At 40.3% G+C, this 144,179-nt stretch overlaps 1 protein-coding gene and 1 pseudogene across 2 annotated transcripts; both read right to left on the bottom strand.

Moving 5' to 3' along the window:
- Positions 1–45,329: 45,329 nt before the first annotated feature.
- On the bottom strand, positions 45,330–46,771 carry LOC128046862 (nuclear transcription factor Y subunit gamma-like; annotated as a pseudogene).
- An 11,478-nt stretch (positions 46,772–58,249) lies between these two features.
- Positions 58,250–114,670, bottom strand: MTERF1 (mitochondrial transcription termination factor 1). 2 transcript variants are annotated; one of them, XM_052638790.1, is made up of 3 exons: positions 114,611–114,670; positions 114,005–114,066; positions 108,511–109,699 (listed from the first exon to the last, which is right to left on the bottom strand). In XM_052638790.1, exons 2-3 carry the CDS (start codon positions 114,007–114,009, stop codon positions 108,511–108,513), a joined length of 1,194 nt encoding a protein of 397 aa, XP_052494750.1. In that variant the 5' UTR covers positions 114,010–114,066; positions 114,611–114,670. The 2 variants fall into 2 exon arrangements, 1 of the variants encoding a protein (XP_052494750.1); XR_008199270.1 differs by lacking the exons at positions 108,511–109,699; positions 114,611–114,670 and adding an exon at positions 58,250–58,354 and having other exon boundaries at positions 114,005–114,032.
- Between the last annotated feature and the right edge of the window lie 29,509 nt (positions 114,671–144,179).

A 144,179-nucleotide genomic window follows, 5' to 3' on the forward strand; every position in this document is an offset into this window, starting at 1 on the left:
TGATATACTAGGTTTAGGTTATCTTTTGATATTTTTCCCATCTGTTTTTTGTCCTTTATTCTGCCTTTTCTGCCTTCTTTTGGACTAATCAAGTATGCTTTTGTCGCTATTTTTGTTGTTTAGTCATTTACTCATATTTAGCTCCTCTATTGGCTTTGTATATTATTCATTTGGTAGCTGACATAGAAACTGCAATATCTCTTTTTTTCCTTCATCACAGCTCATGACTGCGACAGGTCAAAGCACAGCACAGTTCCCTATCTCTAGTGCACTTCAGTACTAAGTGTTTATGTCTTCCAAAATATCATGTGGTGTTTTCATCAACATATAGCAATTAAGTGTATGACTTTTTTCTGAGTTTCATTTTTCCAGTTAATTCCATTAATCATAGATTCCCATAAGTTGTTAAGAAAATCCTTTCTGTCTTCTTCATGCAACATATTATACACATTTGCTTCATCAGGTCGTCTTGCTTACCGTACAGGTGTTCCATTATTTTCTGACACAAATACCATGTTTCCATCATGATTTACTGCAAAAAGGAAACCATCTAATGTCTGAAGTAAAAGCAATAAGGAGTCAGACCTTCGTATCAGTAACTCCCTGTCCTTTATCAGTGACTCCCTGTCCTGTAGATACATCAGCTTCCTGAACATCATCTTAATAATTCTTGAATGATTATACACTGAACTCACACTTTTACCGTGTCCTTACTAATGCACCAAACTTAGAACTACCCCTTTCCCGCTTCTTGCCCTTTGTGCTACTCCTGCCATATATTTTACTTCCACATGTTATAAAACCCAGAGACATTCTTACCATCGTCACTGTAGTCAATGTTCTTTATGTTTACTTGTTCTGGTGGGCTTCATTCCTTCCTATAATTTTGTGCTTCATCATGAATCATTTTCCTTCTTGTGTTTCTTCTCATGTATATACAAATTCTCTCAGTTTGTTTCTCTTTTGGAAAGTCTTTGTTTCATTATTAGTCTCCAGTATAGAAAAAAAGGAAAACTGCATTGATATTACAACAGACTGTATGCAATTGTGAATGCTAAGCTGAAGGATAAATATTTTACTGAATGGATAATGAAGAGCCCTAAAGAAGGCTGAGCACTGAAGAACTGATGCTTTCAAATTGTGGTGCTGGAGAAGACTCTTGAGGGTCCCTTGGACAGCAAGGCGATTAAATAAATCAATCCTAAGGGAAACCAACCCTGAATATTCATTGGAGGGACTGATGCTAAAGCTGAAGCTTCCGTATTTTGGCCACCTGATGCGAAGAGCCAATTCACTGAAAAAGACCCTGTGCTGGGAAAGATTGAAGGCAAAAAGGAGAAGAGGGTGGCAGAGGATGAGACAGTTAGATAGAATCACTGACTCAATGGATGTGAATGTGAGCAAACTCTGGGAGACAGTGAAGGACAGGGAAGCCTGGCGTGCTGCCGTCCGTAAGGTCACAAAGAGTCAGGCATGACTTAGTGACTGAACAACAACAAATGAAGAGACAGACACTACATTAGGCCATGTGAACTAAAATGGACTGGAATGGGTGAATTTAACTCAGATGACCATTATATCTACTACTGTGGGCAAAAATCCCTTAGAAGAAATGGAGTAGCCATCATGGTCAACAAAAGAATCCAAAATGGAGTACTTGGATGCAATCTCAAAAACGACAGATGATCTCTGTTCGTTTCCAAGGCAAGCCACTCAGTATCACAGTTATCCAAGTCTATGTCCCAACCAGTAACGCTGAAGAAGCTGAAGTTGAACAGTTCTCTGAAGACCTACAAGACCTTTTAGAACTAACACCCAAAAAAGATGTCCTTTTCATTATAGGGAACTGGAATGCAAAAGCAGGAAGTCAAGAAACACCTGCAGTAACAGGCAAATTTGGCCTTGGAATACGGAATGAACCAGGGCAAAAGCTAATAGAGTTTTGCCAAGAGAACGTATTGGTCATAGCAAACACCCTCAACAAACAACACAAGAGAAGACTCTACACATGGACATCACCAGATGGTAATGTCTGAAATCAGATTGATTATATTCTTTGCAGCCAAAGACGGAGAAGCTCTATACAGTCAGCAAAAACAAGACCGGGAGCTGACTGTGGCTCAGATCATGAACTCTTTATTGCCAAATTCAGACTTAAATTGAAGAAAGTGGGGGAAACCACTACACCATTCAGGTATGACCTAAATCAAATCCCTGATGATTATACAGTGGAAGTGAGAAATAGATTTAAGGGACAAGATCTGATAGAGTACCTGAGGAACTATGGACGGAGGTTCGTGACATTGTACAGGAGACAGGGGTCAAGACCGTCCTTATGGAAAAGAAATGCATAAAGGCAAAATGGCTGTCTGGGGAGGCCTTACAAATAGCTGTGAAAAGAAAAGAAGCAAAAAGCAAAGGAGAAAAGGAAAGATATAAGCATCTGAAGGCTGAGTTCCAAAGAATAGCAAGGACAGATAAGAAAGCCTTCCTCAGCGATCAATGCAAAGAAATAGAGGAAAACAATAGAATGGGAAAGACTAGAGATCTCTTCAAGAAAATTAGAGATACCAAGAGAACATTTCATGCAAAGATGGGCTCAATAAAGGACAGAAATGGTATGGGCCTACCAGAAGCAGAAGATATTAAGAAAAGGTGGCAAAAATACACAGGAGAACTATGCAAAAAAGATCTTCATGACCAAGATAATCCCAATGGTGTGATCACTCACTTAGAGCCAGACATCCTGGAATGTGAAGTCAAGTGGGCCTTAGAAAGCATCACTATGAACAAAGCTAGTGGAGGTGATGGAATTCCAGGTGAGCTATTTCAAATCCTGAAAGATGATGCTGTCAAAGTGCTGCACTCAATATGCCAGCAAATTTGGAAAACTCGGCAGTGGCCACAGGACTGGAAAAGGTCCGTTTTCATTCCAATCCCAAAGAAAGGCAATGCCAAAGAATGCTCAAACTACTGCACAATTGCACTCATCTCGCACGCAAGAAAAGTCACGCTCAAAATTCTACAAGCCAGGCTTCAGCAATACGTGAACCATGAATTTCCAGATGTTCAAGCTGGTTTTAGAAAAGGCAGAGGAACCAGAGATCAAATTGCTAACATTCGCTGGATCATGGAAAAAGCAAGAGAGTTCCAGAAAAACATCAGTTTTTGCTTTATTGACTATGCCAAAATCTTTGACTGTGTGGATCACAATAAACTGTGGAAAATTCTAAAAGAGATGGGAATACTAGACCACCTGACCTGCCTCTTGAGAAACCTATATGCAGGTCAGGAAGCAACAGTTAGAACTGGACATGGAACAACAGACTGGTTCCAAATAGGAAAAGGAGTACGTCAAGGCTGTATATTGTCACCCTGCTTATTTAACTGATAAGCAGAGTACATCATGAGAAACGCTGGGCTAGAAGAAGCACAAGCTAGAATCAACATTGCTGGGAGAAATATCAATAACCTCAGATATGCAGATGACACCACCTTTATGGCAGAAAGTGAAGAGGAACTAAAAAGCCTCTTGATGAAAGTGAAAGAGGAAAGTGAAAAAGTTGGCTTAAAGCTCAACATTCAGAAAATGAATATCATGGAATCTGGTCCCATCACTTCATGGGAAATAGATGGGAAACAGTGGAAACAGTGTCAGACTTTATTTTGGGGGGCTCCAAAATCACTGCAGATGGTGACTGCAGCCATGCAATTAAAAGATGCTTACTTCTTGCAAGAAAAGTTATGACCAACCTAGATAGCATATTCAAAAGCAGAGACATTACTTTGCCAACAAAGGTCCATCTAATCAAGGCTATGGTTTTTCCAGTGGTCATGTATGGATGTGAAAGTTGGACTGTGAAGAAAGCTAAGCGCCGAAGAATTGATGCTTTTGAACTGTGGTGTTGGAGAAGACTCTTGAGAGTCCCTTGGACTGCAAGGAGATCCAACCAGTCCATTCTAAAGGAGATCAGTCCTGGGTGTTCATTGGAAGGAATGATGCTAAAGCTGAAACTCCAGTACTTTGGCCAGTTCATGCGAAGAGTTGACTCACTGGAAAAGACTCTGATGCTGGAAGGGATTGGGGGCAGGAGGAGAAGGGGACGACAGAGGATGAGATGACTGGATGGCATCACTGATTTGATGGACATGAGTTTGAGTGAACTCCGGGAGTTGGTGATGGACAGGGAGGCCTGGCATGCTATGATTCATGGTTCGCAAAGAGTTGGACACGACTGAGTGACTGAACTGAACTGATGCTCTGCTTAGTTGCTCAGTCATGTCTAACTCTTTGCGACCCCCATGGACTGTTGCCTGCAGGCTCTTCTATCCGTGGGGATTCTCCAGGCAAGAATACTGGAGTGGGTTGCCATCCCTTCTCCAGAGGATCTTCCCAACCCAGGGATGGAACCCATATCTCCTGCATTGCAGGCAGATTCTTTACCATCTGAGCCATAATGGAAGCCCAAGAATACTGGAGTGGGTAACCTCTCCCTTCTCCAGCGGTCTTCCCTGCCCAGGAATCAAACAGGGTTCTCCTGCACTGAAGGCAGATTCTTTACCATCTGAGCTACCAGGGAAGCCCAAATTTGGGCATACAATTAGCTTTATGGTAAGTTACTGGCCCATTTAGTGGAAAGGGAAACTAGAAGTAGGGAGACCGATTAGAAGGTTATCAAAAGCTATAGTAAGGATGCAAACTTTTGAAGGGGTCACCACAGGACTAGAAAGAAGTGAGCAAATCAAACAGATGATGATAAGGAAGAATAAGTATGATTTAAGAACTATTTGGATATGGACAAGAGAAAATGGCCAGTGAAACACGATTCTCAGATATCAAAGCCAGTAACTAATAACTGCTGATATTAACACAAGTGGGAAGTTAAAAGCAAAACTCATATTGGCAAGGGAGATGAAATACTGTATATCAGGTTTTAGAAGCTTGGGAATTTAGGTGGAAATTCCCAGAAGACATCTGGAAGTTTCATAGAAATTAGAGACAAAAATATAGGTCTGAAAGACATTTACTAGAGATATTAACTGAAAATACAAGCAGAATGGAATATAAGAATGGAAGCGGGGGGTACTTCCCTGGTGATTCAGTAGCTAAGACTCTGCACTCCTAATACAGGGGGCCTGAGTTCAATCCCTGGTCAGGGAAATAGATTTTACATGTTGCAACGAAGATCAAAGATCCCACATGCTGCAACTAAGACCCCATGCAGCCAAATAAATAAATAAACATTTAATTACTTTATTCTATAACTGTAACTGTCAAATCATTATGTACTACACTTGAAACGAACATAATTTGTATGTCAACACTATTTCAATTAAAAAAATACTTTTTTGGAAAAAAGAATGGGAGGATATGAAGAAGAATCTAGACAAGTTGTACCCCTCTCTTATTCCACCAATTCCTCCTCCTCTCCAATCCACCAATTCTTCTTCCATAGACTTTGCTCCATATACTAGGCTCAGCCTGTGATCAGCTGATGAAATCATCATCGATTTTATGCAAGATATTAAATAGATGACTGGTCCTTGGAAAACTTTCTAGGTTTAGTTTGTAACTGGCATGTGCTTCTTTGGAGATTTGATCATGAAATGATAAAAATCTGATAATGAATCATGTGCATGTGAGCAACTGCTTTTTTTTATAAGCCTTAATTAAATGTTTATCATGCTAACAATTAATTCTTTTTTCTTTTTTCTTAATATTGCTATTGATTGCAGACTGGGAATATCATGGGTTCCATAATAGCTTGCAGAGTATACATTGACACATCAAACTAAAGCAGTTATAACTTCAATTACTTAGGTAACCATCTGGGAAATGTCAGAAAGATCTTCAGATGTTTTAAGTATAGTTTGGTTCCCACTTGTATTTTCCTAGCAAACATCTAGATCCTTCATATTTTTTACATTTGCAAGTCAGAGTGTCTTCAAAGTGTCTCCACATATCATTTTCATTCTTATGGTGTTCAAAGGGCCAGTTCTAAGGCATTCTCTTCAAACTGCTGAGAGACTGGCTTATTTTCAATCCAAGAATGCACAATGATAGGAGCTACATGGAACTACCTTATCTAACATTCTTAATATATACCTCAACTATTTAGCTAAGGTTTGTTGACTTGTTCCACTGACAAGTCAACACAAGTCAAAGCCCAAGTCACCAAAACAGTACCAGGCATTTGATTATAAGCAGGACTCAACACTCCTAGGTGTAATGTGTGACCAGACCACTCTGCCGTATTTGATACGTTCATGATTAACCTCCTTTGCAGCTGCCAGTCTGGAAGAGGCCAGCAGGAGCCTGTGAAGGGTCTTAAGTGAACTCTCGGCCACACTCCCCACAAGTCTGCTCTTATTTAGATAGCCGTGCAGATGGACATATCACAGACTGTGCTCCTGATATGAAAATGTGCCAAAAGGAGCAAGCAAATCTAACTTCAGTTTAGAATCAAAGGTAGGACTGCAGATATGATCCAGGGCAGCGCAATGCTGAGCAGGCCGAGTGGAGAGACATTTAATGATCCATCTAACCAGGAGGTTTTCAGGAAGGATCCAAAAGCACTGGCCCCCGACACTCTTCATTTTTGCCACCAGCACTGCAGGCACTGAGACAAAAAGCATGGAGCAGGTAGGGGGCTAGTAAGACAGAAGGATCATCGTACTGTTGGTTGGGCACCACCTGATTCTGTTCCCCTGAGGCTAGAGAGATTGTTTCCTTGAACTACATAAACTCATCTATTTAAATTCTATCTGAGATAAGACACTGGCATTCTTTTGCAGTCAAGTACAGTTCCTTTCAACAAATCTTCATGTCAGGACTTTTCTAAAGTTCTATGCCAGAGCTTCAGTGCTAAAATTGGGAAAAGGTCCTGTTATAAAGATGCTCCTTAATAAATTACCTCTTAATAAAAGTTATTTTCCCCTTTTTGAGCAACTTACCACGAGTGGAAATACTAAGACAAGACCTGCGATCCCCTCCCCAACCATAATATTCAACAGCCTCTTCCAAGCCACCCCAAATAAATATGCAATCCTAAGTAAACAACTGGGTTGGTTATACAAATACTACAGGGAGTTCCCCTGTTCCCCTCCCTGACAGCCACCCCAAGCATGTCCTACATGGAAATTCTAGAACCATTGTGTACTCTTTCTTTTTCTTCTCTTTTCATCTCTGTATTTCTTAAAACTCCCTCATTCCAAATAAAAAACTGTAACTAGTTTCCTTCAAAATCTGGGAACAACAATATACTTATCAGGATGGGTCACTATGATTGGACTGACCCTCAGTCTTTCAAAGGTGAGGCTATAGTTCCTGTAGTAACATAGCATAGTCTGGATATGCTTCAGATGTTGTCTCCCACCGGTAGCCTTGCCAGGAAACAGTCACCCAGCAGAAAGATGGGTACCAAGCAAGAAAGGACATAGTTCCTCTGAGTCCCTATAGCGTTTTATTTGTGTTATTAATATATCACTTTACATATTATAGACAGCTTCCCTGGTGGCTCAGTGGTTAAAAAAAAAAAAAAAAAAAAAACTCCCTGTGACACAGGAAACCCAAGTTCAATTCCTGGGTCAGGAAGATCCACTGGAGAAGAAAATGGCAACCCACTCCAGGATTCTTGCCTGGAAAATTCCATGGATAGAGGAGCCTGGTGGACTACAGCCCATGGGGGTCACAAAAGAGTCAGACACAACTTAGTGACTAAACAACAACAACATGCATTATAGCAGAGCTAATTATTACTATGTCATGTCTCCCTCGATTATAAGCTATCTGAGGGCAAAAATCCATAACATATTTATCATTATATGATTACCTCTTCACACAAACCTTAGCACACAGAAGTTATAAATATATGTGTGTTGAGTGAATAAATATCATAAATTAAGACTATCTCTTGTAAGAAGGAAACTCTACACCAAATTTGACAATCATGCCAACTGACTGTCTTTACAAAAGAAGATCGGTGGAATAGAGATCTGATTTAGCTGAAAAGGAAGATGAGATAATGTGATGTCAAAAAAAAAAAAGAAAATGGAGAAAACAAATCTAGTTTTTTTCCCGAAATACCAGCTTTATGAACTAATGAAACTCATAAATGTAGGCACACACTGTATGTTTAAAATCACCCATCAAGAGGTTTCCCTGGTGGCTCAGTGGTCAAGAGTCCACCTGCCAATGCAGGAGACATGGGTTCAATCCTTGATCCAGGAGGATCTCACATGCCACGGAGCAACTGAGCTGGTGTGCCACAGCTGCTGAACCTGTGCTCCAAAGCCTAGGAACCACAACCACTGAGCCCACACACGGCAACTCCTAAAGCCCCCACACACTAGAACTCATGCTCAGTGACAAGAGAAGCCACCACAATGAGAAGCCCAAGCACCACAAGGAGAGAGTGGCCCCAGCTCACCGCAACAGAGAAAAGCCCAACAGCAAGACCCAGTACGGCCAAAAATAAATAAAATTATTTTTTTTTAAAGTACCCATCATGAATGTGATCATTCTGAAAGTTCTGGCCTTCCACGGCTTGAGCGTGGAGAGGTGGACAAAGCTGCTATCTGAGTCAGCATGTGGTGAGCTATCCACAGTAGTATGTCGTCTTGGCTTCAGGTGTCAGTGGGTCCATGGAGCACGGTGCAGGTGCACTGAGAAGAAACGAGAACTTAGTAGAGTCCTCAGGCTAAGCAGATCTCCTGAGTGAGACATCCCTGCTCCTACCTGGCTTCTTTCTCCAGCCTCCAGCACTGAAGCCAGTGATTGTCCATCCACCAGACCAACAGTGATTTCATGACAAGAAACAAACAAGGTACCTCCCACCTATCATGGGAGCCACAAGTTCTCAGTCACCTCATTTAGGTGAATGCAGAGCAGGAACAGAGATCCAGATATAAAGAACAGACTTTGGACACAGCAGGGTGGGGCAGGGGGTGGGAGGTAGGAAAGGGTGGGATTTGAGAGAGTAGCAGGGAGACATATACATTACCATATGTAAACTAAATAGCCAGTGGGAATCTGTTGTACAACACTAGGAACTCAGTGCAGTGCTCTGGGACAACTGAGAATCGGGATGGGATGGGGTAGGGGGTTGCGGGAGGTCCAAGAGGGAGGGGACATATATATACTTATGGCTGATTCACATTGTATGGCAGAAACCCACGTCCAAGGAGCAGCGGCTGCGCAGTTGCAGGAGGGCAGAGAGGAGCTACTCCACGTCCAAGGTCAGGAGGGGAAGCCATGAGGAGATACCCCTTGTCCAAGGTAAGGAGCAGTGGCTATGCTTTGCTGGAGCAGCCGAGAAGAGATATCCCATATCCAAGGAAAGAGAAACCCAAGTAAGAAGGTAAGTGCTGCGAGAGGGCATCAGAGGGCAGACACACTGAAACCATAATCACAGAAAGCTAGCCAATCTGATCCCACAGACCACAGCCTTGTCTAACTCAATGAACCTAAGCCACACAGTGTGGGGCCACCCAAGACGGGCGGGTCATGGTGGAGAGGTCTGACAGAATGTGGTCCACTGGAGAAGGGAATAGCAAACCACTTCAGTATTCTTGCCTTGAGAACCCCATGAACAGTATGAAAAGGCAAAATGATAGGATACTGAACGGGGAACTCCCCGGGTCGGTAGGTGCCCAATATGCTACTGGAGATCAGTGGAGAAATAACTCCAGAAAGAAGGAAGGGATGGAGCCAAAGCAAAAACAATACCCAGCTGTGGATGGGACTGGTGATAGAAGCAAGGTGCGATGCTGTAAAGAGCAATATTGCATAGGAACCTGGAATGTCAGGTCCATGAATCAAGGCAAATTGGAAGTGGTGAAAAAGGAGAGGGCAAGAGTGAACGTCAACATTCTAGGAATCAACGAACTAAAATGGACTGGAATGGGTGAATTTAACTCAGATGAAAATTATATCTACTATTGTGGGCAAGAATCCCTTAGAAGAAATGGAGTAGCCATCATGGTCAACAAAAGAGTCCGAAATGCAGTACTTGGATGCAGTCTCAAAAACAACAGAATGATCTCTGTTCGTTTGATACACTATTCATTTCACTGATAATCTGAGGTAAGCATGTTCTAAATCATCTGGGTAACCACACATAAACTGGAAATCCAGTTGAAACAGCATTCCAGATGGAATTCCAGTTGAGGCTATATTAAATCATAAAAGATGATGCTGTGAAAGTGCTGCAATCAATATGCCAGCAAATTTGGAAAACTCAGCAGTGGCCACAGGACTGGAAAAGGTCCGTTTTCATTCCAATCCCAAAGAAAGGCAATGCCAAAGAATGCTCAAACTACTGCACAATTGCACTCATCTCACACACTGGTAAAGTAATGCTCAAAATTCTCCAAGCCAAGCTTCAGCAGAATGTGAACCATGAACTTCCAGATGTTCAGGCTGGATTTAGAAAAGGCAGAGGAACCAGAGATCAAATTGCTAACATCCGCTGGATCATCGAAAAAGCAAGAGAATTCCAGAAAACCATCTATTTTTGCTTTATTGACTATGCCAAAATCTTTGACTGTGTGGATCACAATAAACTGTGGAAAATTCTAAAAGAGATGGGAATACCAGACCACCTGACCTGCCTCTTGAGAAACCTATATGCAGGTCAGGAAGCAACAGTTAGAACTGGACATGGAACAACAGACTGGTTCCAAATAGGAAAAGGAGTACGTCAAGGCTGTATATTGTCACCCTGCTTATTTAACTGATAAGCAGAGTACATCATGAGAAACGCTGGGCTGGAAAAAGCACAAGCTAGAATCAAGATTGCTGGGAAAAATATCAATAACCTCAGATATGCAGATGACACCACCCTGATGGCAAAACGTGAAGAAGAACTAAAGAGCCTCTTGATGAAAGTGAAAGAGGAGAGTGAAAAAGTTGACTTAAAGTGCAACATTCCGAAAACTAAGATTATGGCATCTGGTCCCATCACTTCATGGGAAATAGATGGGGAAACAGTGGAAACAGTGTCAGACTATTTTTGGGGGCTCCAAAATCACTGCAGATGGTGACTGCAGCCATGCAATTAAAAGGTGCTTTACTCCTTGGAAGGAAAGTTATGATCAACCTAGATAGCATATTCAAAAGCAGAGACATTACTTTGCCAACCAAGGTCCATCTAGTCAAGGCTATGGTTTTTCCATTGGCCATGTATGGACATGAGAGTTGGACTGTGAAGAAAGCTGCGTGCCGAAGAATTGATGCTTTTGAACTGTGGTGTTGGAGAAGACTCTTGAGAGTCCCTCGGACGGCAAGAAGATTCAACCAGTCCATTCTAAAGGAGATCAGTCCTGGGTGTTCATTGGAAGGACTGATGCTGAAGCTGAAACTCCAATACTTTGGCCACCTCATGCAAAGAGTTGAGTCATTGGTCAAGACCCTGATGCTGGAAGGGATTGGGGGCAGGAGGAGAAAGGGACGACAGAGGATGAGATGGCTTGATGGCATCACGGACTCGATGGACATGAGTTTGAGTGAACTCCGGGAGTTGGTGATGGACAGGGAAGCCTGGCGTGCTGTGATTCATGGGGTCTCAAACAGTCAGACACTACTGAGCGAATGAACTGAACTGAACTGATATCATATTATAAAGCAATTATCCTCCAATTAAAAATAAATAATTTTTAAATCACAAAAAAATAAAAATTTTTAAATTACCTGTACAAAGGTAATCTGAAAAGTCACCTTAGTCCAAGAAATAGAAAAATTATTTGAATGTTGAATGACCTGAAATTAATCTGTTTTTGTTCAGGCTGCTATAACAAAATATTACTACAGACCAGTGGCTTACACAATACATACTTACCTTATCACACTTTTGGAGACTGAAAGGTCCAAGATCAAGGTATTGGGTAAGACCCCTCTTCCAGGATTGCAGATGGCTGCCTTCTTCTGGATCCTCACATGGCAGAGAGATCATTTCCCTTATGTCTCTTCTTATGAAGCATTAATCCCACTCAGGAAATTTCCACTCTCATGACCTAATTACATACCAAAGCTCCATGTCCAAATGCCATCACATTGACTATTAGGGCTTCAACATCTGAAATGGGTTGGGAGGGGTGGGGTACAAGGGAAATAGACACAAACATTCAGTCCATAGCAGTGTGTGACTAAGTTAAAGGATTTTCCATTCTTAGTCATCAAGAGAAGGCTTTAGAAAGGTCTCATCACTTTCACTTTTCACTTTCATGCTTTGGAGAAGGAAACGGCAACCTACTCCAGTACTCTTGCCTGGAGAATCCCAGGGACAGAGGGGCCTGGTGGGCTGCCATCTATGGGGTCACACAGAGTCGGACACGACTAAAGCGACTTAGCAGCAGCAGCAGCAGCTACTGCTCAAAACTGATCCTTCATGATCTGAATATCAGTTCACTGGAAGAAGCCAAGAGTAGAGAATATAAGCCTTCCTTGGTTCCTTCCCAGGAGATCTGACCACACTTAAGAATAATTAATAAACAATTACAAATAATTAGAAAATGAAATAACACTCTGACTTTGGCCTCTTTCTCCACCCTCCAATATTTGAATTTCAGTGACCATTCACAAAACCAACAGAATCATAGGTAATTTATCCTCCCTGAACACAATGCTTTATTGCACACAAGTGTCTCCTCTCCCAAATAAGACAGGAAACAGATGAATCTCAACGTTTTCAATCTTTTGCTGGCCCATGTAAAAGGAACTTTTTCTTGGGGATGGTCTTGATCCCTGTCTCCTGTACAATGTCACAAACTTCTGTCCATAGTTCATCAGGCACTCTGTCTATCAGATCAAGTCCATTAAATCTATTTCTTACTTCCACTGTATAATAGTAAGGGATTTGATTTAGGTCATACCTGAAAGGTCTAGTGGTTTTCCCTACTTTCTTCAATTTAAGTCTAAATTTGGCAATAAGGAATTCATGATCTGAGCCATAGTCATCTCCCAGTCTTGATTTTGCTGACTATATAGAGCTTCTCCACCTTTGGCTGCAAAGAATATAATCAATCTAATTTCGGTGTTGACCATCTGGTGATCTCCATCTGTAGAGTTTTTTCTTGTGCTGTTGGAAAAGGATTTTGCTATGACCAGTGCATTCTCTTGGCATAACTCTATTAGCCTTTGCCCAGAGTGCCTGATGAACTGTAAACACAGGTTCATGATACTATACAGGAGACAAGGATCAAGAACATCCGCAAGAAAAAGAAATGCAAAAAAGGAAAATGGCTGTCTGGGGAGGCCTTACAAATAGCTGTGAAAAGAAAAGAAGCAAAAAGCAAAGGAGAAAAGGAAAGATATAAGCATCTGAAGGCTGAGTTCCAAAGAATAGCAAGGACAGATAAGAAAGCCTTCCTCAGCGATCAATGCAAAGAAATAGAGGAAAACAATAGAATGGGAAAGACTAGAGATCTCTTCAAGAAAATTAGAGATACCAAGGGAACATTTCATGCAAAGATGGGCTCGATAAAGGACAGAAATGGTATGGACCTAACAGAAGCAGAAGATATTAAGAAGAGGTGGCAAGAATACACAGAACTGTACAAAAAAGATCTTCATGACCCAGATAATCATGATGGTGTGATCACTCATCTAGAGCCAGACATCCTGGAATGTGAAGTCAAGTGGGCCTTAGAAAGCATCACTATGAACAAAGCTAGTGGAGGTGATGGAATTCCAGGTGAGCTATTTCAAATCCTGAAAGATGATGCTGTCAAAGTGCTGCAATCAATATGCCAGCAAATTTGGAAAACTCAGCAGTGGCCACAGGACTGGAAAAGGTCCGTTTTCATTCCAATCCCAAAGAAAGGCAATGCCAAAGAATGCTCAAACTACTGCACAATTGCACTCATCTCGCACGCAAGAAAAGTCATGCTCAAAATTCTCCAAGCCAGGCTTCAGCAATACGTGAACCATGGACTTCCAGATGTTCAGGCTGGTTTTAGAAAAGGCAGAGGAACCAGAGATCAAATAGCCAACATCTGCTGGATCATTGAAAAAGCAAGAGAATTCTGGAAAAACATCGATTTCTGCTTTATCGCCTAGGCCAAAGCATTTGACTGTGTGAATCACCACAAATTGTGGAAAATTCTTCAAGAGATGGGAATACCAGACTACCTGACCTGCCTCTTGAGAAACCTATATGCAGGTCAGGAAGCAACAGTTAGGACTGGACATGGAACAACAGACTGGTTCCAAATAGGAAAAGGAGTATGTCAAAGCTGTGTATTGTCACCCTGCTTATTTAACTGATATGCAGAGTACATCATGAGAAATGCTGGGCTGAATGAAGCACAAGCTGGAATCAAGATTGCTGGGAGAAATATCAATAACCTCAGATATGCAGATGACACCACCCTTATGACAGAAAGCAGAGAAGAACTAAAGAGCCTCTTGATGAAAGTGAAAGAGGAGAGTGAAAAAAGTTGGCTTAAAGCTCAACATTCCGAAAACTAAGATCATGGCACCCAGTCCCATCCCTTCATGGCAAAAACATGGGGAAGCAGATGCAGACTTTATTTTTGGGGGCTCCAAAATCACTGCAGATGGTGATTGCAGCAATGAGATTAAAAGACGGTTACTCCTTGAAAGAAAAGTTATGACCAACCTGGACAGCATATTAAAAAGCAGAGATATTACTTCGCCAACAAAGGTCCATCTAGTCAAGGCTATGGTTTTTCCAGTGGTCATGTATGGATGTGAGAGTTGGACTATAAAGAAAGCTGAGCACCAAAGAATTGATACTTTTGAACTGTGGTGTTGGAGAAGACTCTTGAGAGTCCCTTGGACTGCAAGGAGATCCAACCAGTCCATCCTAAAGGAAATCAGTCCTGAGTGTTCACTGGAAGGACTGATGTTGAAGCTGAAACTCCAATACTTTGGCCACCTGATGCAAAGAGCCGACTCATCTGAAAAGACCCTGATGCTGGGAAAGATTGAGGGCAGGAGAAAAGGGGACGACAGAGGATTGGATGGCGTCACCGACTCAATGGAAATAGGTTTGAGTGGACTCGAGGAGTTGGTGATGGACAAGGAGGCCTGGCATGCTGCAGTTCATTGGTTCACAGTGAGTTGGACATGACTGAGGGACTGAACTGAACGGAACTGTTCAATGAATCTTAAATCTAATCCAGTGAGCCCAATTTCACATCATAAGCCAAACATAATACAGGTCAAGAAGAACGCCTACATAAATGACAGAGTGAAATCCTTTAAGATAATTGTTAACAAATAAGAAATAATTTTCTAAGAAACTCTAGAAAAGAAATGCAAAGTATATGCAGCTTGAGCATATTTTCCTTTAACCCTTTCCCAGAAATAAATTAACTGAAAAAGTAACTCTCAAGTGTCATCTAGAGTCAGAGAAAACGAAATGCCACCTCTTAGAATAACCATGAGTGGCAAAATCACTGGAGGGATTTGAGGAGCCAAACAAGTTTATTTCACATCATTTAATGCCAGCAAACTAAACATGAACACTAAAGTGTGAAAGAAAATTCTTAAGCTGATTTCAAATCATAGGCATATGTTTGGCTGGAAAAACACATAGAGGAACAAACACTTCAAAGGAAAATCCTTTAGAAATGGAATCACTGGCACTAGACCCACAGCCTGTTAAATTGTTTGACCAAAAAGACTGCTTCAAGAATCCGCAGCTCTTTACTCCTATAACCAAAGCAGGAATATTTGGAAGCAGTCCTGAAGCCATAACTTGACTTGCGACACAATCCCTTTTCCATAACTCTGGCCAAACAGTCTAACTCTCTTAGGAACTAAGAAGCAAGCAGCCTCTTGTTCCTGATGTATCCAAGTAGAAAGGGGTTCCCAGAGGCAATTGTGATACGAATAGAATGTAAAACTACTCCACAGAGGCAACTCTAGCTTTGATAATCATTGTATTACCAGTTTTGTTATTCTCTTGTAGGCTCATTTATACCTCACCTTTCAGATGAGTCTGTATTTGTGTGTGTACATATACCCACATATGTATAACAAAAACTTCAATTCAAGACTTAATGTCAGTGACAACTTTTAAACCACTTGAGGGAAAGTTTGAGAAAATTTTGTCTTTCTTTTGTTCCACAAAGTACACATTTAATTCTCTATGTTTATTGAATAAGCTTAGATGGAAGAAGGCAAACAGTAGAGGATCAGAATAAATTCTCATCCAGACAGTCTTAGTTGGAATATAAATTATAGTTTTGGACATAAATTATACATAGAAAAACCATTATTTACGTATATGCATATTTCTGGGTGTTTACATTCTTCATAAAATGAGTATAAGAAGGGACAATTCTCATATCCTTAGGTGGCAGCAGTATTGAAAGCATTTAGTAATAAATAATCTTCAGAAGTTTTTCAGAACCAATTGTTTTCCAGTACTTTATGTGTATTAAGTTCTCCTTTCATTCAGCTATGAATTAGGAAATGTACACCCCACCAAGAAAAGTTTTCCGTGATGCTAAGTAGCTTCACTATTATTTTCTACACAAAAGCACATAGCATTTCCTATTTTACTTTCCACCAGATTGTGAGAGGAAGTTTTCTCCTTCTACAGCTCACATGAGTGTTCATTCATCCAGGCTGCTCTGCTTTCTGCCTTTCTCTCTGGCAGGTCTCAGACCTGAAGAAATTTAGGGCATCAAAAACTTGAGATGAGAACCTGTAGGAGTCAAACAGCCTCGCCCCTGGTGTTCAGAAGCACTAGTGTTTTGGGGTGCCAAAAACAGCACAGGAAAGGGAATACCAACAACGGATGCACTGCATGCTAAAAGAGAAAAGCCCCTTCAAAACAACCGTTTACATAAAGCACAATGAGACTCCCTCACTACCATTACCATCACCTTTCAAAGACTGTCTCTTGATGTTCGCTTATTACTCAAAACTGCAATCACTGTCTTGGAACTCATCATTCTTTTCCCTACTTGGATAACATCTAAAGGGCTATCATGACAGGACCTCTTTCTGAACCCAGTTAGATAGAATGAGAGGTGGTTCTACTTCTGCCAAAAGAACTGAAGAGCAAAGGGGAATATTCAGGGGTTATATAAGACATCTGTAACCCAGGTTTGCTCTGATTCTCCATTCTCAAGACTAGACAATGCAAAGTGACACAAACTTTAGCTATTCTCATTATACTCCTAGGTTATCACATCTCGGTCACCATCAGTGGCATGTCTCAGCAATAGTTGTAAAAATGTAAACCTCTCTGACTTTTGCTTTTCAGAATTTTTGAAACTAAAAAGCAACTTACTCTAGAAAGAATGAAGATAAAGACCAAATGGCAAATGAAATAAGTCATGTGACAGATACTTTCCTCAGCTTAACATTAATGTCTTTGTCTTCTTTACTAAACCTCAAAGATCTCACATGACCGCTCTTCCTTGCCCAACCCTTTTCCATCACCCTACCCTACCCTCAAGTTGGAATAAATCCTGTCCTTCTTTATGTTCCCATAACATTTTGCTCAAATACTTATCATATCCTGCTACAGCTATACCATAATTGCATGTATGTCTGACCTCCCCTGTGCATGTTAAGTCACTTCAGTCATGTCCGACTCTTTGTGACCCTGTGGACTACAGCCCACCAGGCTGCTCTGTCCACGGGATTCTCCAGGCAAGAATACTGGACTGGGTTGCCGTGCCCTCCTCCAGGGCATCTTCCTGACACAGATATCGAACCCACGTCTCTTACATCTCCTGCATTGGCAGCCCCAGGTTCTTTTCCACTAGCACCACCTGGGAAGCCCCTGATCCCCCTCACAGGAGAGCAAATTGGTTGAGATCAGAGAATAAGTTTCATTTTCCAATTTTTCTTGCCAGTGTAAGAAATAAATGTTTATTTATTTGAAATGTTTATTTCAAATGTTGCCATTTGAAATAAACGTTTGTTGGATTAAAATCATATTGAAGATAATTAAAAGTACTGAAAACAGTTGAATCCCTATTGCCTATATAGGATATTTATTATGAGGTTGAAAAATGTCCACATGTAAAGTCTGTAGCAAAAATTGTGAGAGTAACAAATGAGTCAGGGGAATGACAGATTAGAAATTGCTTTCTTTTTCCTTAGGAAGGACACACTATTATATTTAGAAGCCAATATGAACATCCTGTTATCCATGTGAATGACAGTCTATTAACACTGGACTGCATGGAGCCTTTCTGAAGTAAATGGGTACAAATATAGAGAAGGAGTTTAGAGCAAGGGTTCAGAATAAGGACTCTGAACTTAAAAGGTCTCCCTTTGGCTAACATGGGGAATACTTGAGCAACAAGATACAGTAATAGATACAACCCATAGAATAAAATAAGAAGTCATGTAGTCTCTGCTGATATAAATAATGACAGCACTTTCTTGCAATGGCATTCCACTAATAATTGTAGAAGAAATGGTGGAAAAATCACCAGACAGCAAGCACCACTATTTTACTGTTTCAGGCAACTATCACTAACAGATGCCAAAATGCAAGGCAAGAGTATGATGAGAAATAGAAAATTTGTCTCAAAATGTAATTTGACAGCAAAGAATGAGATTTCTTTAACAAATAAAACTCTACCTTCAGTGAGTGGTCCTGTAATATTGCCTTGAAAGACTGTGTATACTCACTCTTGTTTGTTACACTTTTTTAAACTACACTTTCAAATGTCAAAGGCAAAAATGGTCTATTTTCAAATATGGCAGACACCACATTTGCCAAATGATCAAACATCACCAGTGATAGGCAAATCAAAATCATGTACCTCTGATATGATTTACAACATCACTTTTATAGCATTTTGGCAAAAAAAAAGAAGCAAACCCTGAATTTAATCATGAGGAAATATTAGACAAACCCAATTGAAGGCCATTCAATGAAATAATTGGCCAGTACTCTTAAAAAGTATCATGAGCATAAAAGACAAAAAAAAAAAGGAGGGGTATCAGGAACTTCCTAGATTGGAAGAAACACTACAACTAAATGCTTGAGTGAGTTTGACTGTTAAGATTCTTCATATAAGTCGTTATCCTGCAGCATTTATCTTTCTGTGTCTGGTTTATTTCACTTAGCCTAATATCCTCCAGTTTCATCTATGTTGTTGCAAATGGCAGGATTTCCTTCTTTCTCATGGCAGAATAACATGTGTTTATGGCCAGTAGAAATATCAACAGCCTCAGATATGCAGATGATACTACTCTCATGGCTGAAAGTGAAGAGGAACTAAAGAGCCTCCTGATGACTGTGAAAGAGAAGAGTGAAAAAGTTGGCTTAAAATTGAACATTCAAAAAACTAAGATCGTGGCATCCAGTCCCATCACTTTATGGCAAATAGAAGGGGAAAAAGTGGAAACAGTGACAGATTTTGTTTTCTTGGGCTAAAATCACTGTAGATGGTGACTACAGCCATGAAATTAAAGACGTTTACTCCTTGTAAGGAAAGATATGACAAACCTAAACAGTATATTAAAAGGCAAAGACGTCACTTTCCAAAAAAGGTCTGTCTAGTCAAAGCTATGGTTTTTCCAATAGTCATGTATGGATGTGAGAGTTGAACCATAAAGAAGGCTGAGAGCTGAAGAATTGCTGTTTTCAAATTGTGGTGTTGGAGAAGACTCTTGAAGAATTCCTTGGACTGCAAGGAGATCAAACCAGCCAACTGAAAGGAAATCAATCCTGAATATTCATTGGAAGGACTGATGCTAAAGTGCAAGCTCCAATACTTTGGCCAACCTGATGCAAAGAGGCCAACTCATTGGAAAAGACCCTGATGCTGGGAAAGACTGAAGGCAAAAGGAGAAGGGAGCAGCAGAGAATGAGATGGTTAGATAGCATCACCGACTCAATGGACATGAATTTGAGCAAACTGTGGGAGACAATGAAGGACAAGGAAGCCTGGCATGCTGCACTTCACGGGGTCTCAAAGAGTTGGACACGACTTAGTGACTAAACAACAACAATGTGTACACACACACAAACACACCATATTCTCTATCTATTCCCATAGTCAATGGAGTTAAGTTGCTGCCACAACTTGGCTATTGCAAATCATGCTGCAATGAACATGGGAATAGAGATACCTCTTTGAGATATTGATTTCATTTCTTTAGGATATATACACACAAGTGGGATTGCTGGATCAAATGATAGCTCTATTTTTTAGTTTTTTTGAGGGCTCTGCATACTATATCCCAGAGTGACTGCACCAACTTATATTCCCACCAACAGTGTACAAGGATTCCTTTTTCTCTGCATCCTTGCCAACATTTGTTATCTCTTGTCCTTTTTGATTGTGGTTTTGATTTGCATTTCCCTGATCAGCGACACTGAACACTTTTTCCCACTTGGGAAAATGTCTATTCAGTTCCTATGCCCAATTTTTAATTGTTTATTTGGTGTTTTGGTATTGAATTGTGTGAGTTCCTTATATTTTTTGGATAGTAACTCCTTATCAGATAGATAGCTTGCAAATATTTTTTCCCACTCAAACTGTTACATTTTTATCTATTTTATTTTTTGACTGTTTCTTTTGCTGTGCAGAAGTTTTTAAGTTTGATGTAGTCCAAACTGTCTACTTTTGTTTTTGTTGCCAATTTTTTTTGTGTTATATCCAAGAACTCATTACCAAGACCAATGGTAAGAAATACTCTCACCTATGTTATCTTCTAGGAGTTTTATGCTTTCGAGGCTTATGTTTATGTCTTTAATTCACCTTGAGTTAATGTTTGTGTATTTTGTAAAGCAAGGATTTGATTTCATTTTTGGCATGTGGATATCCAATTTTCCTAACACCATTTATTGAAGAGACTCTCCTTTTCCCATTGTGTATTCTTGGCACCCTTATCTAAGATAAGTTGATAATATATGCCTGGGTTTATTCCTGGGCTCTCAATTCTTTATTTTTTAATTCTTATTTTTATTTGGAGGATAACTGCTTTACAATGTTGTGTTGGCTTCTGCCATACAACAAAGTGAATCAGCCGTAAGTACACATATGTCCCTTCCCTTCTGAATCCCCCCTCCACTCCCCACCCATTCCCACCTCTCTAGGTTGTCAGAGCATACTAGGTTGAGCTCCCTGTGTTATACAACTTCCTACTAGCTATCTGTTTAATCTACGGTAATATATATGTTTCAACGCTACTTTTTTAATTTGTCCCACCCTCTCCATGCCCCACTGTGTCCCAAGTCTGTTCTCTATGTCTGCGTCTCTATTCCTGCCCTGCAAATAGGTTCATCAGTACCATTTTTCTAGATTCCATATATATGCTTTAATATGTAGTTTGTTTTTTTCTCTTCTGACTTACTTCACTCTCAGTAATACGGGGCTCTCAATTCTTAATGACTTCATGCTTTTTCAAAAAGTCAGCCTCCCCTCAAAAGTTATTCAGATATGCTAACAGATTAAAAAAAAATTTCACAGCCTTTCAAAAATAAAAAGTGAATTACTGAAATAAGCAGATAGTTTCCCAGGAAAAGCACTTTGAAGTAACCATATTTTACATATATAGATTACGAATTAAGTTTTTCAAAACTCAGAATTTAGACATTTTGTATCTCGGTTGTAAACAGTAAATTTTATGAACCAGGTGAACAGCAGTTTCGGCCTTTTTGTACTGACAGCATACAATTGCTGTTCTTTATTTGATTTGAAGATACATAATGAAACCTAAACATTTTCAAACAAATATTTCTTTTTATGTTTCAATACATTTAGTGTTTTGTTTTTGTTCTTTTTGTTTCGAGTTTTGTTATTGTTTTGTCTTGTTTTGCTTTGCCTCTAAAAAGAGTGCAGTACCTATCTGGCTCGCTGGCAGGACTCTGAAATTTCACAAAACCTGAGGTGAAAATTGCAATCCTGAACTAAGACTCCAATAACACAGGATTATAAAAAGTCTGGTATTATTTCAAGTCAGGATTTTCTTCTATATCCAATTTCACCCAAAGTCAAGTATTAGTCAGTCTTCACCTTTCATACAGCAGAAAGGCGATTTGATTCATATGATTTCTCTGTAGAAAAATCTAAGAAGATTCAGGCACAGTGATATAGGTAAGGCATGCCCTCTCTCCACACGACATTCCTCAGCACTATATAGAGGTCTGTGGATCTTGCAAGTCATTAGATTGTTCACACTAGCTGCATGTGAAAGAGGAAAAAATCTATCATTGGGGAGTACTTCCATTTTCTATCACATTTTAGTTTCCATCTCACGAACAGGTCAACAAATCTGGAGGTTGGTGTTGATTTCACTCTATAAGCAGGAAAGTGCATCTTTCAAGCAAACATTTGCAGATCATTTTCCCCCCATCCACCCCACCCCTGTTTTGGGGGTTATGTTTTATGATAGTCTCAAAGGAAAAAAATTAAAGCATTCTAAATGACTTCTGTACTCAGTGAAGCATGATGCAAAATAAATCTAATTGGGGTGGTTTCCATTAACTATTTTCCATCTGTACATTCTGAAAACCTAATACTGACCAGGAGGCATAATTTTTTCCTTTTCTGATATGTGGAAGTGAATTCAAGTCTGGTTAAAACATATATATGTGTGTGTGTGTGTGTTTATATATACATATATATAAACTTAAATATAAATTTAACATAAATTTAAAATGTCATTTACCCCTTCTACTTTTACTTCATATGTTCGTGTGAATATATAGAGAGAGAGAGAAAGAAAGAATAAAATGAAAGTCCCCTTCCGTAGGCCTTCGCAACTTTTAGAATATGGGTATTATATGCCTACTGCTTTGCTCAAATGTAGACCATTTGAGAACATGATAGACGAGGGAGTAAATTACTTTCAATAGACCATTTCCAACATTGTTTTCTCCTCAGACTATCACACGTCAATTTGATTGATATGAATCTGAAGATTCAATTTCAATAGAAAAGGTTACAGGGTCAGAATTCACTGTGCAGCCGTCTTTGTACATCTCAGCAGCCCAGCTAAGACACTTCAGTGCTCACAACTTAAAGAACCCCTACTGTACCAGTCAGGGGCCTCTTCATCCCATGCCTCTCTTCAGAAATCTGACAAGCCATGCAAGGTTACCTAAACAGACATAAAACTTACCTTATTTCTTAGGCAGGGCAGTGAGGGGGGCTGATAAACTTGTTATTTAACATCCAAATGATCAAATGGAATTTATACTTTGTATGAAGACACAAAGACTTAAGTCTTGACTTTGAAAACACTGCAGATTTTTAAACAGCTCTTTTTTACCTGTTTTCACCATCTGTACAGCACAGTAGAATGTAATGCTATTATGTTAATTAAATAGTCAGATACTCCTACTACTCCCAGTTTTGACATGAATCCTAGAATAGGTAAAATAGAAAAAAAAAAAACATAATATAACTCATCATAGAAAAAGTAATGTGATTATTTGAATAGAAGGGATTCAGTATCTGTCCCCAGGTAAAATCTCAAGTTTTTACTATTAATATTATAAAGAAAGATATATAAAACCAAGAGTTAGCATTTTTAATAGAGAAACAGTAACAAGCAAAGAACTGACTCATTGGAAAAGACCTTGATAATGTCATACAGTGCACTCCTTACTGTATTTGATTTTTTTCACTCAACAATGCACTTGGGTTGGCTTGTTGCTTCATGCTATTGTGTGTAGCAGCAACCGTTCATTCTCCTTGCTATGAGTATATCAGAGAGTATATCATTGGATGAGTATCTCACAACTTCTTTATCTATTCCACTGTTGGATGAACCAGAGTGATCTTTTAAAAATGTAGATAAGATCAGGTAACGTCCCTAAGTAAAACTCTTCACCTGCTTTCTATTGCATTTAAAAGATTCCAAGTTCTTGGCTTAAAACTCAACATTCAGAAAACTAAGCTCATGGCATCTGGTCCCATCACTTCATGGCAAATAGATGAGGAAACAGTGGAAACAGTGTCAGACTTTATTTTTTGGGCTCCAAAATCACTGCAGATGGTGACTGCAGCCACGAAATTAAAAGACGCTTACTCTTTGGAAGGAAAGTTATGACCAACCTAGATAGCAATTCAAAAGCAGAGACATTACTTTGCCAACAAAGGTCCGTCTAGTCAAGGCTATGGTTTTTCCAGTGGTCATGTATGGATGTGAGAGTTGGATTGTGAAGAAAGCTGAGCGTCGAAGAATTGATGCTTTTGAACTGTGGTGTTGGAGAAGACTCTTGAGAGTCCCTTGGACTGCAAGGAGATCTAACCAGTCCATTCTGAAGGAGATTAGCCCTGGGATTTCTTTGGAAGGAATGATGCTAAAGCTGAAACTCCAGTACTTTGGCCACCTCATGAGAAGTGTTGACTCACTGGTAAAAACCCTGATGCTGGGAGGGATTGGGGGCAGGAGGAGAAGGGGATGACAGAGGATGAGATGGCTGGATGGCATCACTGACTCGATGGACGTGAGTTTGGGTGAACTCCAGAAGTTGGTGATGGACAGGGAGGCCTGGCGTGCTGCAATTCATGGGGTTGCAAAGAGTTGGACATGACTGAGCGACTGAACTGAACTGAACTGAAGTTCTTACCATGGTACTAACCCACTCCACCCACTCACCTTCCCACAATCCCAGCTTCTGTAATTCCATGGCTCTAGCCACACAGCCCTTATTTCTATTTCTTCTCTCTGTTACATACTAAGCTCTTTCCCAACACACAGCCTTCATACAGGCTAGTCACTTTCTGGAATGTTCTCCTTGACCAAAACCATTGCGTCCTCCACCCAACCAGTTCAGTTCAGTTCAGTCGCTCAGTCGTGTCCAACTCTTTACGACCCCATGAATCGCAGCACGCCAGGCCTCCCTGTCCATCACCGACTCCCAGAGTCCACTCAGACTCGTGTCCATTGAGTCAGTGATGCCATCCAGCCATTTCATCCTCAGTCGTCCCCTTCTCCTCCTGCCCCCAATCCCTCCCAGCATCAAAGTCTTTTCCAATGAGTCAACTCTTCGCATGAGGTGGCCAAAGTATTGGAGTTTCAGCGTTAGCATCATTCCTTCCAAAGAAATCCCAGGGTTGATCTCCTTCAAAATGGACTGGTTAGATCTCCTTGCAGTCCAAGGGACTCTCAAGAGTCTTCTCCAAAACCACAGTTCTAAAGCATCAATTCTTCAGCACTCAGCCTTCTTCACAGTCCAACTCTCACATCCATACATGACCACAGGAAAAACCATAGCCTTGACTAGATGGACCTTAGTCGGCAAAGTAATGTCTCTGCTTTTGAATATGCTATCTAGGTTGGTCATAACTTTTCTTCCAAGGAATAAGCGTCTTTTAATTTCATGGCTGCAATCACCATCTGCAGTGATTTTGGAGCCCAAAAAAATAAAGTCTGACACTGTTTCCACTGTTTCCCCATCTATTTGCCATGGAGTGATGGGACCGGATGCCCACCCAACCAAATCAAGGCCAAATACAGGGCTGGCTCTAACTCAGTTTATACCAAGTTCATCTTTTCAAACGTGCCTTCTCTAACCTTAACCTCTTCCTACAAATACCTCCTCACTCTATTTTACACTACCTTGTTTGTTTCACTTTTACTTTTCACTTAAGCTCTGAGCAAAAAATAGTATGGATATAATGCCTTTTATTTACAGAAGAGAGAAATAGTTATTTTAAAATCATAGCTCCAATGAGGGGGGAAAAGGGAGATTTAATATCCAGTGTGTGCTCATTTGGGTCCTATTCTTTGCAGCCCCATGGAGTGTGGTCCACCAGGCTCCTCTGTCCATGGAATTTTCCAGGCAAGAACACTGGAGAGGGTTGCAGTATTTCCTTTTCCAGAGGATCTTCTCGACCTCAGAAACAAACCCACATCTCTTGCATCTCCTGCATTGGCAGGTGAATTCTTTATCACTAGGGCCACCTGGAATGGTTACAGTCAAACCTCAATTCTTGGAATCAATTCAATCAATGTAATAGAAACATTGTTCTCACTCATTTAGAGAGATGTCTCATTATTGCTGGGATTCCCTGGTGCCTCAAACGGTAAAAGCGTCTACCTGCAATGCGGGAGACCCGAGTTCAATCCCTGGGTTGGGAAGATCCCCTGGAAAAGGAAATGGCAACCCACTCCAGTACTCTTGCCTGGAAAATTCCACGGATGGAGGAGCCTGGTGGGCTACAGTCCATGGGGTTGCAAAGAGTCAGACACGACTGAGCAACTTCACTTTCTCATTATTGCAACCTCCAAATTCCTAACTAAACTTTTAAGGTGCCTTGCAACACACCTTATGGGAGTATTCCCTGCAAACCAAGTGGCACTAACTTCCCACAAAACCATAAACAAAGAGTTCCAAGAAAAATTCTTAAGTAGGCTGATAAGGAGTCTGAGGCCCTGAAGGAGGAATGGGTACAGGGTTCTCAAGGAGGAGAAAGGGGAGAAGGACAAACTTTTCTTTCTACATCCCTTTGTCTTAGTCAGAAAAGACACTTTTTCTCTAAGTCCAGAGCTAATGATCAGACAACAAAACAACTCATCTTGCTCAAGGGTGTGTTTCTCCTTAAGCTCTGTACTAATGAGTATATAACAATGTAACTTGCTTGAGGACCTTTCTCCTTCTTAACCAGAACCTTCTGACTAATCTTGCTTTAAGATGTATGTTGTGGGAGTGGATCTGGTAAAAGTATATAAGGCCTTGATAAGACTAACAACTTTAGCCATGGGAATAAAGACTTTATATTGGGTGCTCCAAAATCACTGCAGATGCTGACTGCAGTCATGAAATTAAAAGACGCTTACTCCTTGGAAGAAAAGCTATGACCAACCTAGACAGTATATTCAAAAGCAAAGACATTACTTTGCCAACAAACGTCCATCTAGTCAAGGCTATGGTTTTTCCAGTGGTCAGGTATGGATGTAAGAGTTTGACTATAAAGAAAGCTGAGCACCGAAGAACTGATGCTTTTGAACTGTGGTGTTGGAGAAGACTCTTGAGAGTCCCTTGGACTGCAAGGAGATCCAACCAGCTCATCCTAAAGGAGATCAGTCCTGAATATTCATTGGAAGGGCTGATGCTGAAGCTGAAACTCCAATACTTTGACCACCTGATGCAAAAAACTGACTCATTGGGAAAGACCCTGATGCTGGGAAAGATTGAAGGCAGGGGGACAAGGCGACAACAGAGGGTGAGATGGTTGGATGGCATCACCGACTCAATGGACACAGGTATGAGCAAGCTCCGGGAGTTGGTGACACTCAGGGAAACCTGATGGACAGGGAAGTGTGCTGCAGTCCATGGGGTCGCAAAGAGTCAGACACGACTGAGTGACTGAACTGAACTGAACTGACAAGACTAGCGTGGTGGGGGGCACTCTCCTCTTCTGATGATTGTGTCAGGTTTCTCTGTCCTTTTTCACTGTAATAAAATTTCTGTCTCACACACACACACACGAGTTCCAAGAACAAAATCACTCCATCTGAAGAAAGAGAGGTTTTATATAGAAAGTGTTTATAATGTTTTCTATAAAGGTACAAGATGTTTTACAGAGGAAAATGAAAATTACTATTCAGTTTTTCAAAACTAAACTATAATTCTCAATGAACCAACTAGAGCAAGTAAACCAGCATATTTATGTAATTTGCAAGTCCTGGACATTTCTAATTAAGCAAAGAAAGTGGCATGGTTTTGAAAAAGTAATGTGTTATTAAAGGGTAGTAGGGAAATTAAATGTGTTCAGTTGGGTTTAACTTCTTCATGAAAATAAGCTTCTTATTCTGATAAGAAATGGGTCATAGCAATAAAAGTGTGCTGTAAATTCAACTTGACAAATGAGAAAACGAATTCCTGAGGGTAAGGCCTATTAAAGGAATATTTTAATTTAATCATGCAGTGAATATTTTTGAGAAGCTTCTATATATGCAAGAAACTGCCTTACATGTTTTAATGAGGCAAAACATAGTATTAGCTAATATAGTAATAGCTTATTCTATTACTAACTTCTCAGACATAATATAAAAAGATCAAATATAAGGACAAAAATGCTAAACACCTGTATGAAGATGCCAGCTTCCAATAGTTGCTTCTAAACTTCAAAATTCAACCATATGTTACACCTATAACTCGAAGGCATGTGCAGAGCATTAGTCATTTAAGTGAACAGAAGAAGTCGGTTTCTTTGACATAACATGTGATGTGATGCCACCTTATGGTTGAGAATTAAATGTAATGATAAGTAATCATTTTTTCAGATACACTTTCTTAGATCCCTGGGGGTGGGGGAAATGGTACATACTACTAAATCTGTAAAATTCACAAATCTAAATTCACACAACCAATTTAATCCTGGGAAGAAAATATAAAATTAATATCAATGGTATGACACACAGGAAGACTGCATTTGGTCAAAGGGTCTGCTCATCTGTCTGCCTATTCTATTCTATTGCTATTCTCATAGCAAATATCAGTTGGATTTTTCCAGCTCAAATAACTGTTCTTTACTCTCAAGTTAAAAGAAACCAACAAAAACATAAAGTGAAAACAAGTGAAAAATCTTTTAATTAACCAGTTTTAATTTACTAGGCATTAGGGGGAACATGACCATCCCCAAGAAAAAGAAATGCAAAAAAAGCAAAATGGCTGTCTAAGGAGGCCTTACAAATAACTGTGAAAACAAGAGAAGTGAAAAGCAAAGGAGAAAAGGAAAGATATATCCATTTGAATGCAGAGTTCCAAAGAATAGCAAGGAGAGATAAGAAAACCCTCCTCAGCGATCAATGCAAAGAAATAGAGGAAAACACTAAAATGGGAAAGACTAGAGATCTCTTCAAGAAAATTAGAGATACCAAGGGAACATTTCATGCAAAGATGGACTCAATAAAGAACAAAAATGGTGTGGACCTAACAGAAGCAGAGGATATTAAGAAGAGGTAACAAGAATACACTGAAGAACTATACAAAAGAGATCTTCACAACCCAGATAATCATGATGATGTGATCACTAATCTAGAGCCAGACATCTTGGAATGTGAAGTCAAGTGGGCCTTAGGAAGCATCACTATGAACAAAGCTAGTGGAGGTGATGGAATTCCAGTTGAGCTATTTCAAATCCTCAAAGATGATGCTGTCAAAGTGCTGCACTCAATATGCCAGCAAATTTGGAAAACTCAGCAGTGGCCACAGGAATGGAACAGATCAGTTTTCATTCCAATCCCAAAGAAAGGCAATGCCAAAGAATGCTCAAACTACCGCACAACTGCACTCATCTCACATGCTAGCACAATTATGCTCAAAATTCTCCAAGCCAGGCTTCAACAATAGGTGACCCATGAACTTCCAGACGTTCAAGCTGGTTTTAGAAAAGGCAGAGGAACCAGGGATCAAACTGCCAACATCCACTGGATCATCGAAAAAGCAAGAGAGTTCCAGAAAAACATTTATGTCTGCTTTATTGACTATGCCAAAGCCTTTGACTGCGTGGATCACAATAAACTATGGAAAATTCTAAAAGAGATGGGAATACCAGACCACCTGACCTGCCTCTTGAGAAACGGAACAACAGACTGGTTCCAAATAGGAAAAGGAGTACATCAAGGCTGTATACTGTCACCCTGCTTATTTAACTTATATGCAGAGTACATCATGAGAAACACTGGGCTAGAAGAAGCACAAGCGGGAATCAAGATTGCCAGGAGAAATATCAATGACCTCAGATATGCAGATGATACCACCCTTATGGCAGAAAGTGAAGAAGAACTAAAGAGCCTCTTGATGAAAGTGAAAGAGGAGAGTGAAAAAAGTTGGCTTAAAGGTCAACATTCAGAAAATTAAGATTTTGGCATCCAATCCCATCACTTCATGGCAAATAGATGGGGAAACAGTAGAAACAGTGTCAGGCTTTAGTTTTTTGGGGCTCCAAAATCACTGCAGATGGTGATTGCAGCCATGAAATTAAAAGACGCTTACTCTTTAGAAGGAAAGTTATGACCAACCTAGACAGCATATTCAAAAGCAGACCTTTGCCAACAAAGGTCCATCTAGTCAAGGCTATGGTTTTTCCAGTAGGCATGTATGGATGTGAGAGTTGGACTATAAAGAAAGGTGAGTACCAAAGAACTGATGATTTTGAACTGTGGTGTTGGAGAAGACTCTTGAGAGTCCCTTGGGTTGCAAGGAGATCCAACCAGTCCATCCTAAAGGAGATCAGTCCTGGGTGTTCATAGGAAGGACTCATGCTGAAGCTGAAAATCCAATACTTTGGCCACCTGATGTGAACAGCTGACTCAGAAAGATTGAGGGCAGGAGGAGAAGGGGACAACAGAGGATGAGATGGTTGTATGGCATCACTGACTCGATGGACTTGGGTATTGGTAAACTCTGGGAGTTGGTGATGGACAGGGAGGCCTGGCGTGCTGTGGTTCATGGGGTCGCAAAGAGTCAGACACGACTGAGCACCTGAACTGAACTGAGGGGAAACAATTTGGAAGCCCCAGTTTGAGGGATAAAAATGGTCTAATATTAGAAATGTCATATCCTTTCTTGTATAGTTTTTTGCTTAAGCAGAAATGCAAATTTAAGGAACTCAAAAAACAAACAAATATAATTGTTGTATTAGTCCAATACGTAGTGTCGGTTGCTCCTCACTGAATGACAGATAAACTCAGGCTGGGTCCTTCCTATGTACTCTTCATCAGTGGCACTTCTCTGCGGCATTCTGATCTTCTTGGGTCCCACGCACTTCCATATCCTCCACTGATCTATGATTCACCTCCTTGCAAGCACTGTAGAAATTCCTCACTCAATCTGCAATTGCTCAGAGTCCCAACTTGAAAGTTGAGCATCACTATCAAACAATTTTTTTTAACTTTTTCTGCCACTATTTTCTAACTGAAGGATAATTGCTTTACAGAATTTTGTGGTTTTCTGTCAAACATCAACAAGAATCAGCCATAGGTACACCCACGGCTCCTCCCTCCTGAACCCTCACCATCAACCACATTTTTCTAGTCCTAGTTAATTCTGTTTCTATTTATAGTTCAACAAATCCAAGGATTTGGGGAAATGTACATCTTCTTTGATGTTTATTTAGTAAAATGCTATTTGAAAAACTGTCTGTCATTGCCACATTGCGATAAAGCCTGAATGGTTCCTGAGCGGAAGAAGTGCCTTCTGGACTGAAAGTTACCAGAAAAGGCTCTCCTTTTAGTTGAAAGTTATTTCTCCTGTTATGCTATCAAATATTCTTCTTTCTTCTCTTCCTTCCTCTTTCGTAGCAATGGTAGCTGTGGGTAAAACTCTCCAGTGACTTTATAATAGCAATTTTAGTGTTCATTTATTGAATCCTTATCAGATATGTAGGTTAGTCTCTCTTGGCAGTAAATTTTTGGAAAATGTTATAGGAAAGTGATAGAAATAAACCCACTTGTAGACAAGGCTCTATTTGAGGGGTATTCATGCCTTTAGGGGGAACAGGTTCGATTCCTGGGTAGGGAAGATCCCCTGGACACGGGCAAACCACTCCAGTATTCTTGCCTGGAGGAGTCTGTGGACAGAGGAGCCTGGCAGGTCCATGGAGTCGCAAAGAGTCGGACACGACTGAGAGACTGAGCATACAGGCATGCGTGCATGCATTCAAAATGACTGCAAAATTAAAGAAATCAAATATAAAATGCTAATATCAGGGGAAACTATGAGATTTATATGGGAACCATCTGTATTATCTTTGGAGCTTTTCTATACATTTAAAATTATTTCAAAACCAAAAGCTTATTTAAAAAAAAGTTCAGTGAATCAGAACCGAGCCCAGGTAATTTGTCTTCCCTCCATCAGCTTCACCAGACTGAGTCTCTTTCCCTCCTCCGCGCATTTACTCATGTATTCTATATACACAAGATCCTTTACATCTGCTAAGAGACTGGAGCTGTCGTCTTACTCCTGAGGAGAAAGGCCAGCTCGGTGGCTGCTGGGTTTGAAGTTCCCTGTTCAAATGCCAGTGTAGATAGAGACATGACTACTCTGAGAGCTTAGCCAGGTCACTTCCCTTTCTATGATTTGCTTTTGTCTTATGCCTAAAGGGACAGATAATGCTTACCTCCCACCTCCACCAGAAAAAGGAAAAAAGTTAAAATGTTAATCTGAACATATTTTTTTAAAGGAAAAACTGTTTTCAGTGCCAGTTTCATATACAATACAGAATATTAATATCTACTGGTTTTGTCAGCCTGAGCTAGTAAGCACTTCAGGGCAGGTCCTGCTTTTTGAATCTCAGTAGCTACACTTGAGTCCTTTCACAAATAATGATGCTAGTCCTTAAATCTCAAGTTTTAATTCTGAAATTTAGGATTCACTGATAGTAGCTACTAACAATGTACCTATTGCCATTTCCTAAATATTTGTTTTACTTCTAACAGAGCACAAAGATCTCAAAACTCTGTTTTTATAACCCTGTTTACATCCTGAGAAAGGACTCGTCACCAGAATCACATCATAACTCATAGATGCCTATTCAATGACCCACTTGGGCGCTCCCATTTGGCTGCCATTTCGCTCTTGCCTCTCTCTCTGTTTAACCTTTTGCCTCCTCCAGAGCAGTTAGCTGAAGCCGCAGGATGGGGAATGGAGGTTCTCAGGAGCCAGGGAGATCAAAACGGTCCACCCTGCATGAACAGCATCTCTCTCTTCCTGGCAGTCTCTGCTACTGCTGGGGAAGGGTAATGGGGGGAGATTTTTCTATTAATTCCTAGCTGACATCTTCAGAGCAGAAATTTAAAAGTTTCATAACAAGAAGAAATGGAGATTAATGCTTACAGGTGATGTATACCTCCTTCTGTGTTAAGGAGAGAGGAAAAGCCTAAAGATTCTTAGCCCAAGTGGTGCACCACCCAGATTATGTATGAGGAAATCTGTTCGATAAATGTTAGCTGCCTACCGTCCTCTTTCTTCTGACTGCAGACTTGCTTTTTTTTTGGAAATGATGGACATTTTCTTTCCTACAGATCCAGACAAATAACATTGACCCTCAAGAACTAAGAAATCCCCACCATCATCTCCTTAAGCCCATTCCAACACTTTGCAACTCCAAGAGACAAGTCAGTCCCGCTTTCCAGAAAACACTCCAGGACAGGGAGGGGCGGTGGGGAGGCTCAAAGGGCAGGGAGGACCTCCAGCTCAGGTGCAAGAGAAAATCTCTGTGCACCCTTCATCACCTTACTGGCTCGGCAACCCCACCAAAAACATAATGAAAACCACCTGTATATATGGAGGGATCTAAATACAGTCAGATTTGAGAGCTCCAACAACATTCAAATACATGAAAATTTAGAACTATACTGTCTAATACAGTAACCATCAGCCACATGCAGCTATTTAAATTTAAATTACTTTATATTAATTAAAGAATTATGTTCCCGAATCACATTAGCCACTAACGGCTCTTGTGTTGGACAGCTCAAATATGAAGCACTTCCATCACTGCAGAAAGCTATACTGGGCAGGACTGATACAAATGGTACACAGAAGTACATCTGGACTCTTGAAACCCTGCTATCTCATCTTTGATTCTTTTTACTAAATATTCACTGAGTATTTACGTCATGCAAGACACTGGAAAAAAGTTCAATGAAGCATACAAAGATGAATACGATGACAACTGGGCATCGGGTGCTTACATTTGAGATGTAGAAATATACAGATACAAGACTACCTATATTATAAAATAGAAGGATGTACAAGAGCAAAAGAACAGGCAAATTATTGCACTCAGACAGTGTGAAACCATTTCACACTGATCCTCGACAGTTCCAGGATTCCAAGATAACAAGCACCATCCTGATGGAGAAATCGCACATTTCCATGCTGTCGGTTCCATGTAAACAGCATTTGAACACATTCCATCAAAACTGCTTTGAAAACTTGTCCAAAATAAAATTTTCTTTGGTGAGAAGATGTAAGAAACCTAAGAGGTACCACATGCTAATGGAAGGAACATAGGATTCAAAGCGAGAGGACCTGTTTGACAGCCAAGTCCTCCTTTCACAAGCTGTGCAACCTTGAGTAAGCTATTAACTTTTCTGAGCCTCAAGATCTTCATTTTCAAAGTGAAATAATTCAAAGAAATAATTCCTACCCCATCTATCCCCAAAGCTATTACTGTAAGAATAACCATGATAGTGAAAGAAGCTCAGAAACAGTAGAGTGTCATATTACTATTATCACTGAAAGAGACATGAAATGTTGGAGGACATATAAATCCATTGCTGGCAAGTAACTCTGGACCGCAGGTGGAAGGTTCACAATTCTGCACAAGGATATCAAATTCTGAATCTGTAAATCTCTATTTAGATTCGAAAGCAAAACACACACTCCCTGTCATCATACCTAGCTCTTCTGTTGGGGTAACAACCATTGATTAATCCCAGAGGGCAATCTGCCTCTTGCCATGGCATTGAGGGTGAACTTACCATGAACGACAAATTAAAATTTTCCTGACTAGGACAAATCAGCAAATGAATGGCAAAGTGGGGTAGGTTTCTTTGCTACGGAGAAGAGAATGGATCAGTAGGGTAACTGCCACAATGTACAAATGGAAAGAAAGGAGGCCTTGGAACAATTGCCAGATATGGGTTCTGTTGATTTCATGAAGAATTTTAATAAGAATTTCACACTTTGTAACCACAAGCTTTTGAGGCCGCCCGAGAAAATGCTAAATGCTTCTGTAAACGTAAAATGACACCACTTTTACTTTCCTACAACTCCTGGCAATAGCGTGGGATGATTTCTTTTTCAGCAGAGAGTGTGACTAGATTGGGTTTTTCCCCAGATGTGTAGGGAATGGTTTCAATTACCTGGTGCCATGCTTTCATTTTTAAGCACCCCCTCGAACCTATTGGGTTTGGCAGTTCCAGTAAAAGGGTGGAACCACAGAGGGGCCCTTCTGGCCATCCAAGCTATGGTTTCACCATGCTCACCATGTAGCTGGCACAGACTCACATACAACAGACTAGAAATGCTTATACCGGGACGCGAGGCACTGAGTTGCATAAATTTTCAACAAGGAGGCCTAAAGGTTAAAATAATAAACTTCAAGTGATGTATGCCACGTGTGACATTTTGGTTCCAGACGTAACAACCCAAACCAAGGTCTTTTGCTTACAATTCCAAAACAATATTACTCTCCTAGGTTTCTGATTTTGATTTTGCCTCAATTGCTCACAGATTACACTTTGGCAAACTTGGACACGACACAGGACTGTTTAAAATGCACATGCCGGGGAACCTGCAAGATGATCTGCACTAAATCATCCCGAATTCTTCGTTCCTGTGGTCACTTAACCATTTCCACAAATATGGCACGGACTTTTTCTTCAGGAGGAAAATTTGAAATAATCACTCTAAGTAAGTAGTACAGTGAACTCTCCCCTTCCCCGAATAAAACAATAGACATCTGTTCTAATATAATTGGCCATTTATCCCAGATCTCAGCAATTTATGGCTCAACTGTCTGAAACTGAAATCACAATTTTAACAGCAAAGTAGAGACTTATCAGTCACAGAAAAGTCCGGAAATGGGCTCCAAAAAGGCCAAACTTCGGTATGCATTTCATAACCTAGTTGAAAGGTCCAATAGTCTTAGCAGTTCTTCATTATTTTGCAATTATATTTTTTAATTATTTTGAAGACTTTGAAGCACATATTTTATCTTGAAATACTTCAACATAATGTCCTTAAGTTCAGGAGTAAAAAAAACAGCATGGAAATAGCCATTCTTTAGTTTTCTGTTCTAGCCTCATTTTTGTAAGGAAGGTAAGTTATTGATTACCTTCCCTTGTTACATTTTAATAAGGCTAGTATGAGACCCATGATCACAAAAGTGATTAGTAATGAAAACAATGGTGAATCCTTACGGATTTGCAGGTGACCGTATCTGAAAATACAGTGATGTCTTCTCCCATACTTTAGTTGAACTACATAAGCATAGGTAAATTTGTAATAAAAATACCATATATTACAATAGTAAAATATGAAAAGAGCAATGAGAAAGTCAACCAGACAGCTTCTAAATCACACAGTTAACACAGGCTATGTGACTAAATGTTTTTTTCTTTTAAGCTCTTCAGAAAAACTGCTGCTGCTAAGTCACTCCAGTCGTGTCCGACTCTGCAACCCCATAGATGGCAGTCCACCAGGCTCTGCCGTCGCTGGGATTCTCCAGACAAGAACACTGGAGTGGGTTGCCATTTCCTTCTCCAATGCATGAAAGTGAAAAGTGAAAGTGAAGTTGCTTGCTCAGTCGTGTCCAACTCTTCACAACCCCATGGACTGCAGCCTACCAGGCTCCTCCATCCATGGGATTTTCCAGGCAAGAGTACTGGAGTGGGGTGCCATTGCTTCTCTGTCAGAAAAACTACTTACAGTCAACAAAAAATGTATCACTGGGGCACAGGCAGAGTGGAGAAATGCAAATCAAACGTGATCCAGATATTTACAGATAAAAGGCAAAGGAAGTAATGTACTCTGGAGAAAAGTCAAAGGGAGTCAAATGACCATAACATGTCGGAGCTGAAAGGCCCTGGGAGCTTGCCTATCCTATCCCAGTATTTTGTAAATGAGGAAAATAAGGCTCAGATAAGAAATTAGCCTAAATTGAGGACAGGGAAAGAACTACAATGAAGTCCTTTCCTCCTATTCAACCAGTGCTCATTCTACTAGACCCACTCTTTAGTCCCAGTTCTGATCAGGACACTTAATTGTCTGTGGGTGACAATGGGCAAATCCCAAAATCCTTCCATCCATACCTCTGATTCCTCCTCTGTAAAAGGAGGGTAATACCAACTACTCCATCGTCTTCATTAGATGATTGCACATTATTATATAGACAATTAGCATAAGAAAGTTACACGCTCAAAAGAATGAAAAGGCAAACATCAAAGCAGTTTCCTTTTTAAAGATTATTTAAAGTTCCAAATAGACAGGAAATTCTCAGAGTTCAGGGCCCTAAGAAGGCTAGAGTCAGTAGACCCACAGACCAGTCATAAAACAAAGATGTTTTATCTTCTTGCAAATGCTTTTCCAAACTTATCCAAGTCAAAATGATCATGGAGAAGAAAAGAAAATCATGGCATTTGAATTAATAGCATTAGACACTTGAAACACAGAACTGCAATATATACGCAAATTTAAATTTAGGAATTTTCCTTTTGTGTTTTCCTCAAAGTTATTCATGATACAGGCAATATCACTTGCAAGCAAAGATAAACCTTCTACACTGATGCCAGCAAACATTCTTTGCAGCAAAAATCTACTAATGAACATTTTCTCACCAGTGGGTCCCTACCACCTACCAAGAAGAAAAACAAACTAATTATCTTTCCTGAGTTTTTTTCAATTTTTATATTAGTTTTTTATATATTAAGCAAAAAGATGACTGAAAGACTCTAGGCCCTTTAAATCATATTTTATTGCATTTTTCTTTACCTAGTCATACTATGGGAAGAAATAGCCCATTCTTATTGATATGCCTTTATGAAAGATATCGATATGTGATTGTCTCACTCAAGTTAATACATGAAGAAACTGGCATTGAAATATATTATTAGCTTTGTTGATTGGTTGGTTTAGTCACTAAGTTGTGTCCGATTCTTGTGACACTATGGAATGTAGCCCACCAGGCTCCCCTGTCCATGGAATTTTCCAGGCAAGAATACTGGAGTGGGTTGCCATTTCCTTCTCCAGAGAATCTTCCTGACCCAGGGATCAAACCCTGGTCTCCTACATTGCAGGTGGTTTCCTGCATTGCAGGGGGATTCTTGACCAACTGAGCCACCAGGGAAGCCCCATATTATTAGCTTATTTTGTTATAATTAATGTGCTTATGATGACTAAAGAAAATAAGCCTTCTTGCATGACTCTGTGCCTTGCAGGTTCTTTGCTCATAGGAAAGCCCTGTCCTTTCCAAAAGATTCAAGCCTTTCTAGCTGTAGAGCATGGAAATAAGCATAGATTACAATGATTTCAATTACCACCAATATAATCAGTAAGTTGTTCTTAATAAAGGTTTATTAAAAAGGGTTCAGAAATGAACCCATCACGTAGGCTATCATCTATATGATCTGGAATCTTAAATATATCAAGCACACAGCTACATGTACTCCTTCAGTTACTGATGAGTTAATTTCATTCTCTTCTCAATGACAGACTTATTCTCTGATCCATACCCAACACCTGTCCTGCTCAGACCCTTAGTCATAAGAGAGACTTGATCAAAGTACATGGTGTGAAAGCAAATTTCTCACCACTGCAGCACTGAGGTGAGATTCTTCATTGTAGAGATCCTGTGGACTAAAAATGGAAAAGGACTCCCACTTCTGGCCACCTGGAGAAGAAAATGGCAACCCACTGCAGTATTCTTGCCTGGAAAATCCCATGGACAGAGGCGGGCTACAGTCTATGGGGTCGCAAAGAGTCAGACACAACAGAGCAACTGATGCTTCTGGTCACCACAGAGAAACTTTTCCTCTTAAAATTTTTAAGCTTGACAAGACATATGAAATAACTGTTTTCAGATGTTGGACAACAGGCAAAATATGATCCCTGAAAGATGGGAAATGAACAAGGTAAGCCTGGAAGTACTTTGCAGATCTCAGTGTGGAGTGGGAGGAAACAGATCAGAACTCAAGGCCACTGAGGCAGCTGGAATTCACGGGGCATGGTACTAGACAGAAAGGGGCTGGGTAATTTGTGTGTACAAATACACAATTCCAACTTGAAAAAAGTGCTATAAAGAAATAAAAGGAGTTCCAGAAACCTGCACAGGGTTGAGTCTTTCACTGAATACTAGGCAACAGATGCACAGAACAAGACTCCACAAAGCCAGAGAAAGAACAACTATAGAGACCTATGAACTGAACAACTACCACAGTTCCCACAAGATCTGGAAATGCTCAAGTTTCAATCTGCCAAAGTAGAGAGACCTCACTAGACACTCTGAGCATTTGACAAACCCTAGAAAGACCATGCCTTAGGAAGAAGACTACTCTAAGCCCTGATAAAGGCACTCTGTATCTGCCCTATCAAAGCTGAAAAACAACCCCTTAGTGATACAGGTGTTAACTATGCTGCTTATCATTAAATCATGACCAGTGTGTGTTTACGCTGCGTTAGATCCAGCAATCTTACTCAACATTTACAGGCAAAATACTAAGTGATGAGGAAGTGAACTAGATGGAAACTTTATGTGGGCTCTATTCTTTCTTATCTGGTATTTTTCGAAACCAAGGCAGAGGCCATGGTTTGCAAATTCCACAGTCTTACAAGCAGACCTTGAATCAATCAATAGACAGCAGTGAGCAACTGTGAAACCTATCTCAGTATTTTCAAAAATCCCACAAATGCTCATCAACAGCATTCTCCTAAAAATACTAATTCACATTTACAAGTGTTTGTTGGGGCTAGGCAATGTGCTGAGCTCTTTACATGCATCATCTCATCTTCACAATTGAATGAGATGGAATTTATATTATTTCTGTTTGCAGAAAAGAGAGGCTTGAAGTGGTTTGGTATAATGTACTACATGTGACAGGTGGTAAGACATGGAGGGAGGTCTCTCACCCACATCTATAGGATTCCAAAGCCAGGCACTTAAACACTCAACTCATTCCCTATGTTGAAAGTGAACATCTGGATTCTACTCTCAGACACTCTCAGAATTCCCACACAAAAATTTCCACAAGAACATAGCAATCAGGGAAGTAAATAAAAGTCAGACCTTGCCTGATTTCTTCCTCTCCTGGGCAGCTAGAGCAATCTAGATAGTATGAATTTTTGTTTTGATCTGGGCAGGCGTTAAGGGGTGTGGTAGCATTTTAAAATTTAAAATTATGGGATTTGAATAGCTTTTTCTCTGTTGTAGTGTTTTATCAGAAAATGGCAGTTTCCAAAGAAGGCCAAATTTCTTGATATAGTCTGCTCTAACTCTCATCTATAATTTTCACTCTAGACCAATACTTTTCTTATTGATTCAGCTAATTGTTTAAAGATGCTATAGACATTCTTAAAAATGTAGACTGTGATGAAAGCCCTGACTGCTACAAAAACTCACAGAATAGACCTCGGCAAGGCAGAGGATCTTCCCGGGCCACAGTTTCTCTGTCTAGAAAGTGATGATCTTGGGACTTCCCTGGTCCGATGGTTAGGATGCCACACTTCCAATGCAGGGGGCGCAAGTTTGATCCCTGGTCGGGGAACTAAGATCCCACATGCTGCAAGATGCACACCCAAAAAACAAAGTGGGGATCTTGAAATACATTGGCATTTGCCAAATGACATATCACAGAATACCTGTCCTAAGAGATGCCCCAAGCAAAAGAAATTCCAGGTCAAACAAACAGGAGAAAAGCTACAAACAGTTGCTCCCATTTAGAGACTGATGACCCATTAGCAGTGAATAATCTGCTTGCAAATTAAAGCCTCAGCACAGTCTAGCAGTAAAAAGATCTATTTAACTGTGCTTAATTTTGAATTTCCCAAATGTGTTTGACTCTAAAACCATTTCCCTGGAAAAGTGTCTACAAACATCCCATTGAAGCAATATCCATTTATTTACTCATAAAACTATTTATTGAGCATCTAATGTGCTAGACAGCACACTGGGTATTGAGAATACAAAAATAAATATCATCCCTGTTTCCCTGGATTCTAGAGTTTAGTTGAGAGAATAGACAATAAATACGCAAAAAGTAAACAAACATGATTTTTGTGTTAAGAAGAGTACTATGAAGGAAATAGTTTTTAAAATGTAAAATAAAGAAAAAAGGAGCATATTTAAGTTGGATAGTGAGGAAAAAGCCACTTTGGCCTCTCTAACATCATTAAATATTATTAGCATCATTTAAGAAGATATTTGAAGAATGAGAAGGAGATTGCATGTGAAGAGAGCTAAGCATCTGTGAAAACCCCAGGGTGTGAAACTGCTTAACAAGTTCAGAGAATCAAAAGGCCAGTGAGATGGAAGAGGAGGTCTGACTTCAGGACTGGAGAGACTGGGCATGCAGGGCTTCCGGGTCACAGAAAAGAGCTTGGACTTTATTCTAAGCACAATGGAAAGGAGTTTCAACTGGGAAGTCACCTGACAAAATTTTGTTTTGTTTTTTAAAATATGAAAAAATCTGCCTGCAATGCAGGAGATCAGGGTTCCCTCCCTGGGTGAGGAAGATCCTCTGGAGAAGGGAATGGCGATCCACTCCAGTATTCTTGCCTGGAGAATTCCATGGACAGAGAAGCCTGGCAGGCTACATACAGTTTGTGGGGTCGCAATGAGTCGGACACAACTGAGCGACTAACAAACAAAACAAAACAAAATATATATATATATATAATTTTTTTTTAATTTCTTTGGCTGCACCAGGTCTTAGGTGCAGCACTCGGGATTTTCAATCTGGGTTGCAACACGTGGGATCTTTAGTTGCAGCACGCAGGATCTTCTCATTGTGGCAATGTGGGATCGAGTTCCCTAACCAGGGATCAAACCTGGGTCCCCTGCATTGGGAGCACAGGATCTTAGCCACTGGACCACCAGAGAAGCCCCAAAATCTGTTTGTTTTTTGTTTTCTAAGTTCATTCTGGCTATCCTGTGGAGAAGAGTTTTAAGAGCTAGAAGAATACTTCGGAAGAATTCAGAGAAATTGTATTGGTTTTCAATTGCTGCTAGAATAAACTATCACGGACTTAGTGGGTGAAACAATACAAGTTTACTACCCTACAGTTCTCCAGGTCTCATATCTGACATGTCTCACTAAGCTACATTCGTCAGGACTGCATTCTTTCCTGGAGGCTCAAGGGGAGAATCAATTTCTTGCTCAATCAGGTTGTTGGCCAGAATTCAGTTCCCTATGGCTATAGAGCTGAGCTCCCTGTTTTCTTGTCCCTGTAAGCTCAGACATTCTCAGCTTCTAGAAGCCACCCACATTCCTTGGTTGGTGGCCTCCTTCCTCTATCTTCAAAGCCAGCAACTCAATGGGTTGAGTCTTTCTCATTCTTCAAATCTCTCCTCCTTTTTGTTCCATTACGTCTCTCTGACTCAGCCAAGAAATATTCTTTGCCTTTAAGGACACATGTGATTAGGTTGGGCCCATCCAGATAATCCAGGATAATGTAAACATCTGAAGATCTGTAACCTTAATTACATCGGCAAAGTCCCTTTTGCCATGTGTGGTAACATATTCACAGATTCTGGGCATTAACACAGCACATCTTTGGGGAGATAGGAGGAGAAGTATTACACAGCCTACCACAAACTGCTCTCACTTGGTAGCAGTTCCAAGTGAGAAACAAGATAAATTAGATCAGCGTGGTGGCAATGGGAAAAGGTAGACAGATTTAAGGCGTATTTTAGAGTCAGAATTAGTAGGCTTGTTGGTGATGTGTTATTTAGGTGGAGGGACTCAGTAGTAAAGAGAAAGGACTCAGTGATAAAGAATCTGCCTGCCAAAACTCCTGCATTGGGTTCGATCCCTGGGTCGGGAAGATCCCCTGAAGTAGGAAATAACAACCCACTCCAGTATCTTGCCTGGGAAATACCATGCACAGAGGAGCCTGGCAGGCTATAGTCCATGAGGTCACAAAGAGGCAGACATGACTGAATGACTGAGCACGCATGCATAAGAGGAGGGAATTGCAGACACACACAAGAGGAGGGAATCAAGGCTGACTCCTAAATTTCTGATCTTTCAGGCTTACAGGCTGAGTGCCAGGGGCTTTCAAAAAATAAAGAATATTGGGAGTAAAACCAATTTTAGAGGAAAAATCAATAGTTCTGTTTTCTATGTAATACTAAAGAAACATTAACCAGATCACCTCTGAGATCTCTTACTGTTAACACTTTTAGTTCAGTTCAGTCACTCAGTCATGTCCGACAGACAGGCCAGGCTTCCCTGTCCATCAGCAACTTCCAGAGCTTACTCAAACTCATGTCCATTGTGTTGGTGATGCCATCCAACCATCTCATCCTCTGTCGTCCCCTTCTCCTCCCACCCTCAATTTTTCCCAGCATCAGGGGCTTTTCAAATGAGTCAGTTCTTCACATCAGGTGGCCAAAGTATTAGAGCTTCAGCTTCAGCATCAGTCCTTCCAATGAATATTCAGGACTGATTTCCTTTAGGATGGACTGGTTGGATCTCCTTGCAGTCCAAGAGACTCTCAAGAGTCTACTCCAACACCACAGTTCAAACGCATCCATTCTTCGGTGCTCAGCTTTCTTTATAGTCCAACTCTCGCATGTGTACATACATGACTCCTGGAAAAACCATAGCTTTGACTAGATGGACCTTTGTTGGCAAAGTGATGTCTCTGCCTTTTAATATGCTGTCTAGGTTGGTCATAACTTTTCTTCCAAGGAGCAACATCTTTTAATTTCATGGCTGCAGTCACCATCTGCAGTGATTTTGGAGCTCAAAAAAATAAAGTCTGTCACTATTTCCATTGTTTCCCTATCTATTTCCCATGAAGTGATGGGATCAGACGCCATGATCTTAGTTTTCTGAATGTTGAGTTTTAAGCCAACTTTTTCACTCTCCTTTTTCACTTTCAGCAAGAGGCTCTTTAGTTCTTTTTCGCTTTAACACTGTAAAAAAGACTAAAAATATCTCTTCTATTCAGGGGTCATGAAGTCTGAATTTTTATAATTATATGTTATTCTTATTATTTTGAGAAAAGAGTGACTTGTTTGTGACTCATCACATTCTTCAAAGTGAAGGAACCCTTAGTATGCTAGTTATCTATTCCTGTGTTAAAAAAAATGGCCCAAAATTTAGCAACTTGAAACAATATAGTTTCTGTGGGTCAGAAATACAGATGTGTATTAGCTTGGTCCTCTGCTTCATGATCTCTCATGTGACTATAACCAAGATGTTGGTTAGGGCTAGGGTCTCAACCAGAAGCTCAGTGGGGGAAGGATTCAATTTCAAGCTTATTTACATGGCTATTGGCAGGAATAATCGTTGCAGTACTGAGGGCCTCAATTCCTTACTGACTGTTGACCAGAAGCAACCCCCAGTTCCTGGCCATGTGGGCCTCTTCACCACTGCAATTTATTTCATCAAAGCTGCCAAGAGAGAGAAAGTCTGCCAGGAATCCACAATCTTCTCTAGCTTAATCACAGAAACAACTTCCCCTCAAAACTGCCATATTCTATGATTTAGAAACAAAGGGAGAGAAATACCTGGAAGCAGGGATCACTGGAGTCCATCATAGAGATAAATGGACCACACTTGGGAATTGAGGAAACCAAAGCAGGAAAAAAGAAAAACTGAAAAGGTAATCTTCATCTTCTCAATTTTTTTAGGACAGTAGTCCTAAACAGTATCCCTCAGCCAGTAAACTGCTCCCAGGAGAGCTGATTAGGAAACTAGTCAAGAGGTAGAAAAGGACAATCCAAGAAGGACTGCAAGTCTGTTTGGCAATAACTTCTAAAGATTACAGCAGGGGGAAAAGAAAATTAAGATAAGTCATTTTAAAGTATTTTAATTCAAAATTAGAAAAAGAAGACTTCTGGCAGAATTGGAACAAAAATATAAGAAGAAAAGGCCAACATATTTTGGAAAACAGACTAGTCAATTCTCAGCAGTAACAGTGAAAAATGTTAAGTAATTGCTAATGGGCATTTCCTAAAAATAGAATGCTTCCAAATTCTGTCATCTTGTACATTATCCTCCACATTGACTCTTTTTAATCTAAAATGAGGTTTATTGCATTTCATGCAGTTTGAAGTCCATGCAGCAAAGGAGGCTGTCACAAATTTCAATGTATTTAAAAATAAAGTTAAAAATGAGGGGCATGGGGGAGAGGGAAAATACACAAAGTTCTAGTCTCCTTGGGTCCCTGGAAGAGAAGGGTTTGGGAATGAAACCATCCACTCTCCATGGCAAATGAGTCTTAAATGCAAGGAATGTTCCCACCGCCTCTGAATGCAAAGCCACGGAGCTCTGGGGCAGGACCAGGGACCTGGGGAGAGGAGCACTAGTGGAAAAGAAGCTACACACATCACCTAATTTTACCTGAGAGCAGAACAAGGTGGCGAATTCTGAGGCAACAGCTGTTCTAAGAGTCAGGAGATTACACATAGCCCCGAGGAGATCTACTCCTAAAAGAAGTGGCGGTAAGAACCAAAAAAAGAAAAAGAAAAGAAATATTTCTTCAGCCACACTCTTTGAGAAAATGTCATAAATATGCTATTCAATATTTTCATATCATAGCACTGGACACACAGCTCAACACAGTGAAATATTGATTACCTGGAGAAAAAAAAAAGGGGGGGGGGGAAGGAAATAAAAAATATTGCATCTTCCATCTTTCTGTTGGAAAATCTCAGCCCTCAAGCACGGGACCTAGTACACCAGAGACCTAGCCTGCAGGAGGCGCTGAGGTCCACAGGGTCCTGTGTGGAGGGAGGCAGTGCCCACCATCTGGGGCTAAATGGCACAAAATTGTGTTGGGTGTCCTTGGCCTTGCCAGCTTAGGCCCTCCATCACAGGTCATCTGGGGGCTCTGCCTGTCAGAGCACTGGACGGCTGACTGGATGAACACCAGCTAGGGGAGTTCCTGGCTGGGAGGCATGGTGACTCGCTGGATCTGGTAGAGCTGTTTCAAGGGGTGAGGAGAGAGTGAGGTCACCCTGGGGAGAGAGGCATGCAGCTTCCTATAGGCCTTGGAGTTGGCTGGGGCCCCGGATAACCCAACCAACACCCACTGCAAGGCAACGGAGGGAGGAGGGGAAGTGGAGCTCTGCTGGGGCTGGGAGCAACCAACACAGGAGGCAACTGCGGTGGGTGTAGGGAGAGGGTGTGTGTGGTAAGCGGGGAGGAGGTGCGGGGGTGTTGCATTTCCAGGTCTCTGGAACTCCCTGGCTTCCACTTCCCTGGAGGCTGTGTCTCCAGTTGGCTCTGAGCCCCGAGCTTGCTGTACGCTGTTCCTCTGTCCATCCGTGAAGTGGCTGAACTGCTGCTCTTGCTGGCCCTCCCTCTGCGTAATCTGCGAGCACTGGTGGCATGCGTCTGGGTCTCTCCCTGCACCACGTGGGGTGCCTAAGGGCCCCCTTACAGGCTGGGCTAAGCGAGTACACTGCAGCCAGCCGCCAGGCGGGGGCACCGGGATCTGCTGGGTCTTGCCTGTGTTCCAGATGCATCACCTGCAAGGTCCATTCAGGGCCGCTCTGGGCCTGCTGGGCTTGACCGTGTGGACGGGCCTGGACCTGCTGACCTCCTTCAGCTTGCATGGTCACAGGTGTGGTCTGGCCCTGCTGAGGCTGTGCAACAATGATCTGCCCAGGCTTGATGGTGGTTGTGGAGCTGGTGGTCTGCTGGCCTTGCTGCTGCCCCCGGACTTGGTCGGCAGTGGGCTGCTAAGCCAACCTGAAGCAGTCCTGGACAGGCTCAGCAAGAGTCACATACCAGCGCAGCTCCTCCTGACACTTTGCTGCTTTCCACTCATCTCTCGGAACATCGGTGAGAAAGTCAAACTCATCACATTTTGTAATCGCCATGGCAATGTCATGCCTCTGAAGAGTCTGGCGCTGGTTCTCCTCTGTGTGGATCCAGGCCCCAAGAGTCAACTCTGATAAAAATCTGGGCTTCCTTGGCAAACAACACAGGGGCTTCTGCACTGATCATCTTCACATCGCCGGCCAGTTTCATAATCTTCTTAATATGAGCCAGTGGGAGTTTCCATACTCAGAAATCTTTCGCTGTTAAATTCCAGATTTCTCCCGTGACACGAGGCCAGAAGGAATACAGAGTTTGCTGGGCACCACTGCTGCTAGCACCACCAAATCCTCATCCTGGGGACATTCTGACAAACATCTCGACTGAGAAGTCCAGGGACCAGCAGGAGCCGCCTCAGTACTTGGGCAGCGGGGCGGGGCAGTATGGGGAGGGGCAGTATGGGGAGGGATGTGGGGAGCATGCATCACTGAGAACCGAGAACCAAGAACGGAGAGCGAGAACCGGGGGTGGGGCGGGGAAGCCCGCATCATAGAGAACCGAGAACCGAGAGCGCCAGAAGCTGGGCTACAAACAAGGGGGCGGCCATGCTGTTTGCACCACGTCCCCCCTATACTCTCCCCCTCCCTTGGCGCCTTCCACAGTGATTCTTTTAAGCTGAAATAAGGGCAAGGACCATTTTTCTGGCCTTCTCAAGAGGCATCTGTGACTATGATCATATGAGCATACTATGACTTCCTTTCTTTAACTTTAGGCTTATTTAAGTGCTGCTTTATTGCACGAAAATCCTTATATAATATCAGTTTTGAAAAGCAAATGTTAAAGACACAAATCTAATAATAATCATCTACCAATTGGTTCATTAATTATAAGAAACGCATCATATTAATGTAAGATGCTAATAATCATGAAAACTGGGTGTGGGTAGGGTATATGGAAACTTTCTTTAGTATCTTTATAATTTTTATGTAAATCTAAATGTGTTTTTAAAAATAATGTTTACTGGAGTGGGGTGCCATTGTCTTCTATATAAAACACACACACACACAAATCCCAAAGTACATGTTGGGATTGAAAAGTAAACTGGAAATTTTTAAAAAATGAATAAAATAGACTCTGGGTTTTTTTTTTATATTGGCAAAGACTCTTCATTGCTATGAAATAGGTACCCAGGCAGGGACTTGATATCCCAGTTACTCCTACTCAAAGGCTTCACCAGTAGCAGGACCCTTCCTGGACAGAATCAGACTCAGTTTCTAATATCTGAATATGCATCCTCTGTCTTAAAAAAACGAATCAGTAGAACTCCTCATTCCCTAAGCTAGCAATCTGGAATAATACCTGAGGGGAACTTTCCTGGAAAAATACCCAAGGGATGACACAAGCTGTCACGCACAGAGCTGTTGCTCCCTGTGTTATTTACAGCATTGGAAAAATCAGAAGTCACTAAGTGCTTAAAGACAGCAACATGATTAACCGTCTTAAGGACAGTCTAAACACTGAAATACTATATCGCCATTAAATGATTATTATGAAGATTCTGTTACCTGAGGGAAAGAGTTTACAATACATTTATTACATAAGATGGATTTTTTTTATCAAAACACAAAAATATGTAGGGCCTTGGGACCCTTCGCTGCAGTGCTCGCACCTGGACAAACATCCCCTTGGGCAACAGAATACAAAGAAACTACATAAGGGACCAAAAATAACTGCATGCACAGCTGGGGCATCTTATGAACAATAAGAGACAAAAAGGCCAAAAGCCAACTGCTACTTCTGAGGCGCTGGGCGCAAAAAGAGGGTCCTACACGTGATCCCTGCACAGGGCACCTCCCAAAGGGCAGGCCGATCACCTAAGCCACCCCTCCAGCCCAGCCCACAGCTCTGCCTCTTCCCTCACCCCATTTAAGGCACCAGCTTGTCCCTACCTCAGGGAGCCAGCAAGAGAGCCTGCTCCTTGTTCTCCCTCGTGGAGCAGCCAGGGATCCCGGGAAAGTCTTGCCTGAATTCCTCAACTCGCCTCCCATCAATTTCTGTTGATTAAAGAGTTCAAGAAACCCAGCTGGTATCAGAATGCAAATGTAATTTTTGTTTGTCACCAGAGTCCAGCTTATTAATCTTATAAATAACACCCCCTCCTTTAGGATGTCTCTCATTTACAAACATCTATTACCACACCAGGCAGCATTCTTTTTCATCATGTACCAATTTTGAAAGCAAATTCCTGACACAGAATTACAGTAAATGCTTTGAGTAACAGACAGTGCAACCTGACCCACATCAGATATTTGAGTCATTTTCTGGCAGGCAAACTGTAAGTAAGTAAGTAAGGCAAGCAGGTCGTCCTTCCCCATAGCAACATGTTTACATGTATACTTGTAGCTGATTCACAATATTGTATAGAAGAAACTAACACAATATTGCAAAGCAATTACCGTCTAGTTAAAAGTAAAAGTAAAAAGGGAAAGAAGAACCAAGAAAAAGTGAAGCTTGTTAAAACTGAACAAGCAAACAAACAAGCAAACCTGTGCTTCTTTTCCCAAGTCTTGCTCTGAGACTTTTTTCAATCATCCATTCAGCAAACATTTACTGAATATCTACTGTGCTTAGCTGCTCAGTCGTGTCCAACTCTTTGTGACCCCGTGGACTGTAGCCCGCCAGGCTACAAACAAATCCTCTGTCCATGGGATTCTCCAGGCAAGAATACTGGAGTGGGTTGCCATGCCCTCCTTCAAGGGATCTTCCCGACCCAGGGATCGAACCCAGGTCTCCCGTATTGCAGGCAGATTATTTACCATCTGAGCCACCAGGGAAGCCCAAGAATGTTGGAGTGGGTAGCCTACCCTTCTCCAAGGGATCTTCCTGACCCGAGAATCAAAACCAGGGTCTCCTACATTACAGGCAGATTCTTTACCAGCTGAGCCACCTGGAAAGCCCGAATGTCTACTAAGTGCTACAAAATATACTCCACAAAATGCTGGTGATCCAATGGTAAGCAAAATGGACATGACTCTTGCCTTCATGGAATTTACAGTCTAGTGTGAAATATAAATGATCCCACCAAAATGTACAGTAGCAAACTGTGTTCCTACTATGAAAGAATAGTATTAGAGGACTTTGTATGGAGAACCATTTTTGCGCAAGGATATGGCACATATTAAGCACCATCATTGTAGGCTATTTGTTAACTTGAAACTATTGAGGACAATGTGAGGCTTCAATGTTCATTCATCTCATTCAGAGATTTACAATCACATCTTGCTGAGGGTTTCCAAGTACAGAACCATGTACTTTCCTAACTTCTAACTTCTCAGGTTTCCTGTAAGTTCATTAAATGCTCCAGATTCTCATCAGGAACATTCTCATCTCACTTTTTCTAGAGTTGACCTCACTAAATATGAGGATTTCACGGCCCATACAGGTCTATATTCTTTCTTTTTTTACCACACATACAAACTGAGAAAGGGAGAAAGGTATAATGGCTGCAAATACAGTGTGCAGAACCTTTACAGCTGGTCTACCTGGCATCTACACCCCTCCTTTCTCTGGAATGACTTTAAAATTCACTTGGGGATTTATCCCTTCCCCGCTCTTAGCTGGATGGGACAGTCTTCCCAGCTCCACAGGTGAAATATACAACTCGACCCAAAGTCATCGTTCAGGGCCAAATATGTGACATTAGCCAGTTCACTAGAAGCATATCTCAGGCCCTGTGCTAAGAACAGTGGGATTACCTCCTAAGGTCATCAATAACAGGCACCCAAGTGACTTAGAAGAAAAGTTACCACCTTGAGTTTTGTGTATTCACCTGAATAGTCAGGGAACTTTCACCTATTTTATTTAGGTTTTCATTTATTCAAATTCCAACCAGAAGCTAAATACAATAGGAAATTGATAAGCATTAAGTTTTACTCCAAAGGAGTAGGATCATTCAGATTTACTTCAGTTAAAGTAAGCAACCCTTAAACAAAGCTAGTCTTCATTTAAAAGAGAAATAAAACCAAATAAACCAAAGGAAAAACAGTGGGATAAAGACTCTTGCTCTATTGCCCTGGTTTTGAAGCTAGAAGGGGATTTACCAGGAACTTCTGACATCCATTTGTAATTACAAAGAGAAGACCTATTTAAGAACAGACTGAACACATACACACACACACACACACACACACACACACACACACACACACAACTACCCTGAGAAATGGAGGAAGGAGAAACAGACCCTGATAATACTTTGAGCCTCAAACTCTAGGCCAGTTTTCCCTTACACATCCCACATCTGGTCCACGGCAAACACTCTCAGTATTCTTTGTCCAACATCCACTGGAATGAGAGTCAATCAGCATAGCCACTTCTCTTCATTCCTACAATTAGAGCATCTAACAGGCCTTTCAGATTTTTCCATGTAATCGTCTACTAGTCCACAATGTTCTCTTAACAACAGGGGACACATATGAAGTTCTCCATGCCATTTCTTAAATCTCTTTCTCCTGATCTGAGATGAAGAAGAAAGCACCCTCCCAATCTGCCTCCTTGGAGCTAGGACTCACCACAATGCTCTCCAAAAAAAGTCCTTACAAATCCTGAAACCTCCTCTACTGTCTCAAATTTTTCATGATCTTTATGTGGGCAAGGAATTTAAGAATCATGTAACAGGGAGAAAGGCTCAAGAGGGAAAGGATACAAACATAGTTATAACTGATTCATGTTGTTGTACAGCAGAAACCAACACAACATTGTAAAGCAGTTATCCTCCAATCAAAATAGTAAAAACTAACAATCATGTAACCAGTTCTCAGTTTACTCCTTTTGAAATCCTGCATAGGAATCACCTCCTCCTTTAGAACACAGCATTAATTGGATCTTTGGATCCTGGCTGAAACATTCATTTTAACATTGTTATGTGTGTGAACATTACCCACCAGATATTTTACAAGGCAAAAACACTGAAAATTGCTTCACTGTTTTCACATCTCCTATAGAGCCCAAAATAAGAAGTCTGACCCTGAGATAATCATGGACAAAAACCAGGTTCATAATTTCCGTATTCAGGGCACTTTGAAGGGTTTAGCGGAAAGCAATCAAGATGACTAAGGAGTATAAAAATTAAGGATAAAGGAATTTTGGTTTCCTGAAAGTAAGTATCTAACTGTAATCCTTACTTACAAGAATGTCTACATTCCTGTCTACACTACTCCAGGGGAGAGTGTCAGGCTAGTTCATCTAAACTCATAACAAGTTTCACTTGGCTATAGCAGAACAAATGAACCTAAATCCTGACAGAAAGGGTTATTAAATATTTTAATGCGTTACCAATAGAGGCCATGGGTCCTTCTTTGGAGTTATTTTTAAAAACAGAAAATCATCTCTCTAAGTTAGCCTAGCAGATGTCTTGCTCTAAAATAGAACATGATCTCTTTAACATACTGTGAATCTTTTGCGTGTATGGCCATTGCTGATTCTCCTACTCTAGTTTCTTTGGGTCTCCTACTGGTGACCTTTCCTCTAATCTCTTTCATCTTGGGTGTTGATACCTCCTGTTTCTCAACATCCTACACAAGGCAGAGTTTCTGGTTAGCTTCCCACACTGTCTCAGTTTAGAATGAAAAGTGAAGACAAATTCTCCGTCCATAACTGAAACATAACACTATGCCTAATTTCTGGTTTTGAAGCCTTGAGATGTTTTCTCATTTATGCCACCCACAGAATTTCCTTCTAAATTCTGAATGTGGTTTTAATAGCCTATAGAATTCTGTCATTGGAGAGGAAGCCTTCAAAGGTTTTGAGATTCTGCCAGTTACTGGAAGGGTTTTATTGGCTGCAAGTTATGATTGAAATTATTTACTTGCTATTCGGTTTAATATGTTTAGAGTCATTTCTAAATAGGCTGCCTCAGGCTTTTCAGTGATATCTAGAATAATGATGTAAAAACTGTACAACAGTGTGGGAAATGAAAGATAAGTTTAGAGGAAAATAGCTCAAGTCCCCAAAGAAAAGCCACTCCAGTGTTCTTGCCTGGAGAATCCCATGGACAGAGAAGCCTGGCAGGCTACAGTCCCTGGGGCTGCAGAGCCGGACACGACTGGAGTGACTGAGCAAGCACGCACACGCCCCAGAGAATTCTTTAAGGAACACGCCTATGTTTCTGTCACACATCGTCTCCTCCTGTCTTTCAATCTTAGTATCTATTATCCCTGCATCAGGAGCTTCCAAGTAGGTGAGGAATTTCAGCACCCACGGGTATGAATGTGCGTATGTGTGTGTATGCGGGCAGCATTTGCATATACACATAACAGACCTAAGAGCTGGTAGCACATAAGACATATATGTCCTCCAGACCCCAATGAAGATGAAAAATACATTTCTGAGAAGACTGATAATTTGCATATAGATAGATACTGATACAGCCAACTCCCTGCTTCCTATTTCTTTCATCATTCTGAACCCCTGCAGCAAAGGTATGCCCAGCACCACACATTATTTTTTCTCCATACTAGAAATTATGAGTTTGCACATGTGAAAACAAAGGATATCCTGAATTCACATGTAAAAAACCTTTGTGAGAAGAAAAATGCAGTATTCATCACCGTCTTCAACAGAACAAAAAAGGTCAAATGAGAGAGAATATTAAAAAAAAAAAAACTGATAAAGCATTGATTGAGAACATTAAATGATCCAACCTAACATTTCTGCAAGATCTAATTGACAGACATCATTCCACTGAAAAGAAAAGAGGCTTCATTTTATAATCCCTCTTGCTCAGTAAGGTTGGTTTCCATAGCCACAGGCTTGTCAGCCGGCTGGTTAATGATGACCCTAGGGAGCCAACAATATGGCCTCCATTTCCCCATCTCTATTTGCAAACCACAGCCAAACTGGTTCTAGAAGTTGTCTGAGAAGGAGGCTGTGTCCCCAAAGAGGCTAATACTGTCTGATCAGCAACATCCTCAATAAAAAGCAGAGACAGCAATTATTGCTTTGTCTACAGTCCGGTATTCTCTTAGGGAGCAGCAATGGTGTCATGGAATTCCCCTCAGTCTGAGGAGAAGGGCAAACAAATCCATCACCCTATCAGACAACTTGGATGCTTTTTCATGAAAACCCAGAGGTCCCAGTGTTTCTTTCTGAACCTCAGCTGCTTTATCTATAAACAGAGATGTTTGCTTGGTCTCTTCTGTTCCAATGTGCTGATTCTGCTCTGTGACCTAACAGTTTCTGTTCCACCATAAAAAGTTCACGTGACCTTTCCTGCCCCACTTCTCTTTTCCAGTGGTGGCCACACGACAAAGCACAAGTACCCAGAGTACCCAGCAGGACACTCTTCTGGTTTGTCAGGCCAAAAGCCCCATGATTTCCCCACCTTTGTAACTCACTCTTTTAGCTGTAGCCTGATTTGGGAACCAAACACTCAAGATATAGAACACCAAGTTTGTCAAAAGTACATCACATTTCAAAAGGACAGCAAGAAGTCTTTGTTGATCACTCCGACCTTCCAAGTTATTATCCAGTTTCTCTCCTTTTCTTGACAAATTTAATTATATGGTCTACCAAACATCACCTCTGCTACTGTCACCAAACTCCTTTTTAAATACCTAAGATTAGATAACTATTAATACTCCACTGATATATGTCTCTTGAAGGTCAAAAATGACTGAATTAGGCTAAGGCTGATGAGCTTTTCTCAGTCCTCATTATTTTCTATCTTTTTCCAGCATTTGGCACAGCTAATGACCTCCTGTTATTCAAATTATGTTCCCTCCTGGATTTTGTGATGCTGTCGTATCCAAGGGATCCATTCTGTGGCTGCCATCTCCATCTCCTTTTGGTTTAACTTTCACCTCCTGGTACCTAAATGTGTGTTTTTCCAAAGTCCTGACCTGTTCTTCAATCTTTCACTCTATGCCCAATCTCTCTAAAACTTCATCTACCTCCGTCTTCAATTATCATCTCTATATTGATAACCTCCAAATAGACATTTGTGACTTTCAAGTCCATAGCTCTTTTCATGGCTCTTTAGATTTATTTACTGGAAATTTCTCCTTTAATCATTCTGTTCTAACTTTTAAATCAAAATACCCAAAGGTGAAGGCTGTATCTTCCCCGCTCCCAAATCAGTTCACTGTCCACAACTTCTCTATTTGGTCAGTAGAAACGCCTATTTGGAGGAAACATCTGCTTTACATTTCATGTGAAAAAGTGAAAGTTAGTCGCTCAGCCATGTCCGACACTTTCCAATCCCATGGACTGTAGCCCACCGGGCTCCTCTGCCCATAGAATTCTCCAGGCAAAAGCACTGGAGTGGGTTGCCATTTCCTTCTCCAGGGAATCTTCCTGACCCAGGAACTAAACCCAGGTCTCCTTCATTGCAGGCATATTCTTTACCATTTGAGCCACCAGGGAAGCACGTCTCATGTGGTAAACATGAAGTGATGGTCTCTTTTATGCCAGGCAGATTTCTAAGTACTAGAAACACAACCATAAGGCCCAATCCTTGTCCTCCCACTCTACTTACTCTATCATACATTTATTCCATATCCCTTTTAAATTGGGATTATAATATTTTCCCCCAAATCATCTCCTCTTTGATTTTCACTTTTCCTTCCCATACATACCTCAAAACTCTACTTATATACAAAGTTCTAAAGTAATCCTTTATTTCTTCTTCCTTTACACCCTACTGGTTTCTAGGTTCTGTCAAACTTCCTTTGTAATATTACTCATGTTGTCTGCTAAGTCACTTCAGTTTTGTCTGACTCTTTGTGACGCTATGGCCTACAGCCTGCCAGGCTCCTCTGTTCATGGCATTCTCCAGGCAAGAGTATTGGAGTGGGTTGCCAAGCTCTCCTCCAGGGAATCTTCTGGATCCAGGGATGGAACTCACACCTCTTATGTGTCCTGCATTGGCAGACAGGTTCTTTACTACTAGTGCCACGGGAGAAGCCCTCATACCCAATAGTAAACATTTACTGGGTGTCTTCCAGCTGCTAAGCACTGTGTTAAGCCAGGACAACACAACGATTAAGTACAACAAAAAGCCTCTGCCTTCAAAACTTCAGAGTTAGTGTAAGAAAGAGACAGGTAAATCAATAATTACAGTGCAGTGGGACAAACATTATATTGGGCCTAAAAGAGAAGCCCTTAACCTGACTCGGACTTAGGGGAGACTTCCCAAAGAAAGTGACTCTTGAGTTGAGCTGTAAAATATCACATTGTGCTCACCCACCAGACTGGGGCATTCCAGAAGGACAACAGTAACCTGTTCAGGATGAGCACAGGGAGTGACAAGCAAGAGGGGAGACTGAGAAAGTGGAAAGGGGTCACACTAAACATAGAGTCATGGCATTATAGGCTGAATTGGGTACTTCAGAAAGATCTGCTGAAGTCCTCCTAGCCCCCGGTACTTGTAAATGTGACAGATAGGTTCTTGGCACATGTAATCAAGTGAAGATGGGGTCATTAGGATGAGCCCTAATCCAAGATGACTGATGTACTTATAGAAGAGAAAAATTCACAGGCATAGAAGATACGCTGGTGGTTGCCCAAGGGAGAGGCTGGGGAGGGGTGGAGTGTGGGTGTGGGGTTAGCAGATACGAGCTGCCGCTAAGTCACTTCAGTCATGTCCGACTCTGTGCGACACCATAGACGGTATTTTTTATATAAAATATATAGAATTGATAAACAACAAGGTTCTACTATATAGCACAGAGAACTATATGCAAAAATCCTATGATAAGCCATGGTGGAAAAGAATATTAAAAAAGAATGTATGTATACATAAATGCCTGCATGCTCAGTCGCTTCAGTCATGTCTAACTCTTTGCGATCCCATGGACCGTAGCCCACCAGGCTCCTCTGTTCATAAGATTTTCCCAGCAAGAATACTGGAGTGGGTTGCCATGCCCTACTCCAGGGGATCTTCCCCAACCAGGGATCAAACCCACATCTCCCACGTCCTTTGCATTGCAAATGGATTCTTTACCACTGATTCCCCAGGGAAGCCTATATATATAAATAACCGAATCACTTTGCTATATAGCAGTAATTAACAAAACACTGTACATCAACTATAACTCCATTTTACAGAATGAAAAAACAAAGAAGAGAAAAATTCCACGAGAAGGCAGACACACTCGGGGAGAGCACTCCATGACAATGGAATCAGATACAGAAGCACGGCAGCTGCAAGCCAAGTAATGCCCGAGGTTACTACAAGAAAAGACCAGGAAGTACCCTCACCCAGAGGATGACCTTACCAACACCTTGATTTCAAGCCTTTAGCCTCCAGTACTGAGAGAGAAAGCTGGCTTAAAACTCAACATCCAAAAAACAAAGATCATGGCATCCGGTCCCATCACTTCATGGCAAATAGATGGGGAAACAGTGGAAACAGTGACAGACTTTATTTTCTGGGACCCCAAAATAACTGCAGATGATGATTGTGGCCATGAAGTTAAAAGATGCTTGCCTCTTGGAAGAAAAGTTATGACCAACCTAGACAGCATATTAAAAAGTAGAGATGTTACTTTGCCAACAAGGTCCGTCTAGTCAAAGCTATGATTTTTCCAGTAGTCATGTATGGATGTTCGAGGTGGACCATAAAGAAAGCTGAGCATCAAAGAATTGACGCTTTTGAACTGTGGTGTTGGAGAAGACTCTTGAGAGTCCTTTGGAGTGCAAGGAGATCCAACCAGTCCATCCTAAAGGAAATCAATGATTTGGGAGAATGGCATTCTAACATGTATACTATCATGTAAGAATTGAATCGCCAGTCTATGTCTGACGCAGGATACAGCATGCTTGGGGCTGGTGCATGGGGATGACCCACAGAGATGTTATGGGGAGGGAGGTGGGAGGGGGGTTCATGTTTGGGAACGCATGTAAGAATTAAAGATTTTAAAATTAAAAAAATAAAAAACTAAAAAATAAATAAATAAATAAAAGTCACATCAAAGCAAATAAATAAATAAATAAATAAAGGAAATCAGTCCTGAATATTCATTGGAAGGACTGATGCTGAAGCTGAAGCTCCAATACTTCAGCCACCTGATACGAAGAGCAGACTCATCTGAAAAGACCCTGATGCTGGGAAAGATTGAAGGCAGGAGAAGGGGACAACAGAGGATGAAATGGTTGGATGGCATCACTGACTCTGTGGACATAAGTTTGAGCCAGCTCCGGGAGTTGGTGATAGACAAGGAAGCCTGGCGTGCTGCTGCCCATGGAGTCAGACACTACTAAGCGACTGAACTGAACTGAGAGAGAATAAATTTCTGTACAGCTGATTGTATTTAAACCAAAGTAATAAAATTTACATTTAATACCTCTAAGATGTCCCTACTTCTGTTCATCTCATTCCTACTCATCCTTCAGTCCTAGCTCAACTCTCATTTCCATGAAGCCTTTTGTCATCAATGGAATGTTTGATTCTATTTCACCACCATTCACTGAGCACCTACCATATTCAATATACTTTATGCTTCCCAGTGGCAAAGAATCTGCCTACTGGTTTCTTGGAGGAGTTTCCTGTAGAAGTCGTAAGAGATGCAGGTTTGATTCCCAGGTTGGGAAGATCCTCTAAAGTATTCATGCCTGGGAAATCCCATGGACAGAAGAGCCTGGCGGGCTACAATCCATGGGGTTGCAAAGAGTTGGACACAAATGAATGACTAAGCACACTCATGTACAGATAAAACAAAGTCATTTTCAAATCCAAAACCATGCTTCCTTTCACAAAAGAGTTTACAAACCCAGCAACAGAAAACGGACCATGGTATTATTGTTTCAACCAACAGATACGTACTGAGTGCTACTATATGTGCAGCGTGTTCAGAGTTTTTGATGAAACAGTGGCCAAAACTAACGAAAGTGCTTGCGCTAGTGGCATTTACATTATGTAGGAGCCAGTCAGGAGCAGGAGCAGGGAACAGACTATAAAACAAACAAAAAAACAGTTTAAAACATACGGTATATCTGAATGTGACAAGTACAATAAATAAAGCGGGAAAGGGAAATCAGAGTGGCTTCTGCAAGGGTGACTACTTCTCTGCATCTAAAATCTGATGGGGTGAACTTAACAGTGAAAGACTGAATGGCTCACTCTTACGAGAGGGATAAGAAAAAAACATCCATTCTCACTACTTCTATTCGACATTGTAGTAAAGGTTCTAGACATGGCAATGAGGGAAGAAAATAAAGTAAAAGGTATCCATACTGGAAAGCAAAAAGTAAGATTATACCTATTTGCAAATGACATGACCTTGTATATAGAAAATCCTAAGAGATCTACTTAAAGTATTGGAACTAATATACAAGTTTGGTAAGGTGGCATAATACAAGATCAATATACAAAACACAATTGTACTTAATTAGTAACGAGAAATAAGAAAACTGAAAGTGAAATTAAAGAAACAATTTCACTTACAATATTAGCAAAAGATAAAATAATAAATTTAACAGAAGGAGTGCAATACTTAATAAATTTAACAAAAGGAGTGCAAAACTTCTACTCTAGAAACTATAAAATATTACTTAAAGAAATTAAAGAAGGCCTAAATAAATGGAAATTTATCAGTGTTCATGGAATAGAGACAAATTATTAAGATGGCATTAGTACCCACAGTGATCTACAGATTGATCAAAATCTCTACCTAAATACCAGCTGGCTTCTCTGCAGAAATTGACAAGCTGATGCTAAAATTCCTATGGAAATTCAAGAAACTCGGAATAGCCAAAAAATCTTGAAAAGGCAGAAAACACTCCTGATTTCAGAGTTTTCTTCAAAACTACAGTAATTAGAATAGTAGGTACTAGCCTAAGAATAGATACATAGATCAACAGAATAGAATTGAGAGTCTAGAAATAAATCATCACATTTACAGTCAATTGATTTTTGGCAAGGGTGCCAAGACAATTTAATGTGGGAAGAAAAACCTTTTCCAAAAAGTGATGCTGGGTGAGACACCTTATTCACATGCTATCGTAACTCACATCATCCACAAAAATAACTCAAATGTCCATCAACCGATAAGTAGATAAAATGTGGTATATTCATACAATAGAATATTATTCAACAATATATGAAGCTCTGATGCTTGCTACAACATGGATGAAACTTGAAGCCATTATACTAAGTGAAAGAAGGCAATTATAGACGAATTATTATATAATTCCATTCAAGTGAAATGTCCAGAATATGTAAATCTAGACAGACCAAGAGTAGAACAGAGCTGCCTAGGGCTGAGGAGGTTAGGGGAATGGGAAATGGCTGCTAATGGATATGAGGTTTCTTTTTGAGGTGATAGAAATGTTTTAAAATCAGTTGTGGATGGTTATGCAACTCTGTGAATACACTTATGACAACCGAATTGTACACTTTGAGTGAACTGAACGGTTTGTGGATCATATCTCAATAAAACTGTCATATTTTTTAATTGATTGGTTGACTTGGTCAGATGCCTCCACCTTAGCTGCAAAGAAGCGTGGGAAAGTGACTGTCTGGCTTTTGTCGTCTTCCTCTTACCAAAACTCATATGGTAAAGAATTCTCCAAATCTAGAAGAATAACTCAGGTCCTGCTGCTGCTGCTGCTAAGTCACTTCGGTCGTGTCCAACTCTGTGTGACCCCATAGACGGCAGCCCACCAGGCTCCCCCGTCCCTGGGATTCTCCAGGCAAGAACACTGGAGTGGGGTGCCATTTCCTTCTCCAATGCATGAAAGTGAAAAGTGAACGTGAAGTCGCTCAGTCGTGTCCGACTCTTAGCGACTCCATGAACTGCAGCCTACTAGGCTCCTCCATCCATGGGATTTTCCAGGCAAGAGTACTGGAGTGGGGTACCATTGCCTCTCCAATACTTCACTGCTAACAGTAATACTTAATACTGCATTGAGGCAAAGCAACAGGGCATAAAGATAAAACAACACCTGTATTTCTTGTGGGCTTACCCTTTCTTTTTAAAGTTTGTATTTAAGTCACTTTCAATTTACTTCTTCAAAATAATTGCATAGCTAATTACCCTTGATATTTAATCACCCACAGAGCTTGAAGTGCCCCCCTCCCTTTTTTTTCACATTATCTATACCTAGAAAGGCTTATGGAAAGTAACAACAACAACATAAAAAGCAGATGTTTTCAAATCCTCACTCCAATTTAACTTAAGGGATCCTTATACATCCTGATGCAGTTTCAACTCAAGCAGCCTAACTACCACTTGTAAGTTATGAAATTCCAAATGTTGGCATTTTAATCTGTACTTAAGAAGCTCTAAATGACTTACATTTATACTTCTTTCAAGTTTTATGTGCTTAGAGTCTAATACTCTCTCTTCAAAAGTCAACACAAAAACAGCATGCTTTTGTAAATAAGATGTGCATTCCAATGATAAGCATTTATTGGGTAATCCTTCAGTTTTTGTTTTACCATAACCATTACTGTGATATCATTCACAAGTGTTTTCCTACTCTACAGCTAGTGCTTGGAACAATGGGTAATGTAAATGTGATTTCATCTGTTTGCTGAATATTTCCAGCTGAACAAGGAATATTTTGTTCTTGATCTCGGTGTTCAGAAAGAGTGAGATCAGTGTTTCTTTTAGCTTTTTTTAAGCTAGGATAAAGCAAATAATCCTGGGAAAATTGATTCTGCTAGATCATAATTTTTCTTTCTTAGAGAAATCTACAAACTGAGTACCTAATCCTCTAAGTCAGCCACTGGACTTCTGCTATACTATCTTCTGCTGGTATTCTAAAAACTCAAATATTGAGGGGGGAGAGGGGGATCTAGAAAGAATGGCATGATTCAAAGGGATTCAAATATAATGAACATTTGTCTGTGGCATTTTTATACTTCATTTGAGAAAAATAATTTTCTTACCACACCCTAAATGAAACCAGTTTCGTTCCATGATCTTAACTTCAAGCATATCACTCTCTGACCAGCTCACTCTGTCACACATCCAACATGACACCTCTGGTCCATTGAACCTACCACCTCTTCACTGTCCCTGCCCCTCATTGTACTCACTTCTCTACTTGAAGTGAAGTCGCTCAGTCGTGCCCAACTCTTTGCGACCCCATGGACAGTAGCCTGCACCAAGCTCCTCTGTCCATGGGATTTTCTAGGCAAGAGTACTGGAATGGGTTGCCATTTCCTTCTCTAGGGAATCTTCCCAGGGATCAAACCCAGGTCTCTCGCATTGTAGACAGACGTTTTACCATCCGAGCCACCAGGGAAGTCCCACTTCTCTACTTACTCAGCATCAACTCCAGAGCCAATCACTAAATCATTCCCCTGAGTGACACTCGACTCTCTTTTCCCATCCTTCCTTCTCTAAGTCACTTGGCAAAACCTCAGCCCTCATTAAATCCTACTCTACCTGCTCCACACAGCTGACTGATCTCACTTTAAATTATGACCACTAATCTTAAGTGGGCCTTCGGTGCTGCCTGGTACTCACATAATTTCCCCCATTAAATCATTGTCCCACTCTCCTAAGTGACTGCACATCATCTCTACCAGCTCCCTCTCCTTTCTCCACACTCTCAGCTGATGACCTTGCTTCCTATTTCAGTGAAGGAGTCACAGCGGTTCTTTTTTTTATTTTCTAATTGGGTAATAATTACAATAACGTTGTATTGGTTTCTGCCGTGCAACAATGCAAATCAGTCATAACGATTCTTTTAAAACAAATCAAACAGTGCTCTCTCTGCTCAGCACCCTCCAGTGCTTCCCCTTCCCCCTCACAGAAAACACCACAGTCCTCACAGCGGCTCACAAAGCCCTGCGTGATCTGGCCCCATTACCTCTCTGACTCCAGCCCTATCTTCTCCCCTCCATTACTGTTCCTGCCTCATCAGCCTCCTTGCTGTTCAGCTGACACAATCAAGCACTCTCCTGCCCCAGGGCCGCAGCATTTGTCGCTTCTTCCGCCTAGAACGCTCTTCTCTTGGATATATTTACACGGCTCACTCCTTTGCTTCCTTTGTCTTTGTCTTCGGTGAAGTCTTCTCTGACCATCTGATTTAGAGTGGAATTCCCTCTCTTCATCCAGGCACTCCCTTACCCCATTCGTGTTTCATTTTTCTCCATACAAGTTATTATCATTTGCATACTATGTTTTAATTATTTGTTTAGTTCTTTGTCTATATCCATTCACTAGAAGGTACGTTTGAGCCTATGGGCCAAGATGGTGGCCTGTTTTGTGCACTGCTGAAATCCCAGCCCCTAGAACAGTACCTGGTACATTGTTGTTACTGCTCAGTCGCTAAGTCGTGTCCAGTTCTTTGCAACCCCACGGCCAGGCTTCCCTGTCCTTCACCATCTCGTACTGTCTGTTGTTTAGTCGCCCAGTCGTGTCCGACTCTGCGGCCCCACGGACTGCAGCACGACAGACTTCCCTGTCTCTCACCGTCTCCCAGACTTGGCCCGAGTTCATACTCATTACATCAGTGATACCATCCAACTGTCTTATCCTCTGTCACTCCCTTCTCCTTCTGCCCTCAATCTTTCCCAGTATCAGGGGCTTTTCCAAAGAGTCGGTTGCTCACATCAGATGACCAAAATACTGGAGCGTCAGCTTCAGCATCAGCCCTTCTAACGAGTATTCAGGGTTGATTTCCCTTAAGATTGACTGGCTTGATCTCCTTGCTGTCCAAGGGACTTTCAGGAGTCTTCCCCAACACTAGAGTTTGCAGACGTCAATTCTTTCGATGTGGTGCCTCCAGCACCATGGTTCAAAGGCACCATCTCATAGTGGGTACTTAATAAATATTTGTTGGAAAAATGAATGAGTAAATGAGTGAATGAATGAACGGAGCATCTTCACTAAAGGAAGTTAAGTCTAAACCTTACCTATTGGCTTGCTAGTGTATGTCAGGTTGTTGCCTCTGTAATCACTAACAAAGAACACTTATATCCAAATTTATATTTGATTGGCAAAAAAGAAAAGTCAGAGAATCATGAAAATAATATTCGCTGCCAGAGTAGAGTTGCTGTGACCAATGCTGTGTCTAGCAGGAGCATCTGTGAGCAGTCTCCTTTGCCCCCCAAAAAAAGGAGTGGCTGTAGTTCTTTCTCAGCAGTTATTTCATAAATAATGACTCGTAACTCAAAGCTTCCTCTCTAATCATTAGACTCACAAAAATTACATTAGGCCCATGAGATTTGCATAAGGCCTGTTCACATTAACTAATACTACTCATCTCACTACAAAAATGCATCTTAAGTAACTAAAGGTTGCTTCCATGTCAAAAGTTATTGGCATGTCTAAGAAAAAATAATAATATCAATTTTATTGATATTAATATTTGATATTAATTTTAATTAATATTTTATCAATATACATTAAACCAAATTTTACTGTAGCACAAATCACTCAAAAGTGTTTTCTTATTATCTATTTTTAAAGACAGAATTAAATCATGTAGATGTATACCAATACATTACAATCTGGGGTGCTGAGTTAGAAATTTTAACTAAGTAGTGCAAAAAACCAAGATCCATTTTCACCTTGCAGACTTTAAGTAGGTAATATGAAAGTCACGTATATCACCTGCTTTATAAATCCCTTTTTAAGTTCCCTCTCCCATCTCAGCACTCAGAACAACAATCCAGCTGAGCACTGAGAAACTCCTCAAATTTAAGCCATTCAAGTGAAATCTGTCTCTGAATGTTCGAAAGGATTTACTGTAAAAATATCAGTTTGAGATTTAGTCAGTAAAATTAATCACTCATGACCCTGAAGGAGCAAAATGGTGGAGGAGGGAGCTGGAAAACACTACAGAATTTAATGCTGCTCAAGAGATGGGACTTGGGAGATTACTAGAGATTACACCAAAGCTAAATTCAAATACAACTTTTCTTTGTGGGTTTTTTTGTGTGTGTGGTCTCTTTTTTTCAATCATCAAAATTAACCACAAAATAGCCACTAGAAAATTCTCACTGGGATGTATTAATTACATAAGCTAGTTTAAATCTATATAAAAGTTTTAAGACAAATTAGCTGACTTAAATGCCAACTAGAGCAATATGCTCAACTGATTTATTTATTTATTTTTGTAAAGCTATTTTGCAGTTGATAACCAAAGATGTGAAAAACACCTCCCTGGTGGCTCAGCTGGTATAGAATCCACCTGCCATGCAGGAGACCTGGTTTCAACCGCTGGGATGGGAAGATCCCCTGGAGAACGGAACAGCTACCCACTCCAGTATTCTGGCCTGGAGAAGAGTCCACAGGGTCACAAAGAGTCGGACATGACTGAGCAACTTTCACTTTCATTTTTACTTTCTGTACTAACCATTGTTTACCGATTCCAAAACGTGCAATAGTTCCACAGGGCAGACAGGGGGCAATGAGCTGAGAGAGGCAGCCTTCTGTCTCCTGGTAGCACTTGCAGACAGACCCACGCAGTTCACCCGTCATCTGGTATCACTTCCTGTTCTGGAGCGCATGTCTTATCTCCCCCAAGACTGAGCCTAGAGCCTACGTCCTCTGCTGTCCATGTGTCCTTTAAGCTTAGGACCACGTCAGATTCACCTTTCTAAATCTTACAAAACTAGCTTCATTGAAGTCATGGATGTATATTTTCCCTACTGAACAACAAGCCTTTAAAAAGAATAAAACACCCAGTCTTTTATTCCCTAACACAGTACCTTAAACCTAGCTGTGTGTGTGTGTGTGTGTGTGTGTGTGTAATATTTGAGGCTGAATGAATGACTGAAAAATAAATAAATGAATATCAAATACTCTATGACCTCTTGATAAATGCCCTCAGAAAAATACCTTCTACATAGCACAGTGACTTTGTGGTTCAAGTTCTACCCCAGCTGCCTGCTTCAGAGATGGAGAAATCAGAAATATTGATCCCGCAGTAACTTTCATGTCCTAGACCTAGTCCTTTTAAGCTGGTAAGGTGAAAGTCAATTTCTCTAGCATCTAGTGCCATCCACTAGATGGCACTTGAATTAGCCAAGGCTCTAGTTTGGGAAGGGGGCTCTGTTCAGAAAGTCCTTTGGTAAATATGTAAGATGAAACCTGAAAACATTCAATTTAAAAAATAGATAAAAGACCCCCAGAAAACTTAAATTGTAACTAAATTTATAACATGCCTTACAGTACCAGTTACAGATCACCGCAGTAAAGTGAGTCACACAGAATTTGTTTCCCAGTGTATATGAAAGTTATACTGTAGCCTATTAAGGGTGTAACAGTATCATGCCTTAAAGAATAATGTACACACCTTAATTTAAAATAATTTATTGCTTAAAAATGCTAACTATCATGTGAAACTTCAGTGAGTCATATCTTCTTCCTGGTAGAGGGGTCTTGCCTGGCTGTTGATGGCTACTAACTGATCAGGGTGGTGGTTGCTAAAGGTTGGGGTGACTCTGGAAATTTCTTAAAATAAGATCCTCCCTTTCACGAATGATTTTCCTCTGTAGCATGTGATGCTGTTTGACAGCACTTTACCCACAACAGGACTTCTTTCAAAATTGGAGTCAATTTGCTTCAGCCCTGCTGCCACTTTATCAACTAAATTTATGTAATATTTCAAAGCTTTTCTTGTTATTTCAACAGCTTTCACAGTATCATCACCAGTAGATTCCATTTCAAGAAGCCACCTGCTTTACACATTCATAAGAAGCAACTTCTCATCCATTAAAGTTTTATTATGAGATTATAGCAATTCAGTCGTATCTTCAGGCTTCACTTTAACTTCTAGTTCTCTTTCTATTTCCACCACATCTGCAGTTTCTTCCTCCACCAACGTCTTAAACCCACCCCCCCGCCCCCCACCAAAAGTCATCCATGACGGTTGGATTCAACTTCTTGCAAACAACTGTTAATGCTGAAATTTTACCTCTTCCCTTGAATCACAAAGCTTCTTAATGACATTTAGAATAGTGAATCATTTCCAGAAGCTTTTTTATTTACTTTGCCCAGATCCATTAGAGGAATCACTCTCTATGGCAGCTATAACCTTATAAAATTTGTTTATTAATGCGTTTATTAATATAAACACTCTGTTGAAATTACTCCTTGACCCATGGGCTGCAGAATGGATGTTGTGTTAGCAGGCAAGAAAACAACATTAATCTCCTATGCATCTCCGTCAGAGCTCATGGGAGACCAGGTGCATTGTCAACGAGCAGTGATATTTTGAAAGGAATCTTATTTCCTAAGCATTTTGTCTCAACAGTGGGCTTAAAATATTCAGTGAATCATGTTGTAAACAGATGCACTGTCAACTAAACTTCACTGTTGCATTTACGAGAGCACAGACAACTCTATTACGAGAGTAGATAGAGCATAATCCTAAAGAGCCATAGGATCTTTGGAATGAGAAATGAACTTCAACTTCAAGTCATTACCTGCATGATCCCCTAAACAAGAGAGTCAGCCTATCCTTTGACGCTCTGGTGCCAGACATTGACTTCTCTCCAGCTATGTAAGTCCTAGAATGCATCTTCTTCCAATAGAAGGCTGTTCCATCTACACTGAATATCTGTTGTTTAGTGCAGTCACCTTCATTAATTATCTCAGCTGGATCTTCTGGATAACTTGCTGCAGCTTCTGCATCAGCTCTTGCTGCTTCACTTTGTATTTTTATGTTATGGAGGTGGCTTTTTTCCTTAAACCTTATGAACCAACACTTGCTAACCTCTAACTTTTTATCTGAAGCTTCCTCATCTCTTTCAGCCTTCATAGAATTGAGAGTTAGGCCCTTGCTCTGGATTAGGCTTTGGCTTAAGGGAATGTTGTGCCTGGTTTGATCTGCTATCCAGAACATTAAAACTTTCTCCATATCAACAATAAGGCTGTTTTACTTTCTTATCCTTTGTGTGTTCACTGGAGTAGCAAATTTAATTGCTTTCAAGAACATTTCCTTCACATTAACAGCTTGGCTGTTTGACACAAGAAATCTAGTTTTTAGTGTATCTCAGTTTTCCACATGCCTTCCGCACTAAGCTTAATCATTTCTAGCTTTCGACTTAAAGTAAGAGACATGTGACTCCTTTCACTTGAACACTTAGAAGCCATTGTAATATTATTAATTGGCTTAATTTCAATATTGTTGTGTCTCAGGGAACAGGGAGGCTCAGGGAGAGAGAAAGAGAAAAGGAATCAGCTCGTCGATGAAGAAGTAAAAACATACAACATTTATCAATTAAGTTAACCGCCTAATATGGGCATGGTTCACAGCACCCAAGAACGACTACAATAGAACATCAAAGATCACTAATCACAGATCACTATAACAAATACAAAAATGGCGAAAAACTTTGAAATACTAAAATCTTACCAAAACAAGACATGGAGACATGAAGTGAACAAATGCCGTTGGGAAAACAACACTGATAGACTTGCTCAATGCAGGGTTACCACAAACCTTCATTTTGTTAAAAAACAAAATAACTTCCAAGTGCAATAAAGTGAAGAGCAACAGAACAATGTATGCCTGTATTTGACAACTCTCACTATAGGAGAGGAAGAAAGCACACAAGTGATAATGCCAAGCCTTTGGGTGCCCGAAGGACTGCAGCAAGAATAACCTACATTTCAGAAAAAGACCCCGATGCTGGGAAAGATTGAAGGCAGGAAGAGAAGATGACAGAAGATGAGATGGTTGGATGACATCACTGATTCAATGGTCATGAACTTGGGCAAACTCAGAGATGGTGAGGGACAGGGAGGCCTGGCACGCTGCAGTCCATGGGGTCACAAAGAGTCGGACATGACTGAGTGACTGAACAACTCAACAACAGGAAACCCAGACTCAAACTCCCCTTGGAAGTCTCCCCTCAGGAGCAGAGACTGCTGAGATGGAATGGAGCCTCCTAGGACTAGACAGAGAAGGCAATGGCATCCTACTCCAGTACTCTTGCCTGGAAAATCCCATGGACGGAGGAGCCTGGCAGGCTGCAGTCCGTGGGGTCGCTAGGAGTCGGACACAACTGAGCGACTTCACTTTCAGTTTTCACTTTCATGCATTGGAGAAGGAAATGGCAACCCACTCCAGTGTTCTTGCCTGGAGAATCCCAGGGACGGGGGAGCCTGGTGGGCTGCTGTCAATGGGATTGCACAGAGTCGGACACGACTGAAGCGACTTAGCAGCAGCAGCAGCAGCAGCAACAGCAGCAGCAGCAGCAAGACTACAGATGAGCCTTGGGTTGAGGCAGGCAAGACTACAGAAACAAAATAGAACAGAATAGAAAACAGTACAGAAAATGCCAGAGTGCACCGTATATAGTAAAAGTAATTATTGTATCCTTAACAACAGGTACGAAATTTTCACATTGGTATATATGTGCTGGTATCACATCATCATGTAAAATACATTTCTTATTGAAGTGCCGTCAAACACAAAGGTAGCTGCCCTCAGTGACTCTAAGAGATAAATATAAGTTGGAAATGTTAGTATCTATAGTATGTGAGTATATCTATCTAAGCATCTCCTGCTCCCCAGTATATATCTTTGATATGCATGATCTAGAATAGTCTGGCTGTATTCTTTTCTTTACTGAGCATGGGTAGAGACTTCCCTGATGATCCAGTAGCTAAGACTCTGCACTCCCAAGGCAGGGGGCCTGGGTTTAACCCCTGGTCAGGGAACTAGATACCACATCCTGCAACTAAAGATACTGAGTGCCACAACTAAAATCTGGTGCAGTCAAATTAATTTAATTACAAAACAAGAGCCTGGGGAACTTCTCCACACTCTCCCCTGACTTGGTTAGAAGGCTGAAAGACCTTAGAGGATATCAGAACAATCCACCAAAAAAGGCTTGGATTCCTGCATGATGCAAAGCTCCAATCTATCCCTGACAAACCGCATTGGCTGTGACATGCACGGAAAACATCTTTTTTGTGTTGAGCCACATTTTGGGTTGTTTAACTAACCTGACTACCACGATTCTATTTTTATTTATACAGAAAGCAAATAACTTAGAAGTGCAAATATACTCAAGTCAGTATAAACTGCTACAAAATGCACACTGTAAGAGTGCACTGGCCTTGCACTAACTGCTTCAGGAATGTTTTCTATTATATTAGCATACTGATGGTATTTACATTTACCAATGGCTTTGCAATTGAGGTTCTTTTTGTATATGCTAATTGTCATATGAATCATAATAGGAAAATAGTGATTGTTTGTATATTGTCATTTATAAGCAAAAAGTTTGGAACTGTTAATTCCAGAATAGTGAGGAATAAATACCCTTCCACATAATCTTATATAAGAATGCAGTCTTATATGCATTTAGCCTCACCTGTCTTTCTTGACTGGAGAAGGGAATGGCAACCCACTCCAATGTTCCCGCCTGGGAAATCCCATGGACATAGAAGCCTGGTGGGCTACTGTCCATGGGGTCGCAAAGAGTTGGACACCCTGAGCAAACTAACACACACACACACATATCTTTCTTGACAGTGGGATTAACTCTCTAAAAGATTTTATAAAAGTAACTCAAAAGAATGCAGTTAACTCATGATGCTGCCCATCTTCAACCTCCAGGAGAAGAGCCAAATGTCACAGTGTGTCATGCTCTTTACATCCTTGCTCATCTCCCTGGACACAGTCACTGCGGCCCTGTCCTCCCACACTGAAACAGTGCTGAATAACCTGCAGTCTGCACAGTCAGCTGAAAACCAGATGTAAAGGGCAGAGTTCTGAACACTAGTCTTAAGAGTCATCTTTAGCAGATTTGGGTTAAGACCCTGGGCTCTGAATTTTAATAAATATCCCAGGTGACTCCAATGCAGGTGAATTATAAATCACCTGTTGAGAAATACTATTTCAAACAAATGATAAAAGTCATTAACTCTAAGATGTTTCACAAAATTTTAATAATAATGCTACAAAATGCATTTTAATACCTTTAAAGATATAAAAGTTACTTCATATTAAGTTATAAAAATAACTAGAGAGTATATTTCTAAAATAGCTACTGAAATCTAAAATAACTAAACAGCTAAGTCATCTTTCACTTTAATTATGGAAAGTATTAACTATTCTAACTTCAACTGAAATTTTTAAAAATTTTGAACCTATATATATATAAATATATTGGATCAACTTTTATATTATTTAGGCTGATTTGAAAAAAATAGACAGTAGAAATATAAATAGGTCATATTACTACCTGAATCATCAGGAATAAATAATCACAGTTTAAATTCAATAGGAAAAACAACTGCCTCCAACTGCCAGTAGATACTGTAATCCCACAGTGAGAGCCAAAACAAAAATTCATTTTTCAGCATTATATTGTAGTTGGAAGAACAGTTCCACATACTTGAACTCACCATGTGCTGTGCTGTGCTTAGTCACCCAGTCGTGTCCAGCTCTTTGCGATCCCATAGAATGTAGCCCTTCAGGCTCCTCTGTCCATGGGCTTCTCCAGGCAAGAATACTGGAGTGGGCTGCCATGCCCTTCTCCAGGGGATCTTCCCAACCCAGGAATTGAACAGGGGTCTCCTGCATTGCAGGCAGAATCTTTACCAGCTGAACTACCAGGGAAGCCCAAACTCACCATGCTCCACTACAATTTCCTGACCATTAGTTTAGTTCCCAGAAGTATTAATAGACTATTTTTAGCAAAATTTGGGGACAAAGACCTAAATTTTCATTCCCTATTTCACTTCAATCCTCTGTGTTTTAGCAAATCACTTCTATTTCCTTTTTACATTCCTCATCTATAGTATAGGACTAACATTTGCCAATAACCTTAAGAGTGAGAAAAAAAAAAAATCATATATTGAGGTTCTAGGAAATAAATCACTGAATATAAGTGCAAAGTGTAATTATCCTGAAAGTTTTCCCTGTTGCAGTATTGGTAAAGCACATATTTCAAACATAAATGTTGAAAAAGATCGTTCTCATGATTAACATTAATAAATATTTATTGAGGCGCCCATTGTGTATTTGGCAACGTACTAGTCAGTGATCTAGTGATTTGATCAGACGTCAAATCTGAAATAGATTCACACTGCAAAGAAACATATATTCTAAATTAGAGTTTCAGGAATTGGAGACTGACTGGGTTCTCCTCTGGGAAAAAAATAATTCTAATACATGAAAAGATGACTGGGTGCATAAAAGCTGAACACAAATCTCAGTGGCTGAGCTAAACCACTTTCTCAGATGCCAATCCTACAAACATCATTTTCAGACTTCTTCTATAAAGAGGTATAACCACAATCCCCAGGAGACCTGAAGGAGCACGTCCTCTGAGGTCTAGGACTTCCTTCTCCAAAGTCTATGAACCACATCAGCTCTTCTCCACAGCCCTCTAAGCAGGGTGGCCCAAAGGAATCTCTGTTTTAATAAAACCAAAAGCCTTCCCACAGAGTATCCTTATTTAGAATTCCAGACGTGGCTTCTTAGATTAGGGATTCTTTTTAACCAATTTGTAGAGCTTTACTCGAGACAGGAAACAACACGTTGCAGAGTAATTAAGCCAAAAACTCTGTGTCAAAGGTTCAAAAGCCCATTCTACCTTGACTCATCCTAGGACCTATGAAGGTGACTTCACTTCTCTGGAACTCTTTTTTCCCATCTAGAAAATGAAAAGATGAATGCTAACCTGCTTTGATCGCAGGATTGTTACATGAGAGAAAAATGCATTTGTAAAGGTCTTTGGAAAATACAAAGAACTATAGAAAGGTTAGATAATATAGGTTTTGTCTAAGCAAGACTGGAATGGCTACTTCTCTTCATTTTTACCCTCTGTTGAACTCACCTTTCTTTTCAGGCTACAAAAGAAGGAATCTTGTATTTCCCTCCTAAGGAAGTTTTTTTTTTTTTTTTAACAGTTTTTAAATGCCTTTTATATTCATGTTTTGAGTTCTCCAGGAATAGGCTTTTTTCCTCCAGCATTATATATCCAACCAAGATAATGAGGAATTCAGAAGAACCACCTGCTTATGAAAACATTCATAGCCTGGCCTGATGCCCAACAAAGATGAGTCCAATCCATAAGCAACTAGAGAAACCTTCCTCTTTCTACACAAACAGCTGGGTCTCTCATCTTGTAGCACAGGCTTAAGGCCCAACAACACTTTATCACATTCTCATGGAAGAGGAATACCTCTCCCAAGGGATCTGAATTTTGAATAGGCTGAATTTCTCACCAACTTAGGAACTTCTCCATTTCTGGCTTATTTTCTAAAAATTATTCATTTACTTCTATTTTACAGTTTACAAAAAGCCCTGGTGGCTCAGATAGTAAAGCATCTGCCTGCAATACAGAAGACACAGATTCGATCCCTGGGTGGGGAAGATCCCCTGGAAAAGAGAATGTCAACCCAGTATTCTTGCCTGGAAAGTTTCATGGACAGAAGAGCCTCGTGGGCCACAGTCCATGTGGTCACAAAGAGTTGGACACAACTGAGTGACTAACATTTTCACACTTTCACTTTTCTGTATATTTTAGCACATATACAACCAAAGTATACGGTAGAGGAGTACTACTTTAATGAATTCACACATATGTGTGAAATGATCTGTCTACCCAAGTAATCAATGGATAGCCTCAGGACCAAGTAACAAAAGAGATACATGTTCTACCTTACCCCCAAATTTTAAAGCCATTGTATTTTGTGTTTCTGATGGCAAAGAAAAGAGAAACAATCAAGATATTTTCAATGTCTTACTTCACCCATCTTGAAACAAGCTAAATCATGAAATAGAAAAATAAGACATATTTTTGAGTTCTAAAAAGAGATATCCCCTTGAACCCTTCCATAAATACTAGACAAATGATTGACAGCAATTATTTTTCACATGGGAGCACCTTTTTTAAAAAGCAAAACAAAAAACAAAAGAAAAGAACACTACATGTATGGCCACACATACAGTTAGACAGAATCTTAGAATTCTTAGTTTTCACATTATTTAATTGAACCTCACAACAACCCTGTGGGTGTAAGCAGACAAGCTGTTAGTATCCCCATTTTCCAGATGAGCAAACTGAAATTCAGAGGAGCCAAAGGACAAGGCCTTGTGTGCTTAGTGATAAGCGATAAAGCTAGAAGTCAAACCTAGGACTGGACTTTTAATACTGAGCAGTGCTGCTTGCCTTGGTTATTTTAGGTAGAGTAGAAAATAAGACTGAAAAGGCAAGTGGGGACCAGATCATGGAGGGTCTTGAATGCCAGACAATGCCAAATCACTCAAGAATCACGGTTGTTTTGGGCTGGAGTGGAGGTGTCATTTTTTGGTTTGTGTTTTAAATCAGAGCTGAGCTGCAAGAAGAGTAACAGACTGTATCACTCTGGGTGCACTCAGGAGACAGAAACCACACAGTAATTTGCAGAAGCTTAGCTTTAGAGAATTATTTAGCTGTGATAGAGGAAGGCACGTGCCTTGAACAGTACACAAGGAAGAAGAAATCTGGATGGATGGATGGTCTCCTCCTCAAGGCCTGTGTAAAGATCTCACTGAAGAAGCTATTGTTGCAGCCCACTGGATAGTGGAGATGTTTCCTGGTCTGACGGCCAGAGTTGGTCCACAGTAACAGGAGAGCAAGAGATAACCCTCCAGGGAGTAGGCAAATAGAGGCTCTTGAGTGAGCCCACAGAAGGAAGCAGAGCACTACTACTGATATGCAGCCTGGGGCACAGGCGTCATGGCAGGACCACTACAGGGACGCTCTGAGCGCATGCAGGCAAGGCTGGTGGGCACACACGAAGAAGTCAGGGTGCCACTGCCAGCATGAGACCTGGGGTATACCAAGGTCACCTGGGAGGGCTGAAGCAAGCTTCCGAACAGATCTGTGACGCCACCAATGGACTGCCCATTCTGGGGCACCTCTCAGGCAGAGCACCAGTAGATGCCCCCCACTATGCACACACACACACACCCCACTGACAAACCCCAAAGCAGGAGCAAGGAAAAGTGAAATGTAGCAGATGGAGCAGGGAGAGAAGCCCTCACCTTCAGGCAGTGTCCCTCCAGCAACTTCTACTGACAAAGCTTAACACTGTGCTCGCTGTGACTGAGAAATGCTCAGAGCCCAGTCCGTTACCCCAAACAGGTATGCGGAGCTGAAAGTCATCAACTGATGACTGGGACACAGAGCTTGGTAGTCCTTCTCCCCTCCCAGAGTAACAAGAGAAACTGCCACTGACTGGAACTATGGTTTAGTAAGCACCTACAGCCATTTTCCAGGCTGAGTTCTTGTAACCGTGATCTTCAATTCCTTAAAAATACTCTCCTATTTATCACTCTAAAGTAAAATTCTAGCTCTTCAGAAGCTTTCTTTTTCTTCCATTTTTGGGAGAAGGCAATTAGAAAAAAGGAAAGGGAAAGACAGCATCTGGGGTGGGGGGGTGTAGACATTCATTTCAGCATCCTGCCACAAACAACCAAAGCTGACCATGGCAATAAGATCAGTTTGAAAACAACTGGTATTTCAGTTAAAAACTTCTCTACCCATCACTGACAGATCCTCTTGCCCACTCGACAAACACTTCTTGCTTAAAGTAGGGGGATCAAAAACCTTTTTCCATTGATCTCTTCAAGCTAGTCACACCCATTCAGGCATGAAAGAGACCAAAGGGAAAGGGCGGATTAAGGTGGATAGTATTTATTAAACAAACATTGCAAAAAGTATGTTCTTGCTCAGAGGTTTGTAAATAAGGGAATATCTAGTACAAGCTTCTCCACCCATAATGTATGTAAGTGGATTTCTGTAAGTTCTTTAATGTTTTGTGCTTTTAAAGTCTTTAATGAAGGAGGAAAGCCCAAGGAGGGGAAAAAACAAAACAAAATAATAGAAAACTCTGAGTTCTTCCATCTATATTGAAAATGTTGAAAAAAAAAATGTGCTGCCTTTTTTACAAGATATCAAATAGCTGACTTTCCTTTTTAATTGTGTAATAGTGATTCATCTTTTACAGTAAGAGCACCTCTCAAATATTCCACATGTATTAACTAAGAATAAAAATCATATTCTTCAATGACATAATTCCATTTGATATTGTTGATCATTCACCTCTTCTGGTGGCTTCCGTAATTCAATACTCTTCTAATTTTCCTCCTACCTCTTCCATAGAGCATAAGAGTTTCTCAGGGTTTTGCTATAGGCCTCTTCTTTCCTCATCCTACTCATCAGTGATCAATTGCATGGTTTCAACTACTACCTACATGGAACTGACATGTTTCTGCAGCCTAGACCTGTTTTCCAAGCAACAGACTGATATATCCAACTGTCTCTAAACACAATATGAATGCCTCTCAGGCAGCTCAAAAGCAGCATGTATAAAACTAAAGTCATCACCTTGCCCATAAGCTTTTATCCTTTACTCTTTATCTCTGTGAAAGGCACCACCATACATCCAGTTCCCAAACCGGAAACTTAGAAACTATTCTCAGTTCCTCCTTCCTTATCAATTCCCACAAGAAATTCTACTTCCCAAATATCTCTGAAATCCACCCTTCTCTATTTCCTCCAGCAACTCCCCTAACTCATAGCACTATCATCTGACACCCTCTCGGTAAAGATCTTTCCATTCAACCCATTCTCCACACAGCAGCCACAGACACACATTAGAAATCACATCACAGGATTTGCTGCCGTTGTTCAGTCACTAAGTCATGTGTGACTCCTTGCAACCCCATGGACGGCAGCACGCCGGGCTTCTCTCTCCTTCACTATTTTCCAGAGTTTGCTCAAACTCATGTCCATTGAAGTAATGATGCCATCCAACCATCTCATCCTCTGCTGCCCACTTCTCCTTTTGCCTTCAATCTTCCCAGCACCAGGATCTTTTCCAATGAGTCAGCTCTTAACATCACATGATAAAAAGGGCTTAAAACCTGTCAGTCACTCTTAGGATGAAGTCTAAACTTAACATGACTTTAAAAGTCCTTATCTTGCCCAGTCTACCTCTCCACACTCTTGTATTTTTATTTTTTTAAGTTGCCATATAGCATTCCATTACATGATTGCACCAGTTTGGTTATCTATTCACTTTTTTTTTCCAAAATGCTTGTTTCCAGTTTGGAGTTATTAGAAATAAAGCTGCTATTAATATTTACCTGTAAGCCTTTGTCTGGACATTTATTTTCATTTTCTCAAGGCAAAGACCTCCAAGTAGGCTTGCTGGATCATACAATATGTTTAACTTTATAAAAAACTGTCAAATTGCTTTCCAAAGTGGTTTTTCATTTTGCATTTTCACCAGTATAATACTGGCGACAGTCCTAGTTGCTCTATCTTCTTGTCAACACTTTGAATCATCAGTCATTTAAATTTTAGCCTCTCAAGCAGGTATACAGTGGTTTCACATGGTTTTGAAACTCTACTGCCACTTTGCAATTCCAGTGGTTTTGATTTGCATAAACGCTGGGCTGGAGGAAGCACAAGCTGGAATCAAGATTGCCAGGAGAAATATCGATAACCTCAGATATGCAGATGACACCACCCTTATGGCAGAAAGTGAAGAGGAACTAAAAAGCCTCTTGATGAAAGTGAAAGAGGAGAGTGAAAAAGTTGGCTTAAAGCTCAACATTCAGAAAATGAAGATCATGGCATCTGGTCCCATCACTTCATGGGAAATAGATGGGGAAACAGTGTCAGACTTTATTTTGGGGGGCTCCAAAATCACTGCGGATGGTGACTGCAGGCTTGAAATTAAAAGACGCTTACTCCTTGGAAGAAAAGTTATGACCAACCTAGATAGCATATTGAAAAGCAGAGATATTACTTTGCCAACAAAGGTCCGTCTAGTCAAGGCTATGGTTTTTCCAGTGGTCATGTATGGATGTGAGAGTTGGACTGTGAAGAAAGCTGAGCGCTGAAGAATTGATGCTTTTGAACTGTGGTGTTGGAGAAGACTCCTGAGAGTCCCTTGGACTGCAAGGAGATCCAACCAGTCCATTCTAAAGGAGATCAACCCTGGGTGTTCTTTGGAAGGAATGATGCTAAAGCTGAAGCACCAGTACTTTGGCCACCTCATGCGAAGAGTTGACTCATTGGAAAAGACTCTGATGCTGGGAGGGATTGGGGGCAGGAGGAAAAGGGGACAACAGAGGATGAGATGGCTGGATGGCATCATTGACTCGATGGACGTGAATTTGAGTGAACTCCGGGAGTTGGTAATGGACAGGGAGGCCTGGTGTGCTGCGATTCATGGGGTCGCAAAGAGTCGGACACGACTGAGCAACTGAACTGAATGACTGAGGATGCTGAGTGTCTTTTCATATATTTCCTTGCCATTTATATATCTTCTTTAGTAAAGTACCTATTGATTTCTTTTGCCCATTTTGTATCGGGTTCCTTGACATCTTATTAATGAGTTGTAAGTTTCTCTATATATTCTGATACAAGTCCTTTATTAAATATGTTTTGAAAATATTTTTTCCCAGTCCATGGCTTTCCTTTTCATTTTTTTAATAGCGTCTTTTGAAAAGCAAAAGATTTCAATTTTGATGTGGTCCAATTTATCTATTTTTCTTTTATATCACAGTCCATTGCCCCAGACACTGACTGAGGGCCAGTAACAACTTACAGCATTTTCAAGTAGGTCACTGAGGATGTTACCAATTGCATATCCCCTATGAGTATCCCTTATGAGTAAAAGTGACAGTATTATCCCATTGTCACACAGACTTCCACTACCTTTTCTTTATTTATCAGAGCAAACCCCTTAGACAACAGTCAAGACCGGACCTGAGTCAATCACTTTCTTTTAGATACTATATTTTGACTTTTGGCCACAAGTTTGGGTTTTTAAGCCTGACCTTCTGCTCTGACCCTGTCCAGAAACAGTTTAGTCCCCTAACCCAGTATGTCTCTTTCCAAGTTACTGAATAATTCAACAGATATTTGAGTCTCTAATATGTGTCAGACACTATGTTAGTCATTAGGAATCCTGAATCTGGGCAGAAGGAGATTTTGAGTTTGATTTTTGGAGTTTGTTCTTGATGGAAATGGTAGCAACGTTCCACAGCAGTTGGAAATGTAGACCTGGACCTTGAGAAATAGAGTATATGAGCGTGCCAAGAGAGCAGAAGAGAGGGGAAAAAGCTAAGCCAAACTAAAGAATATAGAAAAGACAGCGCAATTTTAGAAGAGGTGGAGAAAGAAAAGGAAGGAGAAAGAAAAGAAACAGAGGAAGGCGAAGTATATAAAAGAAGATCCGGGACAATGCGGTGTCATAAAATACATTAGAGCAGAGAATTTCAAGAAGGGATGAGAAGATGGAATTCAACAGTGTCAAAAACTGGGGATGCGGGGCACTAATGTCAGAAACTGCAACAACATGAAGGAAAATAAGAAATGAAAAATCATATCTTGAGATAAGTGAATGAGAATGAACAAATATTTTAAGACTGATTCAAAAGAAAAATACGTAAAAATAACAGTTTTAATTTACAATTCTGAAACATTTAACAAAGTTTGCAAAACGTCTCTCAGGCCAAGTGTCAACAGAGGGAAGCAGATGGAAAAGACAGTGACCAGAAGTTAGCCAGCCAGCCAGTTTGGGGGCCTCAAGAAGAAAGGCATGTAGCAAGGAAAAAAAACACTAGTTTTCTGAAATTCCTGCTATTGCTTAGGAAAAACACAAGACTTCTTCAAAAGTTAGAAAACATTTTCAATATGCTTCATTTTGCAGATTTGGAAACAGTACCCTAGAGAGGATTCAGTTTGAAGGAAAAAGAGACCAAAAAGGAAAAAAAGAAAAAACTGGATTGCTTAAGTAGCCAAGATCTTTCTTTGATGGCACTCAATGGGTGTTCTCTGAATTTACAATAAGGGGCTTCTAATTGATAAAGCTTTGATAGCACAAAAGGTCACCGTGGATTACTCAGCCCTGCTTTGCAACATACCGTGATCTCCACCAACACAAGCAATTAACCGCAATAAATGATGGCATGAATCACCCCTTTCAAACACAGGACAACATCCTGAAGCTCCTTACTTGCAGTAAACAGAGTAGGAACTGGCCTTTGTTGTAAACACTTTTCATTCCACAGTTCAATTCACCTCTGAAGCTTGCCTGATATTTTTTCCCATTTAACACAAATAACTTTACATGGGATCTAGGTCTTATTTCCCCAGATGATAAGAAACCATATTTTTAAATAAAATCTCTGTATCATAAGCAATATAAGTATGAACCGGCCACTTTTTTTTTTTTTTTTGGCTGCACCAGATCTTAGTGACAGCATGCAGGATCTTATAGTTCTGGTCTGTGGATCCAGTTTCCCAACCAGGGATCAAACTCAGGGTCCCTGCATTGAGAATGTGGAGTCTTAGCCACTGAACCATCAGGGAAGTCCCTGAACCTGCCATTAAAAAAAAAATCTCTTTAATTAAATTATACCATCCTATAACCAAGAATGCTTTATTGTCCTAATGATTTATTATTTTAATTCAGTCCAACTGGCGAGAAAGGATTAGGTACCATTCTGTTGTAACATGTCACATTCCCACTCCAATTTTGTTTGCAATACGTGTGCTACAGTTCTTCCACTGGCAGTCCAGGAGACTTCATACAAAAGCAGCATTTACTTGCAGTTACAACAGAGCCAAGCAATACATAGGCTATTTGACAGTCTGGAATATCTGTTTTCCAGCATTCATCTGGAGCTGTAATTGGAACCATTAAAATTATTTTTTTACAGTTTTTAAAGGCCCACGACATATTAATTTGTCCTGATGGATGGTAAAATGCGCTCATGTAAAAGAAAAACAAGTATTACATAAAACATGACTAAACTGGTCAACCACCTCTCTTTACCTTTCTTTTGACTCCACATATTTAATTCATTCTCCATGGAAAATGGCAACCAGTAAAAAAATAAAACACCCGTTTTTTATTTACATTTTATTGAGTGATATTCACACTCATTATCACAATGAGCAATGCCATTTTTGATCCAAAATAAGATTGAAACTTTTACTTTCACACAAAAGTAAACACAGATGCTCTGATAAAGGTAGAGAACTTGGTACAAACTGCCTCGTTTAAAAGGCCCATTTAATGCCATATTTCATTAAGTATGGCCTGTCCTAAATCAGACAAGCTCTCTGACAAGGAGCCAATCTTTATCTTTATTTAAAATCAGGGAGTGTGGCTTATCTGTCAGTATAAAAGACCTTACCTTCTTTGCACAGGGGCAGACGTTAAAGCTAAGGAGCAGGATGGGCCTTTTAACCTAGTCAGGCCAATCCAATTTACAGACTGTATCCAAAGGTTCTTTTGTCGGTCATTTTACCATAGAAACAATGTTATACTCACTGGTCAGGTCTCTTAGGAATCCTGTATAACCCACAACATAGCTGTGCTAATAGTTTAATAGTACCAAATGCACCTGTGCTAAATAATACCATAGAACTGTGCACAGAGTTTTTATGAGAAATTTCATTGGGACGTCCCTGGTAGCACAGTCGAAGTAGGAACCCACCTGGTAATGCAGGGGACATGAGCGCCATCCCTGGTCTGGGAAGATCCCACATGCCGCAGAGCAACTAAGTCTGTGTACCACAACTACTGAACCTGTGCTCCGTAACAAGAGACGCAACCACAATGAGAAGCCCTACAAGGCAAGAAAGAGTAGCCCCGGCTTGCCACAACTCGAGAAGGCCTATGCAAAAGCAAGGATGACCCAGTGACGCCAAACATAAATAAATAAATAACAAAATTTTAAAAAAAGAAAATTCATTGAGAGCTCCAAGTTTTTACGCCTGTGACACAGCTTCCCAGGAACACCCTCTTCAGTTCTTCTGGCAGACTCACTCCCTGTTGAGCAATGGGAGTTGGACTTCCTTGCCCTAAATACAAGACACCAATGTTGCCTGGGAAAGACTAAGGGCAGGAGAAGGGGGCGACAGAGGATGAGATGGTTGGATGGCATCACTGACTCAGTGGACATGAGCTTGAGCAAACTCCAGGAGACAGTGAGGGACAGGGAAGCCTGGCGTGCTGCAGTCTGTGGGGTCGCCAAGAGTCGGACACGACTTAGAGACGGAACAACAACAACAGCGTTGGCCACTACTGTCTGGAGCCACTATGGTAGCAGGATCACATGTGGTGGGTGAAGACAGAGACAGGGGTCGAGGGTGGAGGTGTGGGGCAGTGTCTAATTAAGGCTAGAAGTCTCTTGCCAGCATTCACTTCAGGTCACACTCCTGATCTCACTTGGGAACCATCATGCTTTTCTGAGAATTATTCTGCCTGATTCACCTTCAGTTGCTATTACCTGTTGCTTCTATCAAGGTTTCTCTCTTCCACCTAAGTCTACTGCACCACAAAACAGCAGTCTCGGCTTTTCTCCTTTGTTCCTGTCTGTCCTTTTGAAGTTTCCTAAAGATGGTTATAGCTGTTAACAAAGGAAGTCGGGAAATAAAAGAGCTCTCCTGAACTAACTTTCCACATCTTTTTTGTTGTTGTTAACTCAGACTAACCTGAGAAAGACAAAAGTACACCTGGATGATAACAGTAGATCTGGGGGACAAAACAAGGTATGAATGTGTTCTACAACATCCAAGAGCAAGCTAGATTACAATAAATGGATATGTTGGATGTAGGAAAAAAAATCTAGCTTAGCCTCCTAGCAGTCAGAGGTATCAAGATATTCCAATACACACTGGAGAGACTGCCTTCAACCCCTCAACACCCCCAGTGCAACCCTGAGGACAGGGTAAATCTCTTCTTCTGACCCTCAGTTCATCATGGTCACACATGATGTTCAATGCTGAAGCCCACCAGTTCAAAGACAGGCCACAGCATTCACTGTGTCAGGGATCCATTAAGTCAGCTGCCGAAACAATTATAAGTGCTCCCTGTCCACAGCATCAACAAGTCCCACCTTAACTTCCCATCAGAAGATCTCACTTCAAGTGTAAAGTACACAGGCTCCATCTACTCATAAAGCTGTCACCTAGATTGGCACCTCACCCCAGTCTCTAAAAGCGAATCCCACTCTTGCCACTTCTGTACCCCTAGTTCTCCTCAACAAACACTCAGACTTCATGTTCCCATTGTTACTCTCTTCCTATGTCTGTATTCCCAAAACAAAAACTTGGGTGGTGGCGTTTTATTCTAGGTTATCAAGAAACTCCTACTTTTATCCATGTTCTTCTTTTTCAGACCTTCTATACTAAAGGCTGTTTATAACATCCTGAAGCTAGGAAGCCCAGAATCAGTACATACCAACTTCTGGGGATTGTGGAAAAATTTTAAATTACATCAATAAATTATCCTGCCAAATATATTTCAGAGGAACTCCAAGACTATGGTCTTTCTGTGGGAGTTTTTTTATGATAAGTTGGCTATAAACCAAGACGGAGACATAAGTGATACAGTGAGAAGGTCTAACATCCATATAACTGGAATCTGAGAGCAGAAGGAGAGAATGAATAGGGCAGAAAAAAAGTCTGAAGAGATAATGTCTGATTATTTTCCAAGGCTGAAAAATATATCAAGATACAGAAATAAGAATGCCATGAATTCTAAGCAGGATAAGAAAAAGATGACTACACTTAGGCACATCAACCAGAAATTTCTTATGTATGATGGTTTTGAGAGGATACGATAGATAAATTCAGTAGATAAACTGGATGCAGTCTCAAAAATGACAGACTGATCTCTGTTCGTTTCCAAGGCAAACCACTCAATATCACAGTAATCCAAGTCTATGCCCCAACCAGTAACGCTGAAGAAGCTGAAGTTGAACGGTTCTATGAAGACCTATAAGACCTTTTAGAACAAACATCCAAAAAAGATGTCCTTCTCATTATAGGGGACTGGAATGCAAAAGCAGGAAGTCAAGAAACACCTGGAGTAACAGGCAAATTTGGTCTTGGAGTACAGAATGAAGCACGGCAAAGGCTAACAGAGTTTTGCCAAGAGAACCCACTTATCATAGCAAACACCCTCTTCCAACAACACAAGAGAAGACTCTGCACATGGACATCACCAGACGACCAACACTGAAATCAGATTGATTATATTCCTTGCAGCCAAAGATGAAGAAGCTCTACACAGTCAGCAAAAACAAGACCAGGAGCTGACTGTGGCTCAGATCATGAACTCCTTATTGCCAAATTCAGACTGAAATTGAAGAAAGTAGGGAAAACCACTAGACCATTCAGGTATGTGCTAAATCAAATCCCTTATGATTATACAGTGAAGTGAGAAATAGATTTAAGGGCCTAGATCTTATAGATAGACAGAGGGCCTGATGAACTATGGACGGAGGTTCATGACATGGTACAGCAGACAGGGAGCAAGACCATCCCCAAGAAAAAGAAATGCAAAAAGGCAAAATGGCTGTCTGAGCAGGCCTTACAAATAGCTGTGAAAAGAAGAGATGTGAACGGCAAAGGAGAAAAGGAAAGATATACCCATTTGAATGCAGAGTTCCAAAGAATGGCAGGAAGATATAAGAAAGCCTTTCTCAGTGATCAATGCAAAGAAATAGAGGAAAATAATAGAATGGGAAAGAATAGAGATCTCCTGAAGAAAATTAGAGATATCAAGGGAATATTTCATGCAAAGATGGGCACAATAAAGGACAGAAATGGTAGGGACCTAAGAGAAGCAGATGTTAAGAAGAAGTGACAGGAATACACAGAAGAACTGTACAAAAAAGATCTTCATGACTCACATAAACATGATGGGGTGATCACTCACCTAGAGCCAGACATCCTGGAATGTGAAGTCAAGTGGGTCTTAGGAAGCATCACTACGAACAACGCTAGTGGAGGTGATGGAATTCCAGCTGAGCTATTTCAAATCCTGAAAGATGATGCTGTGAAAGAGCTGCACTCAATATGCCAGCAAATTTGGAAAACTCAGCAGTGGCCACAGGACTGGAAAAGGTCCGTTTTCATTCCAATTCCAAAGAAAGGTAATGCCAAAGAATGCTCAAACTACTGCACAATTGCACTCATCTCACATGCTAGAAAAGTAATGCTCAAAATTCTCCAAGCCAGGCTTCAGCAATACGTGAACCGTGAGCTTCCTGATGTTCAAGCTGGTTTTAGAAAAGGCAAAGGAACCAGAGATCAAATTGCCAACATCCACTGGATCATGGAAAAAGCAAGAGAGTTCCAGAAAAACATCTATTTCTGCTTTATTGATTATGCCAAAGCCTTTGACTGTGTGGATCACAATAAACTGTGGAAAATTCTGGAAGAGATGGGAATACCAGACCACCTGACCTGCCTCTAGAGAAATCTGTATGCAGGTCAGGAAGCAACAGTTAAAACTGGACATGGAACAACAGACTGGTTCCAAATAGGAAAACGAATACGTCAAGGCTGCATATTGTCACCCTGCTTATTTAATTTATATGCAGAGTAAATCATGAGAAACACTGGGCTGGATGAAGCACAAGCTGGAATCAAGATTGCCAGGAAAAATATCAATAACCTCAGATATGCAGATGACACCACCCTTATGGCAGAAAGGGAAGAAGAACTAAAGAGCCTCTTGATGAAAGTGAAAGAGGAGAGTGAAAAAGTTGGCTTAAAGCTTAACATTCAGAATACTAAGATCATGGCATCTGGTCCCATCACTTCATGGCAAATAGATGGGGAAACAGTGGAAACAGTGGCAGACTTTATTTTCTTGGGCTCCAAAATCACTGCAGATGGTGACTGCAGCCATGAAATTAAAAGACACTTACTCCTTCCAAGAAAGTTATGACCAACCTAGACAGCACATTAAAAAACAGAAACATTACTTTGCCAACAAAGGTCCATCTAGTCAAGGCTATGGTTTTTCCAGTAGTCATGCATGGATGTGAGAGGTGGACTATAAGGAAAGCTGAGTGCTGAAGAATTGATGCTTTTGAACTGTGGTGTTGGAGAAGACTCTTGAGAGTCCCTTGGACTGCAAGGAGATCCAACCAGTCCATCCTAAGGGAAATCAGTCCTGAACATTCATTGGAAGGACTGATGTTGAAGCTGAAACTCCAATACTTTGGCCACCTCGTGCGAAGAACTGACTCACTGAAAAAGGCCCTGATGCTGGGAAAAGATTGAGGGCAGGAGGAGGAGGGGTCGACAGAGGATGAGATGGTTGGATGGCATCACCAATTCATTGGACATGAGTTTGAGTAAACTCCGGGAGCCTGTGATGGACAGGGAGGCCTGGTGTGCTACAGTTCATGGGGTCACAGAAAATCAGATACGCCTAAGCGACTAAATTGAACTGAACTGAACTGAACAGATAAATTTAAAAATTAAAGTTTTAGTAATTCTTACCTTTTGGACATACATACTCAGATTTATGTCTGAAATTATATTATATAAAAATAATAAAGTAATGCAGAAGGTAGAAATAAAGAGTAAATAGGAATAAATTGCTAATCTTATCAAGACTTGTTAATTGTTGAAGTTGAATAATGGGTAAATCAATATATAAATTGAAGTGAAGGAGAAAGCTATTTGATTTTGTTTTTATTTTAACTGCAGTAAAATAAAATATTATTTACCATCTCAACTATTTTTTTTTAATTTTTACACTATTTTTTTGGCTATAATGCACGGTTTGAGGGATCTTAGTTCCCTAACCAGGTATTGAACCCACTCCCTCAGCAGCAAAAGTGTGGAGTCCTAACCACTGGACCATCAAGGAACTCCCCCATCTTAAACATTTTTAAGTGTATATTTCAGTAATGTTAAGTATATTCACGTTGTTGTACAGCCGCTCTCTAGAACTTTTTCATCTTACAAACTGAAATTTTATACCCCCAAATACCACCACCTCATTTCCCTCCAAGTCCCTAAAAACTATAATTCTACTTTGTGTTTCTATAATTCAGACTACTATTTTTGATACCTCATAACAGTGGAATCATACAATATTTCTTTTTGTGACTGACTTATTTCACTTACCATAATGTTCTCAAGGTTCATCCATGTTGTAGCATGACAGGATTTCCTTTCTTCTTAAAGTTGAATAGTATTTCATTGTATGCTGCTGCTGCTAAGTCACTTCAGTCGTGTCCGACTCTGTGTGACCCCATAGACGTCAGCCCACCAGGCTCTCCCGCCCCTGGGATTCTCCAGGCAAGAACACTGGAGTGGGTTGCCATTTTCTTCTCCAATTCCATTGTTTACCTATGCCAAATTTGTTTATCCAATACTCTGCCAGTAGATACTTAGGTTGCTTCCCACCTCTTGGCTACTATGAATAATGCTGCTATAATTACAGGAGTGAAAGTTCCTCTTCAAGGTCCTGCTTTCAATTCTTTTGGATGTATAACCAGAAGCAGAATTGCTGCATCATATGGAAACTTTATTTTTAATTGTAGATAAATTGTCATACTGTTTTCCATAGCAGGTGTATCATTTTGAACCGTGGTGTTGGAGAAGACTCTTGAGAGTCCCTTGGACTGCAAGGAGATCCAACCAGCCCATTCTGAAGGAGATCAGCCCTGGGATTTCTTTGGAAGGAATGATGCTAAAGCTGAAACTCCAGTACTTTGGCCACCTCATGAGAAGAGTTGACTCATTGGAAAAGACTTTGACGCTGGGAGGGATTAGGAGCAGGAGGAGAAGGGGACGACCGAGGATGAGATGGCTGGATGGCATCATGGACTCGATGGACATGAGTCTGAGTGGATTCCAGGAGTTGGTGATGGACGGGGAGGCCTGGCGTGCTGCGATTCATGGGGTCGCAAAGAGTCGGACACGACTGAGCAACTGAACTGAACTGAAAGATTAGTAAAGCCATCTTGTTTTCTAAAACAGACCCAAATGACTTATGGGAGTTGCTCAGTAGGTGAATCTGGAAACATGAAGGGCATGGTTAGGTCAATACTATAGTTACTATACTATACTATACTATGCTATATACACTATAGCCCCATCTACTGCTTAGAGTCCTGTTGATACATATGTGTTTACACGAGACAAAGTGAATGGCTCTGGTTCTAATCTTGCTTGTTCAGATTAATTGGAGTAGCTGAGAGTGGCATATTCTCAGGGGAAATCACTAGCAGTGTGGCACATATACACAATGGAGTATTACTCAGCTATTAAAAAGAATACATTTGAATCAGTTCTAATGAGATGGATGAAACTGAAGCCGATTATATAGAGTGAAGTAAGCCAGAAAGAAAAATACCAATACAGTATACTAACGCATATATATGGAATTTAGAAAGATGGTAATGATAACCCTGTATGCGAGACAGCAAGAGACACAGATGTATAGAATGGACTTTTGGACTCTGAGGGAGAGGGAGAGGGTGGGATGATTTGGGAGAATGGCGCTGAAACATGTATACTATCATGTAAGAAACGAATCGCCAGTCTAGGTTTGATACAGGATACAGGATGCCTGGGGCTGGTGCACAGGGATGATCCAGAGAGATGGTATGGGGTGGGAGGTGGGAGGGGGGCTCAGGATTGGGAACTCATGTACACCCGTGGCGGATTCATGTCAATGTATGGCAAAACCAATACAGTATTGTAAAGTAAAATAAAATAAAAATTAAAATTAAAAAAAAAAAAAAGAAATCACTAGCAGTGAAGACAGAAGAGAAACAAGGGGTGGATAGTGTTAGGAAACAATTCTCCACAAGTCTCACATTTCTGTATACGCTGCAAGCTGAGGCACTACCTTCCTTTGTTCTGGACTATCTGTCCAAGGACATCTATACACTGAATAGCCTGGAAAGATCTTGGAACAGATCTTGGAAGATAGAGATAGTTCTCCATTTGAAGCTTCAAAAGACAATTAGGTTTACTGGCCATTATAAAAGCTTCAGGCTTCCTAAACTCAGGGTTTCTCTCCTGTAATGTACTGTGTATGCAGATGTCACCTGGCCCTCTTCACATCACCTTGGGAAAAGTGGGGCCCAGGGAACTGGCACAAACATTAATTCTGGGACTGTTGTAATTGCTGTGAGTAATAAACAACACTTTGTCTCTGACCCAGGAGTCAGAGCATCCACAAAACTGTGACAGGCTACCTTATTACCTTTGAAAATAGGATAAAAGCTCAGCTCTCACGATTTTTCATAAATACATACAAAATAAAAGTAATAAAAATGATATACAGAGCTTAAAAGATAAAGCAATGCTCAGAAAAATAAACATAGTCTCAGAAAACTCCATTAATGGTCAAAAAAATGAAAATGAATGAATTATACATTCAGCTCAAGATCTTAGAAAAGGACAATAAAATACTTAAGAAAAGCAAAATAAAGATAACAGGAAAAAACTAAACGGAAAATGGAAAAAAATAGCAGAATGTATTTTTAATGTCAGTTCTAAAGATAAATACTTTAGCTAAACATTCATGATTCTAACTTAAATGGACTAAGGTCCGTCTAGTCCAGGCTATGGTTTTTCCTGTGGTCATGTATAGATGTGAGAGTTGGACTGTGAAGAAGGCTGAGCGCCGAAGAATTGATGCTTTTGAACTGTGGTGTTGGAGAAGACTCTTAAGAGTCCCTTGGACTGCAAAGAGATCCAACCAGTCCATTCTGAAGGAGATCAGCCCTGGGATTTCTTTGGAAGGAATGATGCTAAAGCTGAAACTCCAGTACTTTGGCCACCTCATGCGAAGAGCTGACTCATTGGAAAAGACTTTGATGCTGGGAGGGATTGGGGGCAGGAGGAGAAGGGGACGACTGAGGATGAGATGGCTGGATGGCATCACGGACTCGATGGACACAAGTCTGAGTGAACTCCGGGAGATGGTGATGGACAGGGAGGCCTGGCGTGCTGCGATTCATGGGGTCGCAAAGAGTCGGACACAACTGAGCGACTGAACTGAACTGAACTGAACTTAAATGGAGAAAAAATTGTATTTTTTAAGTAAAATTCAGAAATAACTACAGAAGTAGAGAATATTAAAAGAACAACAGACTCCTTTGCTCACATTCATGAAAATAAATCATACACTAATAACAGTATCATTTTGTTTTAATGAAGCCAGCAAAACACTGATACCAAAACTCAACATATATTACGAAAAAAAAAAACTATGTAAATCAATTAAATTATAAATGTATAGAAGGACAGGAGAGCCTGGCTTGCGAAAGTCCATGTGGTGTCAGAGTCAGACATGACTCAGTGACAGAACAACAACTTATAAATCTTAATTAAATCATTAGCAAATGGAATTTGGCAGCACATTAAAAAAATAATACATTCTGGTCAGCTATGTTCATACCAAGATGATAGATACTCACTATTAGCAAATGTATTAATCTAATCCATCATATTAATAAACTGAAAAGAAAAATCATAATCATTTCCATAGATTAAATAGTAGCATTTGACCAAATTAATATCTATTCTTTAAGTAATTCTTAATAAAAAAGGGATAAAGTCTTACTTCACACAATTTTATAACATCATATACATCATGCTTAATTGAGAAATACCAAACGCATTTCAATTGAAGTTAAGAAAAAGAATGTCTATTACTAGCATGATTATTTAACATTTCTATAAAAGTATCAGCTGACAATAATAATTAGAGAAAGGAATGTGAAAAATATTAAGAAAAAATAAGTGAATAAATAGCCTTTCTGTATGAAACAATGAGGGCTTCAGTCAATTACAAAACAATGAATTATATTAATAAGATCCCATTTATTAAAACTATAGCAATAATAAGATTAAATGCCTAGTATTAAAATTTAGCAAGAACTGTGTCAAAGCTATATAAAGAAAAACTTTAAAATGCTACAAGTCACACATATGTAGAAATGATAAATGGAAACAATATGATATGACAGATAATAGTAAAGAAATGAAACAAATATTTCTTGGTGAAGAATTATTCAACAAATGGTATTGCAATGGATCAAATTTTAATTTTTAATCATAAAGCACTAGAAGAAAACATGGAGAATGATTTCATAATATTGGAATGTGAAAGCCTTTCTAAATCATGAAAGAAAAACTAATAAAACCAAGTTCGTGCAAATTAAAATACTCTACATGAAAAAAAAAAGATTAAAGTTAAAAGTTAGGGAAAAGAACACAGCACTATTACAGCCTAAAGGCTAACTTCCTTTATACACAAAAAGGTCCTGCAAAAAGACAAAGAATTCACTTGTGAGGGATAAATGATGAACAGGCACAAGACAATTTAAAGAAAAAGAAATACATGAGGCTTTAAATATATGAAAAGATGCTCAACTTCACTCATAATAATGTCAATTGTCAAATGTCAATTGAAGTTTGTTACTGTTATTTAGTCCAACTCTTTGAGACCCCATGTACTGTAGCTCACCAGGCTGCTCTGTCCATGGGATTCTCCAGGCAAGAATACTAGAATGGGTTGCCATGCCCTCCTCCAGGGAATCTTCCTGACCCAAGGATCAAACCTGTGTCTCCTGCGTTGGCAGGCAGATTCTTTACCACTGAGTCAGTCACCAGAGAAACCCCAGTTGAAGTTAGGAGACACCAATTTTACCTAACAGATTGGTACTGATAAAAAAGAAAAACCTACTGTTGGTGAAGGAGAACAGGCATCCTCACATATTGTTGGCAGATAGAAGTGTGTGTGAGCGCTTAGTCACTCTGTCGTGTCCAACTCCTTGAGACCCACTGAACTGTACCCCGTCAGGCTCCTCTGTTCATGGGATTTTTCAGGCAAGAATACTGAAGTGGGTAACAATTCCCCTCTCCAGAGTATCTTCCCAACCCAGAGATCAAACCCACGTCTCCTGTGTCTCCTGCATTTCAGGCTGATTCTTTACCTGCTGAGCCATCAGGAAAGCCCAGAAATATAATAGATACCATAGGCAATTCAGCAACATCTACCAAAATTTTAAATGCACATATCTTTGATCCAACAATTCTATTTCTCAGAATATGTCCTATAGATATTTTGTACACATTAAAAAATGACATGGAAAGACATCCCTGCAGAAAAATTTTTACGGCAATAGGTTAAATGCCCCTTGATTAAAATTAGTTAAATAAATAATGGTACACCCATCCAAAAGTTCTGCTATGCAGCCATTAATAAAAGAACGAGCAGCTTCTTGTGTACTCATAAAGAAGGATCCTTAAGCTATAAAAAAGTAAATTAGAAGTACAGTAATACATGCTTGTGGAACAAAGTTCTGAGATTGCAAATGGTTTAGGATACAAAGTGAGTTGAGGCAACAATGTGTAAACTGATGTTCAGGATCAAGTAACAGGAATTCTGGAATTGTACTTTGGAGTCTAGAAAAGAGGGGTAAGACACAAAAGAAGTAAAATCAGAGTCTAGAAAAAGATAAGTCATTTGACAGAAAGTTAGTGCCTATGGATGCATAGATTGTGAAACCTTTTTTGTCTTAGAGAAATAACTGGTAAGTTCTTAGGAAAAAAAAAACTGTAAATAAAAGCAACAGCTCACTGGATGATTGTAAAAATCTAATCAAGCAGGTTTTATAACCATCATCCAGGTAGTTTCTATACAGGTTTTCAGATGTAAAACACGTTTTGAAACTGAGCACAAAAATTTCAGGGGCCACCTCATTAACAGAATGTAAAAATCTCATGGCGACAGAGGACCTAAAAAATAAAATAGGCTTGCTTATGTCGTTTGAAGATGGGTTACCAGACATATGCATGAGAACGGTATGACCAAACTCTCTATTGCTATGGAGAGACTTTATTAGCAGAACATACGGTCTAAAGTTGCATTCTCCAATATGGTAAGCACTAGCCATATATAGCTAATTAAATATACATTTTAATTAATTTAAAAAAATTTTTAATAAAATTCAGTTCCTCAGTCTCTTGAGCCACATTTAAAATACTCAATAGCCTCATGAGGTAGTGTCTACTAGACATAACAGGCAGAGCAATTTCCACTGTTGCAGAAACTTCTATTGTGGAGCACTGGTCTAAAAAATAGCACAGGCACTTACTTTCTTGATTAATACTGTCAACCCTTATTATTATTGATTATTAATAAATATCTTATGAATTGAAGTTAACATTTGACATCCAGAAGTGGTATCCAAATAAGTATAACAGATGCACAACATATAGCAAAAGAATATATAGGAAAAGAGTGTATCAAGGCTGTATATTGTAACCCTGCTTATTTAATTTATATGAGGAGTATATCATGGGAATGCCAGACTACATGAAGCCCAAGCTGGAATGAAGATTGCCAGGAGAAATGTCAATAACCTCAGATATGCAGATGATACCACCCTAATGGCAGAAACAAAGCTAGTGGAGGTGATGGCATTCCAGTTGAGCTATTTCAAATCCTGAAAGATGATGCTGTGAAAGTGCTGCACTCAATATGCCAGCAAATTTGGAAAACTCAGCAGTGGCCACAGGACTGGAAAAGATCAGTTTTCATTCCAATCCCAAAGAAAGGCAATGCCAAAGAATGCTCAAACTACTGCACAATTGCACTCATCTCACACGCTAGTAAAGTAATGTTTAAAATTCTCCAAGCCAGGCTTCAGCAATACATGAACTGTGAACTTCCTGATGTTCAAGCTGGTTTTAGAAAAGGCAGAGGAACCAGGGATCAAATTGCCAACATCCACTGGATCATGGAAAAAGCAAGAGAGTTCCCGGAAAACATCTATTTCTGCTTTATTGACTATGCCAAAGCCTTTGACTGTGTGGATCACAAGAAACTGTGGAAAATTCTGAAAGAGATGGGAATACCAGACCACCTGACCTGCCTCTTGAGAAATCTGTATGCAGGTCAGGAAGCAAGTTAGAACTGGACAAGGAACAACAGACTGGTTGCAAATAGGAAAAGGAGTACGTCAAGGCTGTATATTGTCACCCTGCTTATTTAACTTATATGCAGAGTACATCATGAGAAACGCTGGACTGGAAGAAACACAAGGTGGAATAAAGATTGCCGGGAGAAATATCAATAACCAACCTCAGATATGCAGATGACACCACCCTTATGGCAGAAAGTGAAGAGGAACTAAAAAGCCTCTTGATGAAAGTGAAAGAGGAGAGTGAAAAAGTTGGCTTAAAGCTCAACATTCAGAACAAAAAGATCATGGCATCTGGTCCCATCACTTCATGCGAAATAGACAGGGAAACAGTGGAAACAGTGTCAGACTTTATTTTTTTGGGCTCCAAAATCACTGCAGATGGTGACTGCAGCCATGAAATTAAAAGACACTTACTCCTTGGAAGAAAAGTTATGACCAACCTAGATAGTGTATTCAAAAGCAGAGACATTACTTTGCCAACAAAGGTCCATCTAGTCAAGGCTATGGTTTTTCCTGTGGTCATGTATGGATGTGAGAGTTGGACTGTGAAGAAGGCTGAGCGCTGAAGAATTGATGCTTTTGAACTCCGGTCTTGGAGAAGATTCTTGAGAGTCCCTTGGACTGCAAGGAGATCCAACCAGTCCATTCTGAAGGAGATCAGCCCTGGGATTTCTTTGGAAGGAACGATGTTAAAGCTGAAACTCCGGTACTCTGGCCACCTCATGCGAAGAGTTGACTCATTGGAAAAGACTCTGATCCTGGGAGGGATTGGGGGCAGGGGGAGAAGGGGATGACAGAGGATGAGATGGCTGATGGCATCACGGACTCGATGGACATGAATCTGAGTGAACCCCAGGAATTGGTGATGGACAGGGAGGCCTGGCGTGCTGCGATTCATGGGGTCACAAAGAGTCGGACATGACTGAGCAACTGAACTGAACTGAATGGCAGAAAGCAAAGAGGAACTAACGAACCTCTTGATGAAGAGTGAACAAGCTGGCTTAAAACTCAATATTCAAAACACTACAATCATAGCCTCTGGTCCCACTACTTCATGGCAAAATCAGTTCAGCCGCTCAGTCATGTCCAACTCTTTGCAACCCCATGGACTGCAGCATGCCAGGCCTGCCTGTCTATCACCAACTCTCGGAGTTTACTCAAACTTATGTCTGTTGAGTCGGTGATGCCATCCAACCATCTCATCTTCTGTCATCCCCTTCTCCTCCGCCTTCACTCTTTCCCAGCATCAGGGGCTTTTCAAATGAGTCAGCTCTTCACATCAGGTGGCCAAAATATTGGAGTTTCAGCTTCAACATCAGTCCTTCCAATAAATGTTCAGGACTGATTTCCTTTAGGATGGACTGGCTGGATCTCCTTGCAGTCCAAGAGACTCTCAAGAGTCTTCTCCAACACCACAGTTCAAAAGCATCAATTCTTCAGCACTCAACTTTCTTTATAGTCCAACTCTCACAACCATACATGACTACTGGAAAAACCACAGCTTTGACTAGATCAACCTTTGATGGCAAAGTAATGTCTCTGCTTTTTAATAAGCTCTCTAGGTTGGTCATAGCTTTTCTTCCAAGGGGCAGGCGTCTTTTAATTTCATGGCTGCAGTCACCATCCGCAGTGATTCTGGAGCCCAAGAAAATAAAGTGTGTCACTGTTTCCACTGTTTCCCCATCTATTTGCCATGAAGTGATTGGACCAGATGCCATGATCTTATTTTCTGAACGTTGAGTTTTAAGCCAACTTTTTCACTCTCCTCTTTCACTTTCATCAAGAGGCTCTTTGGTTCTTCATCGCTTTCTGCCATAAGGGGGGTGTCATCTGCATATCTGAGGTTATTGATATTTCTCTCAGCAATCTTGATGACAGCTTGTGCTTCATCCAGCTTGGCATTTCACATGATGTACTCTGCATATAAGTTAAATAAGCAGGGTGACAATATACAGCTTTGATGTACTCCTTTCCCAATTTGGAACTAGTCTGTTGTTCCATGTCCAGTTCTAAGTATTGCTTCTTGACTTGCACACAGATTTCTTAGGAGGGAGGTCAGATGGTCTGGTACTCCCAGCTCTTGAAGAGTTTTCCACAGTTTGTTGTGGTCCACATAGTCAATGGCTTTAGCATAGTCAATAAAGCAGAAATAGATGTTTTTCTGGAACTCTTTTGCTTTTTTGATGATCCAGTGGATGTTGGCAATTTGATCTCTAGTTCCTCTGCCTTTTCTAAAACTAGCTTGAACATCTGGAAGTTCATGGTTCATGTACTGTTAAAGCCTGGCTTGGAGAATTTTGAGCATTATTGTACTAGCATGTGAGATGAGTGCATGTAGTGCATGTGAGATTGTGCAGTAGTTTGAGCATTCTTTGGCATTGCCTTTCTTTGGGATTGGAATGAAAACTGATCTTTTCCAGTCTTGTGGCCACTGCTGAGTTTTCCAAATTTGCTGGCATATTGAATGCAGCACTTTCACAGCATCATCTTTCAGGATTTGAAATAGCTCAACCAGAATTCCATCACCTCCACTAGCTTTGTTCGTAGTGATGCTTCCTAAGGCCCACTTGACTTCACATTCCAGGATGTCTGGCTCTAGGTGAGTGATCTCACCATCGTGATTATCTGGGTCATGAAGATCTGGTTTTTGTACAGTTCTTCTGTGTATTCTTGCCACCTCTTCTTAACATCTTCTGCTTCTGTTAGGTCCATACCATTTCTGTCCTTTATTGAGCCCATCTTTGCATGAAATGTTCCCTTGGTATCTCTAATTTTCTTGAAGAGATATCTAGTCTTTCCCATTCTATTGTTTTACTCTATTTCTTTGCATTGATCACTGAGGAAGGCTTTCTTATCTCTCCTTGCCATTCTTTGGAACTCTGCATTGAAATGGGTATATCTTTCCTTTTCTCCTTTGCCTTTCACTTCTCTTTTCATAGCTGTTTGTAAGGCCTCCTCATACAACCATTTGGCCTTTTTGCATTTCTTTTCTTGGGGATGGTCCCTATCACTGCCTCCTCTAGAATGTCATGAACTTCCATTCACAGTTCCTCAGGCACTCTATCTATCAGATCTAATCCCTTGAATCTATTTCTCACTCCCACTGTAGTTTAAGGGATTTGATTTTGGTCATACCTGAATGGTCTAGTGGTTTTCCATACTTCTTCAATTTAAGTCTGAATTTGGCAATAAGGAGTTCATGATCTGAGCCACAGTAGGCTCCTGGTCTTGTTTTTGCTGACTGTATAGAGCTTCTCCATCATGGCAAATAGATGGGGGGAAATGGAAAACAGTGACAGACTTTATTTTCTTGGGCTCCAAAATCACTGCAGATGGTGACTGCAGCCATGAAATTAAAAGACGCTTGCTCCTTAGAAGCAAAGTTATGACCAACCTAGAGAGCACATTAAAAAGCAGAGACATTACTTTGCTAACAAAGGTCCGTCTAGTCAAGGCTATGGTTTTTCCAGTAGCCATGTATGGATGTGAGAGTTGGACTGTGAAGAAGGCTGAACTCTGAAGAATCGATGCTTTCCAACTGTGGTGCTAGAGAAGACTCTTGAGAGTCCCTTGGACTGCAAGGAGATCCAACCAGTCCATCCTAAAGGAAGTCAGTCCTGAATATTCATTGGAAGGACTGATGCTGAAGCTGAAGCTCCAATACTTTGGCCACCTGATGCTGGGAATGATTGAAGGTAGAAGCAGAAGGGGACAACAGAGGACAAAATGGTTGGATGGCATCATCAACTCAATGGACATGCGTTAACTCAGGGAGACAGTGAAGGACTGGGAAGCCTGGCTTGCTGCAGTCCGTGGGGTAGCAAAGTCTGACACGACTGCAGGACTGAACAACAACAATATAACAAATCCCATGAAACAACTGAGGGAAGGATTGAAGGTTAAAAGACATAAAAAGCACTACCTCCTGCAGCTAGAGATGGGGGAAAGCACAAAAACAGGCTTAGGGAAACAAACAAAAATCAGAAAGCTGTCAGAGGAGCAGAGAATACGCAGCAGCTGGTGGAGGGCTTAGAAGGCAGGGGCTGGCATGTCATCAGAGGACAACAGTGAAACCTCTGAAGAACCCCTGTTCCACCTCTGACCACCGCATCGCCACAGCTGGCCACTGCCACCTTCTCGAAATATTCTGTTCTCCTAGGTTCCATGGCTCGGAGCAGCCCTAGTTTTTTTCCCCCATCTAACCTCAAAATTTGGAGAACCTCAGCCTGGGTCTCACAGTGTACTCTTTGCTGCTCCTCTAAACCATTATTAAGGATTTAAATATTATTTGTATGCCATTGTCTCTGATAAAGGTGCAAAAAAAAAAGGAAATTAATTCTCTTCCAACCTCCATTCATATATTCAAATGGCTTTTCTGGCATGCCTACCTGAAGTTCCCTCCAGCATTTTTTGTCTGGTTAAGGGCTCCTCATAAATACCAGTAAGCATTAGTTGGAGCACAGTGGAACTAATTCACAACAAGAAGTCTGCAGGTTGCCTGATTCTCTTGTCCTCTAGCCATCCTGTGGGGAGGCCTGCTTGGGCCAGTGAGGATCTGAACACACTGTGAGTACACCCTCCAGCAGAGCCATCCTGCCCCCTTCCACTATTGCACTTGGTTTTGTGGGTGCAAGCCCTAGATTTGGGGCACCTGGTTCTCAAGAAACAAGTCTGCCAGTACTCAGAACACTCCTGGCATTCTTTGGGGGAGAGTAGTAGAGTGCAGCCTCTCCTACTCAGGGAAAAAGGAGCCAGGTCATTGCCAGCTAATTCACGGGGGTGACAAGGTTGTCTCTACATACATTTCAAGATTATCATGTCTAAAGCTGAGTCTTTATTCCCTCTATCTTAAACCCTTTCTTGCCCTCAATTTGTTTCATCTCAAAAGATACTACCACATACCCATCGTTCAAACTAGAAGTAATAGGGTTATCCTAGAATTCCCTTTCTCACTAATTCCTTACATCCAATGGACCACCAAATTCTATACAGCTGTATTATCTAATATTGGCTGTCACCCACGTGTGGCCACTGAGTACTTTAAAAGGGGCTGGACCAAGCTGAGATGTGCTTAAGTATAAAATACACATCAGATTTTGAAGACTTAGTTCAAAAAAGAGAAAAGCAACTAATAATTTTTATATTGATTTTCTGTTCAAGTAATAATATTTTTAATATATTGGGTTAAATAAAATAAATTACTAAAATCAATCTATTTCCTTTCACTTTTTTAATATGGTCACGAGAAATTTTTAAACATACATTTGGCTCGTACTGGTGGTTCACATTATATTTCTGTTGGATAGTGGTGCTATAGAGCACATCCATCAACATTTTCCAAATCTACTGTCACCACACTGAAGGTTAGCACCTTCACCCAAGTCACCATCGTTTCTTGCCTGAACTACTACAATGGCCTTCTTATTAATCTTCATGCTTCTCCAGTGGTTCCATTCTAACTGATTCACTTTAAGCTATAGAAATTATTTTTAAATGTAAATATTATACTTCTACATATTATTTACCTGCTTACTCTCTCTCAGGGGTTTCTTACTGTCCTTAAAATCCAAGTTTCCTATCATACGGACTTGGAGGCCCTCCATTTGACACGATTCTACCTCTCTATGTGCCTGCCCATCACCATCCCATCTTCTAAAGCCACTCGGCAGGCACTCACTATTCTCCAGCTGTGCCTGGCATCCTTCAGTTCCAAAGACATGCTACCAGGGTCTTCACATCAGCTGTTCCCCATGTCTGAAATGTTCTGCGCGGCTCTTTGGCTGTCTTCTCATTCAAGTCTCATCTTATATCCCCTATCCAGGGGCTCTGCTTCCTTCACTTTTCTCAATTCATAGTTCCTTATTTGCATGCTTAACGGCGTATCTCTCTTCCTCTGCTGGACTGTAAGCTCCATGACCGACAGAGCCAGGTCTGTTCAGCCTACCAGTGTTGATCAAGGAATTTATTTCAGGGGCAGTGTATAGAAAATCTCAGAGTAGGGTTTGGTTAAGGTGAAAAGGTTAGAGGTTTAAAAAAATGGGTCCAAGGATTGCCTAGCGAACAATGTGCATGCTTAGCTGCTCAATCATGTCTGACTCTACAGACCCCACAGACTGTAGCCCACCAGGCTCCTCTGTCCACGGAATTTTCCAGGAAAGAATACTGGAGTGGGTTGCCATTTCCTCCTCCAGGGGATATTCCAGATCCACGGATCAAACCTTCATCTCTTGCGTCTCTTGCATTGACAGGCTCGTTCTTTACAACTGTGACACCTGGGAAGCCTTCTAGAGAAGAATATGTCAAAATTAAAGGTAAGTGATACCAGAAGCTTCAATTCTGAATCATCTTTGGGAAAATTAGATTTTTATATATGATCTAGAAGTATTTAATGTCTTTTATATCTAAATAGTTCACTATTGGCCATGAGATCATTATATTATCAGAACATTAATTTAACATATGATTTGAAGATGATTCTCAAATAATACCTCTCCAAGTACTCCTCTTGCTTTCCTATCAGTCCTTTGATGACCTTTCCAGGAACTTCTGTGATACTGAGTGGAAACAATAAAGGATTCCTTCACCAAGCTCTGAACATAGTATCACATGGTGACCTGACAAACTCAGACCAGGCCTCCTTGGAAACCAGTTCTCTTCCTTTGTTGTTTTGTTGTTGTTTTAGTCACTAAGTCAAGTCCGACTCTTCATGACCCCATGGACTGTAGCCTGCCAGGCCCATCTGTCCAGGGGACTTCCCAGGCAAGAATACTGGGATGGGTTGCCATTTCCTTCTGTAGGGGATGTTCCCAACCCAGGGACTGAACTCATGTCTCCTGCGTCCACAGGCAGATGCTTTACCGCTGAGCCAAAAGGGAAGTTCCAGTTCTCTTCCCTATTGCTCTCAAATGGCATACTCCCTTAACCACAGTGGAGCTGGGTGGTCAAGGCTCAAATTTATCTAAAAACAGATTATAAATGGTGTGTGATTAGGGAGAATGCGCATAGTACATTTATAAGAATGTTTAAAACAGTTACAATAATCCAGCGTCAAACACAACAGTACACAATTAGTATTTAACAAATGTTAAATTATTCATTTTATAGAAGAGATTTTTCACACATAATAATGCATATGAATAAGAAAAGACTAGAAAGTTATATACCAAAATATTATCAAGTGCTATCTCTCGAATATGAGGATTATAGGTATTTTGTGTGTTTTCCTATATTGTCCAACATTGTGTAATTATATGATTAGTATGCAATCAGGAAAAAATGTTATTTTTATAAAAAAACCAATGATCAAAGCTACTACTGCACTCTTATAGGCTACCAACGGCCTCAATTCTGGCAGAGACTTTGACTGCGGTAAATATATAAGTATTAGTCTGACTAGGAAAAGAAAGGAGAAGGGGAGAACTTAGATTTCTGAGGGATCTAGTTGGTCGAGCCATTATGCAAATGACTCCTTTGTTCACTGACTCTAGGGAATAAAGTTGCAGAATACAAAGCAAAGCTTATCTAAATAGGTACTAACCAGCTGCAGAGGCAGGAAGAGAAAAAGCACCCTTCCCTGTATGATGACCATTCTGTTCTAGAGTTTGTTGTCAAGTTTCCAGATGCCAGGTAGAGTGTGGACCAGAATTCAGCTTCATGAAGGCGTGATGCAGACAGTAAAGACATGAAAGACAGCATTTAACTGCAGAGATTTCAACCTCTTTTGTAGGTACCAGAACAATGTAGGGCATGCACTGTACATATGGTGCTTTATATAAAGGTATTTTACTTTTCTTTCCAATTCTACCATTCTCTTTCACACACTGATCCTCAAAACTAGAACTGTTCAGCCAATGAGAGTTATCAATGAAGTCATCAAAACAGCTTGGGAGACCCAGGAGCACACACACTTGCATACGCAGGGTCTTCTCAACAACACAGAAACCAAGGGTGGTTAATAATGTGTCTGTTATGTAACAGTCTTACAACAAAATCTGATTTCCTCACTTCAGATGGAATCATTAAAATCTTGACTAAAAACAAATAAGCAAACAAACAAAAAAATCGTCAAGTTCCAAAAGAATGAAAGCTAACTAACCATATCAACTGCAATCATGTGGAGACCACACTACCTTATGTGAGGTTTTTTATACAGACATATAATAAACACTCTCCAAGTTCAAAGATGAATATTAAACAAGAACAGAGGATCTGGCAGTAAAACTGAAAAAGTTCAAAGACATCACTGCATAATACTAAGAGTTGAGATTGTGTAACAAACAAGAAGAGAACTACAAACTCAGGCTAGAATGCAAAAAGTGCCCGAATCATATCATTTTGGAACTGCCTGAAACAACTCAACAGTAACATTTGCTTAAAAGGAAAGCGTAACCATTCAAGGAATATAGCTTTTGTATTCTTTTAAGCAAACATTAATCAGGGGGAAAAACTGTATACAAGAATATCAGTTTATTTCTTCCAGCTTCAGAGGTGACAGAATCTACAAATGAAATGATCCCCTGCTAACTTTCTTGGTATTTAAAGGATTCTTTACTTAGTTTGAATTATCAAGCCAGACTTACAGCTGATGTTAGAAAACTGTATAAGCCAAACTGCTGTCTACAGTTCCCCCTGCAGTTCATGAACATCTGTGCACAAGTACACTCAGGATGACTAGGCCTTAGTTTTAGTTTTTTAACACTAATTATTTTTCGTTATCAATTAAATATATAATCTATAGAACTTCTAATTATTTTAATATACACACTCAGCTAAACTTTAATTCTGTGCATACATTATCACATTTTAGCTAAATTAACAAGCTTTAGTCAAGTGTATCATGCTTACATGAAATGCAGTCAGATATGGCTTTGGTCAGGAGAAAAAATTATTCTGAAGAAGCTGAGCAAGTCTGTAAAGACACATTCCCATGTGCAGGGGAATAATGAGGACCCAAGTGCGTACTTCTGCCATAGACACTTCAGTTGATGCTCAGAGTGTAACAACAATCAGTATTCCCCATCTGCAAGAAAGCAGAAAGGAACAAATGCCCCTAACTTGGGTCCATCAACATGAATCAGCCATAAGTATACTTATGTCCTCTCCCTCTTGAACCTCCCTCCCTCCTCCTAACCCATCTCACTCCTCTAGGTTATCACAGTGATCTTTGATGTTCTATTATGATTGTTTTGTGGTGCCACGAATCACGCCCACATCAGGTGGTAAATTTAACTGATAAATATTGTTTATGTTCTGACTACTCCAGTGACCAGCTGGCTCCCCTTCTCTTTCCCTTTCCTCGGGTCTCCTTATTTCCTGAGACACAACAATATTGAAATTAGGCCAATTAACAATACTACAATGGCCTCTAAGAGTTCTAATGAAAGGAAGATTAACCTGTCTCTCACTTTAAGTCCAAAGCTTAGAGAGGAAGACACAAGACAGACTGAATGCTAGGCCTCTTGCACCAACAGCTAAGCTGTGAATGCAAAGGAAATGTTCTTGAAAGCAATTAAATGTGCTACTCCAGTGAATACACAATGGACAAGAAAGTGACACAGCCTTATCGCTGATATGAAGAAAGTTTTAATGGTCTGGATAGATCAAACCGGCCACAACATTCCTTTAGGCCAAAGCCTGGTTCAGAGCAAGGCCCTAACTCAGTTCTAACTCACAAAGGCTGCGAGAGGTGAGGAAGCTGTAGAATAAAAGTTGGAAGTTAGCAGGAGTTGGCTCACGAGGTTTAAGGGGGAAAAATGCTGTCTTTATAAAAGTGCAAGGTGAAACAGCAAGAACTGATGTAGAAGTTGCAGCAAGTTATTTAGAAGATCTAGCTGAGATAATTAATGAAGGTGACTGCACTAAACAACAGATTTTCAATGTGGACGAACAGCCTTCTATTGGAAGAAGATGCATTCTAGGACTTGCATAGCTAGAGAGAAATCAGTGCCCGGCTACAAAGCTTCAAAGGACAAGCTGACTCTCTTGTTTAGGGAATCATGCAGGTAATGACTTGAAGTTGAAGCTCATTTATCATTCCAAAGATCCTATGGCTCTTCCGAATTATGCTCCATCTACCCTGCCTGTGCTCTCATAAATGGAACAACAAAGCTTGACAGTGCATCTGTTTACAACATCGTTTACTGAATATTTTAAGTCCACTGTTGAGACCGACTGCTCAGAAAACAAGATTCTTTTCAAAATATTACTGCTCACTAACATTGTATTTGGTCTCCCAAGAGCTCTGATGGAGATGCACAGGCAATTAATGTTATTTTCTTGCTTGCTTAACACAACACCCATTATGCAGGCCCTGGATCAAGCCACCATACATAGCAATTCCTCTGATACATCTGAGCAAAGTAAATCAAAAACTTTCTGGAAAACATTCACCATTACTTTTAAGTGTAGTACAGCTGAATATATATATTCTTTTTCATACTCTTTTCCATTTTGGTTTATTACAGGATATTAAAGATTCACCATTGTATTAATAGATGATATTAAGAATCTTCATAAAAAATAAAAAAATTTTAAATTGAAAAAAACTTTTGATTCATGGGAAGAGGTCAAAATATCAACAGTAACAGCAGTTTGGGAGAAGGCAATGTTACCCCACTCCAGTACTCTTGCCTGGAAAATCCTATGGACGGAGGAGCCTGGTAGGCTGCAGTCCATGGGGTCGCTAAGAGTCGGACACGACTGAGTGACTTCACTTTCACCTTTCACTTTCATGCACTGGAGAAGGCAATGGTACCCCACTCCAGTACTCTTGCCTGGAGAATCCCAGGGATGGGGGAGCCTGGTGGGCTGCTGTCTCTGGGGTCGCACAGAGTCGGACACAACTGAAGTGATTTAGCAGCAGCAACAGCAGTTTGGAAAAGACTGACTCCAACCCTCATGGATGACTTTGAGGGGTTCAAGACTTCAGTGGAGGAAGGAACTGCAGATGTGGTGGAAACAGATAGAGAACTAGGATTTGAAGTTGAGCCTGAAGATATGACTGAATTGCTGCAATCTCATAAAACTTTAATGGATGAGAAGTTGCTTCTTATGGATGTATAAGGAAAGTGGCTACTTGAGATGGAAACAATTCTTGTGAAGATGCCGTGAAGGCTGTTGAAACGATAACGAAGAATTTAGTCTATTACGTAAACTTAGCTGATAAAGCAGCAGACTGACTTAAGTTTTGAAAGAAGTTCGACTGTGGGTAAAATTCTGTCTAATAGCATTACAAGCAACAGAGAAATCATGAGATGAAAAGTCAATTCATGTACCAAACTCCATGTCTGTTGTCTTATTTTTTAAAAATTCCAGTCGCCCCAACCTTCAGCAACCACCACTCTGATCCGTCAGCAGCCATCAACATCCAGGTAAGATCCTCTGGGACTCCCCTGGCGGTCCAGTGGTTAAGACCTCGCCTTCCAAGGCAGGGGGTATGGGTTTGATCCCTGGTTGGGAAGCTAAGATCCCACATGCCTCGTGGCCAAAAAACCAGAACATAAAACAGAAACAATACTGCACAAATTTAAGATTTTACAACAGTGAAAGTCACTCTGTTGTGTCCAACTCTTTGCAACCCCAGACCAGAATACTGGAGTGGATAGCTGTTCCCTTCTCCAGGGGATCTTCCCAACCCAGGGACTGACCCAGGTCTCCGGCACTGCAGGCAGATTCTTTACCAGCTGAGTCACTAAGGAAGCCCAGATTTCAACAATGGTCCACACCAAAAAAACCTTGAAAAAAAAAAAAAAAAAAAAGACCCTCCACCAGCAAAACGATTGACTTGCTGGTCTCAGGTGATGGTTAGCACTTTTTAGCAATTAAACATTTCAAATTAAGGTATATAGTTTTTTTAAGACAGCATGCTATTGCACACTTAATAGACTATAGTATAAACATAACTTTCATATGTACTGGGAAACCAAGAAATTCCATGTGACACACCTAATTGCAATATTCACTTCACTGCAGTGATCTAGGACTGACTCCACAATAATCGCTAAGATACGCTTGTAACTCACTTTTATTTATAAGAACGGACTCTTCCTCAGGCTCAAACCTTAAAAGAGGACATGTTTCAAACTACAATATAAAAATAGATAAACAAGATCCAAATGTATAGCACAGGGAACTATATTCAGTATCTTATAATAAACTACAATGGAAAAGAATCTAAAAAGGTATATATTCGGAATCACTTCATTGTACGAGAAACGTCATACATCAACTATACTTCAAAAAATATTATATGTGCATGTATATGTGTGTATATATATTTACATTATATAATTATACATTTAGATATGTGTACTTATATGAGCTTAATATTTTATATAAAATACTTACATTTATATAATGCCTGACAGGCATTGCCCATTTGTTTCTACAAAGGAAGTTGTCCCTCTCCCAACCCCCAAATAGGGCCTGTATTTCACTTCTGTGCATCCCACACCCTCTTTGGCCACTGGCAACTGTCATTGCTGTATCATCTCTCAAAAGTCCAGGTATAATCCTCATGACCAGCTGATGCCAATACTTTTATTTCCTCTGCCCACCTCCCTCAAGTTTCTTATAAACTTGTTAGACTTCAAACCAATATCTCAGAAAGTATTCCTAAACAAGTCAGAAAACAGGGACTTAATCCCCTTCTTCCTTCAAAGCCAGTAAAAATGCATCAAGCCCTTTCATCACATCACTCTGACCTCTTCTTTCCCCTCCCTCTTCTGCTTTTAAGGACCCCTTTGATTACACTGAGCCCACCCAGATAATCTGGGATAAACTCCCCATCCCAGGACTTAAAAACCATAAAGTTCACTCCCAATCCTACTGCTCTATCTATACAATAGATGATTTGCCAACACAGAAGAATGAAATACTGATACACAGTGTAAGAATGAGCCTTAGAAACATTATGTTAAGCGAAAGAAGCCAGGCACCAAAGGCCACATATTATATGATTCCATTTAGATGAAATATTCAGAATAAGCCAATTTATAGAAAGATCAGTGGTTGCTTAGGGCTGGGAAGAAAATGGCAACCCACTCCAGTATTCTTGCCTGGGAAGTCCCATGGACCCAGGAGCCTGGCGGGCTTTAGTCCATGGGGTCACAAAGAAGCTGGGCACGACTGAGCAACTAAACAGGGCTAGGAAAGCAGGAGGGGGATAATGGGGATTGAGTGCTAGTGTGTATAGGATTTCCCTTTAAAGGGCATGAACACATTTTAAAGTTAGACTGCAGTGATTATTGCACAGCACTATGAATATTTTTAAAAGCTGCATACTTTGAATTGTATAATATGGGAATGATGTCTTTAAAATGCTACTGTAACTATTTATTCTAGCTACCACTGAACAGTTATTGTGTGCAAGAAACCTTAGAGGCCCTATATCACCTGATTTAACTCTGGGAGGTCCATTTCTCATCTTATAGATGAGAAAATAGGTTCAGTGAAATTAAAATATTTACACAAAGTTACAGAGCTAATCAGGAACAGTGCCCAGATATATTTCTCTAAAGAAATGTCTCTAAAATCCATGCTTTCTAAATTATACCATGTTTGCCACCAAATAGTTTATTGGAAATAGTTGAGTATCATTTACATACAAATAGGTTTGAAAAAACATGCATTTTGTTACTATCACTGGTGGGAATAAAATTTTTTGAGGTATCAATGATAAAAATAAGGCTTAACACAGGCAATTATACCCATTATCTTGGGGGTGTGTGTGTGTGTGTGTGTGTGTGTGTGTGTGTATCATATGTATCTATAATGGAGTATAATCTGAAAAAAAATAATATTGAATCATTATTCTGTGATCATGAAACTTCATACTGTAAATCAACTATATTTCAATAAAAAATACTTCCAAGGTTAAGCATCATTTGTTATTTAATTCAAAATCCATATCTAGAAAACAAATGCCTCTGGAAAACAACTGAAAGTAATTACAGTCATAAAATTGGTTCCTTCTCTTTCAATTTATGCAGAGCTAGACTGCGAATGTTTTCAAGACACAGATTCATGTCATTTTTTAAATTAATGCTTCTAGAAACTTTTGGCTCTTTATTTATATTAGTAGAAACACCAGCAAATTACAAACAAACAAAAACCATTTCTTTAAACTACATTCATTAAGCAAAAATATTTCTTTATTTAGACTTACATTTAGTTTTTTATCCGTATATTTACAGGAATTTACAAACAGTGACCTATTAGCCGTTCCAGAAAGGTAAACGGACGAAAAAAGTATAGGAGGAAGAAAAACAGATATGACACTAAAGGTATACTTCTTCACCTGAAATACTAAATTATCTACTTAATTGTTATATTAGTTTGTTTGTTGCTGTAACAAATCATCACAAACTCAGTGGCTTAAAACAACACAGGTTTGTTATCTTCCGGTTCTGCAGGGCTGAAGTTTGACAAGGTCTCACTGGGCTAAACTCAAAGTCCTGACACGGCTGCCTCCCTTCCTGAGCCACTAGGGGAGAACGCCTCCTTGCCTTGTCCATTGTCTAGAGGCCACCTGCACTCCTTGGTTCATGTCCCCTTCCTGCCTTAACGCCAGTAAAAGTGGGTCAAGTCCTTCTTCTACCACATCACTCTGACCTCTCCTTTTACCTCCCTCTTCACTTTTAAAGACCCTTATGATTATACTCGGTCCAACCAGATAATCCAGGATAACCTCCCCAACCCAGGACCTCAAATTAAGGTTCTTAAATCATATCTGCAAAGTCCTTTTGTAATATAACAAAACATATCCACAGGTTCTGGGAATTAAGACATTGAAATATTTAGGTTAACTATTATTCTGCCTGTCACAGTTGTCCTTATCTTCAAAGAAATCAGGATATAGCCACAGTAAATTCAGCCTAAACTGGAGGAGCCATGTGGCATACTAATGATTTAAATGGGAGTATATAGAATTTGGATGAAGAATTCCTCCTCTGTGTTATCTTATTTCTACTGACACTGTATTTTGAAGATGAACTATAATTAGATATAGAGAATAACAGGAGAAATAGGTTGCTATTCAAAACCATGATAAGAAATAGATCTAAATCAACCTCTCAATTTTTAAACAGGAACAGAAGCCAAAAAAGCTTATTTTGCATTTTCTTTCTACACATTGTTCTGCCATAGCATTCAGCAATGACCATTAATACAATAGCCACAGCCTATATCATAATTGGATGTTGTACTATTAATAATTCAAACTACAGAAGAGGTAGCTGAGAAGACTATATACTTGGATATACTGACAGTGAGTTTTTATGAACCTTTGAAAAAAAATATCCAAAAGCACATTACATATGTATATGTGAAGAATACAAATCTCTCTTTTTTGAAAGGTCCAAATCCAAAATGAAAAAATATCACTACATTAGAAAATTGACTTTTGCTTAATTCTCCAGAACAATGTTCTGCTCAATATATAACTTTTTCAATTTAGCATTATATCTTTTTTGACTCCAAGACAGAAGGCTGATGTTTGATGTACTCAAGTCATAGCCAACATTTACCAATTCTTTGATTCGACTTTTTAAAGTACCTATGCTTGAATCCAAAATGCGAGGATGTTCAATTATTTGTGAAATGTTAACTTTTTCCTCTATGAGGCAATCTATTTTATCATTAAACTTTTTCTCTCCCAAGAAGATCACATCTGGATAGCTTAAAACAAATTTCTGTATCTCTTTTGCAGTACACCCAAGAGAAAACAGTTTTTCTTTGATATTTCTGTAGCTTCTTCTCATACAGTCACTGGAAAGGTCTAGGATTTTAGCTCCTGAACCACATATCAGACTAAGCAGTTCATCATTGGTCAAGCAGAACGTGGACTGTAAAAATTCAATATTAGCTTTTATCCGTTTGGTGCTCTGAATTAAGATGAAAGGGTTTTTAAAAATTATCTTCCTGATAAAATCTGTGGGACTATTGTGACCCAACGACAAACAGACTTCTTGCAAAAATTCAACCATCTGTTTATTCAGATTAAGACTATTGGAGAAGGTACGTGGGGCATTGGTCAACAATCGACGAAGGTATTTATTGGTCAATCCAACTGAGTAGAGGAACTTTATGTTATTCTCTAAGTTTAGGTTGTCACTGGACCGAAAAAAAGATTCAGGAGAACGTTCCAAAATATTTACAATTTCAAGGTCTGATGTCACAATTCTTCTCCACAGATCCCATCGATTTGAAAGACTTTCAGACGTACGAGTCATGGCTCGTGGGTACCTTGATATGATGCTAGCAATCACTTCTTTGCTGGCTCCTTTAGACAGAAGGAATGTCTGCAGGTCCTGCTCATTAGTATCTGTCCTATTAAAAACTCCAGGCTGTCGCTTCCTTGCCATGTCAACATCTACTCCCATAGTAAGTAAGTTATTCAGCAGTTCTTCATTTTCCAAAGGCTCACTGTCTGCATTATCACATTTCTTACTGAAAAGCCTAAATGAAACTGATTTAAAGAGGATTTCTGTTGAAAATCGGATCATCCAACATCTTGAACCAAAGAGATAGTTACTTCTCACATACAAGAGGTTTCTTGGCGCCATAATGGTCAGGTAGCCCAAACCTTTTGGAATGCTGTATGAAACAACATATACAGTATTATACAAACAAACACGTTAAACAGCTAACAGATTACATCATGATCCTGTATTGTGGTCATTCCTGTAAGAAAATACTAGAGATCCAGCTCTCCTGGTTCTGTGATAACAATCTCACCACCACACTCCCACTCCCTGGGTCACCACTTCCGATTATCTATGGGCCAGGGGCCACTTCTATTCTTACCATAAATAAAAGCAGCACACAGCAACAACACTGTCCCAGAATTATTCTTGCCTTTACTTGCTGTTTGGTCCTGCCTGCGTTAGCTACCCAAAACCAATTGCCCCTTTCCATCTCTGCTTTATCTAACTGCTTTCCAAAGCTTTGACTTATTTTTACTAACTGACACTTTCAATTCTGCCTTGTCTTCTTACTTACCAGGTTTTTGGCCTTGCACCTGCCCACAGATACCAGCCTTCTTTGCCTCTTGTTCTCACTTTTTGGTTACCAAACTCTAAATCTAGCCCTGAAAACCAACACTTCATACTATGTTATTTCCACCCTAAACACCTTTCTCTAGGTTCACGGTATTCTTTAAACCCATCCTTCATTCTTATCTTACATGGATCTCTGGTCAACAGCCCTGATCCCAATCTCCATGTCACTCAATTTACCCGAATGCTCCCTTGGTTGTTGGGTTCACCCAACAACTCCAAACCAATTTTCACTTCATTATGACCCAGTTGGGATATTTCATACAGAGTGTCCACTGCATGTGGAATTATACCGAAAAATGAGATGGACACACTTAAAACCTTACCTTTGCCATTCTCCTTCTTACCACCATTTTACAAAAGACTCACTCAGGGCTCTCTGCATCTGTTTCACAATACACGTAACTTTGATCAAAAGATTAAAACCTTGACAACTCATTTTCCTGAGCATTTAGAAATGGGGCATAAAATGTATGAACTTATACACGACAATAATCATAGGTCCCTACTAAAACAAATATCTCTGTTTATAGGAAATATTTTAACAGAAAAGTTTCTGTCTTGCTATTCAAATTGTCAGATGATTTATGCTCCTAAATTGGTTATGGTCATAACACTTTTTTGTAAAGTGTTGTACATAATACTTTACCAGTACTTTCTCCTTTTTAGACTATACAGCTGTGACAAACTGCTCTTAATTTCTAATTACTTACAATGGGCTCTTCTTACGTAAAAGAGGGTTTTTCTTCTTCCTCTCTGCTAACTAAGCATAAAACGAAGAATAGAGATAGATGGCTCCAACTCACTGCTACTATCTCTGGGCTTGAGCTGCTGCTTTCAAGATCCATATAAGAAAAGCTCCTCTGTGCCTGTCCTTTTAAATACTCCAATTTAACAAGAACTTGGATTATGCCTACTGGCGGGGAACATTCTTATAACTCAGATAATCCATTAATCCTCAAAGAATTAGGAAAAGATTCCAAAACTACAGATTCAGGTAACGTTTGAACAAAATGCAGGTCACTCACAAAGTAAACAGGAAACAGCAAAGCGTGTCTTAGATTGCCCTACACCCTGAGTTCATTATTCTTCATGTCTTCATAATAACATATACTCCATTACTACATAATCTTCCAAAAATACATGAAGACAGAAACTTAAAAATAAGACCCTCCTAATTAAAGAATGAGGCTTTACCTTGCCCAGCTCAAAAACCTGTTCTGTTCCAGATGCTCAGGGTGACCTCTACTGGATAAAGGGACCGAACTCTGACAGCTCTAGATAAAACCAGGGCTTTCCAAGGAGTGGGTATGAGATGATCCAGTGGGATGCAGGAAGAAAATAGTAAAGCTCCAATTTATATTTGTCTTGGCCTTTTAAAATTTCTACTTTTTACAGGTTTCATAATTATACAATATATTAATAATAGTACCATAAGACATGTATATAACTAGTCAGTAAATATACATACATTGGAGGCATATTTATAGACCTTTTTAAAATTAAGATCGTATATGATCAAAAATGTCTAAGACTACTGCTTTAGACCACACTCTACTCTCGAGAAACAGAGCTGAATGAGTCACAGTTAAGTTCGAAAGAAATTCTATTGATGACAAATTGCAAGTAAAAATATATGCCAAATATCTTCACAAAAGAGTAAGAAATTAAGACTTCTGGATGTGTTATAGATGGACTTGTCTTTGTGTATAATTCATTCTCCATGGACATACCTTTCACACAAATAAACAAGTCCAGAACCAACCTGAGCATCTTTCCCAGCCACAAACAAACGAGCCCTCCTCTAATTATTGAAATCACCATTACTCTCCCAATAATTACTCAAAATAAAAAATGTGCCTCTAAGTAAAAGAGTAACAAATAAAAGTCATTTGGTAAATCTTAGTTAAGCCTTTTTTTATAAACTTCCCCAAATTGAGAAAGTGATAATAAATCCCTTTCAAAGTCAAAAATAAATAAATAAAGATGAAACCTCACACTAAAAAAAAAAAAAAAAAAAGTGAAAGCAAGCTTTGCTTTTTTTTTCTCGTCCTCGAACCCAGTCATTCATTCATGTAGACCCTGCTTCTTCAGTATCTCTGAAATCCAATCTCTCTACTCTTCGCAAATTCTCTCACTCAGACTATCAGTCGCTTAACTCGTTTCTCTAACATCAGTCACTCAAAAGTACCCCCCCCCCACAGAACACTTATGAAACAAAGATGTGGTCACGTCCCTCACTCCCTGATTAAGACACCTCTGTAGCTCTCCCCTGGAAGGTAAAATCTTCAGACTGACCTTTCTAGCTATCTCTTCTATTCTCCAATCTCACAATGAAATACCATTGCCTATTAAGTCTCTGGTCCTAGACATCCTTGACCATTCTTGTCTTCCTGCCTTTTTAAACCCACTCTGTCTTTCAGAAAGGCCCATCCTCCTAAACCTATCCATAGTACAAGATTCTATTCAAACAGTATTTTCCCACAATTCTTTAACTTAACAAATACTTCAAGGTGAAGTGAATCATTTGTTTTATAGTAATTCATTACTAAGGAGCCTAAAACTAAGTATTCTATCTAAATAGAAAAAAACTGAACTGGCCACAAAAATTTGGTTTTGATCACAATATTATAAATGAAAAAATTGGACCCCCCCCCCCATATCAACAGTATGAGCAGGATCAGTTAAACCTAAAAATGATGGTAACTAACATCAACAACTGGTAAACATAGGAATAAATAAGAATTCTAAATATCACTCTTGGAAGGGAACTTGGTACCATCTATTGTATCTTTCAACCCAGCATTTCTATTTCTTGAAGATCATCCAAAGGAAATGAAAGACAAGAATACACATTTGTTACTTCACAGGGAGGGAAAAAGAAAAAAGATGAGCATTATATGAGCATTATAATAGTTTATGGGAGTAAAAAATGAAGGAACCCAAATGGCCACCAAGAGTAGAATGATTAATAAATAGTGGTACATCAATATAATGAGGCTTCCCTGGTGGCTCAGACAGTAAAAGACCTGCCTGCAATGCAGGAGACCTGGGTTCAATCACTGAGTGGGGAAGATCCCCTGGAGAAGGGAATGGCTACCCACTCCAGTATTCTTGCCTGTAGAATTCCATGGACAGAGGAGCCTGGGTGGGCTACAGCACATGAACTCACAAAAAATCCCACAAGACTGAGTGACTAACACACATCAATATAACATTACACAGCCTACTCTTTAAAAGGACGCAGATCTAACACAATAAAAACATGTCCTAGGCATTCTAACTGGCAAATTGCTTAAGAGTATGGCTAGTCTAATATCACTTACATGAAAAGGGGAGAGGGACATACATACACAGGGAAGGAATAAAAATAGGGTAAGTTATTTTTCAGGTTTCAACACAAAAAAAGGTAAACCTGATAAATATCAGGTTTTATTTTACTCTTTTAGCACCCAATCTCCCTTCAAAATAGTCCTACTACACCTAGTATGGTGAATAAATCTTTAAGCAGCCTAATGCAAGTAGTATCAACTAACTATAAATTTCAAAAATAATTAATAGTTCAAGTTATTTCCGTCTCTCAAATTGACGTTTTTAATTACCAAAGCCATTATTCCAAGCGTTAAAAGCCAAAGTTAACAAACACATCGTACATGGAAAACCTCTGTACTTGTTACGTCTAGGGGATAAAAGTGGGTTTATGTGCCCCTTTGCTCCACAATTCCCCGGACAAGGGGACTTTTGATGGAAATGGGTAATCTCTGGTTACAGGGTACTGCGTTACAGTTAGTCTTTTGACAAAACGAGCTAAGTTTGAAGATCTTTACAGAAATGCATTTCTCACCTCATCTGTCTTAAGGCAAGAGGACTTTGCGTTCCTCCAGAAAAGCGGGAAAACAGTCGTCCCTAGAAACGGAAAAAATAGAGGAAGGAGGACAAAATGCTGTCAGGACTCCGTAATACAGGAAAAAAAAAAAAAAGATCAATCTCATTTAACAGTGCATAATGTTTTCGTAAAATGCATTATCTTCAGCATACTAAGTATCTCTCAGAGATAATGAGAAGAAAATGTTAAGTACAAGCCCGAGAATGAAAGGAAAAGGCAGCAGAATCACGAGCATAATCTGCAAAACCCAGAACTAAGTGCTTCACACACATTATCTTACTTAAAAGGTAGGCATTACTCCTAAAATTACAAAATGAGAAAAAGCGCCGAGCTCCCTTACTAGCTTGACTTAGCTGGTGGAAGCAAGGTTCGAACCTACGCGAGTCTGTAACTCAAAAACTCTACGGGTATTTCTACGGGGTCCATTTCGCGGGTTCTTTCTTCCCTCGACCTCCAACGAGGAAAGTGAGCCAGGGGCTGTGCGGGAATGGGACTCAGTAACATATCACAGCCACCCAGACCCGCTTCTAAAAAGAAAAAGTACAGCAGCAGCGAGTCACCAACCTCAACCTGGAATAAAACAGGGCACAGGAAAAAGCCTTTCCTATCAGCTCTGCAGTCTCGCGAGAAACAGAGGGACGGAAGTGGAAAGAAGTATTTCCGGCGACGGGCCGCGCACAGAGATGACGTCACGGGTCTGGAACCGCCTCTCCCCCGCGGCTACGCGAAGCCTTTCATAGCCTGACGCTGGGTCCCGGCAGGGGGCAGCAGGAGACCGTGGTGAGCGCCTTCTGGGAGTATTTCAGGGGGCGGAACGGGACTCGGAGCCTTCCAGCCACCCAGCCAGAGGCTCTGACTTGCTCCTAGTAAGCGACATGCAATGTGAAAATCACGATTATATACATGAATTTTGCAGCGTGACAGGTTGAATACGCTTATTTATGTGATTAACATGATGTAGACGAACACTTCAGCGTTTCATTTCAGTTCTGTTCCGTCGCCCAGTCGTGTCCGATACTGAGACCACATGGACTGCAGCACGCCAGGCCTCCCTGTCCATCACCGACTCCCAGAGTTTATTCAAAATCACGTCCATTGAGTCGGTGATGCCATCCAACCATCTCATCCTCTGCCGTCCCCTTCTCCTCCTGTCTTCAATCTTTCCCAGCATCAGGGTCTTTTCAGATGAGTCAGCTCTTCCTATCAGGTGGCCAAAGTGTTGGAGTTTCAGCTTCAACATCAGTCCTTCCAATGAATATTCAGGACTGATTTCCTTTAGGAAGGACTGGTTGGATCTCCTTGCAGTCCAAAGGACTCTCTAATGTCTTCTCCAACAGCGCAGTTCAAAAGCATCAGTTCTTCGGTGCTCAGCTTTTTTTATAGTCCAACTGTCACATCCATACAGTTCAGTTTCAGTTAAGTTCAGCCGCTCAGTCGTGTCGGACTCTTTGCGACCCCATGAATCGCAGCACGCCAGGCCTCCCTGTCCATCACCAACTCCCAGAGTTTACTCAAACTCGCGTCCATCGAGTCAGTGATGCCATCCAGCCATCTCATCCTCGGTCGTCCCCTTCTCCTCCTGCCCCCAATCCCTCCCAGCATCAGAGTCTTTTCCAATGAGTCAACTCTTCACATGAGGTGGCCAAAGTACTGGAGTTTCAGCTTTAGCATCATTCCTTCCAAAGAAATCCCAGGGCTGATCTCCTTCAGAATGGACTGGTTGGATCTCCTTGCAGTCCAAGGGACTCTCAAGAGTCTTCTCCAACACCACAGTTCAAAAGCATCAATTCTTCAGCACTCAGCCTTCTTCACAGTCTAACTTTCACATCCATACATGACCACAGGAAAAACCATAGCCTTGACTAGATGGACCTTAGTCGGCAAAGTAATGTCTCTGCTTTTGAATATGCTATCTAGGTTGGTCATAACTTTTCTTCCAAGGAGTAAGCGTCTTTTAATTTCATGGCTGCAATCACCATCTGCAGTGATCTTGGAGCCCAAAAAAATAAAGTCTGACACTGTTTCCACTGTTTCTCCATCAGTTTTCCCATGGAGAGATGGGACCGGATGCCATGATCTTTGTGTTCTGAATGTTGAGCTTTAAGCTAACTTTTTCGCTCTCCTCTTTTACTTTCATCAAGAGGCTCTTTAGTTCTTTTTCACTTTCTGCCATAAGGGTGGTGTCATCTGCATATTTGAGATTATTGATATTTCTCCCAGCAATCTTGATTCCAGCTTGTGCTTCTTCCAGCCCAGCGTTTCTCATGATGTACTCTGCATAGAAATTAAATAAGCAGGGTGACAATATACAGCCTCAACGTACTGCTTTTGCTATTTGGAACCAGTCTGTTGTTCCATGTCCAGTTCTAACTGTTGCTTCCTGGCCTGCATACAGATTTCTCAAGAGGCAGGTCAGGTGGTCTGGTATTCCCATCTCTTTCAGAATTTTCCACAGTTTATTGTGATCCACACAGTCAAAGGCTTTGGCATAATCAATAAAGCAGAAATAGATGTTTTTCTGGAACTCTCTTGCTTTTTCGATGATCCAGTGGATGTTGGTAATTTGATCTCTGGTTCTTCTGCCTTTTCTAAAACCACCTTGAATATCAGGAAGTTCACATTTCACATATTGCTGAAGCCTGGCTTGGAGAATTTTGACCATTACTTTTACTAGCGTGTGAGATGAGTGCAATTGTGCAGTAGTTTGAACATTCTTTGGCATTGCCTTTCTTTGGGATTGGAATGAAAACGGACCTTTTCCAGTCCTGTGGCCACTGCTGAGTTTTCCAAATTTGCTGGCACACTGAGTGCAGCACTTTCACAGCATCATCTTTCAGGAGTTGAAACAGCTCTACTGGAATTCCATCACCTCCACTAGCTTTGTTCGTACTGATCCTTTCTAAGGCCCACTTGAGTTCACATTCCAGGATGTCTGGCTCTAGATTAGTGATCACACCATCGTGATTATCCGGGTCGTGAAGATACTTTTTGTACAGTTCTTCTGTGTATTCTTGCCACCTCTTCTTAATATCTTCTGCTTCTGTTAGGTCCATACCATTTCTGTCCTTTATCGAGCCCATCTTTGCATGAAATGTTCCCTTGGTATCTCTAATTTTCTTGAAGAGATTTCTAGTCTTCCCCATTCTGTTGTTTTCCTCTATTTCTTTGCATTGATCGCTGAAGAAGGCTTTCTTATCTCTTCTTGTTATTCTTTGGAACTCTGCATTCAGATGCTTATATCTTTCCTTTTCTCCTTGGCTTTTCACTTCTCTCTTTTCACAGCTATTTGTAAGGCTTCCCCAGACAGCCATTTTGCTTTTTTGCATTTTTCTTCCATGGGGATGGTCTTGATCCCTGTCTCCTGTACAATGTCACGAACCTCATTCCATAGTTCATCAGGCACTCTATCTATCAAATCTAGGCCCTTAAATCTATTTCTCACTTCCACTGTATAATCATAAGGGATTTCATTTAGGTCATATCTGAATAGTCTAGTGATTCTCCCTGTTTTCTTCAATTTCAGTCTGAATTTGTTAATAAGGAGTTCATGATCTGAGCCACAGTCAGCTCCTGGTCTTGTTTTTCTTGACTGTATAGAGCTTCTCCATCTTTTGCTGCAGAGAATATAATCAGTCTGATTTCAGTGTTGATCATCTGGTGATGTCCATGTGTAGAGTCTCCTCTTGTGTTGTTGGAAGAGGGTATTTGCTATGACCAGTCATAGCCTTGACTAGATAGACCTTTGTTGGCAATGTCTCTGCTTTTTAATATGCTGTCTAGGTTGGTCATAATTTTTCTTCAGCGTTTAGTGCAGGGAAACACATGTGAACAGCCGCCCCAACCCACCCCACCCCACCACATCCCACCCTCCAGCCCCATTTTCCTCGATGAGCTACTTGGTAAATCCTGAAGAGTGGTCACTAGTACTAATTCAGTCAGCCTTCAGGCCCAGAACCAATTCTAGAGTGCTTCAAGTGCTTGCAATGCAAATTACTTATGGTTCTTTTGAAACTGTAATGAATTTAGGCTATTTAAATTAAAGTGTGGGGATTTCCCTGGGGTCCAGTGGTTAAGACTCTGCTCTCCCAACGGAGGGGTCACAGATTTGATCCCTAATCTGGAAGCAAAAATCCCTCAAGGTGGGGCCAAAAAAATAAATAATAAAAAATTTTAAATGAGTAAAAGTTTCAATAGGAAGTTAATTTCTGCAACCAGTGCACTCTTTGTCCCCTGGGGAGTTGTCACCTTAAACCTTTGTGGTCCTGTCAGTATCACTATTAACCCCAGAAGAGGGATTATACAGAGGTTAATGAGATAATCATCAGACTGCCACTTTCTTCTGAAGGAAAAAGATAAGTCCTTGGAAAAACGGAGTGTTGGGAAGACAGTTGATCCTGAATTCTACTGCAAGGAAGAATTTCCTGCATTAACCTCATCTATGTAGGAGCATAGTGGTAGAATTTTCTTCATCCCATTTCTGCACCAATAAACCAATTAATGTTTTATCTTCACTCTGTCCCTTAGGTGACTTTTAGCTGGTTTGTTGTCATCACTTTGTCTTGAATTAACATTCAGTTTTATTGGTTTTTAAGCATAAAGATTTACTTTTGGAACTTTGTTAATAATCAGTCTACCTGCTAAGTAAAACTATTTACTGCAGTTCCTCCAGGTTAAAAAAAATTTTTTTTGTCCTGAAAAATTAGAAATGGTCTCTTTTTCTGAGTATCTAAAATCTATTACTGCATAGAAGGAACTCCTGTATCCCAATTAATATTTATTAAGTATTTAATTAAAATTAAAATATTAAATATAAATAATAATATTTATAATTAATTGGGATTATATTATATATAAATATATAAATTTATGTATGCGGGTGTACTAAGTTGCTTCAGTCATATCTGATTCTTTGCAACTCCATGGACTATAGCCCTCCAGGCTTCTCAGTCCACGGGATTCTCCAGGCAAGCATACTGGAGTGGGTTGCCATGCCCTCTTCCAGGGGATCTTCCCAACCCAGAGATTGAACCTGTGTCTGCTGTGACACCTGCATTGCTGGCAGATTCTTTACCACTGAGCCACCTGGGAAGCCCATAAATTTATGTACATAAGTATATAAATATTATATCTTCAACCTATCTTACAATCTGAATGCAAAACAATAAAATCTTCTTTAGGAATCATTAAACTTCAGACTTTAAGAAGAGCTTTGAGATTATGGAGCCACGGTCCTCTTCTTTCACAGATGAAACACTGAAACCCTCAGAGTAGAAGCCAGCAAGAAAATGCATGTCTTTTACCTGCTTGACCAGTAAGTCTTTTGTGATCTATACGTCGTGTTTTGTTGTTCAGATCAGTTCAGTCGCTCAGTTGTGTCTGACTCTTTGTGACCCCATGAACCACAGCACGTCAGGCCGCCCAGTCCATCACCAACTCCCGGAGTTTACCCAAACTCATGTCCATTGAATCGGTGATGCCATCCAACCATCTCATCCTCTGTCGTCCCCTTCTCCTCCTGCCCTCAGTCTTTCCCAGCATCAGAGTCTTTTCAGATGAGTCAGCTCTTTGCATCAGGTGGCCAAAGTATTGGGGTTTCAGCTTCAACATCAGTCCTTCCAACGAACACTCAGGACTGATCCCCTCCCGGATGGACTGGTTGGATCTCCTTCCAGTCCAAGGGACCCTCAAGAGTCTTCTCCAACACCACAGTTCAAAAGCATTAATTCTTCTACGCTCAGCTTTCTTTATGGTTCACATCCATACATGACTACTGGAAAAACCATAGCCTTGACTAGATGGACCTTTGTTGACAAAGTAATGTCTCTTGTAGGGACTTAGATTATCAAAGATTATTATCAAAGACTTAAGCAACATCATGGTTTGTTTTCAGTGATGTCTTATAGGCAATTAGTTCTTCTGAAAATAAGTTCCATGTTTCCTATCTAAAATTTTCTGATTACAAATATATCTTACTACTGAGTCACTTCAGTCATGTTCGACTCTGTGTGACTCCATAGAACAGCAGCCCACCAGGCTCCCCCGTCCCTGGGATTCTCCAGGCAAGAACACTGGAGTGGGTTGCCATTTCCTTCTCCAATGCATGAAAGTGAAAAGTGAAAGTGAAGTCGCTCAATCGTATCTGACTCTTAATGACCCCATGGACTGCAGCCTACCAGGCTCCTCCATCCATGGGATTTTCCAGACATGAATACTGGAGTGGGGTGCCATTGCCTTCTCTGACAAATATATCTTAAATGCATATTATAAAATGCTGAATAAGAAAAATATAATAATGGTTGGATAAGAATGGTGTATTATTGATTCATTTCTTGCCTTCTCATATTTTTGCAAAGAGGTTTACTCATTAAGAGTTAAAAAAAGTTTTCAAATCCCCAAAATGTTGTCATTACCTGCAGCAGGAGAAAGGACCTAGTTGCCATTGGCATTGTGTTAGAATGGAATTTTTATGTACCTTGCCTGGGCTTTATTCATTATTCACTATACCCTGACCCTGTTTTCAGGATGGGGGGATATGGTGAAAATCAAGACAAAGCCCTGCCCTCCTGGACTTTATTTACAAGGTAGGTCTCATTCTCAGCATGAATGTCTACTCGTCTACATGCTTCCCCCAAGACCACAGGTGACCCAAGCCTCTACTAAAATGATGTAATTAAGAAAAGAAAGTGTGTTAGAATCACTGGGAACTGTGTGTGGGAGAAGACCAGTGGCAGGGAGTAAGCAATGATGAAGGAACAGAGAGGAAATGGGATGAGGTGAAGTAGTAGCATGGTAGAAGAGAATTTTTCCTAGAAACTGTTCTAAAGTTTTCATCTTTCTGAATTTTTTATAAGGCTAAAGTAACTCAATTTTAAGTCAAATTTATATTGTCATTATTGTTATATATCTCTTTTTACAGTTCTCTTCCTTTTCTGCAACCATGGCAATATAAGATCATATATGTGTTTCTTTTTTAAAATAGGGGTATAGCCAAAGAATGTTCAACCTACCACACAATTGCACTCATCTCACATGCTAGCACAGTAATGCTCAAAATTCTCCAAGCAAGGCTTCAACAGTACATGAACCATGAACTTCCAGTTGTTCAAGCTGGATTTACAAAAGGCAGAGGAACCAGAGATCAAATTGCCAACATTGTTGGATCACCAAAAAAGCAAGAGAGTTCCAGAAAAATATCTATTTCTGCTTTATTGATTATGCCACAGACTTTGACTGTAGATCACAACAAATGATGGAAAATTCTTCAAGAGATGGGAATACCAGCCCACCTTACCTGCCTCCTCAGAGACCTGTATGCAGGTCAAGAAGCAACAGTTAAAACTGGACATGGAACAACAGACTGGCTTCAAATCAGAAACGGAGTACATCAAGGCTATATATTATCACACTGCTTATTTAACTTATATGCAGAGTACATCATATGAAATGCCAGGCTGGATGAAGCACAAGCTGGAATCAAGATTGCTGGGAGAAATATCAATAATCTCAGATATACGGATGACATCACCCTTGTGGCAGAAAGCGAAGAGAAACTAAAGAGCCTCTTGATGAAAGTGAAAGAGGAGAGTGAAAAAGTTGGCTTAAAGCTCAACATTCAGAAAACGAAGATCATGGCATCTGGTCCCATTACTTCACGGCAAATAGATGGGGAAACCGTGAAAACAGTGTCAACTTTATTTTCTTGGGCTCCAAAATCACTGCAGATGGTGACTGCAGCCATGAAATTAAAAGACGCTTACTCCTTGGAAGGAAAGTTATGACCAATCTGGACAGCATATTAAAAAAAGGAGAGACTTTGTTACTTTGCCAACAAAGGTCCATCTAGTCAAAGCTATGGCTTTTCCATAGTCATGTATGGATGTGAGATTTGAACTATAAAGAAAGCTGAGTGCTGAAAAATTGATGTTTTTGAACTGTGGTGTTGGAGAAGACACTTGAGATTCCCTTGGACTGCAAAGAGATCAAACCAGTCAATCCTGAAGGAAATCAGTCCTGAATATTCATTGGAAGGACTGAAGCTGAAGCTGAAACTCCAATACTTAGGCCACCTGATTCGAAGAACTAACTCATTAGGAAAGACCCTGATGCTGGGAAAGACTGAAGGCAGGAGAAGGGGACAGCAGAGGATGAGATGGTTGAATGGCATCACCAACTTGATGGACATAAGTTTGAGCAAGCTCTGGGAGTTAGTGATGGACAGGGAAGCCTGGCATGCTACAATCCATGGGGGTTACAAAGAGTCGGACACAACTGAGAGACTGAACTGAACTGATAGTTGCTTTACAATGTTGTGCTAATTTCTGTGGTACAACGAAGTGAATCATCTATACGTATACATATATCCCCTCCCTCTTGGACCTCCCTCCTACCCTGCACCCATCCTATCCTATCATCTATGACATCACAGAGCACAGAGCTGAACTCCCTTTGGTACACAGCTAGTTCTCATTAGCTATCTATTTTACACATGGTAGTGTATATATGTCAATGCCAATCTCCAAATCATCTCACCCAGCCACCCTTCCCCCCGTATATGCGTTTTTAAGTGACCTTACTTGGGGTAGGGATCAAATTTGCAGGGTTGAGTGGATCTCTCCTTCCCTGGCCTCATTTTTATTTGAAAGCACGTTGCAGGGAAAGGACAGACTCTGGAGCCCTCCTTCCACAAGTTGTACTTAGACACTCAGGACATATGCTGAAAGTCAAGTACAAATGTAGTATCTGTGCTGTATTCAGAAGCACCTCTGCCCTTTTATAAATAAAGTTGTTTGTTTGCTCTTGCTTGGGGTTTTTTGTTGTTTTTTATTGTTGTTGTTGTTGTTACTATGCCCAAAGTACCTGCCTGACCAGCTCTGCCCAGGAAGTGTCCTTAGTTTTTCATGCAAATGGACTTATAGCAAAACCACAAGCCTTTGGTTGACCACTCATGTTTGAATCTCAGAAAATCCAACTGAGGTCAGAGAGGAAGTGGTCATCCATTCCCCCTCCCCCTACCCAATGAAACTACACCCTCAGACTCCTGGATTCAGTGGACAAATGGATCACCCACACCACATCAACTTCCCAGACAGATTGCCAGCTGCCTACAAGTCTCACTTGAGGGCCTTCAGAGGAACATCAGGTCTCTACCCAGAACTCTTTTCCTCCATTCTCTTGCCTGGCATTGCCTGAAAACCAAAGAAAAATCTACAAAGCTTAAGGCTGAGTAAACCAGTAAAGTTACCCACATAGTCACAGGTGGTTAATATTCTTTGTTTGCAAACAAACAAACAAAAGAGTTAGCTTAATTTCCTTCCTTTCCAAAACAGTTGTTTTTAATAACATTAGATTTATACAGAGTTTCCTGCTGGCAACCTTATTTCTCTGAAATGTGCCTAACCAGAATCTAGAAAACCTTCATGAGTTAGGCTAATTACCACAAGGGTCTGTGGCAAGGAACTGGATACTTAGCCTGGTAAATTTGCTGATTCCAGACCTGATATTGAAATGGGAATCCAAGTTCTTATTCACAAAGCCAAAGAATGAACTTGACGATCACACAGACACTCATGGTAATAAACATGCAGGATTTATTTTAGAGAAGTGAGAAGTACAGAGCTCTCAGGATTGACACTGAGACAGGGTGAAGTGCTCCGAAGGCAGGAATTACAACAGTTTCTATCTTTACTAGTATTGATCTCTTTGGTTTTGGTTGATGTGGGTCCCTGACATATATGTAATTTCTAACCAATCGTTTTAAAGTCAACTATGTCTAGTTTGAATTTTTTTAATTTTTTATAATTTGCTTCTATTTTTGATCCCCAAGTCCTTGACTTTTTCTTAGACATTGAGTTGCCATCCCATGACCCTTTCTAATGACCCCAGGCCATTGTTCAAGGACCAGATGTATGGGGTAAGAGATAAAGGTCTACCTGGTGGGGTTTTTTTGAAAAGTTTGTCAGCAGTTAACAATTGTCCTGTCTTGGGTCTGGATGTTTTATTACCTACTAGATTAGGGAGGTCGGAGAAGGCAATGGCACCCCACTCCAGTACTCTTGCCTGGAAAATCCCATGGATGGAGGAGCCTGGTAGGCTGCAGTCCATGGGGTCGCTAAGAGTCAGACACAACTGAGCGTCTTCACTTTCACTTTTCACTTTCATGCATTGGAGAAGGAAATGGCAACCCACTCCAGTGTTCTTGCCTGAAGAATCCCAGGGATGGGGGAGCCTGGTGGGCTGCCATCTATAGGGTCGCACAGAGTCGGACACGACTGAAGTGACTTAGCAGCAGCAGCAGATTAGGAAGGTATTTCTCTGAATGCCTGGAAACTGAAACAACAAGTATAACTTTAGGTTAATGGAGCAAGATATTTGTATGGGAGCAAAATTTGACATTTTAAAAAAGAACCAAGGTCCCAGCCCTACACTAGCTGCCTAACATTTCTACCTCGATATGATCCTGGGTCCTCACGGTAGTTAGATTGCCACTATCACCAGAAGAGAGTTGGCTAAGAGAAACACCATAATACTCGAGATTCCACTCAGTATGGTGAGTTTAACAACCTTTTGGGTTGTTTGATCCTGCAGTTCAGTTCAGTTCAGTTCAGTTCAGTCACTCAGTCGTGTCCGACTCTTTGCGACCCCATGAATCGCAGCACGCCAGGCCTCCCTGTCCATCACCAACTCCCGGAGTTTACTCAGACTTGTGTCCATCGAGTCCGTGATGCCATCCAGCCATCTCATCCTCTGTTGTCCCCTTCTCCTCCTGCCCCTAATCCTCCCAGCATCAGAGTCTTTTCCAATGAGTCAACTCTTCACATGAGGTGGCCAAAGTACTGGAGTTTCAGCTTTAACATCATTCCTTCCAAAGAAATCCCAGGGTTGATCTCCTTCAGAATGGACTGGTTGGATCTCCTTGCAGTCCAAGAGACTCTCAAGAGTCTTCTCCAACACCACAGTTCAAAAGCATCAATTCTTCGGTGCTGAGCTTTCTTTATAGTCCAACACTCGCATCCATACATGACCACTGGAAAAACCATAGCCTTGACTAGATGACCCTTTGTTGGCAAAGTCATGTCTCTGCTTTTCAATATGCTATCTAGGTTGGTCATAACTTTTCTTCCAAGGAGTAAGCGTCTTTTAATTTCATGGCTGCAGTCACCATCCTCAGTGATTTTGGACCCCCCAAAAATAAAGCCTGACACTGTTTCTACTGTTTTCCCATCTATTTCCCATGAAGTGATGCCTTAAATTACCATGAGGCAGTTCTTCATCACTGGTAGAAAATGTTACATTACTGCAGATCAGGGGAGCAAATATTCACAAGATGGAATAAAACCCGCTTTTTCCAAAATTATCTTCCTTCCTATTTACAGTCTATCTTGAAATTCCACCGTTAAAGATTTATTCCTTGGTATTTATAGCATGACAATTTTAAATCAGAAATGTATTTGAAAGGGAAAATAAATTAAGCCAACAGTCAGCAACCAGCAACCAGTTCCTCTGGTTCTGCCAGCTGCACATGCTCTCTGATAAACCCAGAACAACCTTGAGTTCTGCTAAAGTAAACATGTCACCTGAAAACATGAATGAGCAAAATGGACTTCACGGCAGCTTTTGTCCAAGGGGTTACTTAGCGCACCACACAGAAAAACAACTTTCAGATATGTTGTTGGAGAGCCTGGCTCACATTTTCTTCCTACTGGATGGTCTTCAGGACTTCAAGCTCCTCTCCCCACTATTTCACCCAAAGTTAGCTGTTCTCCAGGCCCATCTTCAGATCCAAACCCACATGAGGCTCAGTGAAATAAAATCCCACCTAGGTAACAGATCCTAGTCTTCTTAGTAGTGGAGAGGGATTCAAAATAGCAGATCATATTAAATCATGCCTTTAATAGTTAACAGTTATTGAATAGTTATTATGTGTAAGGTCTTGTTAACCCTGCAAAGCATATTTTGTTATTCCTATTTTACAATTAAGAAAAGGGAGACATGAAGCAGTTAAATAAGTAGCCCCATATCACACACCCAGGAAGTAGGAACCAGAAATCAGATCCAGGCTATCTGACACCAAGCCTGAGCTCTGAATAATTAAATTCTATTAACGTCTATGGCTTACTCGCTCAGTTGTGTCCAGCTCTTTGCTACCCCATGAACTGTAACCCGCCAAGCTCTTTTGTCTATAAGATTTCCTAGGCAAGCATACTGGAGTGGGTAGCCATTTCCTTCTCTAGGGGATCTACCTGACCCAGGGATTGAACCCAAGTCTCCTGTACTGCAGGCAGATTCTTTACCAACTGAGCCACCAGGGAAGCCCTATTAACCTCTATCAGTTCAGTTCAGTTCAGTCGCTCAGTCGTGTCTGACTCTTTGCGACCCCATGAATCGCAGCACGCCAGGCCTCCCTGTCCATCACCAACTCCCGGAGTTCATTCAGCCTCTATAGCACCTAATAAATGCCTTCCCTAGTAAGCTCATGAAAATGTTGATTGAATAAAATTACTTACATTTCTAAGATGATCAGAAATATTCTAGCTCCTTATAGTTATTTTTTTCAGCTGCAAAAAATTCTTTTTCTTTGTGAAATACCAAAATAATCCACCATAAAAAAGACTACATTATCTTAAATGAAAGTGAAAATTGTGAGTATATTGCAATTGTTTGCTAGTTTTATTTTTCCAGCTTTATTGAGGTATAATTGACAAAGTTGAGTATATATAAGGTATACAGCACAATCATTCGATGTACCTATCCATTGTGAAATGATTACCACAATCAAGCTAATTAACACATCCTTCACCTCACATCATTACTACTATTTTATGTGTGATGTTAGAACACATAAGATCTACTCTCAGCAAATTTTAAGTATACAGTACAGTATTATTAACTATAACCACCTTGTTGTACATTGATTCCCGTAGATATCTAAAGCTTTCTGCCTGGTGTTAAGTGAATGGATGAATAAATGAATGAATGAAGTGGCTAATTTACTAACTAAGCAACTCAGCTTCCTCATCTAAAAATGTTTTCTTTCAGTTGGTCTTTTGATATTTATGCATCACCAGGTAGGCACCAGAGAAACAAAGAAACTTAAGAAACACTCCTTGCTATTAGCAAGTCTAATGGAGATATTCACAGTCCATGGAGATTTCTCTTGGATATTCATAGTCCAAGAGAAAAGTGTTGAACCGGATGACTTTGAAGGTCCCTTCCTGCTATAGGCTTCTGTGATTCTATTGAGTAGGAGGTTTGCACTCCATGCACTGAGCTGGTAGATTTATGATCACATGAAGATAGCCCATTCTTCCTCCCATCTTAAGCACTCAAATCAGTGCAAAGGAGATTTTAAATGACTGCTAACCTTGGCTAGATTTTGGAAAGGGGAGCTGGGTGCTGTCAAATAATCACGGAAGAGGTAACTTAGGGCTTCCTCTTCCCTGGTGGCTCAGACAGTAAAGAATCTACCTGCAATGCAGGAGACCCAGGTTTGATCCTTGGGTCAGGAAGATCCCCTGAAGAAGGGAATGGCAACACACACCAGTATTCTTGCCTGGAGAATTTCATGGACAGAGGAGCCTGATGGGCTACAGTCCATGGGGTTGCAAAAAGTCGGACACCACTGAGCCATTAACACTTTCACTTTTCACTTTCACTAAGCAAAATGGCAAAAATGGGAAGTCTTACCTTATTGCCATCCAGCCTTCCTCACTGAGCTTCTGATTCTTGTATCTGCTGAACAGCTAGTACCTCCTGCTTCTGCCTGAGTCCCTAGCACCTCACAGCCACACTAGGCAAGCCAGCTGAGCATCAAAAGCACCCTTCTCCAAAGCTGCCTATAGAACTTCTCTCTTCACCCCTACCTGTGAGCTGGACTCTTGAGCTTTTCACCTCTGTATCCCTCATATCCTGCTGCTGTCAATGCTAGCTGCACATTACCATCACCTCGGGAGCTTTTTAAGTACTCCAAAGCCCAGCTCTCCACCCCCAGGGATTCTGATTTAATTGGTTTGTCAGAAAGCCCAGACTTTGGTCTGGTTTTTTGTTATGCTTAAAACCAGTTTTGGTTTTCAATGGATGATTCTAATGGATAGCCAAAATTGAGAACTACTGTAGCTTTGAAACTGGAGTTGCTTCATTTTTACCGTAGGTTAAAGCCCCCTCTTGATGCTGGGACCAGTTCTGTTTCTAGCCAGGGAAAATTCAAGGAGCCTTAGGCTAGCAGCTCAGCAACTCAGAGCTTAATCGCACGGTGGCCTGGGCTCCCGGTTTCAGTAATTACCGGCTGTTGTTCCTTGTGATTGAGCCTATGCCCCAGAGGAATATGGGGACTAAAAGAAGGGGCAACAGTTGCTGGGCAGACAAAACAGTAGGAGTTGAGGCCTTCCCACTGTGTCTGCCTCCCTTCCCCTGCTCAAACCACTGTAACAAACTTGACCAGAACAAACAGTACCACTTAGTGACAGGCACAGATAGGAAATTATCTGACCTAACATCACTCAGCTGTGCCCATGTCAAGCTGCAGATTTTTCTCTTTATTTTACTACATCCACCACTCTTAGTGATAATTTTTAATAATCTCTTGCCCCGAGACATCTCATCTTTAATCCCCTTTCCTTTATTCTCTCCCTGTCTTAACTTAAAACTGGTTATTTCTAGAATACTTTCCTCTCCCTTGGTCCATTTTTACCTCCCCCACCATGACTATAACCATGCCTAAGCAAAAGACTATCCTCAGTGGTGTATTTAAACCAGAAAAAAAAGAGAAGTGACATTTTAAAGTGAATTTTTGTTTTGGTGTAAAAGAAAGAACAAGCTCTAGAGTTCATAAAAGCACTAATAAATGCTCTTCACAATTCTCACAAGAGGCTGTATTCTTTTTACTCTCTTCTACAGAAAATTTTTCTTCAGACACCAGCATTCAACTTAAGTCATTTTTAATTGGTGTGTTGTTTTCTCTTTTGATACTTGCTTCACTTGTATGCAGGTCAGGAAGCAACAGTTGGAGCTGGACATGGAACAACAGACTGGTTCCAAATAGGAAAAGGAGTACATCAAGGCTGTATATTGTCACCCTGCTTATTTAACTTATATGCAGAGTACATCATGAGAAACACTGGGCTGGATGAAGCACAAGCTGGAATCAAGACTGCCGGGAGAAATATCAATAACACCTCAGATATGCAGATGACACCACCCTTATGGCAGAAAGTGAAGAGGAACTAAAAAGCCTCTTGATGCAAGTGAAAGAGGAGAGTGAAAAAGTTGGTTTAAAGCTCAACATTCAGAAAACTAAGATCATGGCATCTGGTCCCATCACTTCATGGCAAATATTTGGGAAACAGTGGAAGCAGTGGCAGACTTTATTTTATTGGGCTCCAAAATCATGGCAGATAATGACTGTGGCCAAGAAATTAAAAGACACTTACTCTTTGGAAGGAAAGTTATGACCAACCTAGACAACATATTAAAAAGCAGAGACATAACTTTCTCAACAAAGGTCTGTCTAGTCAAGGCTATGGTTTTTCCAGTGGTCATGTATGGATGTGAGAGTTGAACTATAAAGAAAGCTGAGCGCTGACGAATTGATGCTTTTAAACTCTGGTGTGGGAGAAGACTCTTGAGTCCCTTGGACTGCAAAGAGATCCAACCAGTCCATCCTAAAGGAAATCAGTCCTGAATATTCAGTGGAAGGACTGATGCTGAATCAGGGAGGTGATAGACAGGGAGGCCTGGCGTGCTTCAGTTCATGGGGTCTCAAAGAGGCGAACACAACTGACAGACTGAACTGAAGTGAACTGAAATTGTCTCACAGCTATTTTGGGTTTTACTACTTTTTTTTAACACTTCCTTTTATAGACTCTTTCCAGAACATTAGCACTACCTATAATATTGTCTTAATTGAAAATTCTGCTGCTGCTGCTAAGTCGTTTCAGTTGTGTCCGACTCTGTGCGACCCCATAGACGATAGCCCACCAGGCTCCGCCGTCCCTGGGATTCTCCAGGCAAGAACCCTGGAGTGGGTTGCCATCTCCCTTTCCAATGCATGAAAGTGAAAAATGAAAGTGAAGTCGCTGAGTCGTATCAGACTCTTAGCAACCCCATGGACTACAGCCTAGCAGGCTTCTCCGTCCATGGCTTTTTCCAGGCAAGCGTGCTCGAGTGGGATGCCATTGCCTTCTCCATAACTGAAACTTCTACTCTGGTACTAAAGTTTTGAAACCCAACTCATCTCTAAACTGAGGACCGCGTGAATGTAAGTATCTAGCACCGTGATGGAGGTCCCCTTCACTACGTAGTCTGCTTTTCCAGTGTCACGGGGGACAGGCCTTGAGGTTTGACCAAGGACAGGGAGGAACATGAGGGCAGATCTTATTGGCATCTGTTTCTGTTGGTGAGACTGATGACTTCCCAGCCGTCAGTGACATGGAGAAAGTTAGTCTCTTCCTAAGCCCAGAAGAAGCTGCTAAATATCATGTTCCTAGTACCAAGGAGTTTCATAACACACCATTCTTTGTACCCATTTAATTATGGTGACAATCTAAAGAAACAATCCCTATTGTAAGGTTTAGAACAATTCTCAGAAAAAGTACTTTTTAAAATTCACATATTTGTCTAGTTAAAGATAAGTGCTCTAAAATATGTTCATTTTTCCTGACATTAAATATAAACCTTAGCTTGATTCTGTTCTATATTTTGATCAGGCACCGTGATTCTCTGTGAACATTAGCAAAAGATAAAAAAGGTAGAAAGAGAGAGAGAACTCTCAAATGTTTTAAAGCACAGAAAACGATTATTTTTTTCTATTGTGTATTGAATTATGTGTTCCGTATTGCCCTTGAGAATATCACAGTGATGACTTATGATCCGTATGTATTTTTAGGACATATTTAAATTAGTCATTGTGAATCAGATATCCTAAGATCACTTAACTAATTACCTGCATTACCTAACCTCTACTTAAATTTCTTCTCTAGACATATTACTCCTACAGACTAAATTATTCATCTCACCAAACTTTCTAAGCTGACAAAACCACTTGCTTTCTAGCTTAGATACTACTGTGAAAGCAAGTCTCAGTTCAACAAATACTTTCTCTTTTATTGAAAGATAATGGTAAAGAACTATCATGTCTAAAAATAGATACTTGGAGCTTAGAATCTGTCAGACCATATGTTGTACGACTCCAAGATCCAGGAAACAAAGGCATCCTTCTCCAGCCGGTATGTATTATTGCGTTCTAGAGGATCGAGTGTATTGACTGCACTGTCATTGAAACATACTTAGAGGAGAAGCAGATATGACTTCCTGGGGATGGTGGAGGGAAAACATCAGTTAACTGGCACTGCATGCATTTGTACCTGTGTTGTGAGAATGCATATGATGATGTAAATATTTTTCTAGTGTTCTTGAGATTTAAGAAAATTACTATTGTTTCTCATTGACAGTCAATGAAACAACCACAAATTATAGAATTTGAGGCAGTCTTCACCTCTAACCAAGAGAGCCTTTCACAGAACTTTATAAGATCTTTGTAATTCTTTTTCTATATTGAAATTTTAACATTTTTTTCCTACTAGACATTATTTCATTGTTTTATCCTTTAAAACTTCTTTTAAAACGTGAAATAAGTTTTCAAACCTGTTGCCATGAATCTCTAAATATGTTTTACATATATGGTACACATTTTATAGCATGTTACAAATTCAATATGGTGCAAACTCAACCATTTCAGAGATTTAATTACAGTTTTATATTAGAATATCACTCTGAGATGGTATACATAGTACCTTGAAGCAATCTGACCATTACTCAGTTTAGACCACAAACAATTCCAGCCTCCAAAGGGGGATTCTTTTATAACTATCAAATTTCTACTTCTCTTTAGACTGCAGAGGCCCAACTGCATTGCTGTATTTACAAAACCAAACACTTCTAAAATGTAGAGGTCAAGAGGCCCAAGTCTTCTCTAGCAACAATTGTGCTGGTAATTATAAAGATAGAAATGTCTGTTTTTTAGCAATAAAAGAACTTAAGTCCTCTTAAGTGATGGAAGTTATAGAAGAGGAAAGAAGAAATGAAAAGTAGTATCGGGCAGTATATTTATTGCAAGACATGAGGCTGTATGTGTTCTTCCCTGGTGGCTCAGAAAGTAAAGAATCTGCCTTCAATGCAGGAGACCCGGGTTCATTTCCTGGGTTGGGAAGATCCCGTGGAGAAGGGCATGGCAACCCACTCCAGTATTCTTGCCTTGAGACTCCCATGGACAGAAGACCCTGGTGGGTTACAGTCCCTCGGGTCACAAAGAGTCAGACACAACTGAGCAACTTTCACTATGAGGCTATATTTCTTTTATTTTCTTTAAATTATGCATGTGTGTATATATATGTATATGTAAAGTAAGCTTACATACATGATACAAAGATACAAAAGCAGATACAATAAAAACTTATCTCTCTCCTTTTATTCAGTTACCCAGGTCCCCTCTCTGAAGGACAACCTGTACCCAGTTTCGTGGCATTTCTTCTAAAATAAAATCCATGCATTTGCCAACATACATGTATAAATTTCCCCCCTCTCTCTCCTTTCACTCAAAAGGTAATATGTCATATAGTCTCTTCTGCTCCTTGAGTTTTCACTCTCGAAGATTGTTCCAAATCCATCATATAAAAGTCATCACTCTAGCTACTGTCTGCATAGTACTCCACAGTACAAATATAGCATACTTCATCTAAACAGTCTGTTAATAATGAGCATTTACTAATATTTCCAAATGACAAATAGGCAGCAATAAATGTTTCACTTGTATGCATTTTGCACTGCACATATGCAAGATTATCTGTAGAATAAAAACCTTGGTGTTAAGATGATTGGGTCAAAGTGTGAGCATTTTTAATTTTGACAGAACCAAACTACCCTCCATGAACATTTTACTGGTTTTCACTGCCAGCAGTAACGTATGAAATGGAAGCAATGTTTTTGATCAGGACCCACTTCATATTTGTACTCCAGAAGAAATAAAAAAGGACAAATATATTCTTGTTACATGTTATGAATGTCATATATGTTTTTATATGCAGAAAATTAAAGTAAGAGCAAGCTGACAGTACATAGTAAACATTTCATAGTTTGCTGACAAGCAACAAAAGTATCATCATGTTACAATAGAGAATTTCTAATGAAAACTGTTAAATCTTTCTATTTCTATTGATAATGCTATCACTAAAAGTAATAAAGAGTTATTTCTAATAACAATGATAACAACAGAGGAAATACTAGATGATACTTCTAAAAGTTTCATAGTACATAAAACAAGTAAATATATCAGTGGACTGTGACTTTTAAAAACTTATTTATTATTAAATTACAATAATTGGTATCATAATGTCACAAGGCTCTAATTAGTCCTCAAATTTACAAATAGCTATTCTGGAAATACACCTTAAAATTATTTTCAGGAAAAAAATCCTTGAAGAAATATTTAATAGTGCTATAAAAATTCTTAACTGGAAGACTAGGTATTAATACTACATTATTCATAAAATGAAAAAAGCTTTTAAAAACTTATAAAACTGATAGCAATGATACAGAAAAATCAAAGCACATAGTTTTGGAGGTAAGAGCCTTAAGGAATATGAATGTAAAACCAGATAGTTCTCCTCCCAGCAAGGTTCCTATGGCAACCAGGTGACTGATCCATAAAAAGCAGAATAAGTATGCATTGGCACCAGCTCATATTGTCACTTCTAGATATTTGTAATGTAAATAGATTAAAATGTATTTTTATGAAGAATTGATGAAGTAAGCTTAGAGTGATCTGTTCTATAAAGTTTCATAACAATGATATGAGATATAAATTTTAAAATTAGACACAGTAAATAAACCCCCTTTATTAGGAAACAGGGCTTCCCTGGTGGCTGAGACAGTAAAGAATTCACTTGCAGTGTGGGAGACCTGGGTTCGATCCCTGGGTTGGGAAGATCCCCTGGAGGAGGGCATGGCAACCCACTCCAGTATTCTTGTCTGGAGAAGCCCCGTGGACAGAGGAGCCTGGTGGGCTACGGTCCATGAGGTTGCAGAGTCAGAAATGACTGACTGACTAAGCACACACACATGCACATTCGGAAACAGACTCTCAAGAATTCTTAACCATCCCTTTGTGATTCAAAATTTACTTCATTGTTCCAAATTTAAGCTCAACTGAATGTCAATACCACTGTGCGGATTTTTCTGATCATAAGATAAATTGGACTAAACAGTTCAGTGGTAAACCCTATTACTGAAACTCTATAAGTGATTGAACAAGTAGTTCTAAAGACAAAGTCCCACAGAGCTAGTCATCACATTTAAATTGGGTCTGCAAAATGCAAAAGAAAACAATTTGGTCAAACAACTACTGGTCAAGTAGGTGAAACATAAAATCAGTCAAACGCATCTTTCAGCGTCATATAAGGGACAAACCGCCACTTGACTGGATTGCACCCAAATGTTGATCATGCTATCATCTTAGCCCGGTTCTCAGATGACAGCAGAAAAGGTGAAAGAGCCCTTTAAAATTAACCTCATTGTGCAACTGTCCTATATTTCACCACTAGTGGTAAAGAATCCTCCTACCAATACAGAAAACACAAGAGATGCAGGTTCGATCCCTGAGTCGGGAAGATCCGCTGGAGGAGAGAATAGGAAGCCACTCCAATATTCTTCCCTGGAAGATTCCATGGACAGAGAAGTCTGGTGGGCTATACAGTCCACGGGGCCTCAAAGAGCTGGACATGACTAAGTACACACACATAGACACACGAGGCAAAAGGCAGGACTACAACACAGAATGCTCGTCACATGAAAATAAAGTAGCCCGGCTCTTTAAGAAGAACGGGCCTGAAATGTATGAAAATGATTGAGTGTTTGCGTTTAACAGTAATAATAAATTTTCTGTCCTGATTCACTCACAATCCCTTGTTCATCATTGCCATCACCATTAGCATACAGCAGGTAGGTTTAAAAACAAAGGACCAGTTCTTTGTCCTACTATCATTTCAACACATTTCATGTCTGTAGTTATTTGATGTTGGCCATCTGAAGATATTCTGGAATTCTCCACATTAGTAGCTTCTCTCTCAGGAAGGTAGCGTTTCATATAGTTCAGGAGTGTACAGAGAATTAATGTGATCTCTCTTCAGATAAACAAGTTTCCTTATACAAATATAGAAGTCAACCTCTGACTTTTAGAAGCTTGTATCTAATCATGTGTTCCCCAGATGCTGCTACCATGGTGACAGAATAATTGGTAACATTCCAGGCTGCTATATTGTGACAGCTGGCTCCATTATTTCTTAAGGCAGAAAAATGTTTTTAAAAGTGTACAACAAAAAGTCAGTGTTTCTGAAGTCATTGCCCCCTTTTCTGTCTGTATAATGGTGAATCCGCGAAACACAAGATCGGCAACTAGATCAATATCCTACTGACGTTTCTAATGTGCAGTCTCTATTGTTTTCTCCATCCTTATGTTAAATTTTAAACTAATGAATTCATTAATAAATGGGACATTTAGCCACCCTGACAACTAGTGTCTACACAATGAACCAAAAAATCATCCATAGAGGTTGATTGGATTCAGTTATTAAAATAACCAGGATAAGACAAGTGAAATATTTCTTTTTAGATTATGTTTTTGAAGCAAACATTACCAAGTGAAATAATTAACCTAATTATTTTTTTCTTTATACTTTGTAAAAATACTCTGAGATCACAATGATTTGTTTTCTATAGGTAATGAGTACTTCATAAATATTAGCTCATTGAACAAGTAATTTTAAAGACAAAGTAGTTTTAAAGACAAAGATAATAACTCTAAAAATGAGAAATTATAATCCTTGTTTTCCTGATGAGGAAATTGCAGCTCAGAAGAGTTAAGTAATCTCTCTACAGTTATAAAATTAGCCAGATTGTAGAAAAGCTGGCCTTGCAACTAGATATCAATTTCAAATACTATACTCACTCATTTGTGAGTGAAAGCAAAAGTGTTCCATAGATATTATTCTTCAGAGAATAGAGCCAGAAGAAATTAATTTGAATTGTAACAGAAAGTTGTGAAGTTTGTATGGAGAATGCTGCTTTTCAATAAGGATGGGATGTGGAAAGAAACATGCAAGGAGTTGCTATTACGGTATTGGTAATGTTCCAATTCTTAAATTTGTTATGTCACCATACTTTATCCCTTACACATGTGTTACATTTTTCAGTATGTATTAAAATATTACTTAATAAAAGTATTTTAAAAGAAATTTTAAAACAAACTAATTATTGAGAGATGTCATGAATATTTTAAAAAATAAAAACATATTTTCTCCTGGGTAACCTCAAAGTAATTAATGCGTGGGTTCCATGGAACCCACCACAGCACACACAAAAGTCCTGACCCAGTATTTACCTATCATGATTGTTTCTTTGCTATTTCTATGTCAGAACTCAAATGACTCCAACGGGTATTAGGGAAAATCTGCTCCTAAAATAAGATTAGAACAAAATGCTAAGAGGATTAATTTTCTTACGGGAAGGTCATTTTGATTCAAGTGGAGAGTTTTGAATTTGGATTTCAGTCTGCCTATTAAATCAACAGGTACCTTTCCTTGATATTAAGATACTAGTTTTCAAAATGGCAAATCATTGTGACATCATCACATTGAAGCCCAGATATGTTCATTTGCTCAAGAGGGGTTTCTTTCTGTAAGCGTATGCATTCTAATAGAAGGCTCTTAATGAAATGCAGGCTAATGAATTTGCTCTTATGAGTGCAGGCTAATTCATAACTATTTTTCAGGACTATACCATTCTCACAGACATCTGATGGGTCAACCTCTACTGTGGTTTGGTCTTATTCATTTAATTTTGTTTTAGCAGTCATGCCTGTAGTCAAAAAATTGTCAGCCCACAATCCCACTTTTCCGAGGTAACCGTTGTCTTGTACCATTTGTGTTCAGCTCCTTGTATTATTTCCATAACTCAAAACGACGTTTCTTCATGTTACATGAGCTTATTAAATTTTAATGTTTACCTTTAGCAAAATTGCATTCACACAACCTAAAACATCAAATAGTACTACAAAGCTTATAGTGAAGAATAGGAAATTGTCAGCATCCTGTCTCTCTCAACCTTTTATGCCCAGTCTCAACTGGCAGCTTCTTTCAGCTCTTTTCTTTCTTTAGCTATTTATAGTCTATATAATATGCTTATAGTGCTAGTTTCTGCTTCTACTTTAGGTGTTTATATGTCAGCTTTTTACTCTGAAAAATTTGGATTGGGCTCCTATACATAATGTCCCCACATTCTTTTCTACCCATGGTTCAGTTCAGTTCAGTTCAATTCAGTCGCTCAGTCGTGTCCGACTCTTTGCGACCCCATGAATCGCAGCACACCAGGCCTCCCTGTCCATCACCAACTCCCAGAGTTCACTCAGACTCACGTCCATTGAGTCAGTGATGCCATCCAGCCATCTCATCCTCGGCCGTCCCCTTCTCCTCCTGCCCCCAATCCCTCCCAGCATCAAAGTCTTTTCCAGTGAGTCAACTCTTCTCATGAGGCAGCCAAAGTACTGGAGTTTCAGCTTCAGCATCATTCCTTCCAAAGAAATCCCAGGGTTGATCTCCTTCAGAATGGACTGGTTGGATCTCCTTGCAGTGGTTACAATTTTTAATCAAATTATTTGACTATTATTTTATATTATTATTACTGTGCAAATAACTAAGCCACATAGTGTTGTTTAGTTTTCTATTTATCTTGTTACTAATTATTTCATGAACTCTCTTAATTGGACTGTAGAAGTCCTTTCCTTATGAGTAAGTGTGTAAGCTATTAGTTCTGGTTTTTAACTCAAAGACATCTTTCCTGGAGTCCAGGTCCTCCTGCTTCTATATGGATTGATCATTCTCAAGACTTTCTATATGACGACAGCCTAGAATTTTACTAATTATTACCCTAGGTCTTCCCTTTGCTTTCCCTCTTGTGTTGAATCGATTGTTTCCTGGCATCTATATCTTCTTATTTCTTGGGGTATTTTCCCCCCTCATTTTAATGAAGTCAGTCACCTGATAGCTGCCTAAGAAAGAGTTCGTGAAAATAATGCTTTTAATATTTATTCTTATTTATTTGTTTGTTTGACTGTCCCTGCTCTTAGTTGCGGCTTGCAGGATCTTTAGTTACACCATGCGGGATCTAGTTCCAAGACCAGGGATCAAACCCAGGCGCCTATATCGGGAGCCCAGAGTCTTAGCGACTGGACAACTGGGGAAGTCTCAAGAATTATATTTTTGAAACCTTGCAAATCTGAAAGCATCTTTAGTTTACCCTCCTTAACAGTTTGCCTTGAAATCCAGGGAGGCTGGAACTCATGGTCATCTGCCTTTTTTACGGCACTGGTCTCTTGCCTTCCACTTTCCAGTGTGGCTGCTGAGAAGCATAGTACCAACACTGGCTCCTGAATCTGTTTTTCCCTGTGTGGGAGCTTTTATTAAACATACATTTACTCATTCACAAGTATTTGTTGAGCAGCCATTATTGTGCTAGGCTCTATTTTATAGCATTGAAAAAAAGAAAGGCACATATCCCTGCCTTTGTGGAACTTATATTCTGGGAGTGGGTAGGTGACAAATAATAGGCAAAATAAATGTAACATATGTAATATGTTAGATAGTGATAAGTACCCAAGCAGAGGAGCGTATGCAGCATGAGGGGTGGAACTTTGGATGAGAAGGGCCCTACTTCAAGGGGAAATTTGAGTGAAGACTTGAAGGAAGTGAGGGAGCAAACCACACTGATGTCCAAGAGATGACAATTCTGGGTAGAGAGAACAGAGGGAACAGGCCCTGAGTCAAGAGTGTCTGTCTATTTCAAGGAATATTAGGAAGCCAGTGTGGCTGGAGCAGATATACAAGGTACAAGGTAAACGGCCCTGAGCTCTGAGCAGTAAAATGGAGCCGGAGCTTGTGAGAAGTCGGCTTGTTATTCTGAAAGAATGGGATGCTTTTGGGAAAAAGCAGAAATGTGGGTGCTCTCCGGGCTTCCCAGGGGGCTCAGTGGTAAAGAACCCACCTGCAGTGCAGGAGTCATAGGTTCAATCCCTGGGTCGGGAAGATCCCCTGGAGGAGGGCATGGCAACCCACTCCAGTATCCTTGCCTTGAGAATCCCCATGGACAGAGGAGCCTGGCGGGCTACAGTCCATGGGGTCGCAAAGAGGCAGACACCACTGAATGACTGAGCACGCATACACACATGACTGCTCTCGCTGTTGGTACCTGGGTGAAAACATGGAGGGCAGAGGTGGGGCAAGCACTCAGGCTGCTGTTATGATAATCCAGGTAAGACGTAATGGTAGTTTGGGCCAGAGTGGTGCTAGTGGAGATGTGAGAAATGATCAAATTCTGGGCATATTTTGAAGGTAAAGCTAACAGCATTTGCTGACTTACTTAATATGGGGTGTGAAAGAAAGGAATCAAGCATGACTCCAGGGTTTTTGACGAAAAATGGAAGAAAAGAGTTGTCCTTATGTGAGATGGGAACACCTATGGGAGGAACAGGTTGGAAGGTATTTATCAACAGGTCAGTTTTGTCCATACTAAACTTGAGATACAAGTAGAGATATCAAACTGAGAATCTAAGGAGAAGTCCAAGCTAAGATAGAAATTCAAGAGTCGTCAGCATCAGCTCAGTTCAATTCAGTTCAGTCACTTAGTCGTGTCCAACTCTTTGTGACCCCATGGACTGTAGCATGCCAGGCCTCCCTGTCCGTCACCAACTCCCAGAGTTTACTCAAGCTCATGTTCATTGAGTTGGTGATGCCATCCAACCCTCTCATCCTTTGTTGTCCCCTTCTCCTCCTGCCTTCAATCTTTCCCAGCATCAGGTTCTTTTCAGTTCTTCACATGAGGTGGCCAAAGTATTGGAGTTTCAGCTTCAGCATCATTCCCTCCAAAGAAATCCCAGGGCCAATCTCCTTCAGAATGGACTGATTGGATCTCCTTGCAGTCCAAGGGACTCTCAAGAGTCTTCTCCAACACCACAGTTCAAAAGCATGCATTCTTTGGCGCTCAGCTTTCTTTATAGTCCAACTCTCACATCCATACATGACTACTGGAAAAACCATAGCTTTGACTAGACAAATCTTTGTTGGCAAAGTAACGTCTCTGCTTTTTAATATGCTGTCTAGGTCTGATGCTCATATGCCAGTCAAATACCTGGGTGAGATATCCCCTTGGTGAGTAGATACACATCCAAAGCCTGAGCCCTGAGGCACTTCAATAGTTAGAGATTGATGAGATGAAAAGGATCAATCAAAGAAAGGTAAAGAGGAGCGTGGTGGGGTTGCACAGAGTCGGACACGACTGAAGTGACTTAGCAGCAGCAGCAGCAAGTGAATGTCACGTGTCCCTGCAAGTCAGGTAAAGAAGAGTCTCAAGGAAGTGAGAGTCATCATCTGTGTCAAATCGTGCCGAGAGGTCAAGGAAGCTGAGATTTGAGAGATGATGATAGATTTGGCATCATGGAGACCATCAAGGACTTTGGGTGGAGTAATTTTGATGACATAATGGAGATGCAAATAATGATTAGAGTAGGTTTAAGAGAGAATGAGCAGAGAGAAATTGGAGATAACTGGAGCACTGCTGACCAGGAAAGGAAGAAATTAGAGCAGTAGCTGGGTACGGGGGGTTCCCTGGTGGCTCAGATGGTAAAGAATCCACCTGCAATGTGGGAGATCTGGGTTTGATCCTTGGGTTGGCAAGATCCCCTGGAGAGGGCAACAGCTACCCACTCCAGTATTCTTGCCTGGAGAACTCCATGGACAGAGGAGCCTGGTGGACTACAGTCCATGGGGTAGCAAAAAGTCAGACATGACTTTCACTTTCACCTTGAGCTGGGGAAGGAAAGAGAAAGTTGGTTTTACTCATACACACAAAGTGAGAGTGAGAGCGCTAGAGGGAGAAAGAGAGAGGACATATTTGTATTCTAATGAAAAATTATCCTGGAGACAGAGAAAATTTGATGCTTTGGCAGAAAGAGAAGAATTACTGGAGCAAAATCCTTGAGTAGGCAAAAGGGAACGAAATCTAATGCACAAGTGGAGAAACTTGCCTTTGCTCAGAGATTTCATCAGAAGTAAAGGGAGGAGGCAGGGCGTGGGCCTCGTGACACGGAGAGCAGGACCTCGTGGTGGTAGGAGTTTATGGAGGATCTCTTTTAGTTAATTCCAAACTCTTCCCAGCAAAAGAAAGCAGAATTATTAGCTGAAAGTTAGGGTGCTGCTGGCGGGTCAGGGTTCAATGAGAGGGAAGAGGTGTGAACGAAGCAGTGATAGAGAATGAATCATGGAAACACGGCACAAGTAACGTAGCATCAAGAGCCTTGGTGACTCTTGGGGGCATGTTATTAAAGCGAAACCAGTCAGCATGACTTTTCTGCAGTCTTGTTTGTGGGGCTTGGGTACAAAAAGTGAGCTTGCTGTTGGATCTAACCAGAGTTGCGTTTTTTTCCAAGTAAAGACAGAGAAGGAAGAGGAACAAGAAGGACGAGGATACAAGGTCTTAATGCCCAGAGTTCTATAATTTTTTCAGTGATTGCCTTTCATTCGTTGTAGTAGGCAATCTATAGGCTCTCAAAGTGGAATGTCCTGCTTTTTAGTTCTAGAAAATTCTCTTGTATTATTTCTTTCATATTTATCCCCTTCACTTTCTCTTTATAACTTTCTGAAACTGCTACTAGTTGGATAGATCTCTAATTTTTTAAATCTTTTCGCATGCATTTCTTTCTCTGCCTCGTTTTATTCTACTTGGTAGGAAATTTCCAGAAGGTGAGCTTCCAACTCTTCTACTGAATTTTTATTTTCACTATTCTTTTTATTTTCTAAGAGCTTGCTCTTGGTCACTGACTACTGCTTTTTTAAGATCACCTCCTGTTTTTGCCTCTTGTACACAATCAATAACCTCTCTTTCTCTCTGGGGATAAACATTATAAGTGCTTAAAATTCTTTTTTCCTTCACTCTCTGTCTTTCCTTCACACTCTGTCTTCACTTCACTGTCTCTGCTTTCTCTAGGTTCTTTGTTTACTATGGCTTCCATCTTAAGTGTTGAAAGTCTCCTTCAACTGTCTTGTAATTCTTGATTATCTGCTTGTGTGTGTGCGTCTAGTGGAGGGCCGGCTTATGAATGGGCTACTCTAAGGGTAATTTGCAGGACTGTTGATTTAGAGAGCATCCAAAGTGTTGACCCATTTTCTAAGAGTGGATTCTTGGAATACCCCACCTGGCAATATATGTCTAGCTTCCCATGCTCTGGAAGCCAAAAAGGAAAATGGGGGCAGAAAGGCTTAATAAATTCTGCTACATCAGTTTGCCATCTCACCCCTGATCTCAGCTGTTCCTGTTCTCTGCGGGCCTAGAACCTCTCTGATTCAGAATTTCTAGGTAGGATTTCTGGTTTCCAGTTCTGCATTTAAGTATCTTGAAAGTCTATCCTGACAAGGGAAAAATTGAACAGACTGAAAAGTCACGCTTCTTGGATCCCAAAGAGAAGAGGACACAGGGCAAACAGCTGCCCCCAAGACTGGCGGTGGTGCTGGTTTAGTTACTCAGTTATATCCAACTCTTTGTGACCCTCTGGATTGTAGCCCGCCAGGCTCCCCTATCCATGGGATTTTCCAAGCAAGAATACTGGAATGGGTTGCAATTTCCTTCTCCAGGGGAGCTTCCCGATCCGGGGATCAAACCTGGGTTTCCAGCATTGCAGGCCAATTCTTTCCTGAATGAGCCACCAGGGAAGAGATGGGTAAATACAGAGTCCCAGCTTACCAGAGCAGAGATTCCTGGGTGGGGACAACTGGGGGAACCAGTCACAAGGTAGGAAAACCCGGACTGTAACTGACGAATTGCTGGAGACTCAGTGCGGACAAGTATGAGAATTTAAAATGCAGATGGTTATCTAAGCTAGACAATTGAGGCTTGGCCATTAAGTACGTATCTACATAAGACATATATGAAATTAAAAGAATTCAGTGGAGCCAACATTTCTTTATTCCTGACTCTTCCCATTTTCCAATGCTGCAGAAAATTAACAGTTAATTGTAAATGCTTTTTCTATTTTCTGAGAATGAAGAAACTTCACATAATAGCAAAGCTTCATGATTTGAACAAGAACCAAGTTCAGTTAAAATATTTTTATGGGAATTTTCTAAATACTTTGGTCAACTGGGTGGGGGAGGGAAGGTGCTAGTCCATTTTTATGATTTTACTAAATGTTTTCTCAAAAAGCCTCTGATTTCTTCCTCGTTTGAAAAACGGTTATTTTTTTGAAACCACTTTATCAATGACTAGTTTTAATTAATGTTTTTGCAATTGTGTTTCTCTTGTCTTTTAAAGATTACAAAGATGAAATAGCAAAACTGAAAATATTCTAGTTATCTTTAGAAAGTTGCAGTGTAGATATTATTTATCATTATCTTTTGAATTCTTTGAGTCTCTGTATCTTAACAGATCATAACTGATCATTATTCTAGTATCTTGTGCAAAGTTTTACCATCATTTAAATATTAAAATGAGAACAGATTATAGAATGTGTCAAGCTACTGAACTGCAGCGTGTTTGTTCTACAGGAGCTATGATTAATAACGACAATATCTTTCTTTAGTTCAAAGTGAGGTCGTTTTTCAACTTTTATAAGGAAATACAGTTTTTGAATTTACAGTTTAAAGAACACCCTAATGAGGGTCAGACATTGTCAAAGTCTTTCTCATATATTTGTTAAGCAAAAACTACAAATAAAAAATGCTGCTTTAAACCCAGTACAATTGTGATGCATTGTCCTGTGGTGGCGAGGAGAAAGTAAACGCAGGCATGGTCACAGATCCAGGGTCGAGGTCTGCCTCTGCCTTTCATCAGCCCCATGACCTTGGGAGAGTTACCTAACCTCTCCGTCTCCTCACACCAACCTAGAGGTAGCACATTCGTCGTAGAGTTGTAGAATTACGCTGAGAGAGTGTACATGAAAGGGGCTTTCCTGATGACTCAGCAGTAAAGAACCCACTGCAATACAGGAGGCGCAAGAGATGGCGCTTCAATCCCTGTGTCAAGGAAGAAGCGGCAACCCACTCCA

Source organism: Budorcas taxicolor, chromosome 4 (assembly GCF_023091745.1).
Source record: "Budorcas taxicolor isolate Tak-1 chromosome 4, Takin1.1, whole genome shotgun sequence".
Classification (NCBI taxonomy): Eukaryota; Metazoa; Chordata; class Mammalia; order Artiodactyla; family Bovidae; genus Budorcas; species Budorcas taxicolor.